This window comes from Camelus dromedarius, chromosome 11, assembly GCF_036321535.1.
Source record: "Camelus dromedarius isolate mCamDro1 chromosome 11, mCamDro1.pat, whole genome shotgun sequence".
Lineage (NCBI taxonomy): Eukaryota > Metazoa > Chordata > Mammalia > Artiodactyla > Camelidae > Camelus > Camelus dromedarius.
In genome coordinates this window covers 683,089-807,913 of record NC_087446.1, presented here as the reverse complement: position 1 = coordinate 807,913, position 124,825 = coordinate 683,089, and the positions used below count along the sequence as shown (strand labels likewise).

The 124,825-nt window shown below is 59.7% G+C and overlaps 4 protein-coding genes and 1 long non-coding RNA gene across 13 annotated transcripts; 3 read left to right on the top strand and 2 right to left on the bottom strand.

Moving 5' to 3' along the window:
- Positions 1–3,339: 3,339 nt before the first annotated feature.
- ZBED4 (zinc finger BED-type containing 4) lies at positions 3,340–27,932 on the top strand. 6 transcript variants are annotated; one of them, XR_004140417.2, is made up of 5 exons: positions 3,340–3,476; positions 4,390–4,502; positions 5,002–5,098; positions 5,360–5,438; positions 22,957–27,932. It is a non-coding gene; the product is annotated as a zinc finger BED-type containing 4 (long non-coding RNA). The 6 variants fall into 6 exon arrangements; XR_010383069.1 differs by lacking the exon at positions 3,340–3,476 and adding an exon at positions 3,874–4,289; XR_010383070.1 differs by lacking the exon at positions 5,002–5,098.
- A 7,912-nt stretch (positions 27,933–35,844) lies between these two features.
- Positions 35,845–45,054, bottom strand: ALG12 (ALG12 alpha-1,6-mannosyltransferase). Of its 2 annotated transcripts, XM_031463489.2 has the most exons (11): positions 44,902–45,054; positions 44,131–44,276; positions 42,590–42,926; positions 42,388–42,520; positions 40,614–40,787; positions 39,751–39,945; positions 38,932–39,035; positions 38,281–38,504; positions 36,493–36,662; positions 36,341–36,416; positions 35,845–36,215 (listed from the first exon to the last, which is right to left on the bottom strand). In XM_031463489.2, exons 3-11 carry the CDS (start codon positions 42,755–42,757, stop codon positions 35,984–35,986), a joined length of 1,476 nt encoding a protein of 491 aa, XP_031319349.2. In that variant the 5' UTR covers positions 42,758–42,926; positions 44,131–44,276; positions 44,902–45,054; the 3' UTR covers positions 35,845–35,983. The 2 variants fall into 2 exon arrangements, with proteins under 2 accessions (XP_031319349.2, XP_031319351.2); XM_031463491.2 differs by lacking the exon at positions 40,614–40,787.
- Positions 45,055–45,221: 167 nt separating this feature from the next.
- CRELD2 (cysteine rich with EGF like domains 2) lies at positions 45,222–53,607 on the top strand. Of its 3 annotated transcripts, XM_064491345.1 has the most exons (11): positions 45,223–45,541; positions 45,932–46,014; positions 46,528–46,638; positions 46,894–46,985; positions 47,501–47,677; positions 49,126–49,221; positions 50,384–50,467; positions 51,418–51,513; positions 51,991–52,137; positions 52,647–52,717; positions 53,328–53,607. In XM_064491345.1, the coding sequence occupies exons 1-10, from the start codon at positions 45,401–45,403 to the stop codon at positions 52,673–52,675; spliced, it is 1,056 nt and encodes a 351-aa protein (XP_064347415.1). In that variant the 5' UTR covers positions 45,223–45,400; the 3' UTR covers positions 52,676–52,717; positions 53,328–53,607. The 3 variants fall into 3 exon arrangements, with proteins under 3 accessions (XP_010979935.3, XP_064347415.1, XP_064347416.1); XM_010981633.3 differs by lacking the exon at positions 52,647–52,717 and having other exon boundaries at positions 45,222–45,541; XM_064491346.1 differs by lacking the exons at positions 50,384–50,467; positions 52,647–52,717 and having other exon boundaries at positions 45,258–45,541.
- A 29,019-nt stretch (positions 53,608–82,626) lies between these two features.
- PIM3 (Pim-3 proto-oncogene, serine/threonine kinase) lies at positions 82,627–85,854 on the top strand. The gene is made up of 6 exons (XM_031463492.2): positions 82,627–83,141; positions 83,231–83,340; positions 83,429–83,479; positions 83,559–83,928; positions 84,498–84,674; positions 84,750–85,854. Exons 1-6 carry the CDS (start codon positions 83,057–83,059, stop codon positions 84,935–84,937), a joined length of 981 nt encoding a protein of 326 aa, XP_031319352.1. The 5' UTR covers positions 82,627–83,056; the 3' UTR covers positions 84,938–85,854.
- An 18,037-nt stretch (positions 85,855–103,891) lies between these two features.
- On the bottom strand, positions 103,892–123,392 carry IL17REL (interleukin 17 receptor E like). The gene is made up of 16 exons (XM_064491344.1): positions 123,270–123,392; positions 119,421–119,448; positions 109,166–109,315; positions 108,847–108,956; positions 108,464–108,578; positions 108,184–108,228; positions 107,789–107,928; positions 107,595–107,666; positions 107,459–107,513; positions 106,793–106,956; positions 106,680–106,724; positions 106,347–106,404; positions 106,042–106,214; positions 105,742–105,822; positions 105,468–105,525; positions 103,892–104,930 (listed from the first exon to the last, which is right to left on the bottom strand). Exons 1-16 carry the CDS (start codon positions 123,369–123,371, stop codon positions 104,920–104,922), a joined length of 1,407 nt encoding a protein of 468 aa, XP_064347414.1. The 5' UTR covers positions 123,372–123,392; the 3' UTR covers positions 103,892–104,919.
- Between the last annotated feature and the right edge of the window lie 1,433 nt (positions 123,393–124,825).

Below are 124,825 nucleotides of genomic sequence, written 5' to 3'. Positions count from 1 at the left end.
GCCTGGGCAAGTGTGTGTGTGTGTGTGTGTGTGTGTGTGTATCACTCTGCCCCCTTCCCCCCTCTTCCTCCCTCCCGAACCCCAAGCTGCTGTCCTTGCGCCCCTCCCCCTCCCCCAAACCCCAAGGGCACCCCCACCTGAATTGGCAGCCACAGAGCCCCCTGGAAAACTTTTCCTCTCCAACCCAGTCTGCCCAGTGACCCCTCGTCCTCTGTCGCCCCTGCACGCTCCTTTCCATCCCACAAACGTCCCAGCTCCTGGGAGGCCTAGGGTGGGGATGGTCAAGCTTGGCCTTGAAGGGCCCCCCCAGGTGAGGAGATGGGGAGGGTCAGTGTTGCAAAATGACTCGAATTCAGTTCAGAGGAGCCTTGTGGAGACTCCTCCCCACTAGGTGACCCCGCTGATGCCTGCGTGGAAGGTGTGGTCCTTGGAGGGGCTCCCAATCCCCTGCCCACCTGGGCTCAGACTGAAACCCGAGACCCTTGACAAACTCTCCAGCTCCCTCCTGGCTGGGGCTGCTCTTTCTTCCAGGAGCCCCGATTCCACACCTACCTTCAAGGGGCCGCCTCTGAACTTTCTCCTGGGGCCACAAGGAGGCTTCCCAGACCTCATGAGAACCATCTCTGCCCCTATCGCCGTGTGACCTCAGGGAAACCCTCAGCCCCCTCCAACTTGGGGTCCTTGTTGCTGAGACGAACAATGACTACCTTCTGCATGGGGTGGGGGTCACACAGACGACGGAGACAGCGTGGTGAGGTCCTGGTAGGTGCTCGACACTCCAGGGCCCTCCCTGCAGCCTGACACTCCCTTCCACCTTGGCCCACCCGGAGTCCTCCCCACCTGGCCTGCTGGTAGAGCTGCTGAAAGGGTCACTAGACGTCCTGACTCACTGGAACTGTGTATGCTGGTGCCAGTCTCCTGATGGGAGAACCCCGTTTCCTGCTCACAGTGCCCCACTGGGCGTTATCTGGCCAGCCCAGGTACAGAACAAAAGCCCCCAGGGGAGGGGTCAGAGCAGGCCCCACCTGGCTGGCCTGCAGGAGAGGAAAGGGAGGGAGGGTGGACCTGCTGAGTCCCTCTGGGAGGAGTTGTTGCACAGAGAATCTTGTATGTCCACGCCCCATGAGTGCCTGGTTACACTGTGGACTCAGTCAAGCCATTCCACCAAGAATTCAGAGTGCCTGCTCTTCTCAGCACTGGGCATAGTACTTTCCTGCACATGAAGAGAGAGCCCTGTTCTCCTGGAGTGTTCATTCTACCTGGGGAGGCTGAGCAGGAACAAGTAAATGTCAGAGATGAGGCTGGGACAGGGGCTGACGGGCATGGGGCACTGTATGCAGAGATGGGGGGAGCCTCCAGTGACTTCTGGGCAAAGATCTGAAGAGGTAAGGGGTGAGACAGGCAGATATCTGGGGAAAAGCTTTCCAGTTAGGGGAAACAGTCAGTGCAAAGGTTGGGTGGGGTGGGGTGGGGCTTGGGGGAGGACAGTGTAGCTGGAGCCCAGTCAATGAAGGTGTGGTCAGCAGGAGGGTAGGGGTGGTAGGAGCCAGGCAGTGTGGCCCGCTCACCATGGGTGTAAGAATGCTGGCTTTGGCTCTGAAACAGGGACCCCCTTGAGGGTGTCAGTGGAGGAATGACCAGCTGGGGGACCAGGTCGGAGGCTGTTTGTTCATCTAGAGCAGGAGTTGGCAGCTTTTTCTGTAAAGGGCTAGACAGCAAATATTCCTCACTTTGCTGTCACGGGGCCTCCACGCACCTCCTCCACTGGGCCTGTGCTGTGAAAGCAGCTGTGGGCATGCTGAATGGGCAGGTCTACGTTCCAGCAGAACTCCATTCAGGACACTGACATTTGAATTTCATATATGTTTCACGTCATGAGCTAATATCTTTACTTTTTCCCAGCCATTGAAAAAGAACAAGAAAACATTCTTAGTTGGGGGGCTGAACAGAAATAGGTGGCAGGTAGGATTTGGACTGTGGCTGTGGTTTGCTGCCCCTGAGCTGACAGCAAACATCCACCACTGCTCAGTGCCAGGCCCCAGGAGGCGGGCCCTACTGCCACAGAGATTGATAATAAATTATAGGGGGGGGGGGGGTCCTGAGTCCTCACCCGCCTGGCTCAGTCACAGAAGTCAGGCCCCTGAGGCTGGAGTGCAGCCAGTGGCCAGGGGGTCGCAGAGGCCACAGGGTTGGGGCGCGCAGGGCCCTGGGCAGAAGACTGCATGCCCGGCTCACCTTACTGAACTAGGCCAGTAATTGATGAATGAACGACTCTCTAATCATTACATTAAGACTTACGAAATGAACATATCGTCTGATTTTCATACAAAAGAAGCTGTAGTCTAAAGCAAGGTGACAAACGAGGGGCCTTCGGTCTGCAGAATTTCTTTGGCCTGCACAGAAATTTCTATTAGGAAACTGTACACCAAACGTCCGGATGTCTTACATATACCGAAGGAGGCCCGACTTCCGTGGGGTCCGCACCTGCTGCCGCTGGGCCTCTACCCGAGTGGCTGCTCGGAAGCCACCGCCCGCCAGCCCGAGGCCACCCCGGCGCCGGCCTCTGCAGAGGAAGGGTCTCTCTTCCCCCGGCCCCCACGGGGTTAAGCTTTAATCCCTGTTCTACAGCGAACGAGGGCGCGCGTGGCGGCACCTTATCGCCTTAGACTTAAGGGCTTAAGTGCACCCAGCACCTTGCGCAGAGCCCTCCGGAGCCCTTCCGCGTCAAGGACACTCAGCGCCGTTTCCAGGTAAGCCAGGCTCGCGGCTCCCGGTGCTCCCCGGCCGGCCGGGCCACCTGCCGGCAGAACCGAGCGCCCGTCGCGCAGAGCGCTTGGCGCCCCGGCATGTGCGCGGCCGGCCCGCGGCCAGCAGCCGAACTACCGGGAACTCCGCCGCCACCAGCCCCGCCAGCGCCTCCAGACCCCCTAGCCGCTGCGCCGGCCGGACCAGGGGGCGGGGACTGCGCCTGCGCGGTCGGCCCTGCAGAGCTGGGGTCACAATCAGCGGGCGGAATCAACGGCGGAGCTCTCCGGCTGGACCAGAGTGCGGGAGGGGCCGGCGCGCGGGGAGTGCGCCTGCGTGCTCGGCCCGCACCAGCACCCCCAGGGCAAGGAGTGCGCCTGCGTAGTCGGCCCGCAAGGCCCGGGGCGGGACTGCGCCTGCGCGGTCGGCCCGGGTCCGCCCCGTCAGCAGCGCCTCGCCCCCTCAAGCCGCCGGTCTGGCCGGGCCCCGGGGCTGGCCGGCGCCCGGGAAGTGCGCATGCGCGAGCAGGCCCCGCCCCCGCCCCGCCCCACGCCGCGCGGGGCCCTGGGAGGGGTGCAGCGTCCGGCGGCGTCGCGGGCGGGCGGCGGCGGCGGCCGCGGCGGCGGGAGGGGCGCGGGGGCAGACAAAGCCGCGGCTAATGAATGGGAGCGCGTCCGCCTGCGCCGCCGTCGTCCGCAGCCGCTCCGAAGCACCCACGCCCGGCGCCCGCGGTGAGTGCGCGGCCGGCGCCGGCTCTGCCTCAGCCGCGAGCGCGCGCCTGGGGCCCGGCCGTCCTGGCGCGCCGCGGGGTCCGGGGTCGCGGGCGCCCGGGCCGCGGGGGCGGGGGGCGGGGGCGGGGGTCGCAGAGGGCGGGGAGCGGGCCTGCCGCGAAATCGCCTGCGCCGGCCGGGGGTTGGGGGCCGGGGGCGCGGCCTCCCGTCGCCGGGACCCCGCCCGGGCCGCCCGACTCGGCCGCCGAGCCTGAGCGCGGGCCGGCCCCGCGACCCCCGCCTCGGCCCCGGCTGACAGCTGGCGCGCGGCGGGCCCCGCCGGGCGAGCGCAGCCGGGCGCGTTTTCCGGGCCGCGGGGCTTGGTGGAGGAAACACCTGAAGTGGTGCAAAGTTGGTGCGGACCTCTGCCCCCGCCACAGCCTCGGGGACCGGACGCTGCGCGGGCCGCCGAGGCTCGGGGAGGGGCGCCGAGGCAGGAGTGCCCGCGCCCGCGTGCAGTCTGCGGGCTGACCACGCGGGAGCCGGTGCGCGCGGACGGGCCGGGCGGCCGGAGGCGCCGAGAAGACAGGTCCTGGGGTGGGGTCGAGGCCAGGCGGACAGGTGCTCATCGAGTGTCTTTCCTGAAGTCCTTTGCGCCCCCACCCCGCCCGCCACCGCAGCGAATTCCCTTACAGATGATGTTTTTAGGATTTTTCTCTGGGTGCATATTTCGTCTTCAGTGCACTTCCAGGAAGAGACAGCCAAGGGCCATATGTCTTAAGAAGCACATGAGTTCTTTATTGCTATATGCTTCTGAGGCGTTTTAGTTATTGTGTACGTTTCTGAGTATGACCAGTCAAATTTAATTAGTAAAAATACGAGTCAAATTGCAAAGCATGATTTCAAATGTTTTTTCCATTTGTGGTTTTTCTAGACTCAAGTAAAGATGGAATCGTTTGTGTATCCTCTTTTGTCCTTTTTCTGTGACCCACACCACCCGCATTGCTTAAGAGAATTGCCTGCCCCCTCACTCTGCTTGTATTTTGGGTGAGTTTCAGTAAACACACGCACCTCTCTGGAAACACGTCCCTGCCTAGCTGAGACATCAGAAGAAGCTTGTTGGCATCCTCATGTTTGTAAAAAAAGAGGAAAAAAAGGAAAGTTATTTGTTTTGAAATTAACTCTGATCAGATCAAGTCCATAGTTTTAAAAAATCCACTTCAGACTTTAACAAGGCCAGTTTGCTAAAGCAGGTGCATCCTTGTAACTTTATATAGAAATATTAATTTTTGATGCTTTCCCTATACCATGGTGACAAACTTAGGGGACCAGGGAGGATTTGTTTGAAGTTTTTTAAAAGGGCTCTGAATAAGGCAAATTTAGCTATTATGAACTAATTTTCAAACAAAGTTATCTTGTAAGAGGAAACTACTTCCAACAGTTTGGCTGTGCTCTGAGGGTTCCCACTGGGCTGTCCATTCAGGGGTGCACACTTCCTGTAATCCTAAAACATTATGTGTGCTTGTCATGATTTACATTTTCTCAGGAAAAGATCTAGCACAAGTTAAAAGTGACTCTGCGAATCTTCAAGCAGTTAATCTCCTGTATCGGAAGAAAGCTCAGACTTTTAGGCCACATCACAGGTGATTACTTGACGGCACCCCCTGTTGTCCCCCCAGTACTGTTCTTGTTAATTCCTGATGTTTTTGGACATGAAAATTCTGCTGTTTTTAATGTCACCACACATGACGAGGCTCATGAGTAACTCAGTCTCTGCGAAGTGTGTTCCTGACACGTTGTGAAAGGTTTTAAGTAAATTATTAGAGTCATTGATTGAATTCTGTGTGTGCAAAGGCCCTGATGCAGTATGTACATAGTGAAGGAAGTGTGTGTCCGTGTTTCAGATCCCCATCCGGCGTAGAACTTGGAGAGTGACCAGGACTGGGAGATGCAGCTGCCCGAGCGTGACAAGCAGTGATCGTGGTCAGTGCCGTCCTTATCCTCACTTTGTGTTTGAGCTTTTTCTTTTCCTGTTTGCAGCTCCTTTGTTATCTGAGCTCTGGTCTGCTCTTCCCTCCAGTGTGAGGCCTGCCTTGTGAGGGGAAGGAGGCAGGTGGGTGACTGCTGGGCACAGTGCTGGCGGAGTGAGGAGCATTGGATGGTTGGTCAGAGGCCCGTCTGACTCGCCCCCACCAGCATTCCTTCTGAGCTTCTCTGCACGAAACACACCACTGAGAGTCAGTTACTGTCGTTCTTGTAATTACTATTTGATATTTAAGGCACTATTTAAATCTCAGGACCTGACGTAAGTTATAGGAACCATTGGTCGCAGTTACGTTTTGTGTTGCACTGAATTGAGCTACATAAAAAAGTCCCAGTTTGCCCCTCAGCGCCCTGCGGACTGGGCTCTGGCCCCCCTTCCGAGCATGGGTTGCGGCACACAACCCCACCGTCAGCCTCCTTCCCGCGGCCCGGCCCCCTGCATCCTCGTCTTTGCGGCCCTCTCCCTTACCCTCCTGGTCACTGCCTGGCTTTCTCTTCGTTCTGGAGTATTTTAGATCCCTTCCTCGCTCATTATTTGATGTGCTCTTAGTAGCTGAAATCCTGGAAGGCACTGTTAGGAATAAAAGTCCTTTGTTCTCGTGCCCCTGACTCTGAGGCAGAGGGACCAGGAGAGGCGGAGGTGCCTGACTGAGTGAGGCCCTCAGTCCTCCCTCCTCCCGCTCTGCACTTGGCGCCCTTCTCCCTGCCGCGGGGAGGACTTCCGTAGTGATGGCCAGGATAACCATACCCCGAGGAAGAACACAGGCAGGCAGGCAGAGGGGCTGGACGGTTTGAGAATTGAGGTCCAATAGGACATTAAAGGCAGCGGACATTAGAGCCCAGCCATTTAGGGTCTGAGGCGACGGAGTGAAGGCCCTGAGCGGGAAGCTCAGCGCGGTGGAGAGGCTGGGCCCTGCTGGAGCCTGTGTCCCGTGAATCCCCCTCCCCAGCCCTCGGTGAGGCGCGCACTCTGCTTGGTTTCTGCCCTCCTTCAGGTTAAGGTCTTTGAGCAGCTGTGCCCAGCTCCCTCCCAGCATAGTCTGTGTCCGGTAGAAACCGCTGATTCCAGGTAGGCCGGGCTGGGGCGTCCCCCGCTGGCCCACGGGGCATGCTCTGTGTGCTGGCTCCTTGATGAGTGGGGGGAGGGCCCAGCCCCTTGGCCAGGGGCCCTGCGCTCCACCTGCCGGTCCTGCTTCACTGCTCCACGGATGTCACCTGAGGGGCTGAGCTTTTATCCACAGCCACCGCCAGCTGAACCGCACCTCAGAGGCAGAGCAGTGCCAGGCGCTGTGTGCTGTTGGAGACGGCCCCACTTACTCCGTCCCAGGCCGCATTCCACATTCTGGAAGGAAGAGGACAGTTTAAAGACCCTCCTAGCAGCTTCCAGCTGCAGTAGCAGTTTCAGACGTGTCAGGGATCGGGGGAGAAGGTAGGGGCAGGGTGCTGCTGCCTGGTAAAGGGGACCCTCAAAGAGACTGAGCGGAACAACCCAAGTAGCCCTGATCTGTGACCCAGGACGTTTCAGGGGTAGAGCAGGGGCCAGCTGACCTTGACGGAGTCTGTTGGCCTGCTCGAGAATGTGCTGTTTCCAGGGTGGCCTGATCACTGTGCCCCCCTCTCGTGGAAGTGGCTCTGGTTCTGGGTTTGTGAGGGCTACTGCTCTGCAGGTGTCCGTCGCCACCGAGCCCGGCCCAGGGGGCACTTTCTGTGTGGGAATGCGGTCGGTCTCACTGGAACTTCTGTCTTTGAGGCCAGTGATGCCGTTACCACCCCTGGAATATGGCAGTGCCTCTCAGATGTGGACCAGACCTGCTGATGTGGCGGAAGACTGCCGTCCGGGGTGGAGCAACCAGGCGTGCGGCCGCGGCCCCCGGGGTGCACGTGGACGCTGAGTGAAGACAGAGACGCTTCGGGGCTTGGAAGGCTGCGTTACAGAGGGTTGGAGGGGTGGTCCGTGGCCTCTCCGCACTGCCCCAAGGTGGAGAGCTTGTCACGACGTTGGGTGACGGCCACCCTCTGCCAGCTGGTGCTTCTGATCGTTTTCTGAGAGGGTCACGGATGTCACTGCGCTTCACCCGAGTGTCCCTTTCTCCAGAGGGAAGGCGGGGGAGTTCTCTGTAACCAGCAGGACGGCCGTGGGCGAGATGAACGGCAATCCCTCGTAGCTCTCGGGCCACAGAGTCCCGTGTGTTCGTCAGCTGTTTTCCAGACCAGAACCTGGGTGAGGTAGCTGCACTGCTTGTCCCTTTAGTCTCTGCTATTCTGGAGCAAGACCTCCCCTCCCACCGCCCGGGAGAGCCTGGGCCAGCTGTCTTGCGAACGTGTTCTGGATTGTTCGCTGCTTTGTCATTTATAGCTGGCCCTTGAACAAGGCGGCAGGTTGGGGCACCGGCCCTCCACGGGCTCGGGTCGGGCAACGAGTGGCAGTTGCCCCAGTCCTAGCCGCCCCGGGGTGGGCACGCTGCCACACTGTCCTCCTGAACTGCGCCGCCTCCCAGCGCCAGAGCGTTTTCTGCCCGCGTCTCCCGTTTCCGTGACAGTCTGGGAGGGCAGGACCCACGCTGCGTTCTCTCCCTTTCTCACCGCTTGTCCGGGGAGCAACTGTAATGTCCCCTCCTTGGAGCAGGCGTTTTATTTTTCCTTTTTCTTCTTTGAATGTCAGTGCAGATTTTACTCATTCATTACATTGTAAGCTGCTCGAGTCTTCTGGTTTGTTTTTGGTGTCCAGATGGTCACGCCCGACCGGCGGGCACGCGGAGCCATGGCAGCACCGGCCGGGGCACTCCTTCTGGCACCTTCCCAGCCTTTCCTGGTCCCTTGCCCGCGCATCCCAGGGCACTCTGCCCCCTTTCAGCGCAGAAGGCTGGTGGAGGCTGCAGTTGTGCTAGTCCGCGGGACGGAGCTGGGACACGCACCGTGTTCGCAGTACAGACTTAAAAATCTGCAGTCTCACTTAATTTCTTTGATTTTTAAAATTTGTATCGTTTTCTTACCTGAAAATTTTGATTCTTCGTGCCGTTGGGTGGTTCCATGCCTAACTACACGTAAAGTAGGTAAGGTTGCAGTGTCTGTTACTCCTGCTGGCGAGATCACTTCGCGGGGCTTAAAGCGGTTGTTCGTCGTTGGGTTCTGTTTGCCTTCAGTAAGTATTCTGCTCAGGATGAATAGTTAGGATGAATAAAGTCCTGTGCTTTAAAGCCCCTTGGCTAACTTTCTTTTGTCTGCAGTTACTTCCCCATTTGATAAACAATTAGGTTTATCTGTTTCTGATTTGGAATTTTTTAAATTTTAATGTACAAGAGTCACGTGCCTCAAAGTCAGAATGATATAAAAGGTACAGCCGGCGCTCTGCCGCCGTCCCGCTCTCCTGCGAAGCCCGGCGCCCACGCAGGCCTGCAGCCCCTCGTGCTCTCCCGTCTCTCCCGGGCTGTAGCCAGCGCTGGGCCTGCTGCGCCTGTGCGTCTGGCGCTTTCCTTCGGCGGCCTGTGGACGTGGCAGTCCTGGGCGGGTGTCGGGGCGGGGTTCGGCCCAGCTGTGGGCGCGCCCTCAGGGTCTGTTCCTGGCGGTGGGGTTGCTGGGTCCTGGGTGCACGTGACTTTGGAAGGTGTTCCCCAGCTCCCCGGCCTTTGGTTTCTGCCAGGCTGATCCAGCGAGACCTGCTATCTTGACGTACGTAGCTTCTTGACATGCTTCAACCTGACTGTGAAAAGTGCGTCTGTCTGGTGCCCGGCGTGGAGGTGCTCAGCGAGGGCCGATCTCCCTCATCTCTTGGGGTCCACGCCGCAGGGGGCGCCAGGCACATGGCTGGCGGGATGTCGTGCTCTGCTTCTCACTCCGCATCACAGTAGTTTGGAAGGTGTTTCTTTAATTCTTTACATAAAAAATAACAAGTTAGAACATATATCTAAAACTGAGAGTATTCCGTGAACTTTGTTTTTTCTAGCCCGCAGAAAGGGTCCTCTGACTAGCTGTCTTCACGCTTAGATGTTTTTGTCTTTGAAACTAAAAAACGTAAACTGAGTTCCAGAAGCTTTAGCTTTGGATCTCTCCTTCCTGCCTCTCCTCCTCCTCCCCCTTCAGTCTCAAGTCCTAGTTCAGGGCGGCTGGGCGCACTCTGAGGGTAGCTGTGTTTTCTTAGTGGCTGTGATGCTGGTTTTCAGATGGGCCTCTAGCTGTCCAGAGATGGGTGGGGCTGAGGGAGGTGGGCACCCTTCTGCCCCTGGTGGACCAGGGCCTACGGGCAGCGTGGACACAGGGAGACTGAACAGGTTTGTTCTCGAGGGGTTCTGGTCCACTTATGGTCACTGATTGCCCTATTTTATATCCACACTGATTGATTTTACCTTTAGACTGATTTTTATTTGCTGGAGAATCAGAACCGTGGAGTAACTACTTCTGGGTGCTCGGTCAGTACATAACCCTCATCTTTCAAGGCCAGAGGGTCATCTCTGGAGTGTTGGGGTAGGTGGCAAAAACCAAACGGTCATTCACACACACATAGTTACCAGAAGCGCCACAGGAATGTAATCCTTTGCTGGTTTGAAGACGAAAGCTGAAATACCTTTTTGCTTTCATTTTTTAATTGGTGTTAAAATAGTAGAAAAATTATTTTCCCTACTAGCAGGCTGCTTGTGCGAATGGCAGCATTTTTTCCTGAAGTAGAAACATGGTTGTTACCTATGATTCTGAAGTAGTGTGTGCAAAAACAGTCAAGCAGTAGAGAGATACCGACGTTTATGACTCGGTGAGTCGTCACAGGCGGACACGTCCGTGACCGTTCTTGGGTCGAGAAGTGAAGCTTGCTGTCACTAGCACCCTCCCACGTGTCCTGTCCCAGTCACACCTCTTACGCTGAGTGCAGATACTTCCTTTCCTTCACGGTTTGTGGCTGATACTTGCGTTCTGCCTGTGTCTTGTGTGACGCCTCAGCCTTCCCTGCGGGCGTCACCCACCTCCGTGCAGAGGAAGCCGCGCCGCTGGCCGGTGGCCCCGGGCTCGGTCTGGAGTCTGCGGATTGGGGCCTGCCCAGGTGGTTTGACGGGTCTCGCTGTCTTGGTTTCCTGTCAGTCGGTGGTTGGATCCAAGGCCTGATCCGGCCTGGGTTTGGCCTCTGGTAAGACTCCTTCCCAGGGGGGCTGTGTCCCCCGACCCAGGCGCCTGGTACAGGTCCCGCTGACGCTGGTGGCTGCGGGCGCGTGGGCTCAGTAGAGTCGCGTCGGCTCGGAGAGTGCGGTGGGACACGGGCGTCCCTGTCAGTCACCGCTGTGAGCCCGGGGGCCCTGTCCTCACCCGCTCCCGGCTACCCAGCACCGCCGCGTGCGGGGGAAGCTGAAGACACATGCTCGGTTCTGACTCCTTATTTACCAGTTTCCAAAATAGCCAACCATTTTCCTGTCATCCTCCAAAGCTGACCAGTTGAGGGTTTTATTTTGGTGTCAGGGACTCACAGAGGTAACGTACTGGATGAGTTTTAACGTATCACCATCACGACCCTTACTTAGTTCAGATCGCCTCACTTTGGGGCAGTGGGAGCCCCCCAGTCAGCGCCTCGGTCCTTCTGCCTCTTCCACCCACTTTTAAAGGTGCCCGTGATAACGGCGGGCCCATCTGCCCTTCCCCTGGGCCAGCAACCTCAGTTCCCTCTCATCCTTGCTGACGGCTGTCCTTTGCTGCGTCGCCCACACAGTCACACGTCGGAGGGTTGGCGCGTGGGCTTCTTTATTATCACCCTGCGAATACAGGACCCGTTGTTCTGTCTACCACGTTCTCTTATCTGAGACTAGCATCTCTGACATTCAAGGAGGAGAGAAGACTGAGGCGGACTTCTCCCGATTCCGTCACGCCCCCTCTGCTGTGTTCTTTATCCGCTATTGAAGACGTGGCAGCTTCCATTTTTACGTTTTTCACTACGTGTCTAAGAATGTTGGTTTGTAGTTTTCTTGTTCTGTCCCTGGCTTTGGCACCAGGGTGACACTGGCCTCTTAGAATAAACTGGAAAGCACTCCTGTCCTCTTTCAAAGAGTCTGCGGAGAATTGGTATCATCTCTTCAGCGGATGTTTGGTAAAGTTCACCAGTGAAGCCATCTGGGGCTGTGTTTTTCTTCATGAGAAGGTTTTAAGTTACTAGTTCAAAGTCTTTACTTGCTGCAGGTTTATTCTGATTTTTATTACTTCTTGAATCACTTTGGTGATTTTTGTTACTTTCTGGGAATTCTTCCGTGTCACCTATGCTGCTGACTTTGCTGGTGAAAACCGTTCATGGTGCTCTCAGCTGCATTTCGTCCCCGAGGTGTCGGCGACAGTGCTCCCGCGTCTTGCAGTCCATGTCTTTTTCCCCTGCTGACCCAGCTAAGGAGCGGTCCGTTTTGTCCCTGTTTTCAAAGAACCGACTTTGAGTTTTAGTAAAGTTGTGCCTCGCTTCTGTGTTTTCTGTGTGTTAATAGACACTGATTTTTGCCGCTTGCTTTTCTCTGCCTTGGCTTGGCGTTCTTTCCCTAGGTTTTGCTTCTGTCTTTGTTTTTCGCCTGAAGGTGAATGCCTGGGTGGCTGTGAGACCTCTCTCCCCTAGTGCAGGTGCTTAAAGCCGCAGACCCCTCCCTCGGTGCCGTGTGAGCTGTGTGGCTCATGTGCCGCGGTGTGTTGTGTCTCTGTCTTCATCCCGATGCAGATAGTTTCTGACTTCCCTTGTGCTTCCTGTTTGGCCCGTAGTTATTTAGAAACGTTATTATTTTCAGATATTTACTGATTTCTCTTATGTTTCATAGTTTAACTCCATTCTGGCCAAAGGGTGTATCTGTACAGTTTCAGTTCTTCGATGGTTGTTAACGTTGGTTCTGTGGTCTGTACCGCAGCGGCGCCGTGCGCAGCCGCGAGCCTGAGAGCCGGCCGCCGCGGGGGCGCGGTGCGGATGCCTGTCAGTCCGCGCGGCTCAGAGAGCTGTCAGTCTCCCTTGTCCTTGCCCCTGCTGACCTCCTGTCTCCTGTCTAGCTGACCTGCTTTCGGGTTTGCTGGTCCTTCCTTCTGCCGGCTGCCCAGCCCCTCCGGGGAATTCTTCGTTGCAGTTTTGCATTTCAGCTTCGCAGTGTCTAATTCCATAGACGGTTCTCTTCCGTGATTTTTCTCTCTGTGGTGTCCTAGGTGGTGAGACTCTGTCCTGCTTACCTGCAGTTTCTTCTTCCTGCGCGGTTTCCTTCCGTTCTTCCCGCGTAGTCACAGAAGCTGGTGCGAAGCCCTTGTCCAGTAAGTCCAGCCCCTGGGCGCCCTCAGGGACAGCCTTTGCTTCTCCCCTGCGGGTGGGCTCTACTTTCCTGCTTTGCCACCTGTCTTGTCATCTTTCTGTTTTTTGGTGAATTTCCCTCTCTCTCTTGTTGTTATTGTCAGGCTTTTGTTTTGTTTTGTTTTTGCCTGTTTCGTTAGTGGCTTTCCTGGATGAATTCTGGAAAGTCTCTTTTTCCTTATAGCGTCTGGCCACTTAGGGCTCTGCTTGGCTACCTTAGTGTCAGCGACTTCCTTCAATGCTGTGAGCAGATGCCTCTGCCTTCTCGGCCGGGGGCGGGGGCAGCGGGGGGCGGGGCCAGGCCTTCACCTTCTGCTTGGATGGGCGTCTTCAAGGCCAGCCGGAGGGAGGGGCCCTCAGGCCCTCCCAGGCTCGTCCCGCACACTCATGTCTGTCTGCCGCCCTGGGGACCTGTCAGAGCTTTTGCAAGCTCCCCATCGACAGCGTGTTCCCCAGATCTTCTCAGCCTTTGACCAGGCCCTTACTGACCCACTGGTGAGGCAGCTGTGATGTTGCCAAAGCGCAGCCGTTTGTTTTCAACAGGAGCCCCGGGATGAGGCTGTTCCCGCAGTGCAGGCCCGACTCAGGACAGCCGTGCCTGGGAGCGGGCTTTCCCGGGGCTCTGAGCAGCGGCTTGCTCTCTGGGGCCTCCCCTCCCCTCTCTGCCGTTCCTCGCCTGTTTCTTTTGTCCCTGAGCTCCTTAGTTCAGAGTCCTCTTCCCAGCAGTTTCTCTCTAATGTGGGTCTTTGCCCTGGAGGGAAACTTGGGCTGGGTGGCTCTGCTCCAGCCTCCCTGGCCGCCACCTTGGAACCCTGGCGTGTGTGCTTTGATGCTGGGCAGAGAGCGCCTCGGGTTTCGGCAGCGCCCAGGGAGCACCTGGCGGCCACTTCGGGACTATCAGTGTTTCACGTGCCCGGGGCTGCCCTCTTTCTCCGCCTGTACAGCTCTGATACCACCTGGGCCTTGTATATCTTCTTGGTTTGTCCTTATATTTTTGGCGTATATTTTGGAGTCAAGGAAACACCTTGTCCATTTTGTCTTATTGGTATTGTCCATGAGACTGGTTTTGCTCATCTAGTTCTGTGCCGTATTACCAACCAAAACAATGAACCTGGCTGTAGTTCAAATGAATAAAACAGCTACGCTTCAGAGGGAAAACTGACCCGAGAAACTCTTGCTTATATACCCTCAGACCCAAAGACAAAAGCTTATAAGCTTGTATCTCTTGTTCTCCTTGGTGGTCTGGGCTAGCGCTCCGAGTCTGCTTTCTGAATATTGTAGGACTGAGCCATGAGTCAATCTTTGAAGGCCAGTGGGAACCAAATCTCACTGTTGGGGAAGGAAGTTACAGATTTGGGAAAAGGGAGGCTAGGATAATGCAGTGACGTTGGAGTGAAATTGGAGGTATCAGCGTGAACTCAGGGTTTTTATCCACATACGCGTGTAGGGGTGTGTGTGTATCTGTGGTTCTTGGTTGATTCCATTGACGCGACGTGGAAGTAGAGGCCCTCTGGCAGCGGTGGGCACACCGGGCCCCCACCTGTCACCACACCGGTGGCTCCTGTGCCCGTTGCTCTGGTTGTTCCTAGTGCATCGCTGAGCTTCCCCTTGGGACTGCCCCCACCTGACGAGCGTGCTTGCCTTTCCTCCAGTTCAGGTCACCTGGCCACACGTCGTGTGTGATTTGTCCAATTTCGTATAAATTCCTGCAGGAATATCTTTGCTGAGTACTGAATCCTGGTTTGGCTTTTTCCCCGTAATCTTGAAGATAGTGCTTCTTTGTTTCCCAGTTTACATTGCTTCTCTTGAAAAATCAGCGATCTGTTGTTTTATTCTGAAGGTGCTTCTCACGGAAGTATTGTAACGTGTCAGGGAGACGCGCAGGGTGGGCCCGCGCACGCCCCCCACAGGTGCCGCCTCGTGGCTCTTCTTTCGTCTGTGTCCCCCACGCGGTTATTTTAACGCAAATGCCAGGTGTATCTGGAGATACTGCAGTTAAGTGTCGTGAAAAGATGGGGTTCTTTTAAGTTTCACCCAAAATACTTCTATACTTTAATCAACTAAGAATGATTACTTACTATCAAATATTAATTCAGTATCGAAATTTCCCACACTGTCCAAAAAAACTGTTACGCAGTTTGCTGATTTGAATCAGGATTCAGATGTAATTCGTTTGTTAGAGAAACTGGGCGGTTTGTCCTGTAGGATTCCCCAGTCTGGTCTGCTGATTCCATCCCACTGGTGTTTTAAATATGTCCCTCCACCCCTTGTAATTTTTGTTGGTCTGCTTTCTCTCTTGTTTTCGGCAGCTTTTTTGTTTTTTCTTTTTATCTTGCTTGAGGTCTGTAGGGTTCTTTTCCCTTTTTTCAGTGTAGTTGGTTTGTAACATTGTGTCAGTTCCAGGTGTCCAGCAGGGTGGTTCAGCCTCACACACACTGGGGCTTCTTTCTGTTACAGATGACCACAGGACACTGAACTCGTGCTGTCCAGCAGGACTTGCTGTGTGTCTGTTTTATGTGTAGTAGTTTGAATCTGCTAACCCAGGCTCCTGACTTATCCCCCCCACCCGCCCCCCTCTGGTAACCATAAGTTTGTTTTCTGTCTGTGAGTCGATTCTGGTTTGTGAATAAGGTAATCTGTATCATTTTTTTAGATTCCACATATAAGTGACATCATATGGTATTTGCCTCTGTCTGACTGGCTTCACTTAGTGTGATCATCTCCAGGTCTGCTTTGCTGGGAGCTTTGGTCATGAGTGGGAACAGAAGTGTTGTCAAATGTTTGTCTGCATCTAATGACAGGACCACATGGTTTTCCTACTTTTCTGTTAATAGAGTGAATCGTATTGTTTGATTTTTTAATATTAAACCAAACATTTATCCTTGTGGTCAACCCCACTTACTCATGGCGTGTTGTCTTTAATACAGTGCTGAGTGTGATTTGTTAGGTTTTTAGGAACCTGCTACGTTTTGTTAAGGTTTTCCTGTGATCGTAGGGGTACGAGTCTGCTTCTTTCCTTATACTGCGTCTGCCGATTTGGGTGTCAGGATAACGCTCTTCGCGAATAACAAGAGTGGGGACGTCGTTCTTCGTTTATTTTCTGGAAGAGCTTCTGCTTCACCAGTACTTCTATTTCTTTAATGTTTGGTGGAATTCACCAGCAAAGCCTGGAAGTTTTTACAGGAAGGTTCCAACTACAAGTTCAGTTTTTACAGTAGATGTCAGGCTGTTTAGGTTGTCACTTCTTCAGTGAGTTTCTGTAATTTGTGTCTCCCCAGGAATTTATCCTTCTCCGCGGAGCTGCTGGATTTGCTGTTATAAAGTTGCTCATACGCTTCCTTGTTACCTTTTTGCGCTGTAAGGTCTGTAGTGATGATCCCCTCTTTGATTCCTGGTGTGGAATGTTTGTCTTCTCTCTGCAGATGTTTGTCAATTTTACTGATCTTTGCAAAGAACCGGTGTTTGGTTTCATGGGCCCCCTCCCCTTTTCTTCCTGTCACTTTCATTGGTTTCAGGCCTTTTCTCTACTGTTTTCTTCCCCTCGTTTACTTCGGGATTAAACTTGCTTTGCTTTTCCCCTTGTTAGTTGTCACTTTACCCCTTGGCTTAATGCACAAGTGTTATTAATCTGAAGGTATTTTGGGTTTTTCCAGGCATCATTCTCTTGTTGATGTCTCATCCAGTCCCTTGTTGTCAGAGACCATTCTTCATCTGGTTTTAGCTCTTTTAAATGCATTGAGGTTTACTTTATTGTCCAGAGAACGTCTTTTCTCTTAATTGAAGTGCAGTTGATGCACGACGTTGTGCTAGGGTCCGGTGTGCTGCACAGTGATTCAGCGCATGTGTGTACACACTTTCTTTCATGCTCCTTTCCGTTGCGGTTTCCTGCCGGACACTGGATACAGTTCCCTGTGCTGTGTGGTCGGACCTGTTGTTCATCTGTTGCACGTGCGGTAGTGTGTCTCTGCTAGTCCCAAACTGCCCATTTATGCCTCACCCCCATTACCCTTTGGCAACCATAAGTTTGTTTTCTAGAGGACAGTCTATCTTGATGAATGTTTTGTGTCCACTTTTAAGTAATACGTGTTCTGCTGTTGTTTGGACCGCTCCATGAACGTCAGGTCAAGGTTAGTAATAGTGCTGAGTGTATCTCTTACGCTCACTGAGTTTCTGTCCACCATTAACTCGGGGGCAGGTGGGTGGAGCTCCACCTGCAATTGCGGACCCGCCGAGTCTCCCTGTAGGTCTGTCGGTTTTGCTTCATATCTTTGGAAGGTCTAGTAGGTGGGTGCACACCTGATGAATTGGCCCCTCTGTCACTCTGTGGGGTGTCCCTTGTCACCGTGGTGTGTTGGCTTCAGTCTTCATCTGACTGATTCAGCCGCACCAGCTTGCTTCTGGTCAGTGTTAGCACGCCACACCTCTCTATCCCTTCGCTTTGAACCTCTGAGTGTTTGTGTTTAAAGTGGTTTTTGCAGGCAGCACATAGTTAGTCGTACTTTTATAAGCAGTGTGACAATCCCTGCATTTCTGAAAAAACAGCTTCCTTTGGGTAGACCCCGTCCTGTTTCTCCTTCATGACGCCCTCCTCACGGGGTGCTGCTTTCCCCTTGGCACCGGGCACGTGCCCCCCCACCCTGCACCAGCTGGGCCTCCATCAGTGGGACTCAGCCGTGGAGTCAGGTTCAGCCCCCCTGCAGACACCAAACCCTGTTGTTACCTGTATTTGTGACCAACCGGCTGCACATCGGGGCTCCCACAACTCCGGGGCCATGTGCCTACATGTATTGTTGTTGCCTACAAAGGACATGAGAAAGGACACAGCTGAACAGCCAGGAGAGGACACACAGGGCGGGGGCTTGGGGGAGCCCTGAGTGTGGGAGCTCCTGTCCCCTGGGAGCTCTCCTGTCCCCCTGGAGTTGGGGCGACCACCCCCCCGACTCAAGGTTGTGTGTCTCCTGACCTAGAAGTTCCCTAAGCCCTGTGCCCTGGGATTCACCACGAGGATGCCATCCCTCAGTCACTCGGTCTCTGGCCTTTCCTGGAGGATGCGGGGGTGGGCAGCTGAAAGTTCAGGTTCGGATCATGGTTCAGTCTTTCTGGTGGTGAGCCACGGTGCCGGAGCCACACAGGGGTCACCTCACAGAGGACATTGTGTCACTCAGGAGATTACAAGGGCTTTAGGAGCCCTGTGTCGGTGCTGTGGGCAGAGACCAGCACACGTGTGCATTTCGTACTTTCACATTGGGTGTAAATGACGTACAATTAATTGCACTTACTTAAAGTGTACAATTTGCTAAGCATAGACGTACACACATTTATGTCATGTTTATGTACGTAAACAGCTGCTGTCTTTACATGAGCATAGGCTACACACACACACACACACACAGTCAGCAAAGTTACAAAGGCAGCCCTCGCTGAGAAGGATGGTCTTACCTGTCAGCGTACAAGCTGGCAGACAACTTCATTAAAATTGAAAAGCACTTGCTTTCAGAAAACACTGCTAAGAGAATGAAAAGTCGAGCCGTGGGCGAGGCGTGTGCCGGGTGCAGGGCTGCCTTCCACAGGGCACAGAGCCCCCCGGACCCAGCAGCGAGGCCACGCACACTCGGGCAGAAGCGTGGGCACCCTGTGGCCAGGGGAGGGACACGGCCGGCACGGGGCACCCGGGGTGCCCAGCGCGTCTGCGTCCAGGAGGCGGCACGGGACGGCGCCGTGCCCCGAAGATCCCAGTGGCGGCCTCCCTGGTCTTGCTGCTTTCTTCTCACCATCTCGTTCCGACTCTTGGATGCTTCGTCTCTTTCATTTCCACTTCTGTCTTCTGAGCTGTATACCTCTTCGCTTTATTTATTTGGGATTTTCTTCGCGGTCCTGCGCTCTTCAGTGCATCTTTAACTTACAGCCTCCTCCAGGGATTTACACCCTGTCATTTATGCTGTAAGAGATTCCTTTTTTCCTTCTCAAAAGCACTTTGGAGCTTCTTTGTCGTACACTTTACTTCCAGATGTGGTGCCTGTGTTATAAACTTCCCAATGAGTAATTTTTACTGTAAGTAGTCAGTTATCTTTTGAAGAGATTGGTAAAAATGAGAAAAATGCATCTTTTGTATGTTTGGCTGCATATTTAACATTCCCGTGTTCTTTATTGTGAATCTGAATTTCTGTTCAGAATCAGTCCTTTTGTCTGAAGAAATGAGTGCAATGTTTCTTACGGTTCAGCTGTGCTGATGCTCAATCATCTCAGCTGTCTGAAAGTGTTTTTTCACTTTATTTTATTATGGCAAAATACACATGGCATAAAATTTGCCATTTTAATCATTTTTAAGTGTACACACTGGTGACGGTAAGTGCATTCACAAATATTGTGTAACTGTCACCACAGCTTCCAAACCCTTTCCGTTACCCCAGAAGGACCCCCCACGTGTTAAGCGTTACCTCCCTTCCTTGCCTACCCCAGCCCCTGGTAACCCCTTAATCTGTTTTCGTTCTCTGTGAATTTGCCTGTTCTAGGGACCTCACAAGTATTTGTCCTTGTGTGAGCGGCTTCTTTCAGGGAGCATAATGTCTTCAGGGTTCATCCGGGAAGCCTGTGTCAGGATTTCCTCCCTCTTTAAGGCTGATGATCCTCTATGTGTGCACAGACCACTTGTCGTCGCCCGTTCCTCTGTTGATGGACACGTGGGTCATTTCCGCCCTTTGACTGCTGCAGATGCTTCTGCTGTGAGCGCTGGTGTTTTCAGTTCTTTTGGAGTCATACCTAGGAGTGAATTTGCTGCATCATACGATGATTCTTTGTTTACCTTGTTGAGAAACCAGTCGACCCAGTTACAGTGTGCCAGTGTCTGGTGTCCAGCACAGTGTCCCAGTCACGCGTGTACATACATACGTTCGATTCCACGTGAGACACCACTTAAGTTCCCCACCGCGGCCGCACCGCCTCCACCTCCCTTCAGCAGTGCTCAGAGGCTCCGGCGTCTCCGCGTCCTGGTCGGCACTTGTTCTCTCTCCCTTTCAGTGACAGCAGTCCTGGTGGGCGTGCGGGCACCTGTGCGGGGGCCGCGGGCCCGTCCCGGTCCCGCCGGCAGCCCTGTGGCTGAGCGGGCGGTGTCCTGGTGCGTGCTGGGCGGTGGCCGCGAGTCCCACCTGGGCCGCTCTTCTGGCGGCTTGTCGTTACTCTTTGTAGCGTCGTTTGATGTGACAAGTTGCACGTTTTTCTTTTTTTTCTTTTCCATCTTGCTTTACTTCTATTCTGTCTCCAAAATTATTGATTGTCTTTTGCTGTATTTAAACTGCTGTTAACCGCACCTTGATGTATTTTGCACTTCAAACACTGTATCTCCCTTGCTGGAAACCCCATCCAGTCTTCCCTGCGTTTGCTCCTCGTCGTGGTCATTGTTTCATTTGCTCCCCGCACTGTGCGGTGTATTCGTAATTCCCTTTACTGCCCTCGTCTCCTGATGTCGTCGGCTGTGCAGAGCTGCGTGTTTCTGTTGGTGGTTCCCTCCTGGTCGGGGGCAACGTTTTCCTGCTTTTCTGCACGTCTGGTAGTTTGGGTTTGATGTCGGGTGTTCTGAACATCACCGTTGGGTGCAGGGTGGCGCGCCCCGCTGAGCGCTGAGACCTGCCCCAGGGCGCAGTGAGTCCGTCAGCGGCCCCGCTTGGGGCTCGGGCCGCGGCCCCGTCAGGGCGGCTCCCTGGCAGCCTCCGCTCCAAGCGCCCGGGGCTGCGCCCCGAGGCCTCCGCCTGGCCCCGCACTCCATGGGGGCTCACGCTGCTGCCGGTCCTCGGTCCTGAGGCACTTCTCTCGCAGGCACTTCTCTCCGTTGGTGCTTTGAGGGTGGGTCCCGCACACCCACACAGAACGTGTTCAGCCGCAGCCTGAATCCGCGTGGTGGCAGCTGGACTCTGGGGAGCTGCCCTGGTCAGTGTCCACGCGCGCGTCTCGTCCTGTCTGAGAAGCACTTTGCACGCATAGGCCAGCCTCGGAGGTGGCGCTCGAGGCAGATCTGGACTGCCGCGGGGAAGCCAGTGGCACGCACGTTGGTTTCCCCGTGCAGAAAGGTGAGGTTTACGCTGTGCTGTGGTCTGCGTGTGCGACAGCGTCATGTCTGAAAAAACAGCTTGCTCACCTTAATTAAAAAGCCGCTGTTGCTAAAAGGTGCTCACGGCAGCGCAGCCAGCCACAAGCCTCCAGTTTGTGAGAAATGCAGTATCTGCGAAGTGCAGCCGAGCGATAAACCTGTTTCATCTGGTTTGCCAGCCGTCTGGGGCAGCCCCTGTGGGAGGGGCAGACCGGTCCGCATCCCCCCCGTCAGCGCCAGAGCAGAAGTCGTTGCAGCTTTGTTCCCGGGTCTTTGTATTTCCGCACGTTTTACCCTCTGCTCATCAGCTACTGCAGAAGAGGGCCTTAGGATTTGGGTTGAAGCTGTGTTGAGTTTTGAGAGATCAGTTCAGGCAGTACTGGTATCACGGCATCGTGGGGTTTCCTAGTTTGTGAGCTCCGTCTGTGTGCGTCTCCGATTGCTCTCAGCGCGCTTCATCGTTTCCAGTGCACATGTGATGTCCGTATTTTAAAAAAGTATCTCTAAATATTTTATATTATTGTGCGCTGTTAAATGTGGAATTTAAAACGTTGCATTTTCAGTTATTGTATGACTAAAGGAATACTCTTATTTTTGTATACGAGGCTTGTATGTCCTGACTTTATAAATGCACACGTTACTTCTAGCAGCTTTTGGCGGGTCCTTGTGAGTTTACCTCCACAGACACATGTGATACAGAGAAGAGGGGCTTCACCTCTGCATTCCCAGTTTGTGCACCTTTGGTTGCTGCTCATTTTTGTAGTCTCTTACTTTCTGCTTTTTTGTTTGTTTGTCTTCTGTATTTTATTTTTGAGAGCTGTGTGTAATTACATGTACGAAGCGTGTAATTACAGGTGGCGTTGTGGAACTACTGTTGCGCATGACCACCTTGCACCTGCGTGCGGCGGCTCCGGGAGTGCAGCCTCCGTGCTGGGCGCCTGCTGCTTCTGCTTTCGGGCCTGGTGTTTCCCTGTATGTGTAGTGCTGCCTTATTTATATGCTAGTTTGTGATCTTGAATATCTGGCAGAACTCTGGAGTTTGTTACTTGGGGTGCTTTCTTCCCGAAACCACCTGCGCTTGCTTCAGGTGGCGGAGCGGCAGCCACGAGAGGGGGTGGGGTCCCTTGAAGGCTCTTGTCCTCGCCTTTGCCTCACTTTGGAAACGCGCTGGTTTGGAACGAGTCCTGGGGTGACCTCCCTGCTGTGGCCCAGCCCTGCGTGGGGGTCACTGGCATGGGTGGGTGGATGGCCGCCGCCCCCGGATGATTCACTTGGCGCTGGAGGCTCAGCCCTCCCTCCACGGGCCCCACGCACTGTCCCGGGAACGCGGTGCGGGAAGAGGGATGAGGCTGCGCTCGGTTGCAGGGCAGGGATGCGTGGTGGGCGGGGGTGGGGTGCACCCCCCACCCCACCCTCGCAGGGGCCCACCGGCCACCCTGCCTGCTGCGGCCCAGCCTGCAGGCGGTGCTGCTGTGGCCCCGCAGGGGTGCTATGGCTTGAACCAGACCTGAGGACCTAAGGCGGCAGTTCCTCCGGCAGCTCATTCGCGGGGTCCTGGCTGCGGTGCCTCCTGCTGAGGGCAGCTAGGTGGCCCCAGTCAGGGACCAGCCAGAGTCCCCGCGGCTGGGGCAGGGCGGCCAAGCTTCTCCCTGCATGTCCGGGCGCAGGCCGGCTGGCACTGCATCCAGGCAGGTTATCCGGGCCCTTCATTGGCCTTCCCCGGGCTGAGCTGCCCCAGTGGACATGAGGTGGACACCAGGGTGACCCCGTGAGCCCGTCCCCTCCACAGGTCGCTGTGCTGGTAACCGTGAAGGGCGAGTACGTAGGTTCTTATCCCCAGCAACCCTTTTATGCTGTGTGGCCCTCTTATCAACAGGTTGTTTGAATTTAAATTCATACCTTTAGTTTTTGCTTATTTTGCATTTTCAGGATATTTTCATGGTGTAAGTGGATTGTAAAAAAATCAAGAAGCAAGGTTTCTATTTCAATTCACCATCATGTCATGTCTCTCTCTGCACGTGGAGGCTGATGTGCCCATCACAGTGCAGACTGGACACGTGTGACTTAGATCGTGCCTCACGTGATTCGGTCTCTTACAGGTGACGCAGAAGGGTCCCTGTGCTGCCAGGATGACCAGACTCCTGTCCCCACGGCCGGCAGGCCCCTGCTGCGTAGGCGTGCTTCCACACCGTGCAGTGTGGCCTGGTCGGACTTCGGGGGAGCCGTGCTCTGCGCCCTGAGATGACATGGACTCTGGACTCTGCTTCTCAGCAAGATCTAGGATCAGCCATACTCACAAACACCCCGGAAGATAGGGTCACTCTGACAGAACTGAAGCTGGGCACCCGCGGGGCACAGATGAGCGCGTGGATTGACTTCCTGCCCACCTGAAGCCGGCCGAGTAGTTATGGTCAGTCATGGAGAATAACCAGGAGACTAGGCCCGGAGGGGACGGGGGGTTCGTTTCCAATAAAATAAAGTTCAAAATAGAAGAGGACGACGATGGCCAGCTTCCTGGTCACGGCCTGGAGGACGGGCAGCAGGCGGACGGAGGGGACGACTACGGGGCGCTGCTCTCGCAGTACAGCAGCACCCTGTACAGCGTGGCCATGGAGGCCGTGGCACAGAGCCTGCTCTCGGGCCGCGGTGCCGGCTCCAGGAAGAAGTCGCCAGCCTGGAAACACTTCTTCATCTCCCCCCGCGACAGCACCAAGGCCATCTGCACCTACTGCATGAAGGAGTTCAGCCGGGGCAAGAATGAGAAGGACCTGAGCACCAGCTGCCTCATGAGACACGTGAGGAGGGCGCACCCCACGGCGCTGGCCGAGCCGGGGCCCGAGCCCGGCGGCGGGGGCGCCCCGGCCCCCTGCCCCCGCCCCGCCCCGCGGCCCCCGCCCGCCGCCACCACTGCGGGAGACCTGGGCCCCTTGCTCTCGCCCATCAAACTAGCCCGGAAAGCGGCCTCTCAGACCCCGTCCCCCGAGCACACGACAGAGGAATCTGTGTCCGCCGTATCCTCTGAGGAGGTCTCATCCGACGTGCCTGGGTCTGAGAGGAACGGCCGGGAAGAAGCCTTGGGGGTGCCACCGCCCCGCCTGCCTGCACCCCACAGCGAGGATGCGGCGGACGGCGGGGCCGAGAGGAGCCTCCCTGTCCCCAGGAGCACGTCGGGGTCCCGGAGGAGGTCTGCGGTCTGGAAGCACTTCTACCTGTCGCCGCTGGACAGCTCCAAGGCCGTGTGCATTCACTGCATGAACGAGTTCAGCCGTGGGAAGAACGGGAAGGACCTGGGCACCAGCTGCCTGATCCGGCACATGTGGCGGGCGCACCGCGCCATCGTGCTGCGAGAGAACGGCGGGGGCGCAGCCGTGCCACCCCCCTACTCAGCGCCACCCACCCTCCTGCCTGCACTGCCACCGCCAGACGGAGAGCCCGACTCCGTGTCCTCGTCCCCAGGGAAGCTGGTTCCCGAGTCCCCTTCCGCGTCCTCCTCCCCCGATCGGCTGCCAGAGGACCTGCCCAGGCACCTGAGCGCCAGAGACGCGCTGCTGGAGGACGCAGCCGCGCTGTCCTCTGACGATGCAGGTGAGGCCTCCCTGGCACCCTCTCCCGAGAAGGAGCGTGGCCCTGTGCCAAGCCCGCGTGCGCCGGAGGCAGGGGCCATGTTCCAGCAGAACAGGAAGGTCATGCGGAGGCTCAAGTCGGAAGTGTGGCACCACTTCTCGCTGGCGCCCACCGACAGCCTCAAGGCCGTGTGCAGGCACTGCGCCTGCGTCATCAGTCGCGGGAAGAAGGGTGACGTGGGCACCAGCTGTCTGATGCGGCACCTCTACCGGCGCCACCCGGACGTGGTCGGGAGCCAGAGGGGTCTTCTGGGCACCGGCCTGGCAAATTCTCCGTATGCCACCCTGGCTTCTGCAGAAACCACCGCCGCCAAGGTAACTGACCTGCCCGCGGTGGTCACCAGGAGCGGTCCAGCCGTGTTTCCCGTCAGCAGCAAGAAGACCTCCAAGCTGTGGAATCACTTTTCCACCTGCCCCGCAGACCCCACCAAGGTCGTGTGCTTGCACTGTGGCCGGACCATCAGCAGAGGCAAGAAGCCCACCAACCTGGGCACCAGCTGCCTCCTGCGGCACCTGCAGAGGTTCCACAGCGGCGCCCTGAAGCCCGACGCCCCCGCTGCCCCGCCCTCCACCACGGGTGGCCGGGCGCCCCCCAGCTCTGGGGCCACGGGGCCCCCCCCAGAGGACGACACCTCGGAGAGGTTCTGTGACTCTCACCCGGTCGCCAAGAAGATCACGCGTCTCGTGGCGGAGATGATGGCCCTGGACCTGCAGCCGTACTCGCTTGTGGACAGCGTGGGCTTCAGCAGGCTGCTCGCACACCTGGCGCCGCAGTACTCGCTGCCCCCGCCCGCCTACTTCTCCAGGACCGCCATCCCCGGCATGTACGACCGTGTGAAGCGCGCGGTCATGTCTCACCTCCAGGCAGCGGAGAGCGGCGTTGTCCACTTCACGTCCGGGATCTGGATGAGCAGCCAGACCCGCGAGTACCTGACCCTCACCGCCCACTGGGTCACCTTCGAGCCAGCGGCGCGGCCGCTCGGGGAGGACCACCACTGCTCAGCGCTCCTGGATGTGTCGCAGGTCGACTGTGACTACAGCGGCAGCAGCGTCCAGAAGCAGCTGGAGCGTTGGTGGGAGGCCTGGGTGACGTCCACCGGCCTCCAGGTAGGCATCACCGTCACTGACAACCCCAGCATTGGGAAGACGCTGAACGAGGGCGCGCGCTCCAGCGTGCAGTGTTTCAGCCACACTGTCGACCTCGTCGTCAGCGAGGCCATCAAAAGCCAGAGGATGGTACAGAGCCTGCTGAGCACCGCCCGCAAGATTTGCGAGCGCATCAGGCGCTCTCCCCGGGCCAGGGCCAAGCTGGCCGAGCTGCAGAAGGAGTACGAGCTGCCTCCCCACCACCTGCTGCAGGACGTGCCGTCCAGGTGGGGCACGTCCTTCCACATGCTGGAGCGGCTCATCGAGCAGAGGAGGGCAGTCAGCGAGCTGTCGGTGGAGTGCAACTTCCGGGAACTCCTTAGCAGCGACCAGTGGGAGGTCATGCAGTCCGTGTGCCACGCCCTGAAGCCCTTCGACGCTGCCAGCCGGGAGATGAGCGCCCAGGTGTCTACGCTCAGCCAGGTCATCCCCATGGTGCACATCCTGAACCGCAGGGTGGAGATGCTGTTCCAGGAGACCATGGGCATCGACAGCATGCTCAAGTCCCTGCAGGAGGCCATGGCTGGCCGCCTGTCCGCCACCCTCCGCGACCCCCGCTATGTGCTCGCCACGCTCTTGGACCCGCGCTACAAAGCCTCTCTCTTTTCTGAGGAGGAGGCTGAGCAGTACAAGCAGGACTTGATCAGGGAACTAGAAATGCTGAATTCTACCTCAGAGCCCACGCCTGTCTCCAACGGGTGCGCCCCTGGCTCCCCACGGGGGGACTCGGCCGCAGACGGGAGCCTGTGGTCTCTCATGGCCACCGTGAAAAGGAGCGAGCCCAGAGGGCCGACCAGGGTGCCCGAGGCCATGGTGCTGGCGTACCTGGAGGAGGAGGTGCTGGAGCACGGCTGCGACCCGCTTGCCTACTGGAACCTGAAGAAGGCGGCCTGGCCCAGCCTCTCCGCCTTGGCCGTGCGGTTCCTAGGCTGCCCCCCCAGCATCGTCCCCTCGGAGAAGCTGTTCAGTACGCCCACCGAGAACGGCAGCTGTGCCCAGTCCAGGCTCATGATGGAGCATTTTGAAAAGCTTATCTTTCTGAAGGTGAACCTCCCCTTAATTTACTTTCAGTATTGAAACGCACGGCGGGGCCGCCGGCAGGGTGTCTGCTGGGGCTGGTGGCTCCTCCGGTCAGGGCTGCGCAGGATAGCAGACCGGCCCTCTCAGGTCCACACTGAGGCCCCCCAAGCCCTCCCCGACGTTGCACGTGCCTTACTTCTCCTCCTCCAGGCCAGGGACCTCGGCGTGTGTTCTAGGGCATCCATTAAATACAGCCTGTCTTGTCAGTTATGAAATGCGATGATTCGGTTTCATTCAAACCTGTAAAGTGTTTTTAAAAGTCGGGGTGGGATACCGGTTTTACTAGAATGGCCGAGAAGATACAAGCAGTTTTATTCTGTAGACTTTTTACTCGATTGTGTAAAAACCACGAATCAGGTACTGTACTGTAGTTTTAAATTGCTTTAATTGCAACAAAGCAGCTTTGCGGCTGTCAGGTAAAGCCTGCAAGAGACAGCGGAGCCGAAGCCGCCCCACAGGCCGTCAGGCTGCAGGCTGGAAGCAGGCCGGGGCCGGGGACCATCCGGGAGCGCGCGGTTCACTGCAGTCGGCGCAGGTCTGGAGCCGGGGCTGCGTGCGGACGCCTCCCGCCGCGTCACTCAAGCGGGCTCATTGCAGGGCGTGCTCCCTCTCAGGGGCTACGAGGTCCGCTAGCTCGGACACGGCCCGGCCGCCTGCGTGAGCGCCGGTGGTGCCCGTGGTGTAGCCGTGCACGTGGCGACACGTTTCCAGCGTCCTGCTGTTAAGTGTCCAGGCCTCTGACTCGGCAGCTCCGCACCGTGCAGCTGCCTTGAAACTTGTGCACTGAACCCCGATTTGATCAAATTCTGTATAAAACTGTTTTTAGAAGAGACGGTTTATTAACAGGGCGGAAGACTGTCATAGGACCGCTGTAAGACTAGCCTTAGGGGTTTAGATTTTCTTTTTATACGAGGGAAGGTCCAGCCATCGGTGGGGTATTTAGACTCCCAGACATCAGAACGGAGTGTCGGTTGTCAGGTTCTTTTACCAGTGCTGCGTCTTCAGAGTTTTTACTTCAACGTTTAGAAAAGGGTTCATTTTCTTACTTCAAACCAGTTAAATATTCTGGGTGAACCAAATCACTGATTTGCCTATGACCTTTTGGAAGAGTCATTTTGTTAAAATACTGTACCTATTATTAACCTGAATTTGCATTGACTCTGTTTTAGTGTATTTATAAATGGTGAACTCAGTTTCTGAAATTAAACTTTTTATTTGCAATTTTCTACTGCTGGAGGACACTGGCTTTTTATTTTCAGGATAATAAAACAGCCCTGCTCTTGGGGCCCAGCGCGTGCAGAAGCCGCTCGTGCCCACCTTCGGGTTGTCGCTGCGCCCGGCCGCGGGGGAGGAGGTGATGTTCTCGCACGGCGCTTCTCACCGTGGCGGGAACGTGATGGGAACCTCTAGGTGCTGTGTCTGCAGCAAGTGCAGTGACACGCGGGCTGGGGGAACGCCCCTCCCGTGTCCCCGGGGCGGCCGCTCGGAGCACCGGTTGGGGACAGCGGAGGGAGCTGCTCTGTGCTTCTCTGACCCTCGGGTCCCATGTGCCGATGTGTGTTCAGAGCGGAGCTTCACTTGAGGACTTCAGTGCAGGGCTCGGGCCTCACAGACGTCCGCAGCCCGAGGGGCTGCGGCTGACGCTGTCCTGAGCAGAGGGTCCTGGGCCCACGAGGCCCACGGCCGCACTCGGTTGACCCCGCCGCAGGCTCCTGGGCCCGCTGACCCACGGCGGGACCCCGGGAGCTGTGCGGCCACTGGTGCACACGAGGAGGACTCTGGGTGCTCAGCCACCAGGTCACAGCAGGGGTGGCCGCACCTAGGACAAGTGTAGGCACTTTTTTCCTACCAGAGTCTCTGTTCGTGCCCCAGGGGTTCGCCTCAGTCAGGTCTCCGTGGCAGGGGTCCCCACAGGGGGCCGGGACCTTGGGCCTGTGTGCCCTGGCCCCAGCTGAGGGCTCCCCGGCCCCCACTCACCGCCCCAGCTGGCCTCATGTGGCCTGGAGGGGCCTGGCAGCCCCGGTCTGGTCAGCTGTGGGGCCGGGAAGGAGGGTCTGCAGGAGGCAGTGGGGCACACTTAGGGCTTAGGACTCTTCAGGAAGGCCGCGTCCTCAGGATCGGGGCACCGAGATTTAAACGACTTTTCCAGGCACAGCGTGCTGCTGGCATGTGCGCTGTCTGTAGGACCGAGCAGCCACAAGGAGACTGCGGGTCCAGGGGCCACCCGGGTCGCCGTGGGGCCCTTTCCAGAGCAAGGTTGCTGGCCTCCAGCACGTCTCCCTCTTCAGCTTTTCACACTCTAGGCCTCAGGCTGCTGTTCTCCGCTGGGGCCCTGAGTCCTGGTCGGCCGGCCCGGGCTCCTGAGTGATGGCCAGGCGCGCGTGCTCGGGGCCGCAGGCCCACAGCGTGCCGTGCTCTCGAGCCGGCGCTGATGCAGACGTCTCCATCCACGTGCAAACATGTTCCCAGGGCTCCAGCCGCAAGGCCCCGTCCAGACCCCAGCCACTTGAGGACGCTTTGGGCAGGCTGCTTCTAAGAAATCCCTCACGCGAGCCTCAGAAACCGTCCCCTTTCAGGGATTGAGTCCCGCTGCGTGTGGTCAAAGCACTGGGCGTCATTTGAAATTAAGACGCCCTTTCCTTCCACTTCGGACGGTGAGGCAGCAGCTGGGTTAGACCGCCTCCCCCGAGAACTGCCAGAGCCAGAGGAAGCGTCTCTGTAAGAAGCGCTTTGTGAAGATGTCAGAGCATCTCTGAGGCTTCGGGGACATGCCGGCCTTCTAGTGAGAAGAGGCTCTCACGAAGGGGGCCCCGCGTCCCCAGCCCTTCCCGTCCAGCCTAGGGCCAGGAGGCCAGACCCCGAGGCTTCCGGCGGGACCCAGGAGGGCAGTGAGGCAGCAGCCCTGAGACAGGAGGGAACGGGGCGGGACACAGCCGCTCAAGGACTGACAGCAGTTAACCCCAAAATGGCGGAAGACTCCCCTCCCAGTTGGCCCTGAGGATTAAGAGTTTTGGCTTCTAGCAGACCCTGGGCTTCGTCATACGCTCCTTGTAACAGCGGGGTAAGCGACATGCCCGCAGGCGCCATGACAGCCCCGAGGCTAACCACAGGAGGTCAGGGTGGGCGGCGGCCAGTTCCTGGGAACCCCAGCCCCTCCCCAGGGCAGCTGTAGGCGTGTGACGCTACCGAGCCCTTAAAGCCTGGCACCACCACACCTGGCTGCCCTTTCTCGCTCCCTGTTCTTTGGAGCCCGCCCGCACTCTGGCTGTGGCGTGTGTGCCTGCTTTTGCTCTAACCTGAGCGCCCAGTTCCCACAGCCCTTTCCTGGCCTTTCTCTGGCCTCACACTCCATGCGGTGTGTGTCTCTAAATACATCTACCCTTACTCAACTCCGGCCCGCACTTTAACTCTTTCCTGCACGAAGCCAAGGAGCCACACTTGGCAGGACACGTCCCAGGGGCTCAGCCAAGACCTGAGTCACGGCCCTCACGCCCCACGGCCGTCTTCCTGCATCAGCTCCACAAAGCTGGACACCACTGTGTCATGTGCACCCTGACCACCGTAGGGCGCCTGCCCTACTGCATCCTTCTGCACAGAGGAAATTTTTTTTTTTTCTTAAAAAAACCCAAAGTGTCTGTAGCATTACACGCATCATTTGACTCTGGGTAAGACATGATCAGACATTAAAGAAATGGCAGTGGGGACTGACAGGTGAGCAGAGAGACAACAGAAACAGGCCCAGGCGCCCAGGCTCTGTCCAGACGCAGACTTCACCGCAATTACCACCTTCATGAAGGCTGAGGACGTGGAGTGTGTCACTAGAGACAGGCTCTGCGCGTGATCAGGACTCGCACGCCCCAGCACGTTCCAAACCCAGAAGGCACAGTGAACGGTTCCACATGGCTCTCATACCAGATTGTTCAGGTAAGAAGACTGCTGACTGGGACACAGGGCAACGGAAAACCTCTGGACTGAAGCACAGAGAAGACAGGATGGAATAGAGAGGGGGAGCCAGGAAGCCAGGGGGCCTGGGGGCGGGTGACCCAGCGTGGGGTCCTGGGGGCCATGGGGAAGATGCGGCAGAGCCCCCCCCCCCGGCTTTCTAAACTGACAGCAGCTGGGGAGTCGGGAATCCCCACCCAGTACCCAGCACCCACATCCCCAGGTACAGCTCCCCTCGAGGGCCCAAGCTTTTCTCTCGGGAACAAAAGGCTTTCCAGATGCCCCAGTAGAGCCAGTTGGCTGAAATGGGCCACAGAGGACGTCCTGAACATGGTCCAGAGCAGGGCACAGCCTCCTATGTGAGCGTCAGCTCTGCCCCGCAGGGCCACATCATCTCCAGGGTCCTCTATCCACTCGGCCAGTCTACCCAGTTGTCCCTCTGCCACTGCACAGGCCCTGACTTCCAGAGCATCAGAAGTCTAGACATCTGCCCCCTGTCCTTCCAGGATGTACCTTGGTACTTTGTCCTCTAAAAATTCCAAAACCAGTTGTCAAGTTCCATGAAAACTCCTGACAGTATTTTGATTGAAATTGAGTTGACTTTATAGCTCATCTGGGGGCAGACAGCTTTACTGTAAGGATGTGTATGCTTGAATAGTGATTCGTTTTGTTTTGTTTACTCTTGGCCTCTTCGGAAACGGCGTCAGACCAGATCACTAGGACTGACCCTGCGGCCAGGGCGGCACGGACATTTCAGCGGGAGGAACTCAGGCCATGGTCTCCCTCAGCACAGAGCACCGGGGGAGTGCTGCCCTCGGGAACCCCCTCTCTCTGGTTCTGAAGACACTATCTTGTTCAAGCGATTCTAATGACAATTCCTGTACAGAAGCTGGCTTCCATAAAATCTAGTATCCAAACTAGTTTTTTAAAGTAGTTTCATCTTAAAACAATCCCAACCTTGCAGGGTCTTTGCGGGTACGATGCAAAGAAACTTCCCCCTGAACCCTGGAGAGTGGGTTGCTGGCCGGTGCTCACAGCCCCGGCGCCTGCACACCCGTGACCCCGCAGGTGCACCTGGGGTCAGGGCTGCCCCTGTGGGAGGAGGCGGAGGGGGTGGCAGTGGGGTCAGGGAGAGCCTGGAATGCAACACAGACCCGAGAGTCCAGCCACAGCATGCCAGCTGTCCCAGCAACGGGCCCAGCCTCCAGCTTGTGCCATGTTTAGGTGACGTGGCCCGAGCTCCCTCTGTCTAGAATAGTCTCCAGTGTTCCGTGGCTCCACACTCACGGGCACAGGCCGGTCATCCCGCGGCCTGTGTCCCTCAACTGCGGCTCGTGTGCCTTCCTCACAAGGTTCAGGTCCTGCAGCGACGGAACAGCACCACGTGGGTGACGCTCATCCTGGTCACCGTGCCCCCAGGTGGGCACCAGTACTGACGGCCACCTAGGCCCTGGGGGAAGGTGGCTCCACCGGGACCCCACTGCAAGTGACTTGCCTTCCCTTTATGATTAAAACGTGTTTTACGTGGAGGTTCTTCGAGACAATGTAAACACCTCATTCCTCGTAAAACTTCACATCTATTCACTTATGTCACTGCGTGCTCACTTACGAGTACCTGTTACTGGCATTATTTTGCTACAATTTCCCCCGAGTTGGCCACTGGCCCCTCAGCCTGGCCTCTATGGCAGGTCCCCATCATTCCGTGAGACTCTTTCCTTTCTGGGGGATGACGTCTTCCTGACTCATCTTCTGTCTCCCCTGCCCCGTCCAGAATGAGGCATTTCTCCAAGGGACCTGAGGGTTAGCAACCAAGGGCAGGCCACCGGGTGTTGTTCCCGCTCCTGGATTCTCAGCGCATGTACTTAACTTATATCTACGCTGTATTTATTTCTGTGTCCGCGTACGCTAGAACCGTGACTTTGTGGCACCAACTCTGATCCAACACCCAGGGGCCATTCTGGTTTTCCCCCTTTCCACACTTTGTAGCTCCTTCTCGGCCTGTCTCTCATGACCCTAGAGACAGTTGTTTGATGAATCCCCTTGTCTTGATGCCCCTCCCCCGGTGTCCTCGGACCCTACTCAGATCCTTGACACCCCGTGCCCGGCCCCCTCGTGGAAACCCCCCTGCTCCGAATGGCCTCCAGACTTGGGTGTTAGGCTGCCCTCCCAAGCACTGATCTCAGGCTGCTTGGCCTCTGGCATTTCTCACTGGCCATGGTGGCACCGCCACCCCTTTATTTTATTGGTTAATAAAATTAATAAGCTTCTAGTCAGAGTAACAGAAAAAAAGAGAAATGACACTAATTACTGATAGCAGAAATGAAACAGGAGTCATCACTACATCACATGGACATGAAGGGATAACAAAAGAATATTATGAAAAACTGTGCTCACATTTGACAATCTCAATAAAATGGACCCATTTTTAAAAAGACACAATCTGCCAAAAGTCACACAAGGAGTAGATGATCTGAATAGGTCTCTATCAGTTAAAGAAACTGAATCAAGGATGAATAATCTTCCAAGACAGAAAGCACCAGGCCCAGATGGCTTCACTGGTGAATCCTACCAAACATTTAAGGAGAAATATACCAGTTCTCTGCATTCTTTTTCAGGGGACAGAACCAGAGGAAATACTTCCTAACTCATTCTCTGAGGCCAGGATTACCCTAATATCAAAACCAGACAAAAAGCATTACAAGAAAAGAAAGCTGCAGACCCATGTGTCTGCAAGACTCCTCAACAAAATATTAGCAAATCAAGTCCAACAATATATAAGAAGAATTATACACCACAACCAAGCAGGCTTTATCCCAGGATGCAAGTCTGGTTCAACATTAGACAATTACTAATGTAATCCATCAAATGAACAGGCTAAAAGAGAGAAATCACATACCATATTAATAGATGCAGAAAAAGCATTTGACAAAATTCAACAGCCATTGATGATAAAACTCTTAGTGAACTAGGCATAGCAGGGAACTTTCTCAACTTGATAAAGAATATTTTACAGCTAATATATTCACAGATAACAATATACTTACAGGTAACATGCTTAATGGTGAGAAATTCAAAACTACCCCACAAGATCAGGTACAATGCAAGGATGTCCCCTCTCACCACTCCTTTTCAACTTCCAACTAGAAGTTCTAGCTAATGCGATAAGACAAGAAAAGGAAATAAAATGCATACCTTTTGGGAATGAAGCAGTAAAACTGTCTTTGTTTACAAATGTCATGATCATCTATGTAGAAATTCCAAAAGGATCAACAAAAATACTCCTGGAACTAATAAGCAATTATAATAAGGATGCAAGATACATGTTAACATACAAAAGTCATTTGCTTTCCTACAGACCAGCAATGAACAAGTGGGATTTGGAATTAAAAACATAATACCATTTAAACTAGCTCCCCAAAAGTGAAATATTAAGCATAAATCTAATAAAATATATGTACAAGCTTATACAAAGAAAAGAACAAAGTAAAGTGAAAGAACCCAATAAATGTGGAGACATCCCATGTTCATGGACTCAAAATTGTCAAGATGTCAGTTCTTTCTGACTCAATCTGTAGATCAATCCCATCTCAATCAACCTCAGCAAGTTATTTTGTGGATATTGACAAACCAATTCTATAGTTTATATAGAGGGCCAAAAGACTCAAACTAACCAATGCAATACTGAAGGAGAAGAACAAGGTTGGAAGCCTGCCATTACCTGACTTCAAGACTAACTATTAAGCTATATAGTAACCAAGACAGTGGAATTTAGCAAAAGAATAGGCAGATAGGTCAATGGAACAGAAAAGAGAGCCCAGAAACAGGCCCACATAAATATAGACAACTGATCTTTGACAAAGAAGCAGAAGCAATAAATGGAATAAATATCATCTTTTCAACAAATGGCATTTTAAAAATAGGACATCTATGTGCAAAAAAGAATCTAGACACAGACTTTACATGATTCACAAACATTAACTTAAAATGGATCACTTACCTAAATGTAAAATGCAAATCTATAAAACTCCTTGAAGATAACATAGGAGAAATAAATCCTAGATGACCTTCGGAATAGTGATGACTTTTTATTTTATTTTAATTTTCATTTATTTTTATTTTTTAATTTTGGGGGGAAGGTAATTAGGTTTATTTATTTATTTATTTATTTATTTATTTATTTAATGGAGGTACTGGGAATTGAACCTAGGACCTCGTGCATGCTAAGCATACATTCTATCACTGAGCTATATACATTCCCCTCCTTCAAACAATTTACAAAAATAGATGGCCCTTACACCATCGGTTTTTGAATGAAGACATTCAAATTCACTTCATAGGGAAATGAAGATTAAACCACCAAGGCAGCTATCAAGGTCAACAGCCCACCCACGCGGGCTGATCACCAGGTGCCAACATCTGAGCAAAGAACTGCCATTAACAGACAAATAGTAAATACTGTGATGACAGATACACGGGGAAGGCGGGGCCACGAGCGGCAGGCATGGAGTGCCGCAGACAGGCCACAGCAGGAAGCACCAGCTGGCACCGCATCACGGAGGGCGGAGGGCCCTCCTTGTTGGCAGCAGGTGTCTGCACTGGCCGCCGCCAGCTCCCATGGAAAAGACAGTAACTCGTGGTGTGGAAGGCCACCACCTCTTTCCCGGGACAAGGGTCCATGCCGAGCTATAAGCAACTTACTCTCGAATAGCTCAAAAAAAAAAAAAAAACCACTCGTCTTTACACACGTGTGTAGTGTGTATAAAGCATGCCCAGTTCTCTGCATCATCTTCTGGGCCTGGCAGTGTCACATGCACTTCGGGACCTTGATAAATGCTTGTTCAGCCAAGTGGAAAAGTGCCCAAATCATCTCTAAAACCAACCCCAGGCAAGGCCGTCTCTGGGAGCATGACTATCGTAAGGCCGCTAGTGAGAAAACGTGTAAAACTTTATTCTCATTCTTTTTGAACATGTTACCTCCTAAAACCTCATCTGAGACAGAAGAGCTGGGACCACAAGGGAGGACCCGCCCTGCGGCGCAGGGTGCAGGTGCCGAGCTGGAGTTTACACCTTTCAGTCCGGGAGGCTGCGGTGTGCAGCCTAAAAGCAGCTCCGCGAGGCAGGGGGCAGGTCCACGTCCCACGGTCACAAACAGCAGTCAGTCTGGGTGGTAAACAGCGCTGTGGCCAGCGTCACCCTGGGCAGCGGTGCCAGCCCCTGGTTCTCCTGAGCGGCGGGCAGCGTGGACGGGGCCCTCTGGGCACACATCTGCGGTTCTCTGGCCGTTTCCGTGGGCCATCCCACTGTCGGCGCGCCTGCGAGCGCCAGGGCCCTCTCCTCAGGAAGGCCTGAGGAGCCTCTCCAGAAGCACTAGCTTTGTCTGCAGGTTGACGTCAAAGGGAGGCAGTTTGGTCAGGTTCAGACTCAGCCCGGTGGTGCCTGGGACTCTAGCCAGGACCCGGTGCGAGTCCCGGTAGAGGGCCAGGGGACCGGGCGCCACCTCCATGAGGAGGTGGGTGTAGGCCAGCATTTGCTCTGACCCGGGCTGCACACCTTCCCTCTTGTCATACCTGCGGGGAAGACACAGCCTGCAGAGGGCAGCGCCAGCCCCCTGGCCCTGACCCTGCATGCCCCCGACCCCGGGTTCCGCCTCTGCGGGGAGAGCCGCCACCCACAGCCCCGTTGCAGGACATACCTCCAGGCGCCGTTGACCTCCAAAAACCGAGACACGCCCGTCTGCGCAGCAGCCACGTCGATGTGCAGAACGACACCTGCGGGGATGCATCCGCCCCGTCAGAGCCACAAGCCGGTGCTGGGGCCGGCTGGTCCCGAGGGCTGCGCACCTACCTGTGCGGGGTGGCACCAGCTCATGCAGCCTCTGCAGGGCCACGCCGCCCGGGTAGTTGAAGTGGGACACATACAGCGCCGTGGCCGAGTACGCTGCGTTTACCATGAGGTGCCCCACCACGAGGAGCGACCCCACTTTGTAGAGCCAGGACTTCTGATAGTTGTTCAGCCTGGGAAAGAGCAGAGACACCAGGGGAAGGGCGCCAGCAGCAGCAAGAACCGTCACCCAGGCCGAACCAGAGTTCTCACCAAGCGGGCACAGGGGACCTTTCTCTCTGAAATCCCGCCCAGAGGCCAATTTCCAACTCACATGAGACCTTCCAGTGTCCCCATCATTACTTAGTTCAGAGCACAGCCTCCAGGCCGACCCTGCGCAGCCCGGGGCATGGTGGAGCCAAGAGGATCTGCTGCGCAGGCAGAGGTGTGAGGCCCACAGGGACCAGGACACTCACCGTCTGTCCTGGACAGCAAGGTCGCTGGCCCTGTAAACTCGGGCTGGACCCCTGACCAAACTCAGGCCCGGCACCTCAGCACGGGCGCCGTCACCCACCCTGCTAAGACACGTCCTCAAGCTCCACACCTTTCCCACCCCTGTGAGGCTGCGCCCCTGGGCGGCCAGCCCGTGTGCTCCTGCCAGCACCTGCGTCCGCACGAGCAGTGACTCTAGAAACTTTGGGATTACAAATCCTCTCTCTGTCCTTTGAGTGCAAACCCGCCAGCTGACTACTTCAAGGACCTAGGACGACTCTCAGAGGGCCCACAGCCTCTGCCAAAGACACGAGCACATGCCCTTCTCTCCTCCGGGTGGGAGGACAAGGCAGATCCAGGCCCAGTCCCGCGACTGGCCCGCTGCTCCAGCCCCCAGCACTTGGAGGCCTTGTGTTCAGAGGAAGCTGACTCCAGGTCACACAGGACCCTCCCCCAACGCAGCTTACTGCTGAACACAGCCCACACTGCTCCCCACACTGGCTGTGCTGATCCCGACGCCCCCACCTTCCTGTGCAAGGTCCCCACCCCCGGCCTGAGGTCCAGTCTCTGCCGGGTCTGCACCCTCTGAGCGCTGGGTGCCCGGCTCACCCACAAGGAGTCAGAGCAGCAGCCAGCAAGCACCTCAGCCAGGGGCCAGGGGCCAGGACAGCGCCTCCTGCCTGACAGGTGTTCTCTGGAAGGCAGGGCAGACAAGGGGCCACCGCAGGGCCACTGGCCAAGGTGCTGCGTCAGCCTCCGGTTCCCATCACAGCAAGTGACCTGTGGCCCTGCTCCCCAGTGAGTGGCTGCCCCGCCCACAGCCTGGGCCTGTCGCTCAGTAGCCCCTGCCCTGCCCCCTCGGGCCCCAAGCCTTGGCTTCCACATGGTGCAGAAAGGACCTCACCAACCTTCCCTCTCCTCCGGCCCATCCACCCGCCCGGACAAACACTCTGTACCTAAACCCTCCACCTGACTGATCCGCTGACCACACAGGGCCCAACACACTGAGCTCCCTACCTGGCTGCCCTATGCCCCAGCCAGCGTGTGAGCATCCTTCCTGAGTGACCAAGCCCTGTACGGTTAGCACAGCCGTGTTCCGTGTGGAGACTCACATCCAGACGGACAGAAGACAGGACCAGGCAGAGCCCCTGGTCGGCGCCTGGTGGGTCCTGGCCTGGCCTTGGCCCAGCGCCATCACCATGGAGACACCAGGCTGCCTTCCTTGGACACAGGCACCCAGCTGAACACGGTGTACCTTAAATCTGCCCCTTACGAACCAGTGAAGCCATCCCAGGGGACTGGGAGGCGGGTGGCACTCACAGGCGGGCGCAGCCCCTGGCGGCCACGATGTTGAGCAGGGGGAAGGTGTAGATGATGAACCGCAGCTCCTTGTGCGGGAGGAGCGAGTACAGGGCCACGGAGCCCAGCGCCGGCAGGAGCAGCACCCCAGCCCTCCTGTCCCTTGCGCCTAGCGGCACGAGGAGCAGGCTGCAGCCCAGGCCGCGGGGCAGAGCCGAGTAGAAGTACCACAGCAGCGGGGAGGTCTGCGGGCGGGAGGGTTAAGGACACCACATGCCAGCCTGTCACATCCCCAGGATGCGAGGAGCCAAGAGTGGCAAGGGAGGCAGGGCCCCACAGGCGCCCCCCGGGCGGTGACCCTGCACCCGCACCAGCACCCGGGGCCATGGATGGCGGGTGGGGCCCGCGGGGCCCTGTAACCTCTCCCGCATCATCTCACCACAAAGGGTGACAGGCGCCTTGGGGACTCATCGCCGCCTCCTGTCCGTGGGTGTGTCTAAACGTTCACAACAGAACGGTCAAAGACAGCGGATTCTCAGGAGGACAAAAGGAGAAGCGAGGTCTGTGAAAGCCACGTGGTGGTTCCACGTGGAGCAGGACCCGGCCCAGGAGGGGAGCAGCCCTGGCTCCGAGCTGCCCGCAGGCTGTCTTACAGAGATGCCGGAAGGATACACCCCAGTTGGAACTTTTGTTCAGGACGGTGTTGTACCAAAGCACTTTTCCTTCTGGCCACACAAGGTATCTCCAAAAATAGGAGTCCACAGCCACCGTCAGTCCTGGGGAGACAAGACTTCCTTAGGGAAGGACACGGCCACCAGGGAACTCAGGCCACGATGAGTCCAGGTCCCAGGAGAACGTCCCCCTGAAGTACCTCCGTCAGCACAGAGACCACGGGCCACCAGCAGCTCCACCTGAAGGAGCTGAGGCATCGGGCCCTCCATCCCCAAATGAGCAGCTTCATGTGGGTCCGTCATGGCCACCCGGCCTGGCCAAGGCGCCAATGGAGACCCCAGGCAGCCAGGGTCGGGGGGTGCCTCACGGGGGACACTTGGGCAGAATAGTAAGAACATTAAGACGTCTTAATACCACTGAAGGTTAAGGTAATTTTTGCTTTTGTTTTGAGTTTTTTGTTGTTATTTTGCAGGGGAGGTAATTAGGGTTCTTTATTTACTTATTTACTTAACGGAAGTATGGGGTACTGAACCCAGGACCTCGTGCATGCTAAGCACGCATTCTACCACTGAGCCAGACCCACCCCCTTAAGGTAATTTTACTTAATGAAAAAACAAAAACAAGAAAACGTCCCAAGTTTCTTTCTCTTGTCTTTGTCTTTTTTTTTTTTCAAATGGAAGTACTGGGAATCGAACCAAGTACCTCGTGCATGTTAAGCACGTGCTCTCCCAGCTGAGCTAACCCCCCACCCCTCTCTCGTCTTTGTAAAACGACAAAGCCCAGGCTCCGGTCAGCGCAGCCCCGGAGACCCTCACTCACCCAAGCAGAGGATCCCGGCCGGCACGGCGCAGCGCAGGGCCCTGGCCACGGACACCCGCCCCGAACAGAGCAGCAGGAGCAGCGCGAGGCCCAGGAGCAGGCTGAGCTCGGCCCTGAAGACCAGGATGGCAAGCGCCGAGAGCCGGATGAAGCGGGCCCACTTCTGCTGCAGCCAGGCGGTGAGGGCCGGCAGGACTGCGGGTGGGGGCACAGGTGCAGGAAAGCCACTCAGAACCCTTCGGAGACAGCAGGACCCACCGACACCGACGCCCGCCCCCAGCTGGCCCACATCCCGCCCCACTGCACAGGCCGAGGCCACTCTGCAGCCCTCGTGGGCGCGGACCCCTGACACCGATGTCCACCCTCGCCTGCTGGCCCCCACTTAGCACTTCTGCCCTCACCTCTCCCGCCACATCCCTCAGAGGTCCCTGCTCCAGGCGTGGAGAGGGCCAGGCCTCCCTCAGCTCCCAGAGCACCACAGCTCCCCGATCCACCGGGGCACCCCTAGAACCCGAACAGAGCTGCCCCGCCTGCTCTGCACGTGGCTTTCCTTCCTCCCAGGCTCACTGTCCACAGACCAGCTCAAGTCACTCGGCTGGGTCACTCAGCCCTAGAGGACCCCACGGCTCCAGGGCAGATGTGCACCCACCTGCGCTGAGCCGGGAAGGCAACCCTCAGTCACTGAGGACAGAGCCCCGCTCCCTCACGGGCCTCCCTGCCCAGCACTTCTGAGCCGCGCACACAGTGCAGAGCAGCTTTCAACAGGCAGACACCTCAACGAACGCCACGCACCTGCAGCCTGGCGGGTGTGCCCAAGCCCAGCACGGGGAGCAGCCCCTCCCCCTTGACAGGACAGGACATACCCACGGCCAGGGCCAGCACGTTGGGGAGCGTCCGCGTGCAGTAGAACATCAGGTGGAACTGCGAGGCTGTCACCCAGCAGAACATGGTGGCCACCGTGGCCCCGAACTGCCGCCTCACTTCTTTTTGTAAGGTCCAGAGCCCGGAAATCACGCCAAGTCCAAGGACGGCCCTGACTGAACAGAGACGGTGCCGTGTGCCACGGCAGTGCGCGGTGCCGCTGGGCCCGGGGGACGGCGAAGCAGCCCCCAGAGAGCCCACTCGCCTGGGTACAAGGACGGGCTGGCCTATCAGCCACAAAAACGAGATGAGGCCACGGCGGCAATGTGGACAGACCTGGCGGTCGTCCCACTAAGTGAGGTGAGCCAGAGACCGACAGATACTGTATGATATCACTTATGTGTGGAGTCTGAAAAGTGACACAAATGAACCTATTTACAGAACAGAAGCAGACTCACAGACACAGGAAACAAACTCGTGGTCACCAAAGGGGGAAGGTGAGGACGGATAAATTGGGGGTTTGGGATTTGCAGATACAAATCACTGTATATAAAGTAGGTAAACAACAAGGTCCTACTGCATAGTATGGGGAACTATATTCAATATCTTATAATAACGTACAATGAAAAGACATAAAATACATATATGTGTGTATGTATGTGTAACTGAATCACTGTGCTGCACACCTGAAACTGACACAACACTGTAAATCAACTAGACTTCAAAAAGAAAGGTGTGCAAAACAGATCATAGACTACAGTGCATCAATTTGAGGTGACAGTATCTTTTCTTACTCAAACTAGTGACAAGAAGGTGAATTTCTTCATTTTGCGGTTTACTTGATACTAACTTTAGGTGTGGCAGGCCACCTTTCAAGTCCTCTCACATTGTTTATTTAACAATAAGCACTCTTAAAACTGTCAAAAAAAAGTATAAACGGCTGGGCGTAGGGGAAAAGCAGCTGGACCCCCACAGCCCGACCCTGAAGCTGCGCTGTGACTGGCCGCTCCGGGCCAGGGGCTCCCAGGCGCTCGGTTGCTGGGCAGGGCAGGACTGGCCTGCAACAGCAGCCCCGCCACCTGGCTGACACCTCCAGGGCCACGTTTCCCAACATCCGAGGCTCAGACGCGGCCTCAGTTCTCCAGTCCAGGGCCACCCGGCACCCCCGACACAACCAGAACAGCCTATCTAGCTGCCCCAGAGTGATGGTGAACTTCCATTTCCTCATCTGTCCAGGAACTTGGATTTTTTTAAAGCTCTACGCACAGGCCAGATAAACCAGCCATAAGATGTGTTTGGCTCAGCTGGGAAATCCAAATATGATCTGGGTACAGATGTGATAAAAATTTACTGGAATGGGAAGATGGCAATTGTTGGCTAAAAAGGAGGCTGCAGAGCAGTATGTATAGAATGTTTGAAATTTGGTTTAAAAAAATTTGTGTGGGCACAGGGAAAGTTCCAGAATGACCTGCACAGAGCCCATCGGTGGCAACCTCTGTGCGGTGAAATGTGAGGCTTCTGTTCACGGGATGGGGCTCCCCAGGCGGCGCTCCCACCTGCTCCTGCACCGGCCCAGGGAGGGGGCCCGTCACCCCCACCGCAGCCGCAGGGCACAGCCCAGGGAAGGCTGCCATCTGAGCCCAGCTCTGAAGCACCCCGTGCAGGAGCCAGCACAGCCAAGATCCCAACAGATGGACGCTCCTGTGTGAGGGAGCCTCCACCTGCGTGACCGGTCACACAAGTCTTCATTCTGTCTTCATGGGAAGACCCCCTTACCTACTAGCTGAGAATAAAACTTGGACATTTCCAACAGGGAGAGCACATAAACTGCAGGGCTGGAGAGAGCCGCAATCACCACCGGCCCGAGGAACGTCCTGGGGACCACTCCGGGGAACTCGAGGTGGTCATACTGCAGGAAGAAGGGAGGGTCAGCGGGCCCCGGGCATCAGGGGACGACGCGCTCGGATGCAGGCCTCACCTTCCCCACGTCCAGCCGGTGGTAGAGCAGGTCGTGCACAGCCTGCAGGTTGAAGCTCTCCTCCACCTTTGTGTAGGGGCAGATGACCAGGTGCACGGCAGCCACAGCCACCAGCAGCCCCAGGAGCCGGTGCTGCCCACCCAGGCCCGGCGGCTTTTTCCCAGCCATTCTGCGCTCCAGCCTCACAGGCCTTCATCCACTGTCCGCACTGCCACTCTCCGCGTTCAGAAACAAGACGCAGGTTCCCAAGCTTCAGAACTCACACCGGAGTTAACATCCAGGAGATGTGCGTGAACGCTAAGTGGGAATCCTTCCAATTGCGGGAACTTCTGTAAATCTGAAAGTACGTCAAAATAGAATGTGTAAAGAAAAATCACACTCCAGAAGCTGTCTTACTTTAACTAGCTATCTTATGCTTCAAGCTGTGTGAATACTTTCCCAGGACTTTGGCTGCAGAACCCAGCTCTAGTCCATTGTGCAGCTGGGCCCCGGGTTTGCGCAACCTCTGGAGGGCGGCAGGATGACACCCCGATCCACTCAAGAAGCTCCATCCAGTCTGTCAGGAGGTAGGAGAAAACCTGGGCTTGGCCCCCGCAGTGGCTGCAGTAGAGTGAAGCGGAGGTGGGGTGCATCTGGAGGACAGAGGGGCAGCCTGGAGAAGGCAGGAGGTGGGACACAGGGCCCAGGGCATCAGCAAAGCCCTGCACACAGGGGACAGTGAGATGGGGCAGTGGACACCTGCCCTGCCATGTTCTAAACTTCACCCCAGGAGCCACGTGGAGCCCCAGGGAGCTCAACACAAACAAGTAGTGGTAAAAAGCATGAGTGCGTTCTAGGGGTGGGGGTGCAGGCAGACATGCCTGCAGGAGACCACCCAAACCCCAACAGGACTTTGGGGGGCACCCCATGGCACGAAGCTTCCTGGGAAAACCATGGAAGTTCCAGGGCAGTTCCTACTCATGGGAGACCAAGAGCTTTCAGTTTGGGGCGGGTGGAGTTGGGGGAGACAGCAAACTCTTTTTCTTGGCTTTTCTTAAAACAGTTTTGCTTTTATTTGATCAAAATCAGAAGGACCAGAAGCAAAAAAGGACAAAACCACAGTGCTTCCCGTTTGTTGAAAGTACTTTTTGGGTCGAGGGAGATTTATGAAGTCTGTGCTCTCCACAGATAGCAAGTGGGGAATTCAGAAGTGCGGTGAGAAGGGAGCAGAGTCGTGTCTGGTACAGCAGTGGTGGCGGGGAGGTGGGGGAAGTACGGGGACAAAAGGGTGGGCTCTGGGCACCACAGCAGCATCCACGGTGCTGAATGAAAAGGCGCCTCTGTCTCCCCTGCTGGGCTCTCGTCCTGACCACTGCTGTCTCGGCAGAGCCTGGTGCACTGATGCCCAAGAGACTAGCTGAAGAAGAAATTCAGTAAAAACTCTTCAACGTGGACCTCATCACACACGCTTACGCTTACATTAAAAGTACGTCAGTGCTTTAAAGTCCAGTAAAACCAAAGACACCACAGAACTTTCATATTCAGCTCTCTGTTCTTCTTACCGTTTGAGGTGAGAAAAAGTTGAAAGAAACAGGAAGCACCTATGAAACCAAGCTTCCGCAGCACGTGTGCCAGTGCTGCCTGGCAGGACCCGGACAGGGGCTCGCAGCTGTCCCAGGTCAGCTAGGAGCCGGCAGTCCCCGCAGACCTATATAGGCAAGAACAGACCACGATTCAAACAAATGTAGTTTACAGAACGGTGGCATCTCAGGTTAGGAAAGTCCATTTGGATTCTAAGGTCCCTACTGAAACTGGTCAAATAATGTTCACGTTATTAATCCCTGGCTGGAAACACAAACCATCTGGTGCACATTAGGCCAGCCAGAGGTCAGAGAAAACTTCCTACCCTTGTACTTCTTCCTTCGGCAGTTACACCCCACTAAAACCCAGACAGCGCTCATCTCAGTTCTCCTGTGTAAACCACGGGTTCCAGAGCCAGCTGCCTCAGGCACGTGGGGAAACACAGATTCCCGGGCCCCCAGAGACATGCTGATGAGGCCCCAGGGGGGCAGCCTGACCCCAGGAAAGGATCCCGGCTCCCCAGGTGAGAAGCCCGACCCCAGGAGAGGAGCCCGACCCTCAGGTGAGGAGCCCGAACCCCCAGGAGAGAAGCCCGACCCCAGGAGAGGAGCACGAACCCCCGATGGGGCAGGCCCGGAGACCGTCCCGCGCGGACACGCAGGGTGAGGCCCGAGGAGCGCTGCGACAGCGCGAGCCTGGGGTCGCCGCAGCCCGCCCCGAGAGCCCCGACAGCCCCAGCCGCGCGTGCTGACCTCCTCCGCCCACGGCGCTGTCCCCTGAAGCGCGGCCGCCTGGGCTGCCCTCGGCCGGAAGCGGGGCGGTGGAAACGGAGAACAGAGGCGACGCCCTTGCCCGATCCTAACATGGCCGCGAAAGCCCGGCTGCCGTCCCGGCGGGCACCCGCCTGCCCGGCGTAAAGATGGCCGCCGAGGGCGGTGCTCGCGAGGGGCGGGCTCGGCCCGCCACGCCTCCTGCGTCCACCCCTCCCGACGGGACGCTGACCCGGGGCCTTCCTATTGGTCGCTCTCGTGGCGAGCTCGGATTGGGCCACATGAGGACCAGGAGACCAATAGCGGCGCGAGGCCTGGCGCGGGGCGGGACCCCGGCCGGCGTCGTCAAGTAGCCCCGGGAACGGCCGGCGCTGTGGAGCCGGTGGGTGGCCGGAGGCCGGATCGCTCTGCCGGTTCTTGTTGGACCTTGGCCAGTGCCCGCGCGGCCGCGCCTTCGCAGCGCTGTGCGCCTCGGCCCGCCATGCTCCCGCGGGCCCCGGCCGCGCTGGGGCTGCTGCTGCTGCTGCTGCTGCTGCTGCTGCCGCCGCCGCCGCCCGGCGAGGCCACCAAGAAGCCGACGCCCTGCAAGCGCTGCCGGGAGCTGGTGGACAAGTTCAACCAGGTGGGCGGTCACCGTGCAGGGACACAGAGCCGGGGGTGGGCCAGGGTCCCCTCACCACGGACCTGGGTCACCCCCATGATGGACTGGGGTCACTTCCGCCATGAACCTGAGTCACCACGCCATGGATCCAGAGTTGCCCCACTGGAACTGGGGTTACTCCCTCTGTGGACCCAGTGTCAGCTCACCATGGACCGGGGTCGCCCCTGCTGTGGAACCGGGGTTACCTTGCCATTGACCCAGGGTTACTTCATCACGGACCGTGGTCACTGTGCCATGGACAAGGGCCACTGTGCAGTGCGGTAGAGTCACCCCCGCCGTGGACTCAAGTCATCTCGCCGTGGACAGGGGCGAGGCAGCAGTGCTGAGCTCTGTGCTGCCCTCTCCCCGCAGGGAATGGTGGACACAGCAAAGAAGAACTTCGGCGGTGGAAACACAGCTTGGGAGGAAAAGACACTGTCCAAGTACGAGTTCAGGTGAGCAGACTACTCTCACCCGTCTGGCACCTGCCTCTGGTGCTTGAGGTGTCCTGGGAGCGCTGACAGACACAGAGGGGTGCTCTGACACGGTCACAGTCACCTGGCCTTGCCTGGGGCTGGGACTGGTGTGCTGGCCCTGACTAGCCTTTTGGCTTGTCCCACCCACTCTCTGCACAACAGACACGGTGGTCTTTTAAAAGCACAGATGGGGCTAACCCCCTCCCCCACTGCCCCTCTGCTGCTTCCTTTGGCAGAGCCTGACACCTGGTGTCCCAGTCCAAGGATGGACAGGCCTCTCTGAGCACCCCTGCCCTCCACGTTTAATTCTTTGCCAGGTAGTGACTACCCCCAGCTGCAGCTGGGGTGTTCGTTAGGGTCTTTTTTCACTAAACTGCCACCGTAGTCCTGGCCTGGCACAGGCAGGGCCTCAGGACGTCATTGTAGAGCGGGCAGTGAGCACCAAGGCGCACCTTCCCCCGGCCTCGCGGCGCTGACGGCCTTGTGTTTCAGCGAGGTCCGCCTCCTGGAGATTGTGGAGGGCCTGTGTGGGAGCAGCGACTTCGAGTGCAACCAGCTGGTGGAGGAGCATGAGGAGCATCTGGAGGCCTGGTGGCTGCAGCTGTGAGTGCCCACGCTGGGGGCCAGCACCGGGACGACTCGCTTCTGAAGTCGAGTCAGATTTAGAGACATCAGAGCAGTAGGAGTTCCCGCATTCCGGTCTTTCATTCCCGGGGTGCAGTGATCTTGACGAGATTAGCGAGAAGTGTCTGCTTCCCAGACCCTGGGATATTCAGGAGCACGTTTTACGTTCAACTGAGTTTTTGTTTAAGGAAATCTGTTGTGTGAGATGTAGTGAACGCTTTTTAAAACCCATAGGAAGAAGAAGTATCCTGACTTATTTGAATGGTTTTGTGTGAAAACACTGAAAGTTTGTTGTTCTCCAGGAACTTACGGGCCGGACTGCCTGGGTACGTTTTTCCGTGGGGACCCTCGAGTGTCCTGCATCATCCCTGCTATCCCTGTCGTGATTCCCAGGTGGGCAGAGGCGTGGGAGGGAACCTGGGGCCTTCTGTGGTTTACTGCCCTGGTGTCACCAAAGTCATTCATTGGTCACCTGGGCGAAGGGCACAGTCTTGGAGCCCAGAGCCCCCACTGGCCACGACCACTCCTGCCTTCCCTGCTGGCCTGTGGCCACAGCAGGGTGTCCTCGCTCTCCTGTGTCTAAGTGCGCTGGGCTCCCACGAGGGCCACCCACTGGGCCTGCAGACCCCAGGTGTCACAGCTTCTCCAGACCCCTTGCCCAGGGGCTTGTGTGCTCCTCAGACAGAACCACAGTTGCTTCCGGGGTAAAGGAGGGCTTGGATTTCAGCAGGAGACCCAGAAAGCTGTTTTGAGCATGACCATGTCGCTTGAGTGAGGGACACTTCCTCTGCGTGAGAACACGGCCCGGGGTGCACTCTGAGCAGGGCTGGTGTCCCCACAGCGTGCCAAGGCGGGTCCGAGCGGCCCTGCAGCGGGAATGGCCTCTGCAGTGGAGACGGCAGCAGACAGGGGGACGGGACCTGCCAGTGCCACCTGGGCTACCAGGGGCCACTGTGCACCGACTGCACAGCCGGGTACTTCAGCGCGCTGAGGAACGCCACCCACAGCGTCTGCACAGGTACCGCCGTCCGGGAGGCACACAGGAGCAGCCCCTTTCCCGAGCTGCTGCGTGGACGGGAGCAGGGGCACTGATGACCTCTCACCCAGACTCCTGGGAGCTTTGGGGAGACGCAGGCCCCTGGGGACTGTGAGAGGGAGATGAGGGGACCAGCACTTCCCGTCCCTTAGCATCCCTCCCCCTCCGCCCCCCCTCCCCTCCCCCCCGCATCCCCAGGAGGGCAGAGTGCAGCCCCTACCTCCCAGCGTCCTCCTGGAGGAGAACTCAGAGGGCCGACAGCACTGGGTCTTCAGTTCTGCTCTGTCCACACTGCTCTCGGGGCTTTGTGACCTGTGCCCGGGCTGCTGTGGCACAAGCCTGCTCTCCCGGAGATGGTCCCGGCAGGACGGCTGGCCCTAGAGTGCCCTGCTGGCGTCCTCAGCATGCTACGGGGCGCAGAGGCCAGATATGCCCGCGGTCCCTGGGGCTCAGGGTCTGGGAGTGAGCAGAGGGAAGCCCGAATCAGTGCGTGAGGCGGGATGGTGAGATGAGAGAGAGGACGCCAGAGGCCACACAGGGTGACCTCCTGGCCCCCACATCCCCTTCTAGAGGACACACTGTCTTGGTTACCCTGGTGTCGGTTAAAGCAGGCCCTCCTACCTGGTCTTCAGAGGTGCCCTGGCCAGCATCCTAGGCTTCCCCCGTGAGTCTTGAGATGGGCCCTTGGGTCACCTTCTCAGCTGTGACCAGCCACACTGACCATTCACGTGGGGGAGGCCTGTGCCCTACTCCTGAGGCTGCATCAGCCCAGAGTGAGCATCTTGGACCTGCGCCTCTAGACGCAGCTCAAGCGGGCACGGATTTGTAAATCCGCAGAGGAAGGCACGAGGGGCACCCTTTCCCAATACGTTTTCCCGTTGGTGTCACTGATGTACAGGAACACTTTGGGGTTTTTTTGGCGTCGGCAGTCATGTTGAATTCTCACGCTGTTGCTGGTGGTGGGGCTGCCGCCCTCTGGGATGCTCCCTGCCATGAACGCGCTGCCGCCTGGAAGGCCGGGCCGCTATGATTCTCACACCCAGTCTTTTCCCGGACCCTGGGGCGCCCTTGCGCGTTGGCGGTGGCACGTGCTCGCCCAGCTGGGCGTGGGCCCCGGCGTTTGGGTCGTTCCCTCTGCAGGTTATAAAAGAGTCCCTTGGAGTCCTCATTTGCTAGGAATTGTCTCGCTTGTGGACACCAGAGACCCCATGGATTGTCTTTTCTCGTTAAGCCTAGGAATATCGTTAAGTATGTAAGCAGGTTTTTCTGTTGGGTGAATCTTGCTTCCCTGGGGCTTTTTTTTGCTTGTTTTCGGTTTTTCTTGTCACCCTGATGAATGTAATTCCTAACTTCTGGAACAACCTTTGCGTTGTGTTCACTGCTGAGAACGGGGTTCATGCATATGGACAGACATCCCCTCTGCCTTCCAGCCTGTGACGAGTCGTGCAAGACGTGCACGGGCCCCACCAGCAGAGACTGCAGCCAGTGCGAGGCGGGCTGGGCGCGGGAGGACGGCGCCTGCGTGGGTAAGGCTCCGCCCAGCGACCCTCAGGACACCCCGCCGTGCTCTCTGCCCGTCCTGGACTTGTGGGGAGGGAGGCTCGGATGTTCTTGATTGTGTTTTAAGGGTCCCGCTGTGGAGGCAAGATTTACTTGAGTGCGACCTTGCCGGGGGCTGGACGCAGCCTAGACACTGGGCGGGGAGGGTGGCCCCTGCACCAGTCCTTGCCATCAGGTGGCCCCCTGGTCTTGTTGGCTCAGGGCCCAGGAGGGAAACCTGGGACTTGTGCCAACTGTGGCCCCATGTGCCCTGGTGTCATAAAAGAGACAGATGCCAGGGGACAAGGGGATGCAGCGGGGAGAGGGTGGCCCCTGGCTATGGTTAGGATGGGATTAGCACAGGCAGGGTGCCCGCAGGGCCTGCCGGGGTGCATGGCATACGGGAAGCAGAGGCACAGCCCTCCCCTTGGCCTGCAGCCACACAGGCGCCCCGTCGAAGTCAGAAGTCAGAAGTCAGCTGCGCATCGCAGGGAGGAGGCGTGGCCTTCCTGGCGCTCCCCTGCGCTGGCCTCTGCGCGGCCCTCGGGTCCCGAGGCCTCCAGCCCTGGCGCTGGGCCCATAGCCCTCCATCCAACCCCGCCCAGGCAGCTAGGGCCACCGCCTATGAGCAGGGACCTCAGACCTAGCCCCGCAGCGTCCCAGAGCCCCGACTCCAAGGGCTGACGGGGTCTGGGGGGTCTGGCCCTGCCAAGGAGCCTTTCCTCAGGCCCAGGTGCTGGCAGGTGGGGCAGGGGGCAGGTGGAGGCGGGGGCCTCCTCCTCCCACCGTGGCCTCAGTTTTGGTTTCACCCCTCACAGCTGCTTGGCCTCACGCAACTCTGGGGCCTCTGGGCTCTGTCCCAAATTAAGTGGAGAGGGGAGTGGCCTCATCAGCCCAGACTTGGGGCTTCATCAAGGCCATGTGGAAGTGCGGGGTGCTCATGGGTCAGCCGTCTGTCCCTCACAGCGGCCCCTCCTTGCTGGCCCTGCACACAAGAGGCCTCCCAGGACGGCCATCAAAACGCCTTCCAGGCGGTGGTCACCGCTCTGCCCAGGCCAGCCCTGGCCGCAGGCTGTGAGCAGCCAGCACCTGTGCCCTCTGGAAGGTGGTCCAGGGGCCTGTGCTCACGGCCGTGCTGCTGTGTTCCAGACGTGGACGAATGCGCGGCGGAGACGCCCCCCTGCGGCGACACGCAGTACTGCGAGAACGTCAGCGGCTCGTTCGTGTGCGAAGGTGCCCACCCGGCTCTCCGGGGCTCCCTGGGGTGGGTCGCCTCCAAGTCCTGCATGGTCCCATTTTTTCTTGTTGAGACGCTCCTGTGTGGTTTGTCAGCGTGACCTCTGTTTAACGTGGCAACTCAATAACAGGTGTTTGCCAAAAAAAGTCAGAGAACGCAAGTAAGTGGGAAGAAGGAGACGGCCTGCCCCTCCCCGGAGGGGCCTCCCGTGCTCGCTGCTCTGACTCGTGCTCGTATCTTTTCCCTCAACCACCCTGGGACCACCTTTGTTCACCGCGCTTCCTACTTTGTCAGTTGTTTTGGAGCTACCGCTATTGTGGAATTTTCTCTAACAACCCATGTTGTTGAGTATTTAAATCGCCCAGGTTTTCCCACGGTTACAAACTGTGATGACCCCGCAGGTAGAGCTTTTCACATTCTTCATTATTTTCTTTGGCTCAATTTCCAAGTGGCTCTGTTCAAGGGAACATGGCTTGTAGGCCCCCGCCCTTCCCCGAAGGTCGTGGCAGCTCCTCTCCCACCGGCAGCAGGTGAGGCTGCTCCCCGAGTCCGTGGCCACGCTGGTGGCCCAGCGTTTCCACATTTGTGGAGACGTGTCTCCAAGGAGATGCCCTCAGAGTGGACTGAGCCCAGCTATCATCCGCACTGAGCTCCTAGCAGGCGAGTCAGCAGGGTCATGAGCAGAGGGGCTTTGTTTTGAGAAGAGCTGCTGCTTCCACTCCACAGAGGGTCACGGAAGGGTCGCTTCAAGCACTGCGGCCCCAGCCCTGTCGCTGCGTCCTGGCCCCTGAGGGACCTGGTGCTGATGGTCCGTTCAAGCAAGTTCACACTTCTCCAGGGAGGGAGGCGGGGTGCTGAGAACGCACTGCGCACTCCCCTCCGACGGGCAAGGACACTGGTCTGAGGCCTGCAGGGTTTCAGTCCACCTCTCTCCCTCTGTTCCCAGAGTGTGACCCCACCTGCGTGGGCTGCACGGGGAAGGGCCCCGGACACTGCAAAGAGTGCGTCCCCGGCTACGCTAAAGAGAGCGGCCAGTGCACAGGTCGGTGCTGCCGTGCGGCCACGGGGCCTTCTGGGGCCGTGACGTGCACAGCCCCGCGAGCTGCTGGCGGGGCGGGGCCCTGGGCTTGGGCTCTTCCTGCAAAGCCTGCTTCGCAAGTGCTGCGGGGTCGGGACTGGGCTCGCAGAGGCCACGGGCAGGGGCTGGGGGTCTGGTCCTGGTGTTCCCAGGGCACTGCCCCCTCAGCTCCTGGTGACGCGGCCCCGTGGCTGCATGTCAGCCTCCAGGTGGAGGCCCGGCTAGACCCCACTGGAGAGGCCACCGAGCCCCCGCCGTCGTCTGCCAGACTGTATGCCTTTGTCCCCACCGAGGGCCAGGCCTCTGAGGTCCTGCTAAATTCTCCCCCACTCCTTTCCCGACGGGGCTTCTCCAGTCTCTGTGCTTTCTGTGTGCGAGTGAGTCCTGGCGGCTTGAGTCCCACGGTCCCGGGCGTGTGTTGAGCGAGCTGTCTTCTCCTAGACGTGGACGAGTGTGCGCACGCAGGGGGCATCTGTCCCAGAAGGAATGAGAACTGCTACAACACGCCCGGGAGCTTCGTCTGTGTGTGTCCCGAGGGCTTCGAGGAGGCCGAGGACGCCTGCGTGCAGACGCGGCCCGCAGGGGACGGTGAGTGTGAGGCCCGCCCGGCCCTCCGAGTGGCGTCTGGGTCCGCTGGCCACTTGGTCCCAAGTTAGAAAGTCACAGAGTGGCTCTGGGATGGTGGTGGCCAGGGTGCCTGCAAGACAAGAGGTAGAACTCTGCAGGTACAAACCCTGGGGGGCTGCTGCACAAGAGGACGGAGGGACGGAAAGGAAGGTCTGCACTGGTCCCCGCAGAGAGCGTGGGGGGAGGCAGAGGCAGGTGGTCTCCGTGGGAGCTCTGGGCAGCCGTGACAGAGCGCCGCAGCCTGGCGTGTCAGCCACAGAGACCGCTGTCTCCCCGTCCTGGAGGCTGGACGTCTGAGATTGAGGAGCCGGCAGGGCTGCCTCCCTCTGAAACCCGTCGGAGAGGATGCTTCCTGCCTCTTCCAGATTCTCGGAGTTCCTGGGCGTGCAGCTGCGGCCCCCTAGCCCCTCCCTCTGTTGTCACGTGGCCCTCTCCCCGGGTGTGTGTCCAAGAGTTTCCTCTTCTTACAGGGACACATCCCTGGATCAGGCCCCAATGACCTCACCTTAACTTGATCACCTGCAAAGACCCTGTTTCCAAGGCAGGTCCCGTTCACGGTGCAGAGGCTGGACGTCAGCACCTTTGGGGGTGGGGGACACCGTTCTCATGATAGTCTCAGAAGTTCTAGAAGAATGTGGAGAACGTGAAGGAAGCAATGTTCAGACAATGGCTGAGAGTTTTCCAGAAGGAGTAAGACTTGAGTCAGATGCCAGAAGCTCTCTGAGTCCCCAGCAGGACGGAGAATAAAGAATAAACAGAAGTGAATCCATGCGGACGCGCTGCAGTGACGGCGAGGCAACAAGGACAGAGGGGCTTGTTCGGCAGAGAGCAGGCCCGGGCGAGGAGGGGCTTCGGCCATGTTCCCCCTGCCCCCCCCTTGTCCCGGGGACCTCCCGCCCTCGCCCCTCCCCATCACACAGGCTCTCTGGGCTGATGTCGGGGACGCCTCCCCAGCTCCCTGTCTCCCACCTCCCACCCCAGAGTGGTACAGTGGCTCTGGGATGGCCGCCGCCCCTGGAGGGAGCTGGTGCCACCCCAGGGCCGGGGCGGGCCGGCTCCACCCTGCTGCATCCAGCACCAGCCCTGTGGCCACGTCCTCAAGAGTCTCTCACGCCAGGACTTCACCGAATGATCTGTTTGTTTTCTGACAGAAGCCACAGAAGAAAACCCCGCACCGCCGCCCTCCCGCGAAGACTTATGACACGCGCCCTGTGCCGGAAGCCGCGCCTGCACTCCGAGTTATCAGACCAGTGCCCGACGGGCAGCCGCGGCAGCCCTGCGCCCGGGGGACGGTCGGGCGGACTCTGCCTTTGAAGTGGTTGGTGCCCGTCTGGCCCTTTAAAAAGCTGCGTTCCTTGGTGATTCTTCAAGAGATTCATATATTTTGATACTGTTCTTTATAATAAAATTGGCCGTTGCAGGTAGTCAGAACCAGCACGGGTCTGTCCCTTTAAGAACAGGAGCTCTGAAATGGAGCCTGTCCTGCGGGTCACCGAGCCCAGCAGCTCTGCTGTCCCTGGGGGCTCCCCCTCCCCCCTGCCCCCCCCCCCCCGTTGCAGGCTCGCAAGCACCATCGGTACCACCACGACTGAGCGGGTTTCAGGGCCCAACTTGTGGCCCCCTAGAGTGAGTGTGGGCAGGGGCCCAGCAGGGGAGCTGAGCTGCAGTGGAAGTCTGCTGTAAACCCCAGGAGCAGTTCTTCCCGCAGAACTGGCAGAATTCTGAGAAAAAGGCCCCACGGACCGCACTCCCCTCCCCCCGCCCAGGGTTTTCTCACCACTCTGTGGTGGTCAGACCGGGGCCTCCCCTCCAGGGCTGCCCCCCAGTGAGCGCTGGGTCTCCCAACGCCCCTGACGCCTGCCCCGTGCAGTCTGGCCGCTCCCCCTCACCTACACTTCCCTGCCCCCCAGGCCTCACTCCCATCCATATAAATGTTTCCCACTGTCCTGGCACTGCTGACCACAGCATCCGCATGCCCTCTGGCTGTCTGGATGCTCTCCGAGCACGAGCTGGTCACTCACCTGGGCACTGGGGTGAGCCTGGGCAGGTGGGACTCTACCCCGGGGGTCCTTGCTGGGCAGGGGCGCCTGCAGCAGGCTTGCCTTGGGCTCTCCTGCATCTCCGTGGTCTCTGTGGGCCTCCTTTGCTCTGTGTCCGTCTCCGTGGTGGGGGGCGGGGAGCTAGTGTCCCTGAATTCCTAGAGGGACTGGGGGTCCAGCTGGCTCGGAGGCTGACCTGCAGCACAGGTTGCCGGCTGCTCGGGTCCAGGTCAGACTTGCAGGGGAGCCCACGCTGGGGGCAGCTGGTCATCCAGGTGACACATGGTCTCCTGCAGACATGATGATGAGGCTGGGCAGAGCATGTCAGAGGGAGGGTCACCAGCAGAGGAGTGATGGCTGCGGGTGGAAGGCAGTGCAGGGCAGGGGCAGGGTTGTGGGTCCCTGAGGTGCCCCAGGGCAGGTTGGAGCCTGCAATTTGGGGACTTGTAGGAGCCCCTCAGGCTGGGGGGGGGGGTTGTTGGAGAACAGAGCGCAGACCTGATTGCTGAGGGGTGTCAGGTGGGCGTGGCCAAGCCTCCTGTCAGAGGTGATCTGATGGAGGGGAGTGGGAATGGACAAGAGAGACCCCTGGCCTTAGGGAGGGGTGTTAAGGGGTCTCCCAGGAGGGGAAGAGAGGAAGATTTCTGTGCCTGGTTAGCGGGGTCAAGGCCAGAGTAGGTGGTTTCTGCCCAGCTAGGGTCCATCTCCCCGGTGGGGCCACACTGCCACAGCAAGGACCTGACCCCCTTTCCAGCTGGAATCTGGAGGGTCCTCGGCCTTGCTGCTGGCCATGGAAAAGAGCTCACAGCCACTGGGTGGCACTGTCTCCCCTTGCACAGCGTGGTTATCTAAGTGGCTGCCCCCCCCCAGGGCTCTGTGGGTCCTGAAACTCCCCTCCCCCACACAGGTGGCATCAGTAGATGTCCTGAGAGGCCAGTCATCCGGCAGTGGGGAGGGGTAGGCCTGGGGATTTGGACACTAGGAAGCTGGACTCTCGCCTGAGCCCTGCAACTGGCTCCCCTGTGGCCCCCATGCTGGCCTGTCAGGGTCTGAGTGGTCCTCTACCCCTCCCCTACTCGGCCTTCCTGCTGTGCCATGGCCCACCATAGACCACCCCCATGGGTACTGCAGGGCCTGGGTGGCCTGGGGAGGGACAAGGCAGCTAGGCGTCTCTGTACTGATAGCAGCTTTGGCCCTGCCCAGGGTGGCCCATTGGCCTCCTCCTTCTGCTCCAGGACCCCTACTCAGGGCCCCCTGCCCCTTCACTGCAGAGTCCAGGCTGACCTTGTTCCTCTGAAGTGCCAAGTGCAGCCACACCCCAGGACGTCTGCACGGCTGTCCTGCTGGGAATACCAGTCTAGGCTCCTGCTCCCTCCCTCCCCTGGGTCTCTGCTCAGCTGTCAGCCATCAGACGACTGCCCTAGCCCCTTCCCCACGTCACACCCTCTGTAAGGACCCCACCCCTCCCCAGGGGAATGTCCCACATTCAGCATGGGGTCCTGGCTCCTCTGCTCTGAGGCTGAGGTCTGGAGTCAATGGCTGACAGCCCCCAGTCTCAGTGTTCCCCTCTGTAAATGGGAGGATGTTCCCAGCCGAGGGAGCTGGGGCCAGACTAGAAGAAGAGTCTCCCACCTGGCCCATGGTTTAGGAGCATTAATAAGGGTGTGGACAGGCAGGAAGGGTGGACTCGCCCCCAGCAGGACCTCGCCAGGCGTGGGCAAGGAGCGCAGGGTGCAGGCAGGGTCCCGAGGGTCCACGTGCTGAGGTGTGCGGACATGGGCACTGGGGGCTTGGACACTGGCGCCTGCACAGAGGGTCTGGCTCCGCCTAGGGTGGTGGGGCAACTGGGCAGTGACCCCTGCCTGAGCTCTGTGGTCTCCCCTCTGGCCAAGGGAAAGGACAGGTCCAGACCCCTGAGTGGATCAACCACTGGGCGGGGGCTGAAGGAGGTGTGGCCAGCAGAGGGCGCTGCAGGACCACCCGGGCCCCTCTGCCTGGACTGGCCCCTTCAGCAGGCTGTTTCATACCCTGCAGCCTGGAAACTTCCGGAAGTGTGGTGCATAGGCCCTTGGCCCCAGCCCAGCCCTGTCCTGGCTTGGCTGTAAAGCAGACCCCTTGGTCTGATGTGTCCACGTGTGGGGTTCTGTGCCACAGGATCAAATGTTCCATAAGTCAGCAATTCTCCACAGGTGGCCCAGGAGACACGAGGCAGTGTCTGGGGACACTGGTCAAAACGGGGTGAGGAAGCTACTGGCTCGAGTGGGCAGAGACCAGGGAGACTGCTCCACACCTCAGAGCCCAGGACGCCCAGCCCCAGTATGGAGAGGCGGCGCCGCTCTGGGCCCTGGGGGGTCGGGGGGGGTCCCACTTCCCCCACCCAGACCCTGGCCCGCAGGGTGGGGTCAGAGGCAGCAGCAGCAGTGACTCCACACTACAGCCCCCGCACTCCGCGCCCCCTTCAGCTGTGAGCCGAGCAGTCCCAAGGACCTGCCCCTCCAGCACCTCCAGACGCCGTGCGTCCTTCGCTTTGGCAGGGGGGTGATGGGGGGCTAGGTCCCCGCGTCTGTGCAGGGCCCACCCCACTAGGGTGCACGGTCCCACAAAGGCCCCAGGGCACTCGCCACTTCCTGGTCACCTGGCTTGATTACCCGGAGCCACTGTTGCCAGGGACGTGTGGCTGGTCCAGGGAACTGTGGGCAGGAGGATCCGCAGAGCCTGGGAGGGGCCGTGTGTTCACCCCCAAGAACCCTGAACTGTTCCAGTCCTCCCCACGGGGACCAGGGAGAGTGAACCCATCACTGGCCATGGCATACCTGAGGCCGTGGACACTGACTCTGGCAAAGACAGCACTCTGGCCGAGGCGGGCTTCGGCAGCCATCCACAGCCTGCGGTCCGTCACTGCCCTTTCTAGGGTCAGGCCGGTGGTCTAAATGAAGATATGACAGGCCCACATTTTCAGGTCTTTAAACATGTCACTAATCACCTGGGACATCACGTGGCTTTCGACTTATTATCTTGGGTGAGGCCCTTCCAGAGGCTTCCACAGGACTTGCCCTGGCTGGTGGCCAAGGAAGTGATGCCCACCATCAAGCTTGTCTGCTCCCCTTGTCTGTTCTGAGCCTGGGGAACTGACCACCTGATGGACATATAGACTCAAGGTTAGGGCTCAGACCCTGGCTGGAATTCCGAGTGTTACTGGTCTCCCGGTACCGGCACCTCCTGGAACCCTGCGTCCGGCTGTCTTCCCACGCTCGGTGTCTCTTCTGCCCTGTGCTCAGTTACGGGGTTCTAGGGAAGGGCTGGGGGAAGTGTAATGTGCGGCAGACTCTGTCCCCTTCAGGCAGGGGGTTCTGGGTCTGAAACCTGCCCCAGGCCTGGAAATTGGGCAAGGGGTCATGACCTTTCACTGGGGCCTCCCGGTCACGGATCCCTGAGTTCTCCTGGGCAGCCCGGCCAGTCCCCGGGAACATGGTGTTCTGTAACCACAACCTCAGGCGCCTCAGGCCCTTGGCCTGGCTCCAACCTGCTGCTCACAGGAGCCACATCCACCTGCCGCTGCCGGCCAGGCGCCACCGCCCCCACCGTCAGTTCTGTGACAACCTCGCCACGAGCAGCTGCTGACAGGGGCTGGGGGGGCGCAAAACGCATGGCCCTTCTCCATGTCTGCTCTGATGCCCTGCCTCCTTCCCCACCTCCCAGCGCTGTGACCGCATCACCTTGTGGGTGTGCGTCCTGGACCTCAGGGAAGGCTCTGCAACCAATAGGCTCCCCTGCCCTCCGGGACGTGCTACTGGGTCCTGAGGTTCCTCTGGGGGCAGCATGCCCCCCTCAGGTTGTCACCGCTTGATCCCAGGAGCAGGCCCCGACGGCAAGGCCCATGTCTTCAACGAGGGCACCTGGGGAGGTGTGGCCACTGGTGTGGGCCACCCGTACCACCCATTCCCCCTCAGGTGGCGCCCAGGCTGGGGTTTCGCCCTCATGGGCGCTGGCTCCTCTAGCCCCACGTCCTCCTGGTCTCTCCCCCAACCCATTAGCTTTTCCCAGAGCGACAGGCAATGGAAGAAGCCCCCCATGACACCACCATCCGACACTTTTATTAAAATGGAGGCCCTGGGGATTGAACCCGGGACCTCATGCATGCTGGACCCACCCCCACCATCCCACACTTTTGATTGTCGAACCCTGTGCAGCTCCAGTCCCTCCCAATTCACAACTGTCACACCACTGGGACCAGACTGCCCACTGCACAGAGTGGGCTGGGCCCTCCTAGCTCGCCCTCACCGTCCAGACTGCCAGGCTCTGCCCCATCTGAGCTGGTTCCCAGAGGAGCAGTGAGTCCCCAGCTGACCCCCTGGGGAACGTGAAGCCTCATGACCCTTCAGAGGTGTCCAAGCTGCGGTGTGGGGGCTGGGCCTTGACCCCTCCATGGACTCTTCATGGGGAAGGAGCTCGGCGGTAGGAAGTGGCCTCTGGCCGAGGTCATCCCTGCGGGGGCTCAGGGTGAGGTCCCACCCCCAGCGCCAGCCCTGAAACCTGGCCTTGGCCTAGACACAGGTCGACTTCTCATACCATGTCCAGCCCCCTCCCTCACCACCCAACTGTGTCCCTGTGACGGCTCACAGTGGAGGCCCACCCCACTATGTGGGCTCCCAGAGGTGCCCTGGCCCAGGGCTGGCCTCTGTGGGTGACCCCTTCCCAGGCTGCTCACTCCCTACCTGCCCAGCCCCAGCACAAGGGTGGCCCTGGGCCACCGCTCCCAGCTCACATGTGCTTCTCCAGGCCTGGCCTCTGGCCTCTGGTCCCTGGCTGGTGGGTGCCAGGGCCGAGCAGACAGGCAGGTGTGAGGGGTCGAGGGTGTTGTCCAGCCCAACACTCTGGATAGGCCAACCTTAAAGTTGGAGGACCGCGGTCAGGGCCTGGTGGTGCCTTCACTTTCCGTACACCCTCTGCCAGCCTGGAGAACCCTGGGTGGGTGGGGTGCGTTCAGGGTCTACGGGGAGGGGGCACTGGGGCCGAGGCAGAGGCGGGGGTGGTGGCACAAAAGGCCTCGGTCCTGGGGGCAGCGATGGGCAGGAGGCGCCAAGCTGGGGTTGCGTGGGACCAGCCTTGGGGCTCTGCGGAGACGGGCTGCCATTCGGACCACACGCCCCCTCCCAGTTCAGGGTCCTCAAAGCCCTCATTGTGGCTGGGATCATCCCAGACGCCAGGCTGGCTGGCTCCACACCACTAGGGGGCCAGGGGCCCAGCCAGACTGGGCTGTGTGCAGTGTGGGACGCCCACCTTTTCAGAGACCCCCGTCCTCCCCATCCCCGTGGAGAGAAGCTTCCAAGGGGCACCACCAGGCCTGGCCTGGGCGGCTAGTAAAGGCTGCCCTCCCCCAGCCTGGCCAGCCCTGGTCCCTTGGCCACCAAACACTGTCTGGAGGAGGGTCTTTCTGCGCCCACTCATCTGCGCGGAGGACGGGTCGGGGAGGTCTTCCTCAGGGCAGGGCTCCGTGGACGGAAGCGCTCCCAGGCTTTGTCCAGGGAATGAACGGGGGAGGGCGGGAAAGGGTATCTGACCACGTGCCCCACTCACCCCCGAAGACCGAGAGGGCTCCCAGGCAGGTCCAAGGTAGAGCCCCCCGGGCCTGCAGGCCAGTGGGTCTGCTTCCCTGCCTCCCTGTCCTCGGAGGAGCGGCCCATGGGCCTCAGTGTCCTGGCTCCGGACGTGGGCCCCTGGCCCGCCCTCCCCGCGCCCTCCAGGCCGGAGCTGCGCGCTGCTTTGCCCCCACACAGCAGGAGAGGGCTGGCCGCCGCCCTCCGTGCCCGCCCTCCGTGCCCGCCCTCCGTGCCCGCCCTCCGTGCCCGCCCTCCGGGAGCAAGTCGCGGAGGCGGGGCGGGGCGGGGCGGGGTGGGCCGGGGCTCGGCCCGCGGGCGGGAAGCAGGGCGCGGCCATGCCGGGAAGGGGGCGGCGCCGGAAGTTTCGGCCAGGCTTTCTCCGCGGGAGGGGCCGCGGGGCCGGAGGGGACGGGGTGGGGGGCCGTCGTCCCGCGCGTCGCGTCCGGGGTGGGGTGGCCGGAAAGGCCTGGGGCCGCCAGCGCCTCTCCCCCCGCTCTGGCCCCTCCCCGCCGCGCCCGGGCCCCGGGGCCCCCTCCCCCACTCCCGGAGCAGCGGTGATGCGGCGGGGATGACGCCGACGGTTAAGCCCAAGGTTTCGGGACGTAGGCGCGGCGCGTGCGCGGTGGGCCACGACCTTCTTGGAAAGCGCTTGGCGCCAGGTGGCCGCGGGCGGGATGCGCGCGCTCCCCTTTACGTCATCGCAGGGGGTTCCCGAAGGAAACAGGCCTGGCGGAAGCGGGCGGGTGAATGAGATGCGAGGTCGAGGGTGGGCGGAAAGCAGACCGCCCCCCACGCCCGCCGGGTGAGGGCGGCGGCGCGGGATCTCAGCTCCGGAAGGATCCGGCGCTGGGGCCCCAGGGCTCCGGCCTGATGTGCGCAGGGGACCCGCACTTGCTCTCCGGGGCGTGAAGGTGTCTGTCCCTGGCGCCGAGGTTCTGTGCCCATTCCGTCCCACACGTCCTCCACCCCCTCCTGCCTGTGCGAAGGGTGGTCTCAGCAGGGTCTGAGCCCCCTCAGCTTCCCCCTCCCCGGGGAAGCACGGCCTTGCACATGGGCCCCTGGACCACAGCCCACCCTCCCAGTGGGAGCCTGGTGGCACCTCTTACTGGGCTCAGGGAGAGGAGGGTAGCAGCTCCTGGAACCCCGCGGGGCTGGAGGTAGGGGGGTGCCTCTTTGGGGGTCAGCTCTGATCTGTTTACCAGGAGCTGACCATCCTTTGTAGTTTCAGAAAACGGTCAAAGAGAATGAACCTCAGACAGTGGGGTGACCGCCAGCCCCCCATCCCTTGGAGGGATCTGATCCCCCGTGTATTGCCCCCACACGTGTCCTGCTGGAAGCCCAGTGGGCCTGCCAGGTCAGCTGGGACCCTGTGTCAAATCCACTTCTGGACTAGGAATGAAGTGCCCCCCAAGGAGCACGTAAGGGTTGGGGGTGAGACCCCCACGAGCCCTTTTCACCCCTCCTCCACGGTCTCCCGTCTGATGCCAGGCGTGGGGGCTGATCTAAGCACCCCTCCTCCACCTTGGGTCCCTCCGTCTAGCCCTGCCCCCTCCCACCTCCCACTCTCCGTCATCAGCACATCCGTCCTTAGGGTGAATGGTGGCTGGCAGTTGCCCCCCCCAGGGAGAGCAGGGCAGGAGGCACCAGCCAGAGACCCCCCAGCCTACTGCCCCAGGTGAACCACACGCAAATCCTGGCTCAGCTGCTGACGGATAACAGTGGCCCTTGTCCAGCCTCGGGGTGGGGGCTGGGGTACCAGCCCCGGGTGTCTCGGGCAGAGAATGGCACCCGCCCCCCCCCCCTCAGGCATATTGTCCATTCACTCTCCATCCTCACTATTAATAGCTTCTCTCGTCAGTGGAGCCGCTATAAATAGCCCCCCAGCCCCTCACACAGGCCCGTTCTGGCGCCTGCTGCCCAGGCACACACAATCACCCACACACGCCTGCACACTGGCCCACTCAGAGCCGCACACCCGGGCACTGAGCCCACGCCTGCCCCGCTCCGTGGCCAGGCAAGCAGAGGGCTGCACAGGGCCCAGCTGCCCTCAGCAGAGGCCATCCCTGCGCCCCTCAGGGGTCCTCCCCGAGCCAGAGCCAGGCAGGGGTGTTGTTTCCATCCCCGTTGCTGCCTCTCCTGTCTCCCCCTGAGGCCACCCAGCCAAGGGGCCTGGAGCAGGCATTCTGGCCCGTGCCCCCTTCTCAGGATGCAGACACACCTGGGCTGCTCCTGGGGGCTGTACTCAGGGGCTTTGGTGCCAGGGGCAGAGACCCTCTGCACCTTAAGCTTTCTCAGCTGGGGAGCGAGCACCATGTGCCCACCTGGGTGCACGCCCAGGGGCTGCTCCCCCAGCCCACCTGGTGGGGGAGCCACCTGGAGGCGGGGCCTGGCCCCTGCTATCCCCTCTCAGGAGACCCAGCCCTGTGTGCACTCAGCGCTGGCTCTCTGCTCCCAGTGCTGCTGGGTCAGGCCCTGAGGCTCACAGGCCCTGCCTTCCCCCAAGGGGTACAGGCTCCACCCAGCCCCCACCCACCCTGACTCCCTGGTTCTCATGGACCCCAAAGCTGGGCTGGCCTCCCACCTGTCCCACGGGGTGGGCACCACTGAATTCCTGTCCTCTGCTTGTCCTAGGGGCCTCATCAAAAGTAGCCATGCCGTGACCCCCATTCCCACAGTGGCAGGATGGCCCCTGACCCGGGGAGCTTCCCCTACAGGACCCTGTGGCTGTTGGTGCCGGTGTCCGGGATGGGGGGCTTGGAGATCACTGTTATTGTGCCAAGAGGAGAAAGAAAACAACCCTGTTTACGGAAAAGGCACGTCCGCTGCTGCTGCTGGCCCGCAGCCTCCCTAGGGGACAGAGGCTCTTTGTTAGGAAAACAGGAAGCGAGGATTTCCAGGACCCGTCGGGCCACCCGCCGGCCACCCGCCTGGCTTCCGCCAATTCTCAGCAGTTTCTGCCCGTCGCCAGCTGCCTGTCTGTCCATCTCCTTGTCTGTACGTCCCTCTGAGCTCCAGGCCCAGAGGCTTGCAGCTTTGGGGCAAAGCTGCTGCCATCCCAGCTCCACAGGTGGGGGTGGGGGGGTAATCACCTAGAGGTGGCTCTTTTCTGCACCGTGTGCCCTGGTCACCCAGGGACAGACACCCAAAAAGCACCCAGGTGCCTGGCTTCGGGCAGAGCTGGAAACACTGACCAGCCAGGCCCTCAGAGTGCTGGAGTCACAGACTCATGTGGAAACCCACCGAGAGGTCAGCCCCACCTGTTAACCCACCATGAGCCAGGAAACACGTGTGTGGGTGGGGGCTTTGTTAGGTCACGACCACCAGGAGCACCCCTGGGGGCAGCCCTGGACCGAAGGCCCAAGGGGCACGGAGAAGGGGGGTGGGGGAACTGGAGGGCTGAGGGGGAGGCTGAGACAGCCTGAGACCCCCTCCTGCCCCCATACCCTGCCCCTCCCCGTCCCAGGCCAGGTGGGATCGTGGGGTCGGCGGTCACCTGGCTACACAGGCCAATGTCCAGCCAGGGGCTCACCAGCTACTCGCTAGCTGTCCCCACCCCAGCATGGGCACATGTGCACGCCTGTGTGCTCACCTGTACATACGCGCACATGCAATCACACGTGTTCTTGCGTACACACATGCACAGGCATAAACACGTGGGCACTGATTGTCAGCACAGTCACCATGTCCCCATGTGCAGGACGTCACCAGCTGCACCCCCCCACCCCTCCCCCAGCCGACATCTGCTAGGGGAGATGGATGAGGCCCAGTTGGCTCCCCCACGTCTTGGGCACTGGCCACGGGCTGGCTTGCGTGGTGGCCCTGCCTGGTGCAGCTGGGAGGTGCCACAGGGTGCCTGGTGCTGGCGGGAGCTGGGCCAGCACTGCCAGGGTGACCGTTCCCCACCCCCACCCAGCAGGAAACCACCTCTCCCCCTGCCTGGGCTTCTCCGATTCTGAGTGGCCCCTGCTTCATGCCCTGTCCGTCCAACTCGGTTGCACCGTGGCCTCAGTCCTGCGGGGTGGGTGCGGGGCAGGCACCGGAAGGCCAAGGGAGCAGTGTCCAGGGGAAGTCAGAGAAAGGAGGTCCAGAGCACAGCAGGCCGGATGGGCCCTGGGGCCCTGGAGCCCTGCTTCTCTGGCGGGTGTCCGATACCCCTGCGGCAACCCAGCGGCCGCCCCTGTGTCTGCCTGTCCTCTCCTCTGTCCCCATGCCCACGTGTGTCCCTGAAGGTGGGCAAAACACAGTGCTGTCCAAAGGGGGATGGCTCTGGCCAGGCCTGGCCGGTCAGCCCCTGTCCCTCCACATCCTGATGTGGCATCGTCCTCAGGCTGCTGGTGGGAGAGCTTGGCCCCCATCAAAGCAGTTCTGAGTTTTCTGCTCTTTCTTTTGTTCAACCATCAATCACAAGGTAAAGGAGCCGAGCTGGCCCATGTCCCACCCTGGACTGGGAGGGGGGACTGAGACCTGGAGAGTGACCCTCCCGAGCTCACAGGCAGCTGGACGCCAGTAACTCCCAGGGCCCCAGTGCTGGGTGTGCAGCGGCTCAGAGGGGCTGTAAGAGCAGGAAGGGAGGCAAGAACTCCCCAACACCCTGACCAAGTGGCCTTCAGCCCAGCTCTGGCCCCGGCACAGGGAGCTCAGTCAGGGCTGAAGGACAGTGTGGGATGCAGAGGACAGCTGGGTCTCCTGGGGCTGAAGACCCCTCCAGGAGACTCTTGCCCTCTGCTGCCCACCTTGGTCTTCGGGGAGTGCCAGGTGCCAGGGAGGCCTGGCGGAGGTGAGGGAGGGGCTGCCTGGGTAGGGAACACTGGGTGGGGGCAAGGCGACAGTCGATGCCAGACCCCGGGCAGTATGGCCTGCCTAGCACAGGGCCAGGCCCGCAAAAGCAGCACGCGGAGCAGAGCTGGTGGGAGGAGTTGGGGGCACATCCGGGGGGACTTGGCTTCTACCCTGGGTCGGGGAGCCAGGCGGGCTGTGTGCAAGGGGCCGTGATCTGACCGAGGTTAAGCAGATCCTTCTGCTGCACGGTGTGGGGGAGGGGCTGCTGTGGAAATCCCACAGCCCGGCTCAAATGTTCCACAGTTCGGGTCAGAGGGCCAGGTTCCGGGCAGGGTCTTTGTCTGGTCCTGCTGCTCGTGGTCTGGGTCCAGTGTCATGGCCCCTGTGTCCAGGCCTCAGTGTGCTGCCATGGGTGTGTCCTCCGCGGGCTGACAGTACACAGCCTGCCGAGGCCCCCTGGAGGAGGCGCCTTGGCCAGACAATGGGGGAGAAAAGCAGGCACCAGGGGCCTGGCTTCAGTGCCTGCTTCAGGGATGCCTCAGCTGGAAGCTCAAGTCAGGGGATTTGTGTGTCCACATGTCCATCTGTCCTTGAGTCCGTATTTCCAAGTGTCTGTATGTCCATGTGCCCGTCTATCCCTCCGCCCGGCCATCTGCAATTCTGAAGACCCATTGGCTCTCCAGAAAGTTTTGTTTAATGGTAAATAAAGGAATAAACCCACTTGTCTGTGCAGTCACTGCCACCCGACCCCACCCCGCGACCTGACCATGGTCCTGAAGTGCGCTCCCAGGAAAGAACTACTTACTTAATGATGACTGAGTGGGCGAGTGACTGAGTGAGAGCGATGTGTTGGTCCAGTCCCCCCTCTGCTCACTGCTCACCCAGTCCAAGCCTCAACCTACCCTCCTGAGCAACAGAGGTGTGTGCAGGAAGGAGAAATGTCCCCAGTGTTGCGAGTGTAGCTTCTGAAGCTAGGCAGCCATTGGACTCCCGCCTAGTGTGGCTGGGCCCAGGCTGGGCTCTGAGGGGTGTGGGGCGGCTCCTCGGGGACTCCTCTGCCCTGGTCCATGGGGTGGGTGATGTGAGGGCCGGTCATCACCCACCAGAGTCCCCAGACTCCGAGTCAGCCTCACCTGCATTCTGGCCAGTTGTCACAGCCGGGGGAGGCAGGGAGGGCCAGCCCCTACGTGGGACCCAGGCTTCCACTGCGCACCCCCAGTGCAGGCCACAGGGGCACCCAAGATGGGGAGGCCGGCCACTCCCACCTGGAAGCAAGCAGGGCAGGGACACCCTTTGAGTGACTGGCAGCTTTTCCTAAAAATCACCCTTGGGCGCCTGCCCCCCAGCCCCCACACCCAGAGCAGAGCCCCGGAAACAGCAGCCCCCTGTGGGCTGGTGAGTGGGTGGGGGCCGTGTGGCTGGAGGGGCTCATGGCCTGTGGCCACCCGACGCCCTAGACCTCCCTGCCTGCAGCCCTGCCCCCCACCCCCTTCCTGCCCCGGGTCTTCAGGAAAGGACCCACAGACATGTCAAGAAGGGAGGTTTTCTCCTTAATGAGGACCCCAGCTTTTGGGACGCTCCGGGTGGTGACTCTTCCCTGACACAGAGTCTGGTCTCCGCAGTCACACTGCCTGCCGCCTCCAACATGGTGGCCACCTGCTCATCTGCTGCCCTCAAGCAGCCCGGCCGTGCTTCTCGCTGTGTGCCCTGGAGAGACTGGCTTCCTTGAGCACCAAGATCTCCGACTCACAGGGCCCAGAGCTGTGGGGACTGGAACACAGGCTCCCCGGGGTGGAGGGACACTGGGAGCGACCACTCCAGCTCCTATCCCTCGGTTCCTGGCACAGCACAACTCAGGTCCCATGCTCCAGCACCCAGGGCCTGCACTGTGACCCTTGCCACCGTGAGGACACTGACATTCCGAGGGTTCTCAATCCTGGGACCTTGCCATGTGAATGCCGGAGCCCTGACACAGCCCTGGAGCAGAGCTGGCCAGTGTGCATGGTCTGTTCCATGGGAGAGCCGTGTCTGGTCCTCTTTCTTGATGGGGACAGAAAACAATGCATTCACCAAACCTGGGGCCTCGGTCCCCTCACCAGAGGCTACAGCATTGCACTCGCCCCCCAAGACACCGCACCCGCAGCCGCCCGGTCACCACCAGGGCCACCCCAGTGACTAAACGGGGAAGAGGTGGAGACCACCGCCTGCACCTCAGGGCTGCAGGGAGACACGTCTCTGTCCCACGCTGGTAGCTCTTCCCTCCTAGGCTGAGCGCCTCGTGCAAGGGGTGTCCCGGTTCAGTGCACCCACCCCGGCTGTGCACTCAGGGACTGGAGAAGTGGCCACTGTGGCCCATGGGTCACCTGCCTTCACAGGACCCGTCACCTGACCCCACGTGCCCCAGCTCTAGCAGGATCATGACGCTCCACCAGGTGCCGATGCCAGCGCAGATCCAACGCTGTGTCCTCTCCCCAGGGCACTGTGCGGGGTCCTGCAGGGCTGTGCCATCCCCTCAGCACGGGCCACTCCTCCAGTTGCTGGGTCACCACGGTGTTGCCCAGTGACGGGCTGGGAGCTGCCAGAGGCTTCAGCTGGAGGTGGAGCTGACCATGGCGAGAGGTCATCAGGGAGCACAGGGCAGAGCAGTGGGAGGACCAGATTTAGTCATCCAGGCCCCTGGCTGCCCTGCCAGGGTGGAGGCAGGGAGGGCTGTGAGGAGGGGCACTGGGGTCTCCCAGGTGAGGCAGGACAGTGACAGGGGCCAGGGGTGGGTGGTGAGCACTGGCAGATTCTGCACACCCTGTGCCTCCCCTCCCCTCCAGGGTGGACCCGGCTGCTCTGGAACCTCCCCGTGGAGAGGCCCACGTGTGCGGAGCTGCAAGAGGCTGGAGCAGTCACAGGGTTCCCACCCTGGCCAACCCTTCCCGTGAGACCACAGCCCCACTCAGCACCATGACGCAGAGGAAATGGCCCTGCCACGCCTGGATTCCAGACCCACAGAGGCCAGGAGACAATGAACCCATGTCGATTTAAGCCATGAGGGTTTGGGGTAATCTGCTACCTGACAAAAGATGACCCACACAGTTGAGGGTGGAGCCAGCTGTGGGTGAGAGAAGCCCAGGGCGCCCAGGAAGGGAAGGGAGCCTGGCTGTCAGGGCCCTTGGCCGGCCGGGCCGGCCTGGAGGGGAGATCCAGACAGGCTTGTCAGATGAGCGGTGAAGCCACAGAGGTCACTGTTGGACCCTGTGGAGGGGTAACATGATGGGGCGGGGGCTGTGAAGGGTGCAGAGGACGGGGAGGTGGGTCAGGGATGGGGAGGGAGGGAGAAGGAGCAGCAGGAGGGCAGCTGGGAGGGTGCTTCTCCCGCCACGTCCAGCTGCCCCAGTGGAAGGGAGTGGCCATGAGAGGGTCCGAGGGGGAAAGAGGCAGGTTGGTGGGGGCCGGGATTCTGGGCCGGGCGAGGAAGAAGGAGAGGGAGGGAGGGAGGGAAGGAGGGGGTGTCTGGGAGTGAAAAGATGCAAACCAAGACCGCCCCGAGCTCCCACTCACGCCCACCAGGATGGGTGTCACCAAAAATCAAAACGTACCAAGCAGTACGTGGCCAAGATGTGGTAAACTTGTACCTTGTGCGCTGCTGAGGGGAATGTGGCTGGTGGAAAACACGGTGGAGATGCCCCAGGATGCTGGGCTTGAGTCCCCTGCGACCCAGGCCCCGTTCTTGGGTGTCGGCTTGAAAGAGCTGAACACGGGGGCTCCGACCGCCATCCACACGCCCAGGTTCGTGGCAGTGTATTCCCAGGACACAAAGGGACCTGTGTGTCCATCACCTGACGAATGCAGAGAGTTTGGTCCACCCAGACAGTGGCCCTTAAAGGAGGGGATCCCGACACAGCATAGCAGATGCTACAATGTAGATGGACCTTGAGGACACTGTGCTGAGCGAAGCAAGCCAGTCACAAAGGGAAAGTACTGCCCGATCGACTCCTACTAGGTGCCTGGAGAAGTCAGATTCAGAGACAGAGAGGAGCGGGTGGGTACCAGGGGCCGGGGGAGCAGGAGTGAGTGCCCAACACGGACCGAGTGTCAGTTTGGGAAGATGAGGAAGTTCTGGAGGAGATGATGGTGATGGTCACACCACAACCTGAATGTACTTAATGCCACTGAGCTGTGCACTTAGTGGGTAAATGGCGAATTTTATATTATGTACATGTTACCATGATGCAAAATAGAAACAGCTGGGTTAGTCTGGTGCAGCGTTTCACTGTTCTGGTAGGAAAAAAACATACACTCCTCTCCCATGAGCTACAGTGTCTGCCGTGAGGGCACGGCTCTCCAGTGACCTCACCCAGCTCGGTACACAGATAAAGGATAACGTTCACGGTGCTGATGTTTAAATTTAATGTTCATTTACAACATTAAATAAATGAATAAAAATAGCACGACAAATCTGTGCACTTTTCTGCCTGTATGTTGCATTTAAGAATTAAAATGTTAAAAAACATATATATATACATATATATATATATATATATATGTATATATATATTTTAAAAGACATTTCCTGAGCATATCTCCCCGTCACCTCCCGTGGCCCCCAGCCCCAGGCCTGAGAACTCAGGGCGGCCCTGGGGCCCCCCGGGGCCACCAGTCAGGTCTTTGATTGGCAGTCTGCACTCTAACAAGCTCCAGGACCTCCCCGAGGGCCCCTCCCGGCTGGTCTGAGTTGAGCTGCCTTTGGTGAGAGGAGAGATGTCGAGTGGCTCACCGCTGCCTGCTTACACTGACTGCATGAGGCCGCATTTCGGAGAGACCAGGGTAAATAACACTAAGTTTAATTTCACCTGTTTCTTGCTGCTTTACTTGAGTTCTTGTTACTTTCGCCTGAATTTGCTGTTTCTTGGGTGGCACTGGTCTAGAAGGCCCCTCCCCTTTTTTTCTTTTTCAAACAGCTCTGAGAGGGCCCGCTGCACAGCCTGGAGCTGGCGGGAGACTGGACCCAGTGCCAGCCCATCCTCCCCTCGGGTCCCCTCCCCACATCTGATCACACCCCAGCAGCCAGGCCCCTCCCTGTCCTGTCAACCTGGGCTTACCTTCACCTGCCCCTCAGCACCCCGCCCCCGCCAGTTCCTCCCCACCTCGGTGTCCCCAGCCCTCCCACTCACCCTGCCCAGGCTACCCCCACCTTCCCACCTCCCCCAACCCAGCCTGGCCAGCTCTGGCCACCTCAAGCCCAACCCAGAAACTGGGGACCACAAATCTGGAAGCCCTGGGGGTCTGTTCAGAATTCCTCTCACCAGCCCCATGGGCCACAGGATGGGGACAAGCGCCCCATTAGTGCAGAGGAGACAAGGCAGCCTGGCCCCGGACAGCTGAGCTGCAGAACCACCACCAGGGTGTAGGGACACAGGGCCTGGACGAGGTCTTCTAACAGATGAGGACGTGTGCTGAGCCGGCTGGGGCTAGGTCCCAGCTTTGTGACCCGGATGGGGCTGCCCCTATGAGTAGCAGGCTGTCTTCAGCTGGGGCCCTGGCATGCGAGGATGCTAAGCTCGGGGTGGCTGTGCGTCCTGATGCAGGCAAGGGGCTGTGTGCCCGCAGTGAGCAGGGGCAGGCCTGCCGGTCTGCGCGAGCGCACACACACACACACACACACACCCCAGCGCGGGAACGCTGGCTTCCTGGGCCCAGCAGCCTTCTAGGGAAGCTATTTGTCATGCAAATGCCCTCAAATGCCCTCTAATGCCCTTTCCTGGGGCCTGTCCCCAACAAGCGGGTTTGAGAGCTGTTGCCTTTCTAGGGTGGGGCTTGGCCCCGCTGGGTCCTGCAGCTGCCTCCCCTGCAGACCCAGACAGCCTGAGGTTTGACTTCCTCTGCAGCCCCCTGCCCAGCCCGACCCCCGCCCTTGGAAGCCCCAGTGCAGCCCCTTCCCTCCCAGCTTCCTGGAGCACGGCTGGCGTGGGAGGGCCAGGCCTATTCTCTTTTCCAGGCTGCCTCCAGGGATGTGAGCTGAGGGGGAGGGGTGCCCAGCAACGTGCCTAATCCCCAGCAGAGCCAGGACGCAGCCCACTCGCTGAGCCGGCCAGGGCTGTTTCCCTGCAGGGCAGGGGTGCCCCTCCCCCACCCCTGCCCATCCTGGGCACAGACTAGGGCGTCTAGGTGGTGGCCGGTGCCGGGGCTGGGTCCCTCTGCTGGGGTCGGTTGGCCTCTGGGTCCATTTGCCACGCGGAGCCAGGATGGCCAGGCCCTGGGACACTGGTTGAATGACAAAGCCCACGGCCCTCCAGGGAGAGACTCCTGTCAGGGCCGGTGGGCCTCAAATGCCGGGCCCTGGTGGAGCAGGGAGCCGCGGGAAGCCCGGTGGACAGGGCAGCTCTGGCCGCTGGCACGTGCCCTGCGCCTGCTGCGCGCTCCCCGCTGCCCCGCGCCGTGACCCGCCTGTCCCGGGACGCCGTGTGAGGCAGGAACAGGGTGTGGGTCTGCTCAGGGCGCCGGGCAGCGGGCGGCGGCCGCGCACCGCCAGACCAGAGCCCGTTGTGTCCCCAGGAGCCCCTGCCGCGACCCCCACTTCCCTCTGCTCCGGCCCCACACCGCGATCCCGTCCCCACCATCCCTGGCCCCAGTCGCCTAGCACCCACTGGTCTGTCCAGCCCCACCCATCACCCATCCCTTCGCCCCAGCCTCTCCCCTGCTCCGCCCCCGCTACACCGCCCCGCCTCTAGCCCGGCCCCCTAGTGCCCCGCCACCACCCCGCAACGCCCAACAGCCCACCGGCCCCCCCTCCCCCCTGCAGTCCCTGCCTTTATCACCCGCTGCCCTCTGGACCGGAGACCCGGGCATCACAGTCGCCAGAACAGACTCCGTGCTACTCCCGCTCCCCTCCTTGTCCAGCCCGGGCTGGGCGTCCCCCAGGACCCGGGACACTCCCACCAACCACTCCAGGCCTGCGTCAGGGTCCGGAGAGCAGAGCCCCTCAGGCTGCAGGGGACCAACTTTTCATCTGAGGGGGCCTGAGAATAGTGTAGGCCTGGGTTGCTGGAGAGTCCTGGGGACAGGTGCAGGCCATGGGCACTGGCCACACTGCTGCCCGGAGCCATGGTGGTCCAGCTACACTGGCTGGTGGGAAGCCTGTGGGTGACGGGCATCTGGGCTGCTGGACTTTCCAGGGGAGAGGGCACTCCGGGCTGCAGGTCACAAAGGACACAGGCCACAGATCAGGGCACATGGGTCCACATGGGCCCTTTGAGGTCCTGACTCAGCACCCACGTGGGTCAGGGCACATGGCACCAAGGCATCCTTGCACACAGGCACACATGGCTTGCAGGTATCTTGGCCATCCATGCGCATGCCTGGCCCCAGCACAGCCACAGGTTCCATCCCTGCCGACACAGACGCCCACACCTCTCCAGCCCTGCAGGCTGGTGTAGGGGCTCACACAGAGGGCTCTCCCAGTGCCCCTTGGACAAACTGCAGGGCAGGGAGTCAGAAGAGGCTGAGAGGGTCGCCCGTGGGCAAGGGTGACCAGGACGGCTCCAGTGACAAGTGGGGGTGGGTGTCCCCATCAACCGCAGGGGAGCCTGAAGAACAAGGTAGACATGGGGCTGGTCTGAGCTGTGGGGCTGATGAGGAGCTGAGGGGTGACCTCGCACAGGCACCCGGCCAGGCCTGCTCCCCAGGGAGCCTCGGGGCTGCGGAAGCCCATTCCATGCCCTGGCTGCTGAGAGACAAGGCAGTGGAGAGCCTGAGGGCACAGCCAGTGTGTGCCACTGGTAGGAGGGCCCTGGGTGGCTCAAGGAGGGAGGGGTGGCCATGTCTCCACAGCCTCTTCCTGCTCCCCACCTTTACCCTAGCTGTGAGGCCCCTCTCTGTGCCCAGTCTAGCAAGGGCCTGGGGTGGGCGGTACTGCCCAGCTCATGGAGTCTGGGGCAGGCGAGGGGGAGGACAGTATCCTTGCAGGCTTGGCCTACACAGGCCAAGAACTGGCCATGTGGAACCGGTCTGACCAGGTATGTGCACGCGCATATGTGTGTGTGTGTGTGTGTGGGCTGGGACCTGGCCAAGAGGCAGGTGGAACAGAGGCCACAGCTTGCATCATGGGCATCACGGGCATCACCCTGGGGCACCTGCCCAGCGGCCCAGCCTTGAAGGAGTGGAGGATGGGCAAGTGGGCGTCGGCTCCACACCCTTCACTCCTCAGAGACGGCAGAGACAGGGACAGGGACAGGGACAGGGGAGGCCAAGTTTGGCCTGGGGCCTGGCTACCGGTGGTGCCAAGACCCAGCTCCACAGCCCCCTTCCCAGTTCTGCCCACCCCACGCTCAGCCCAAGGGCAGTCTGGCCAGTGCCCTCCAGAGCCCTTGAACTTACTGAGGGCAGGGCCAGTCTCGGTGTGCTGGGCAGACGGGGCTGCCCTGCTCTGGCGAGCCTGGGGCCACAGTGGCCAGGTCAGCTGAAGGGTCCCCACACTGCCTCACTGAGCAGCTCCAGGTCCAGGCAGGCAGCTGAGCCAGTCACCTCTGCTGGGTCCCTGGTGTCCTGGCAGGTGGGACTTCAAGAGGGCAGACCCTCCACTAAGGCCCTCTGGCCACTGCTCTGCCCAGTTCGCCTCCTGCCCCCGCTGTGGGCTCCTACCCACCGGCTCTGCTCCCCTCAGGCCTCACTACACCAAGACCCAGCACTCTTGGCCTGGGTCCACCCCTTAAACAGGGAACAGCCCTCAGCCAGTTGTGAGGATGCCCCTGTCCCTCCTGCCGGGCCTCTGGGCCTGGACTGGCCTTGGGTTCCGCACCACCCACCCCAGCTCCCTACCTCTCCCCACCAGCCCCTGTCCTGGTGACCCCCTGCCCTTGGTTTTCTAGCCTGTGAGCTGGGCAGCACTGCCCAACCCAGGCTGGCAGCTGGGGCCTAGCCAGTTTCCTGCACCCCGAACCTCCATTTCCCCACCTGTAAATGAAGATCAGGAGGACCGCGTGCCCCGCCCCTATGGGCAAGTCCCCACCCCCTGGGGAGCAGGCTCTCCCCTCTCCTCTGTCTGTCCTCCCCCTGGTCCCCCTCAGAGATGCCAGTAACTGGATCCCGGAGCTGCACCGACAGCCCCCAGGCCGGAGCTAGTCCCTGCGGCTGCCCCCAGAGCCAGTTCCGGACTGCACATGCTCCGTCAGTTGCCCAGTCTGGCCCAGCCCAGGGCTCTGACCCTTCAGAAGAGGCAGCCGGGGGGCCAGTGTATGTCAGCACCTAGAGGGGGAGAGCGGTTGGCAGAGGGGTCCCGTGCTGCCAGGGTGGGAGAGGTGGGAGCGGGTCACTTGGAGCTGGGAGGTGCCCACCTCTGCCCACCAGGCACCTCCCGCCCCCGGCACCTGCCCCTGCAGCCCCATCTTGCAGCTGCGAGGACTGAGATCCGGAAGCTCTGCCTTCTCTCCTCAGTCAAGAGGGAGCCATGGAGAGGTTCTGAGCAAGGGAGTGGTGTGCTTTGAGCAGAAGGAGGCTCCGGACAGATGCTGCATCGGAGGGAATGGAGAGGTGGAAGGGCCTGGGGGCTGGACTGGGGGGTCCCGGTGTGGGGCAGGAGGGAGATCAGGGCCAGGACAGCAGTGGGGCCCTGTGTCAGCTCGTTCTCCTGCCTGCTGAGTGACCCCAGAGCAGCGGACTCGCCCACCTGGGAGGGACTCCAGGGCCGGGCCGAAACCCCACAGTGGCACGTCCCAGAAACCGTGTGTCAGCATCTCCCCTCCTGCCCAGGCTGCCAGTAAAGCCACTCAGGGCACACCCAGATGGGGGTGGTGGAGACAGAGGTGGCGGGTGAGGGGCAGAGGGCTGGTGTGGGGCGTGCCCATGGGGCCGGGGGCTAGGAGAGGAATGGGGGGCCAGGCTAGCACAGATACAGGGAGAGCAAAGGTGGAGGCCCCCTGGCCTGGCCAGGGAGGGGGGCACCTGCAGCCTCTTATCAGATCCAGCACCAGCAGTGCGGGTGGTGGCTGAAGGCCCCGCTTCACAGCTAGGAAGCCCTGGGGTCCCAGCCCCACAAGGGGCTGGGCTGCTTTGCTGTTGACCAAGGAGCTACTAGGGCAGCGGCCCTGGACGTGCTGGCACAACTCACTCGGGGCCTCTGTCCTGAGCCTGGCCAGACCCCGGGGTGGCACCGCTAAAGAGGCAGAGGGCGCTGGCACAGGGCCCTGGCAGCGATACACCCCCACCCAGCCCATGGTGGGGGGGGGGCACGCTCTGCGGCTGGCTGTGAGGGAACTGTCCCCCCGGGAACCAGGGCCCAGCTGGCAGGAGAGTGACCTGTGTCCTGTACCCTCAGGGCCCAGTGGGGAGGTCAGAGTAGGGGGCGGAAGCCGGCCTGGCCCCGAGCAGCAGGGAGCAGGAGGTGCTGGTGGCTCGGGAAGGAAATTTCCTGGGGGCGGGGAACTGAGAGTAAGAGCGCAGGCTGCCCCCTGTTCTCCCCACCGCCCTGTGATGGCGCAGCCGCAGCCACTCTGCCCACCGGCGGCACTGCTGGCCGCCTTCTCCCCGCAGGCAGCCCAGGGACGAGCCCACTGCGAGGGCGGGGGTGAGGGCAGGCTTCGAGGCGCCCTCCCTGGTGTGCTTCTGCCTCCACTCTCTCACCTTCACCCTTCACTGCTGTCCCCTGCCCTGGTCACCCACCCTCAGGACCTGGCCTCCTGCACGGCCGTGTCCACCTCCGTATGCAGCCTGGCCTCCTCCTGGTCTTCCTAGGGAGTGCCCCCCCCCCAGCTGCTCTGAAGAGAAATGGCTCTGACCCTGGAGTGGGGCACTCATGCCCGCAGTGGGCAAGGCCCACAGGGGTTTGTGAGGTCCTGTCCCCAACCCCACTGTGGGGTGCGGGTAGGGCAGGCGAGATGGCCTCTTCTGGGCATCTGGACAGTGGGAAGGTTGGCCAGATCCCGGGTCTCCAGCCATTGGCCATACCCAGGTGCAGCTCGCTGATCTCCATTCTCCAGTGGGTGGGAAGGCTTCACCTTCACCCCTTGGGGAGGAGGGTACCCATGCTGCAAGCCAGGAGGCTGCCTGGTGGTGGTGCCTGACCAGGCTTGGGAGGAGAGGGAAGGCAGTACCAGAGGGGCACAGGCACGGAGGGACAGCTGCATGAATGTGTCTGTCGCGTGTGTCTGCACGCCACCTACCCAGTCTGCACGGGCCAGCTGGCTGCGTGCGCGCACACCTGCGTGCTCACCTGTGAACAGGTGTGTTGCTGCCTGGGCTCTGACCCCGGCTGACTAGCCGCTGGGCCCCTCCTCACTCCTGGGCCCTGGAACATCCACGGCACCACCGCCTCTTCCAGGAAGCTGGTGGGAGTGAGCAAGGGGCGTTGAGGGAGGAGCTGGGCGAGAGTCGGGCCGTCGCCTCGACAGAGGCCCAGTCAGCTTCTGGGCTGGCGGGGGCCTCTCCCCACCGCCTACCCCCTCTCCCTCTGCGACCTGTCACTTCCCGGGAACAAGGAAAGGGCCCTGAGGCTGGCGACAAGCCACTTCTACTGAACTGCATGCTCTCCCCAGGTCACTCAGGGCCTGGGGGTCAGAGCGCAGGGGGAACCCTGGGCAGAGACAGGGTCAGAGCAGGGCTCCCCTGGGACCTCGGTGGGCCCTTGGACTCCCCCAGCCCTTGTTAGGGCCTACACTCAGGGTGCTGGCCCAGAGCTGCGGCAGCTGCAGCTGGCCCTGAATCCCTCCTCCTGTAGCTGCTTTGACGCCTCCCACCCCCCAGGACACTGTGAGCCAGAACGGGGTGTCGCCAGACTCCGCTCTCCCTCCCTCACGGGACTGGCGAGCAACAACTGGGTACTGACATCCTCCAATGGGCACCACTCCGCCCCTGCTGCGTCCCGGAACCTGCATGCCCAGGTGCCTCTCAGTGCCCCACGCAGGCTGGCCCTGGGGAGGCTCCCGGGAGCCAGACCTGGTCTTTCCAGCAAAAGCCACAGCGAGGAGAGTCTGGAAAGCAACACGGGCTGGAGGGGAGCCCGGCCTCCCAGACTCTTGTGGCAGGCTTGCCCCTGCCCTGGCCTGGCTCCACATCCACCAGGGTCCAGCCCCTCCCGCAGGCCTGGGTCCACTCCCGGCAGGCACAGATGGAGAGGGTAGGCTGAGGCACAGGTCCAGGGAGCTTCCTGCACCGCATGTGCCTCCAGGGTAGGAGCGCCATGAAGACCGCCCTCACCGGTGCAGTTCCTGCCCTTCTCCCAACGGCAGAAGTTGGGGCCACGTTGTGTCTTCCTTGGGACTCGCGGAACCCCCCACCCCGATGCCCGGGTGTAGGGGGCTCTCTCCCAGCTTTCTAATTCTGAACCATTAAAGAAGGGGACCCACGGGGACTGAGGCACCCAGGCTCTTGGGCTCTAAGCTGCGTGGGTGCTGCCTGGGGCTGGCAGGGAGGGGCCAGGTCTAGCCTGACCTGAAACCGTCATGTGTTCCGCCCTGCTTGTTTCCAAGCCTGATCTGTTCTTGGGCAGGGCTCATGTCCTGGCAGCAACACTCTCCTACCTGCCTGGCCAGGCCAGTTGCCACCCACAGGCTGGTCCTTCCTCTGAGGCCCCCGCATCCCTCTCCTCATTCCCCCACCGGCCACTGCTCTCCCTGTGACGTGGTGTGAAAGCAATGCCTACCAAGGATGGAGCAGGGTGCCTGAGAGTGCTGAGCACAGGGCGGGTGTGCAGCAGGTGCCCGCTAAGTGCGTGTCCCCAAGGCCATCACTGTGTCCTGACCCCATGTGACCAGCCCCTGCAGTCGGCTCTGGAGATCCTGGGGGTGCGTCTGTAGGAACAGTTCCTCCACGGCCTGAGTGTGGTCTGAGCACAGCCCAGACCAGCCCTGGGATGAATGAAACCCTCCCAAGATGTCATCCCCGCTGCAGGCCCTGGGCCCCCAGGTCCCCGAGGCTCCTCGGACTCAGGTCAGCAGTCCCTTCCCCTCCGCAGGGGCCTTGTGACTGGCTCCAAACTGCAAATTCCGCCCCGCAACCCTTGACCTGCTGTGGTTCCCACCTGGCTGAGTGTCCCCCATGCCCTTCCCATTCTGGTTCATCCTCAGAGACTCAGCTGGACTGGGCCTCCTCCTACAGGAAGCCCCCACGTGGGACCCACTGCCTGCCTGGCTCCTGGACCCAGCCCATGGGAGCTCCATGCAAATCAGAGGCAAACACAGGCAGGCTGCCCCAGCTTCCGGCTCCTCGGGGATCCCCCTCCGAGGCCCCTTCTGTGTCTCATCCTTGTCTGCAGCCTGGGGGCTGGAGCAGAGGGGTGAGGAGCCTGTCCGGCCTGAGCACCAAACGCAGACCGCTTGATTCTCCCTGGCTGGGGTCTTAGAGGCTGCACCTGCTCCTGGGGTCGGGGCACAGGGCTCCTAAGCCTCTGGGGTGAGCCGGAGGTGCACATGGGGCAGCCCTCACCCAGTCCTGTCCAGGCGTGGCTCCTTGACCTTGAGGGTCTTGGCGCAGAGAAGGTGGAGCTGCTGGAGTCTGCTGGGCCCCACCCCCAGCACCCTCATCCCAGGAAGCCCCTGGACTTGACCTTTGAAATCTGGAGTCTATGCCCACAACACAGCTAGAACCTCCACAGCCACATTTATTAGGCACCTATACTGTGTGCTCTGAGAAGCATGTCACAGACATCTAATTGGATCCTCTCCCTGGTCCTGCACAGAGGTGATCAGAGTCCCCATGAGGGGGAGACCCAGGCAGGGGGTAGGGTGAGAGGTGTGAGACCCCAAGAAAGCGGCCAGGGAGCTGGTCCAGTGCAAAGGCTGTGCCTGCTGTCCAGTGGTGGCCTGGGACTGCGGCTCAGGGGAGAGGAGCCCCATGGGCCCAGGGTGATCTCCACTGGGTAGCCACTGCTCCCACCACTGCCACCCCCAAGGCTGGGTTGGGAGCTCCAGCCCAGCTGCCTTTGGGGTCGGGGTGCTGGGAACCCAGCCTCGCTCTGAGTTAGGCCTGGGTGCATCCACAGTGTCACCTCTGGTTTTCCAGGGCTCCCGGGCCAAGAGTCCAGGTGTCTGCGGCCAGTCCGCGGACGGCTCATTGGCTAAATTCTGTACAGGGGCAGCAGGTGGGGTGCCAAGAGAGAACGTGCCCTTGAACTTGGGCCAGCCTGGCCTTGGGTCAGGCCAGGCTGGGGTTTCCTGGGCAGGGAGACCAGAGTTCCCCCAGGCCTCCGCCCACCGGCTCCCACTGATTCCCGCTCCACCCCAGTCCAGGCCCTATCCGGCTTGCCTTCGGGGAACATTGCAAAACCCTGGCTCAGCAATGCTGGCTCCCCTCCCCGGCGGGTGAGAGGCCAAGGCGGAGGCGAGGCCTGTGGAGGCCAGAGGGAAGGCCTCGCCCTCCCTCGGCCAGGGCAGTGGCCCTATGCAGGGGCTGAGGGGGTACGAGGGTGCGCATACCATGCTGCTCGCAAGCCAGGCCAGGCTCCCAGAGCCCAGTTTGTGGTCAGGGTTGCGGTGGTGCAGGTAGATAGAAGCTGGGCTCCATCAAGCTGGGCCACGGGGGCAGGGCAGGGGGCAGGGCAGGGGGCAGGCCCAGATGGGCCAGGGGTTCCTGCAGTGGGAATGGAGGCCAGATGGGGCTCAGGGGGATGGCTGTGACTGTGGAGCGAGTCACTGGGACTGACCCTGGTGGCCCAGGGCAGCCCTGGAGGATGGGAGGCGTGGCAAAGTGATAAGCTGATGATGGCTGAGGGAGCACAGAGAGGGGCCGAGGGAAGGGCAGGGAGGCATGGTCTTGGTTGAGGTACCTGGAGAGGGTCAGGGCGGGCAAGATGAGCAAACCCGTGGGACCTCCAGGGGCAGCTGGAAGGGGGCCAACTGAGGAAGCCTTGGTTGTTGATATGGGGCTGAGGTGAACAAGGGGGATGAGGGCCGGTCCCCCGAGCTCCCTGGCTGGGATGCCCCAGCTCTGTGGCATGTTGATAAGTGTGTGATGCTCTGCATGTATGCGTGTGTGTGTGTGTGTGTGTGTGTGTGTGTGTGTGTGTGTGTGTGTGTGTGTGTAGTGAGGGGACAGTGCGAGTGGAGACCCAGGCTATTTGTCCTTTACCCATCCCTTCCTCCCTAATCTGAGGACAGCCTGGCTCCAGTCACCATGACAACAGTGCACCCCTTCTGCTGGGTGCCGGAGAGTGACCTAGTGGTGCTGGCTGTGCTGGGCCCAGGTGGACTGTTTCCAGGGCGAAGGGAGGGGGTGTGCCCCCTCTGGTAGGATCCAAGCTGCTCTCCCCACTCAGGAAACACATGCCTTGAGAGAATGGGGACTTGAAGAGGCACCTAGCCCTGGTCTGAGGCTGTCCCGCTCAGCAGGATGGCCAAGTAGGTGGAGGTGCTCACCCCGCGCTGGCCCCAGCCTCCGGCACACTTGGGGTGGGGGAGGGCAAGAGACAGGGCCTGGCTCTCTGCGGTCAGTGAGGCAGCCCGGCGCCTCAGCCCCAGCCGAGCCCTCCTGCTGGTGGCCTCTCCCTGCCGGAGAGGCCCCTGCTCTGCTGCTCGGGAAGTTGCTGACCTGGGGCTGGCCTGCCTGTGGGGCTCAGAGCTATTTTTAAGGCCCACCGGATGGGCCTTCCAGGAACCAGGAAAAAACAGGCAAGGCTTGGCCTCCTGCACTGCTGGGGATGTGGCTGGAGTCAGGGGTGTGGACCAGACCTGCAGGGAAGGGGTGGCCTGGGGTCACTTACCAAGGGCCATGCCTAGGGCAGAAGGGCAAAAGGCCTTTGAGTCTCAGGTTTGGATTTGCTTCCCTGCATGAGGAGGGTGGGGGGCTCCACCGCCAGGAGAACCCCTCAGAGCCTTGGTTTGCCAAGCTGAGAAATGGGCTGAATCACATCTATCTGTAGGGTGGGGACAGGGTGAGGCTTGAATAGTGCTTGAGGAGACATAGGCTCCATGTGGTCTCACAAGTGGAGATTCCCAGCCCCCTGCCCCAGCCCACTCTTTGGGCCAGACTGGGCCTGAAAGAGGCCCCCACTGCAGAAGGACAGCCCCTGGTGAGGGGGTCTGGGTCCCTTCTGACCCTCAGGGAGCTCACAGTCCACGCAGGACACACACACACACAACACATCTGTAACACACACCAGAGTCTGAGAGAGATGAAGGCCCTGAGGCAACCCCCACCTCAGAAAAGCAGCTGCCTCCTGCTCTGCTCTCCACCCCTGGACCAGGCCAGGGAACCCTCCCCACTCCCAGAGCCCTCTAGAAGCTCAGCCCACCTTCAGGGCTAGCGGTGGAAGGACAATGGCCTCACCCAGTTCTCAAGGAGATGGCACACTGTTCTGAGGTTGGGGGGGACTCCAGGTCTGGATCAAGACTCTGCAGCTGCTGGGTGCAGGATGCGGGCCTCCCAAGGCTGACTCCTAAGGCCAGGGAAGGCGGGCACACAGGCCAGGACACCTGGGGAGGACTGGCCTGGAAGGCCACACAGAGGCCTAGGGGGCTGGGGGTCCACTGGGGAGGCCACCAGGGACCTCAGCCCCCTCGGCTGAGTTGGATCTGCCCTCAGAACCACATATTGACGCCCAGACCCAGACCACGCTCCAGCACTCCCACCCTCCCTAGCCCCTAGACGGGCTGTGGGTCCAGGAATCCAAGGAGGAAGGCTCTGAGGACCATCCACTGGTCTTCTGGAAGACCCCACAAGAGAGCAGCGGTCCCTGGATTCCACCGAAGAGGCAGGCATCCTACCTTGGATCTGACCCTGAGGCGCCTGTCCTGGCCTGGGGCCCATGGTTAACCCTCAGCCCTAGCCGTGGCTCATGGGCCCACACACAGGAGAGTGGTGGACAGAGCGCCAGGAAGACAAGAACCTTAGAGCTGTACAATGGAGGGTTTGCTCTCTGTCCTGGGACAGGGATGGTGGCAGGAAGGGCTGTGACCTGGCGGAGGCTGGGTGTGCTGAGGAAGTCAACAGGCTGACTAGAGACCCCGAGGCAATGCTTGGATGAGATCACACCTGAAGGTGACCCCAGATGGGCCCAGGGACGTGGCTGCAAAGGTCAGATCTCAGTCTGGGCCCCCAGGGATGACAGGGAGCTCCTGCAACGCCAGAAAGACCAGCACCTTGGCCTCCTGGCTCCTCCAACCCTCAACCCTCTCTGGGATGGCTGTGGGAAGCAGTGAATGTCTTGGGTTCAGCCACTGGGGCTAGCAGACGGCTGCTCACTCGAGTCCTGAACTGTTTAGGCCAGTGACCTTGGGCTGAGGTCGGCAAGCAACCAGAGGTGTTAGATGAGTCTGTGCAGTACAGAACGCAGACGACCGGATCAGGTCCACAGCAAGGTCGTGAAGACCTGGGTTGGCTCGGGCCCTAGCAGTGACGGTCAAGGTGGGCTCCCAAGTAGAGGCGTACAGCAGCTGGGCATGGAGGACAGCTGGGTGAGTGGCGAGTAGGGGAGGGCGCTCTAGGCACGGGGACAGCAGGGCAAAGGTTCCAGGGCGGGAGGCATGGTCAGGGAGGGCCCTTGGGCTGCGGGCTTGAGGTCAAGCCAGGGTCAGAACCGCCGGCTGGGGTGGGCAGGGTGGAGTCCCAACCCACACAGGGGCTGCGTGTCCTGCGGCTGCCGCCGAGCGGGGACCCCAGGGAGCCGCGCGCCCGCGGCGCCAAGCTACTCGCGCTCGGGGGTGCACGGACTGCCCAGGAGACACGCGCACGGCCCGGAGCGGCGGGGCACGTCTTCTACACCCCACCGCTCCCCAGGACACCGCCGCCACGTTCACCGCCCGGCTGCTCGCGCCCGACCGGTGTAGCGGGTGACCTTCTTGCCGCGGCCTGGGGCGGGGCCTACCAGACCCCGCCCCTCAAGCGCGCCTCCACTGGCTGGGTCCTGAGCCCTTTGCAAACACCGGCTCCCATTGGCTCCTGCAGCCCCGCCCCGTACGCCTGAGCCACCGCCCGCGAGGGAGCTGCGCGTGCGCGGGCGCGTGTGTGACCGCGGAGAAGAGGTGACGCGCCACGCTGCGCCGTGCGCCTCCGCCGCTCCGCTCCCGCCAGCTAGTCCCAGGCGGCTTGCCGCGGCCCCCGCCCACCGGCTCCCGCCCACCACGGAAGGCGCGCCGGACTCGTCCGGCTGTCTCCTCGGCCGCGCGCGCGGGTTTCAGAGGAGCCCCGAGCCGCGCGACGCCGGCGAAGGGGGCGGGGCCTCGGGTCTCCCCGCCCGCGCGGAGGGATACGCGCGACCGCGGCCCAAAAACCCCGGGCGAGGCGGCCGGGGCGTGTGAGCGGCTCGGCCTGCTGCGTGTCCTCGCGGTCTACGTGGGGTCGGCCGGGCACTGTGCCGCGCGGACGGCCTCGCCTGAGCGAGCCCGCGCTCCGAGGCCGGCGCTTCGGACACGCCCGCTTGCTGTCCGGATAGGGGCTCCGTGCGGCCCGGGAAGGCCGCCCTCCCGCGTCCGCGGCCGCGCGGGGAGCCGGGCCGGGCAAGAGGCGGCGCGGAGGCCGGGGGCCCGCGCCCCGCCGCCGCCGCCCGCGATGCTGCTCTCCAAGTTCGGCTCCCTGGCGCACCTGTGCGGGCCTGGCGGAGTGGACCACCTCCCGGTGACGATCCTGCAGCCAGGTATGCGGGGACCGGGAGCCCGGGGGTCCACCGGGGTCGGGGGGCCGGGGTCCCAGGCCGCACTGACCCCGCCCACGCGCTCTCCACAGCCAAGGCGGACAAGGAGAGCTTCGAGAAGGTGTACCAGGTGGGCGCAGTGCTGGGCAGCGGCGGCTTCGGCACAGTCTACGCGGGCAGCCGCATCGCCGACGGGCTCCCGGTGAGTCGGGCCGCCGGGCACCCGGGATTCTCGCCTTGCGCGCGTTGTTGTGTCCGCGCTGGCCTGACCACTGGTTCCCTCCCCCCAGGTGGCGGTGAAGCACGTGGTGAAGGAGCGGGTGACCGAATGGGGCAGCATCGTAAGTGCGGGCGGAGTCGGGGTCGCCGGACTGGGGCGCGGGCGCCGGGCGGAGCGCGCTGACCACCGTGTCTCCCCAGGCCGGCGCCGCTGTGCCCTTGGAGGTGGTGCTGCTGCGCAAGGTGGGCGCGGCCGGCGGCTCGCGCGGGGTCATCCGCCTGCTGGACTGGTTTGAGCGGCCCGACGGCTTCCTGCTGGTGCTCGAGCGGCCCGAGCCAGCGCAGGACCTCTTCGACTTCATCACGGAACGCGGCGCGCTCGACGAGGCCCTGGCGCGCCGCTTCTTCGCGCAGGTGCTGGCCGCCGTGCGCCACTGCCACAGCTGCGGGGTCGTGCATCGGGACATCAAGGACGAGAACCTGCTGGTGGACCTGCGCTCGGGCGAGCTCAAGCTCATCGATTTCGGCTCGGGCGCGCTGCTGCGCGACACGGTCTACACCGACTTCGATGGTGAGCGCTCTCTGCGCGGGAGGGCCAAGAGGCAGGCGACTGTCGGGGCCGCGCGCCGCGCCGGCTCGCTCGCATGCATAGCCGAAGCGGGACCTCGGGCCGTTGGGTCCGTGGTGGTTGGGGGCGCGGGCTCCAGACTCTCCTCGGCTGTGCCAGGGTTCTGGCGCTGCTGCGGGCTACTCCTGTGCGCGTGTGGAGCGCGGGGGCGCCGCGCAGAAATCCCCGCATTGCGGAGCCGGGGAAGCCGGGGCTCCCCGCCCCTCCCCCTCTCCGTATCCTCACCTCACATCTGTTTGTTGTGAAACCCGAGCCCGAGCTCATGTGACCCGCCTCTAGCGCCGGGCCAGCTGGGGGGGCGGGGCTGCCGGCGCCGGGGGAGGCCACGCCCGCCGGGGTTTTTCCAGTGGGAGGACCAGCCGGTTTTCAAGGCAGCCGCCGCCTTTGGCTCAGGGCTCAACATGGGAGGTGATCTGCGGGGAGCGCAGGGTCTAGGTGTTTCTCTGTGGTCGTGCTGGCCTCGTGGGGCGCTGCCCCGGGGGTGGGCGTGCTAACCCCCGCCTTTCCCTCAGGCACCCGAGTATACAGCCCCCCGGAGTGGATTCGCCACCACCGCTACCACGGTCGCGCGGCCACCGTGTGGTCTCTGGGCGTGCTGCTCTACGACATGGTGTGCGGGGACGTTCCCTTCGAGCAGGACGAGGAGATCCTCCGGGGCCGCCTATTCTTCCGCAGGAGGGTCTCCCCAGGTGTGTGGGGGTCTGGGTCTGCCGGCACGGGGCAGGGGAGGCGGCCTTGCCCTGACCCTGTCTCCTCCCCTACAGAGTGCCAGCAGCTCATCCAGTGGTGTCTGTCCCTGCGGCCCTCCGAGCGGCCTTCGCTGGACCAAATCTCTGCCCACCCCTGGATGCTGGGGGCGGAGGAGGGCCCCTCTGAGAGCTGTGACCTTCGGCTCTGCACTCTAGACGCGGATGATGGGGCCAGCACCACCTCCAGCAGTGAGAGTTTGTGAGGCCGGCCCTGCACCTGGCTTGTGGGAACCACAAGAGGGGACCGCCAGCCCTAGCCGGGCCCTGCAGCAGCCAGCCTGCCTAGGTAGTCTGCTCCTGGAGAAAGCAGTGATCTCTGACCCCTGGTGACCTTTGCCTTTGGCACGGGCCTGTTTCCTTTGCTTTGAGTGCCTTTTTGAGCGCTGCTCTCACGGGACTTGGTTTTCTCAAGCTCTGTCCAAAGACACTCCAGTTCAAGCCAGGTCTCGCCTGCCCTGCTTGAGCTGAGGCTGTCCCTGTCCTGTGCTGCTCTGGGGGCGGTGCTGACACCGCCAACGGCCCCGCATCTGACACGTGGGATCAGGGGCACTCCCGCGGCCCGTGGCCTCATCTCACCGGGGCAGGGGCGCAGGGTCCCTCGTGCCCCTCCCACCCTTGTTTCGGTGTTCTGGGCACGTTTGTGCACAAGCAATGCAACGTTCAGGCCTCTGCTGCCCGCCTGCCCGACGCGCGTGCGCCTGCGAACGTCTTATTTATGGTGTGACCCTACGGAGGGCTATTTATTGTTTAACTTATTTGCCGAGGTTCCTCCCTCCCAGCTGCCCCGCCGCCTCTGAGGCCCTGTGCCCAGAGAGGGGGCGGCTGGCGTGTGGACCCAGGTCTCCAAACCCACAGCAGCTAGTTTGAGAGGAGCGGCGGCCCCACCGCCTGCGGCCCTGCGCTTGGGGGCGGGCTTAAGTTATTGACTTGTACAGTCTGCTTGATGGCTCTGGGGTTGGGGGACAGAGTCTCAAGCCTTTAATTTATTTCAGCAGAGGTGTTTTTGTGGTCCCAGTGTGTGAGGGCACTGAGGATAGGGGTTCTTCCAGTTCAGAAGTGAGATATCTGAAAAATCATATTTTTTTATACAGGTATTTCAATTAAATTGTTTTGTACTAAATGAATATTCTATGTTTACTGTGTTGGGTAGTCTGGAGTGAGGAGGCAGTTTTGGGAGAAGGGGCCCTGGTCCCTGCATCGCTCCCTTTGTGTTTTCCAGTGGGGAGGTGGCAGCGGGAGGGGGCCCAGGCCAGAAGGAATTCCCTCCTGATACTCAGCTCTTGGCCTCCTTGTCACTCCATTCTCTAATCCAGCTGCACCCAGGGGAGTCAGAAACAGACTGTGCCCTCGGGGTCCCCTGAGAGAGGGGCAGGGAGCCAGGCCCTTGGTGGGGGTGCGTTTCCAGCACTAGTCCAGAGGCAGAGGCTGGAAAGGGTTTTGAAGAATGGCTAGAAGTTCGTGACATGGAGGGGTGGGAAGGTGCTCCAGGTACAGAGATTAGAGGTGGGTGTGTCTGGACCCTGGCCTGACAGGCACAGGGTGAGGTGTTGGGTGGGAGCCACAGCCAAGTCCAGGTGTGGACCGGCAGACCAGGCTGCAGTGTTTAGGGTGGGTCTGGTGGAGGGTCTGGCCAGGCCCCACCCACCCCCACATAGGTTCTCTGCTTGGCAGCTTCTGTGAGGCAGAGGGGAACCCACTGGGCCTGTGAGCAGGCTGTCCAGACAGTCCAGCAGGGCCAGGCATGTGGCCCCAAGCCTTTAGAGGCCTGTTCCTGTGTCCCTTGGCCCTGGTGTCCGGCCTGCACACCTGCTGCTGGGCCCTGGGAACCCAGAGTTGGACAAAGGATGTCCTGGAGCTGCAGGGAAGAGCAGAGGCAGGAAGTTTTGGGAAGTGGAGCTGGAGGAAATGAAGTCGGCCTTTCCTCTGATGGTGAGCAGAGGCCGTCGGGTGGGGACTCTGGGCTTGGTCACTCAGGGAGTCGGTAGGCGCTGGTGACCTGCCTAGGGCTTGAGGGCCTGCTGCTGAGCCCAGGAACCCAGGGGGCAGTCCCGCTCGGTGTTGGCTGACACCGTGGAGCAGTGGGGTGTGTATGGGGACACAGTCTGTGTCCGTGGCCCTGGCCTAGCCAACCTGGCCTGAGTCCTCCTGGGCCCTGTGGGGCTCATCTCCTTATGCTCACCCTGCCCCACCGGAACGGGAGTCTCAGGCAGTAGTCCTGCACTCGGGGGTGGAGGGCAAGCACCTCTGCAGCTTTTGGGCCCCCACATCTCACCCTGGTGACAGCCACTCACGTGTCACTATGGTCCCTGTCCCTCACTTGCCAGCTGGGGGTGCTGTGCCAGTCTTGGGCACCCCTCCCATTCACTCCCCCATTTTCCATCCATCCTTCAGTCCATCCATCCACCTACCAAACCACCTGATAACCGCTCACTGAGCTGTTTTGTGCGGGACGGTGGAGCAGTGGGGGCGCTGCTGCCTGATCGGAAGGCTGGGGGCTCTCAGGGCTGGACGTTCAGGGGGCCGAGTGGGGAGCCACTGCGGGAGATGGCTGGGGAGGGCTTGGGGGCAGAGGGAAGTGGTGCAGTCAGGAGGTGAGCGGGCGGGCAGGCAGCTTGGGCCCCAGTGGACCCGCTCTGTGCTCTGTCCTCGGCACCTTCCAGCGTCACACATGGAGTCCCACTCGCAAGTTCTGACTTGCATTTTATTGGTTCCACAGACTCCATAGGGTTCCACAGGGTTGTTCGTGCAGGGTCCACCCACAAACCACAGCCTGGAGAACAGAGGACCCCCCGCTGCAGTCCAGGCCTTCCTCGGAGCTGCCGCTGCTCTGAGGTTCTGCCAGGCCTGCTCGAGGCTCCTTGGGCCTGAGAGCCTGTGTAGGGATGCCCACGAAGGTGAGGCGGGTGTCGGCTGCTCTAGGGTCACAGAGGTGACCCCTGATGGTTTGATGGATACAGAGGCTGTGGCCACAGGTGACAGCGCCTCTCCTACCTGGGGGAGGAGGAAGCCCAGGACTGTGTGTGTCAGGACCAGTGGGGCCAGCAGACGTGGGCTGGGGCCAGATGGTGGGTCCCGAGGTCAGGCCAGGGGTTTGGGGGGCTGGGAGGTACTACCTGACATGCGACAGCAGCGGGGTGGAAGGCCAAGCCCACCCTGCAGAGCCTGTCCCCGGGGCAGGAGGGGAGGTGGCGGAGGGGAGCCGCTGCGCCCGCGACCTTTCTGCCTCTGCACGCGCTGGGTGCCCCACGAGCACCGCTTTCCCCACCCATCCGCCGGCCCTGCCCGGCCTGGGCCCCTGGTGCTGCTGCCGCCCAGTGCCAGCCTGCGTGCTGGGCGGGTCCCCCGCCCTCGGCCCCCCTAGGCAAGGCTGCTTGCCCAGGCTGCCTTCGGGGAAACTGAGGCCCTGAGAGGCAGGGATCCTCACTGCTGTGCCCCCACGTATCAGGGAGCTACTGAGGGCCTGACTGGAGACTCCTGGTGGCTAAGGCCCGTGGGGGGTGTGGGTGGCCCAGGATTCTCGTGGTGGGTGCGGGCCACAGGAGTGGCGCAGAAGCAGCAGTGCGCTGTGTGTGGGGGGGTCTTCCCTGGCCCCTGGGGTGGTGAGATTTCAGAGAATCCCTCATGGGTGTAGTCCCAGGTCTCAGAGACGCAGGCAGAATTCCAGGGCTCCGGCTGGGAGGGGCCTGCCCTGGCCCAGCCCTGCCTGCCACCCCTTCTGGCCCCTCTGGGCTCTGCTGGGCTTGGGTTGTGGGGTGGGGACGGCGGAGGCAGGGCCCGGGTCCTCTCCCTGGGGCCACCTGTGTGCCAGGCTCTCTTCTCCATGGCTGGCGCTTCCTGACTCCAGACACAAACCTGGGGCTCTGTCAGGATCCGAGTGGCTGGCCTGCCCCGCGGTCCCCCAGCACTCCCCAGCCCTGAGGGCTGGCCTGTCCGTGGGGGAGGAAGTCCACAGAGTCCACTTCTTTTCCTGGAGATTTGTCCACATAGAGGCCTCTTTCCTGCTCCTGGGAGGGATCTGTCTCTTGGAGTTTGGGCCTATTCCCCCCAGACTAGTTCCTCCCCCCTGCCCAGGCAGCCCCCAGGACAGCAGTACCCCATCCTCAGGTGCTGGTGCAGGCGCCAGGGCAGGGGCCCCACTGGATGTCGTGCTGTGGGGCCTGGGGTGGGCCAGCCTCCAGCCCTCCTGCTGTCCCACTCTCAGTGCCAGGGGGCTCTGCAGAAGGCGAAGGGCAGGGAGCCACTGTGGGCCCCTCACCTCCAGCCATGCCAGCATGGCTGTGTGTGTCCCCAGGTGTCTGCAGGCCCCCCTCTACTGGGGTGGGATCCCTTCTGCTTGTCAGAACTAGCCCTGTCTGCCGCACTGGGGATGGGCGCTGGGATAGGGGCTTCTCTGACCCAGGCCCTGTTGGGACTGAGATGGGGCTGTTCCCATGGGCAGGACCCCGACCCGCCTTGGGGCTGCTGGCACTGACGGCCTCGTGGACGGCTTGGGGCTGGAGCAGAGGGAACAGGCTACTGCCCTGCCTTCCTCCAGGCTGCCGGCTCCTGGGACAGTCCTGGGTTTCTTCACCTCCCCTCCGCCCTCTGCCCCAACCCGCCCCCCCTGCTCCCCTGGCCCCAGGAGGCCGCCCAGCCTCCAGCTTCACCTGGTCCAGTGGTTCTGACGCTCTCTGCCAGACTAGCCCCCGTCTCCACCCATCTTATAGTATCTTGGGTCAGCTTAGTATCGAGTCTCCTTGAGAACCACTGGCTCAAGTTCTGAGTAGCATCCTGCCCTCAACGGTTTTCCTTGGGGTTGCACAGAACCTAGAAATCAATCATGGAAAGAACGATTTCTGAATATACCGTGGCTCCTGGCGGGCAGGAGTGGCCTCTGCTCAGATGCGCCCCCTCCCATGGGAGCAACACATTACACCCTGGCTGTGGGCCCCCTGAGGGCTGGTGGGTGCTGACCGAGCCCACTGGTGACGGGGGCAGCTGCCTCTCTAGCCCCCTCACCCACCTGCCCGAGGCCTGCCCAGCTTCCGAGGAGGAGAGTCTGGGACTCCGATCCAAACCAACCCCCCACAGCCGTCAGAGCCTCACTACGTTTCCTTCCTCCAGTGCGGCCCCAAATGAACCCCCAGCGAAGATTCTTGGAAAAGGGAAGTGATCCCTGACAGGACCTGGGAGCCCCACCCAACCCGCTCAGCCTCCAGACCCTGGCTGGCTGGCTAGCCGGGAATCCCCTGTGTCGGCAAAAGCAGCAGAAAAAGGAAACAGGAAGAGGGGACGGTGGAGGCCCCGACAGCAGGGGCAGAGGGGCCACCACCTGCCCACGTGACTTCCAGGCAGCCTTGGCAAAACCCGGGCTTCAATTACACAACTGACACCCTGTACCACCCCAACTCCTAAAAGTTCCCGACAGTCAGGCCTGTCCAGGCAGGTGGGGCAGGGCCTGGCCCTCCAGCACTGGTCCCTGCAGATGCTGGCCAGGCGGGAGTTGGGGGGTCTGCTCCTGGGTGAATGAGTGAAGGGCCTCTGCAGGTGGGGGGTCACCTGCACCTGGCACTGAATGAGCCAGGTGAAGGGGACTGAGGCTTAAGTCATAAGCAGGCAGGTGGGCCCAACCCACCCAAGGAGGGGGAGGGGCCCTAGGGTGGGACCCCATCCTCTTGAGCTCAGGAAAGTGGGCCAGCTCTGACATGGCCTCTGGCCCCTCCTGCCCACCCTCCTGCCAGGCTCAAGCCTTTGGTGGTCAGGGACCCTGCTGATCTGAGGCTCAAGCCTATGGTGGGCAGGGACCCTGCTGTCACTGGCCCTACACACCTGCCCTGGAGGTTGGCTTCTGGTCCAGGGCCTTCAGGCTTCCCCGCCCCACACAGCTTGGCAGGCGATACCCCTCAGCTGGTTCCGTGGGCTCCTCATGTCCAGCAAGTGGGGGGATGGGGAGAAAGGTGCTGATGCCCGAGGCACCAGGCCAGGCGCACACAGCCCGGGGCCGTCCGCTCCATTCCTTGTGGACCTCAGGCTCTGAGCAGGGCCTGGGCTTTGGGGATGGGGCTGGACAATGAGGCCCAGCTGGTGCCAGGCAGCAGGGCCTCTCTGGGTTGTAGGTGCCCTGGATCCTGGGACCAGCTGACCAGGAGGACTGGGAGGTCCCTGCTTCCAGCCCCGGGCCAGACCAGGCAGGGAGTCAGGGATCCCGGACCACCGGGCACAGCCCTCGGCTGTGGGTGGGCCACTTGCTGATCCCCAACTTTTGTAGGAGGCAGGAGTGCCAAGGGCCTGGAGACACCTGGGTTGGGGTTTGTATCACAGCACAGCCCGCCCAGCGGGTCCCCACAGAGGCACCCTCATGTGTGGTGGGGTGCAGGGCTCCACCCTGCAGAGCATTGCAGAGTGGGTCCCCCCCAGCCTCCCACCCCCCTGCCCCTCCCCTTCCCCCACCGTCTGGCTTCTGTTCACCATGCCGCCCCCAAGCCAGCTCAAAGGGCCCTTTTCCCTCCAGAGAGAATCCACACTTCCCAACCCCGGGGCTCACCCTTGCCAGAGGGGCAGCGGCCCAGACTAATCAGAATGATAGTTTCAGGATGTGACAGAGATACCTGGCGGTGGGACCCTCAGCAGTCATTGTCAGCCTTTCTGCTGAATGGGCTACTGAGTGGGGCTTGAGAGATGGCTTCCGCAGCTCTGCAGAGATCTGGGGAGGGGGAGCTGCGGCAGGGGTGGGCAGCAGGTGCAAAGGCCCTGAGGTAGGCAGAGGGGCTCAGGCCACCATACTCTGAACAGGAACAGAAGGGCAGGCATAGGAGGGATGCAGAGCCTCCTCCCTGTACACTGGCCTTCTGGTGGCCCCATGGTCCTAGATTCCACTCCCCCCCCACAAACAATATGCTCCTCCAGGGTAAGCTAAGGGTGAGGGGAGCTAAGGGGAGAGGGTGAGGACCTCAGAGGCCTTGACCCTGAGCCGAGCCCTGGGGCCGCCCCTGGGCTGTCCTACTGGTGCTCCGGCCCAGCCCCAGCTCTGGCTGAGATCTGAGGGTTGGGACAGGCCAGGGTCTGCAGATCCAAGGCACACGGGCTCCGGAGGCCCCAGTGCCACAGCCAGATCAGCATACTTCTCAGCAGGCCAGCGCAGTCACGGGCGCTGCACGCCCAGGCCCAGAGGAAGCTCCCGGCTCGCCTGGTGGCCTGGCCATCCCTGGGGCAGGTCCCCGCGTCCCAGCTCTGCCCTGCCCGGTCTGCTGCTCGGCAGCCAGCTCAGGCTCCCCTCTGGAAAGGGCCACAAAACGGGTGTGTGCCTGTCCTGGATGTGTGTGTGTACGTGCACACCTGTGTGTACCTGTTAGTGTGCATGTGGTACTGTGTGGGTGGCAGTGGGTGTGTCAATCTGCGTGGTCCGAGGGCGTGCGTGTCTGGGTGCTCGTGTGTGCACATGTACTTGTATGTGTGTAGGTATGTGTATGTGTGATCAGCGGGTTTGTGCAGGCGTGCTTGGGTATCTGTGTGTAGGTGTGTGCACGTGTGTGCACCTGTGCACAACCTCGTCTAGGCAGAGCCTGGGCCCAGGCTGCCTCTGCTGTGTGACTCATCCCCCTTCCAAGGGCACAGCAGCCCGTGGGGGTGTCCCTGTGACTCAGCGCCTGTGGTGGGTGGGAGGTGGGGGAAGCTGGCGATGGGGAGGAGCCTGGGGTGGGCGGAGAGAGGGGTGAGCACGATGCTGCAGCAGTGAGGCCCCGCCCTTGAGCCCTCCACCCTCCAGCTGCTGCCTGCCTTGGGGTTCAAGAACCATGATGCAACGGGGGCATGGGAAGTGGGGGTTCCCCGAGGGCCGCCAGTGCTGAGATCTGAGGCAGGAGGGGCTGGGGGCTGGGGCCGAGGAAGGTGCAGAGAGAACATGGGTGTGCGGGGTTGGGAGGGGTCCCTGCGGTGATGCGGTCGGGCCAGCAGACAGATTCGAGGGTGGTGTGACCTGTTTGAATGCCAACAATCCAAGCAAAACCAGGAAGGGGGTGGGTCCCAGGAGGAGAGGCTCCCCGGGACCCTGTCCATGTGCTCAGGAAGCCCAGGGCACGGGGGCCCCTCCCTTCAGCAAGCCCTTACCCCCTCAGTTTAGTGCTCCAGGGAAGGCCTGGCTGGCGCTGACCTGTCCTGGGCCTGAGGACGCCTCTTGCCCCTGGTGGGGGGAACTTGGGACCTGTGGGCAACTGAGAACTCAGAGCTGTGGTCCACTGGCCTACTGACCCTCACACCCTGGCCCAGCCTCTGCGACATTCTGTCCCCATCCTTGCCACACGTGGTCACCAGGGCCCAGCCATTCCGTCTGCCCTGCACCTGACTTCCATGCCTGGCTATTGCCGAGGGTGGCTGTCCCTAAAGGCCAGGTTAGCTGTGGGCACCTTGAGCTGTCTGGCAGTGCCCTGGCACCAGAAGCTGGTGGGCCAGGGGAGGCTGGGGTCCACGCCCGGCCCTGGGACAGGAAGATGGAGGTGGGAGCCAGCCAGAATTTTGGAGGCGGGAGCCAGCCAGAATTTTGGAGGCGGGCATCTGCTGCTGCACTGTTTCCAGGACCACAGGTCCAAGCTCCCACATGGGCCCCCCGCCCGAGCCCACAGATACACAGGGAGGCCGGCCAGGTGTGCGGATCCCCAGCTGTAGGGTTCACCTGCTGGGTGTTCCATCTCTGGGCCTCAATTCTGTCACCTGACTCCCTCCTGGACAAAAAGGAACTGAAGTTGGGAGGTGCCCCAGGTCAGTGGGGATCTGTCAGGTGACAGGAAGGCCAGGGCTGAGTGAGGCCTGGCGCACAGGGGTGTGCATGGCCGGGTGGGTGGGGTGGAGGCCACCTTCACCCTGGCCACACCTCAATGATCTCATCACTGGGGACAAGGCAGCACCGAGTGGAGGAGCCCTGGCCTGGGTGTGGGGGTCTCAGGGCGGGGCAGAGCCCAGGGCCAGGTGGAGGCTCTTGCGGGGCTGGCCTCCTGGCGCTCATGTCTGCCTCACCCAGGCTGCTCTCCCAGCCCGTCCCCATGCATGTGGCAGGGCACCCCTACCTTCCCGGACAGCACCCAAGCCTCCCTCTGATCCTCTCTGGTCCCCACCCCTGGGGGGCCATGCTCGCTCCAGGACTTGGGGAGCAATGGTGACAGGGAGGCCACCACCAGCATAGAGCCCCAGGGGCAGGGTCCCAGCCACACTGTCTAAACTCCTCTTAAAAACACTCGGAGCTACTTTAAACATTTCTCAGACAGTTCAATGGAAATTTAATAAGATCTGTGAAAAGTCTGTGTGAGTGTGAAAGGTATTTTTAAAACAGCTTTCCTGAGGTGTAATTTACATATCCTACAGTCCACCCACTTCCAGTGATCTCAATGAGCCGCCCACAATTCAGTGATTTTCGTAAAATCTCTGAGCTGTGCCACCACCACCGCCGTCCAATTTTAGAACGTGTCCCCACGAGCAGTCGCTCCTCTCCACCCCCGGCCCCTGGCAACCACCCACCTGATCTCTGTCTTCACAGACTTGCCTTATTTGGACGTTTGGTATCGACAGAGTCTACCACTGGTGGTGCTCGGTGTCTGGCTGGTTTCACTGAGCACGAGCACTGTGCAGCTCATCCGTGCTGCAACGTGTCCGTGGCGGGCTCCCATAAACATGCTCCGCGCTCGGGAACCCCACAGTTTGCTTATCCATTCCCAGCTGATGGACACCTGGGCTGTTTGGGGCTGCTTTGGCCGTTACGAATAAGGCTGCTATGGACTTCATGCGCACGCCTTTCTCTGTGCCTACACTGTCATTTCTCTTAGGTAGATACCCGGGAATGGAATTGCTGGGTCAAATGGGAAACATATGTTTCACTTTTGCAGAAGTCCACTCTGCACTGTACATCCTGCCAGCAGCGTGTGAGCCCCGGGGTCCCCAGCGCCTTGTCAGCACTTGTCGCCGGTGTTCGCTGCGACTGCAGCCGCCCTAGCAGGTGTGACGCGGTGCAGGCTTCGGTTTCGGTCCCTGACACCTAGTGATGCTGGGCGTCTTCTCAAATTTGATTAGATGTTACGCCAAAGAAGGCACCCAGCTTCCCTCCTCCTTCTTTGGCGAAACATCTAGTCAGGCTTTTGGCCTGTTTTTCATTTGGGCAGTTTGTCTTGCTGTTATTTAAAATTTCGCGTGTAATTGTAAATTGTGCTAATACATAACAATTCAGAGTGCATGTGTGTCTTATTTTGAGTTGTGAGTGTTCTTTATATATTGTAAATACAAGTCCTTTATTACATATATGATTTGCAAACACTTAATGAACACCCAGGTTTCATTTTCTTACTGCTGGTATCTGAGCACAAAGCATTGACTTTTGATTAAGTCCAACTTATATATTTTTTCCCATGGATTCTGTTTTGGTGCTGCAGCTAAGAACACTGTGCATAACTCAAGGGCACAAAAGTTTTGTCCTATGTTCCTTTTTAAAAGTTGTATAGCGTTAGCTCTTACAGTTATGTTCACGGTTCACTTTGAGTTGATTTTTGTGTATGGTGTGAGGTAAGGGTCCAAATGCCTCCTTTTACGTGTGCATGTCCAACTGTCACAGCACCATTTGTTGAAAAGAGTGTCCTTTTCCCCACTGAAAGCTGGGGCATGTTTGCCAAAAATCACTTGACCTTAAGTCTCTGGGTTTATTTCTGGACTTTGGAGTCCATCCCGCTGACCTGTACATCAGCCCTGGTGCCGGAGCACGCCGTCTTTGCTGCTGTGTCTTTGTAGTAAGTCTTACAGCTGGAACCTGTAAATTCCTCAGGTTGGTTCCTTTAAAAAATTGTTTTGGCTAAGGAAAAATACTGTATGACACCGCTTATATGTGGAATCTAAAATAAAGGACACAAATGAACTTACCTGCAAAACAGAAACAGACTCACAGACATAGAGAACAGACGTATGGTTACCAGGAGTTAAAGGGGGTGGGAAGAGACACACTGGGAATCCGAAATTTGCACCTCTTGGGGAGCAACAGGAACGTTAGCCGTCTTATTGTGGTGGTGGTCTCATGGGTGTGGACGTCTATGAACTTCATCAAAGTGTACATCTGAAATATGTGTAGTTTACTGTACAGGAGCCAGACCACAGTAAAGCTGTTACTAATTGTTTTGTCCGTTTTATGTCGTTTGCATTTCCATACACATTTTATGATCGGATTGCTGATTTCTGCCCCCCCAAAATCCACTCACGTTTTAATGGGATTGCATCCAATCTATTAATCAATTTAGGGAGTATTGTCACCTTGACAATCTTCAGTCTTTGCACCCGTGAACACTGTCTCGTTTATTCAGACTTCTTTGACACCTCTTAGAAATGCGGTGCAGCTTTAAGCGTACAGGTCTCGCATGCCTCTTGTTAGACATGTTCCTATTCATTGTATTCTTTTAAGTGGTGGTGTAAATAGAGGTGTTTTCTCAATTTCATTTTTGGATTGTCCACTGCTAACGTATGGAAATATGGTTGGTTTTATGCACCAATCTTGAGTCCTGTAACCTTGCTGGACTTACTCATTAGCAGCTTTTTCCCTCTATGTCCTCGTGCCATTTGGCCCCAAATGCGTCACAAATGCAGAAATGGGTGGTTTCTGGTGGAGGAAAGGGGAACCTTGGGTGTCTGGTAAGTGCCAGGCAAATAAAAGAGGAAGCAGTCCAGGGAAGTGACTCCAGAAGAATCACAGTTTTGACTCCTCGTCTCACCCCTAATCCAAGCGCATGGGTCTGATCCTAATTAGCATATCAAGTATTTGGAAAACTGATCTGACAGGGAGACCTCCACCCAAGTCTCAGAGCGAGCGTGAGGCGGTGCAGATGAGGGGGCAGACCTGATCATAACAGTGAAGACTAAGTACCCGGCAGACGTGGGCACCACAGCCCACGGGAGAGTGAAACAAGGACACGGACATTCCCCACGGGCAGCGGAGAGACCCAGAATCCTCAGGCGTCTGGACAGAAACCGGCAGCACCCGGTAACAGAAAGCTCATAGTCTCCACTCACATTGGAAAAGCAGCAGACAGCAACGATGGGCCAACTGACACAGCTGCCTGAGTCGTCTCACACAGGCTTTAAAGCGGCTTTTATAAAAATATGTGAACGAGAACGTTCAGTCTTGATAAAATATTAACGTTGAATGACTCACAAAGAAATGGACATGTTGGAACTGAAAAAAAAATTCAAAAACTAAAACAAAACAAAACAAAAAAACCCTTCCTGTATGGATTCAACAGCAGAATGGAGACGACAGAGGAAAGAATCCATGAACTCTAAGAATGTCATTAGAAAGTAATCTGAAAAATAGAAAACGGATTTCAAAAAATGAGCAGAGTCTCAGGGACCTGTGAGACCACAACAAAGGGCGACATCTGTGTCCCTGGAGCCCCGGGAGGAGAGGAGGGAAAGTGTGGGGCTGAAAAAATATTTTAAAGAAATAATCACTGAAAACTTGGCAAGTTTTGTGAAAGACATAAACTTACAATTCAAGAAGCAGAGCAAATCCCATCCAGGATAAATGGAAGGAAATCCACACCAAGACACTTCAGAATCAAAATGCTGGAAACTATAAACAAAGAAAAACCTTCAAAGCGGCCAGAGAAAACTGATGTGTTACATGTAGAAGGACCAGGATTTGAATGACTGACTGGACTTCTTCTCATCAGAAAGCAGAGACCAGAAGGAAGTAATGCAACATTTTCTGAGTCCCAAAAGAGAAGAACTATCTGTTCAGATTCCTGTATCCAGCAGACTTCCTTAACCTGGTGAAGAGCTTCAACAAAAACCCTACAGCTAACGTCAGACTTACTATGAAAGCCTTTGCACCTCTTCCCCAGGTAGCGGGGTCCAAGCAGGGGTGCCCGTCTCACCACTCTTACTCACCACAGTGCCAGGACTTCCGGCCAGCACAAGAGGACAAGAAAAGGAAGGAACAGCAGACCAACAGGAAAGGAAGAATGAAACTGTCCTTTTTTCTTAGCAACACAATTATTTATGTAAAACATCCTAGGCAATATTTTTTTTTAAAGAAAAAAGAACCAGACTCCTAGAACCAATAAATGAGTTTAGCAAGGTTGCAGGACACAAGGTCAACACAAAAGACAACTGCATTCTTATATAGAAGCTATGAATAATTGGAAACCAAGTTTTTAAGAACGTTACCGTTTATAATAGCTCCCACTTAACAGACGAAAATGTCTAGGTGTAAATTCAGCAAAACATGAACAGGACTGGTGTGCTGAAAACTACAAAATGCTGTTAAAAAATAATAAAAAAATCTAAATAAACAGAAAGACTGAGCATGTTCACGGGTTTGAAGACTCAGAATAGTAAAGATGCCAGTTCTCCGCAAAGTGGTCTGCAGATGTAACCAGCCAGAGTCCAGCAAGATTATTTTGTGGACGCAGACAAGCCAAGTGTGAAGTTTATGTGGAAGGACAACGGGACTGAAACGACTAAAGTAATTGGAAAAGAAGAAGAAAACTGCAGGAGCCACACCACCCAAGTCAGCACCCAGAGCACGGCTGCGGTCGTCAGGCCTGTGTGGGACCGGTGAACCGAGAGACGGCCTCCCGGATCACGGAGGAGGGCAGACAGCCCAGACGCAGACCCGCAGGTATCTCTGACAGCTGTGCAAGTGCAGTTCAGTGGAGGAAGAATAGTTTTTTCAGCAAATGGCACTGGTCGCCCATATTCAAAGCGACCACCCATGACCTAAACGTCACACCTGATGCAAAGATGAATTCAAAGTGAGCCCTAGGTCTTCGCATAAAGCACAGACTATAAGACTTTTCAAAGAAAAAGTAGGAGAACATCTTTGTGACATGGGGTTAGTCAAAGAGTTTGCAGAAGTGACACCGCAAGCCTGATCCATAAAAGAAAAACATTGGATACACTGGGCTTCATCAAAATTAAAAACGTTTGCTCTACCCAAGACACTGTCAGAAGAATAATGAGAGAAACTACAAAATACTGTTTCAGGAAGAAAGTGTAGGAGAAAATGTCTGCAAACTGCCTGTCACAAAAGGACTTGTACACAGCACGTAAAAGAGCTCTCAAAGCTCAGCACCAGGGAAACAGCACGGCTGACAAACAGGAAGGGGCTTGAGCCGCTGCGGCACCAGAGGGCTGTGCGGGGCCGACGGCGCACGCGGACAGGGGCCCGGCGTCTCCAGCCACGCGTGAAATGCGAGGTGGGACCTTGGTAAGAGGCCGCCACACGCTTGCCAGAATGACTAACAGAGAAACACGGACACACTGACAGTGCCAAGTGCTGATGAGGGTGTGAAGCGAGGGGAACACTCAGACGCCGATGCCGGGGACGCAGCCACCCAGGAGATGCCGGCTCCGCTTCTCGTGCAGTAGCTACCTGCTTCCCATGGGACGCAGCAACCCCACCCCAGGCACCCCACCCCGGGCATTTATCCTAGGAAATGAAAATGTGTGTTCGCACAAAAACCTGTATGTGAATGTTGGAAGTGGCTTTATTCGTTACAGCTGGGAACAACCCAAGCGTCCTCCAGTGGGTGAACAGATAAACCGGTGGTGGTGATCCGGATGCGGAGGACCACTCCGTCAGGAAAGGCGCAAACTGCGGACTCACACAGCCACCCAGACGAAGCTCAAAGGCGTCACACCGAGTGGTTAATCCCGCAGGTTGCCTACTGCCTTGATTCCATCTACAGGACAAACCTACCATCCCGGGGAACAGAGCGGCGGTTGCCAGGTTACGGGCGGAGGGGCGTGGGCCCGGAAGCCCAGGCAGGAGGGCGTTTTCTGGGGTGATGGAACCGTTCTGGATCCTGTTCCAGGGATGACTATCGGAACATGCTACAACTCACTGTGCACCAAAATAAAAAGGTCCATTTTACAATCAGATAATGAAAAACTAGGTGAACAAAATATTTTTAAAATGCATGTTTCCAGCAATTTTTCCGTGTGCCGGTTCTTTCGCCTTGGAGCAAGCTCTCCCACCGGGCGCGAGAGGCAAGGCGGCTCTCCCTCGGGGCCTCCGGGGCCCACGGCCTGGAGCAGGTGCCCAGGAGCTGGGCGGAAGGTCGTCGGGTCCCTCCTGGGGGATGTTGTCAGAGGCGAAAAAGACATCTGCACTGGGGGCCCAAGACGAGGGAGGTGTCCTCAAGGACGTTCTCACCCATACAAGCCAAAGCAGGGCGGGGACCTGGGGGTGGAGGGAGGCGGGCCCTGGCATCCCCTCCCTGGCCGCTAGGCCGCTAGGCCCCTCCCTAACAGCCCGACTTGCTCGGCCTCACGGGGCCGCCCCTTCCCACAGCAGATGAGCCCTCTCCCCTCGCCCTCCAGGGCCTGTAAGCCAAGCCCCAGCCTCGTCCCCCGGGACAGCCTCCCTCCTCCAACGGGCCCGCCCCGGCAGCTGCGCCCCGGCTGCCGACCCCCAGGGGAAGCCGCGACCCTGCCCACTGGCCGCGGGGACCCGGCGGAAACCAGATCTCGAAGTGTGCGTGGGGCGGCGGGGGGCAGTGGAGAGACACAGGCGGGCGCCCCAGTCCCGCCCCTCCGGCTCCTAGCCTAGCCGTCCACCCGGCTGAGGCCCAGAAGCTCCAGGACGCAGGTGCTGGTCGGGGCTACTGGGGACACTCGCCTAGGGCGCCAAGGGACGGTGGCTCCACTGGCGAGGCGGGCGCCCCTCCGCCCCCTGAGCTCTCGGCTGGCTTACCCACAGCATTTCTCTCGCAAACGGCTGGGGCACACGCCCTCCCCAGTAGTCACTGCTGGGTCCACGGCCGGCCAGAGGTGCCCCGAAACATCCCCCCGCCACCCCCCCCCGCAGTCATCTGGTCCCTGGTGTGTCCACATCCCACGTCCCCTCCGTCCACGTCCACATGACCATTGCTCTCCCCTCACAGCCAATTTCCCACCTTCCGCACCGCGTGCAGTGCGCCCCGCCCACCCCGCACCCCCCGCCCAGCCCTGGGCCCACTCCCCAGCCTGGCTCGCGTCCGCGTCCGCCCCACAGGCCACTGCGTCCGCCCTAATGCTGTTCTCTGGGGTGCCCAGCGAAACGCAGAAAACCATACGTTTAAACGTGCACAAGAGGAGTCGTAGGGAAAAATACCCAATCGTCTCTTAAATAAGCAGCCATTTAAAACCAGCATTAAAATTAGAGGATCCTACTGGAAGCTGTTCTCAGGAAGATACTGCAGGAACCGAGGCGTCCTGGCTGGAAGAGGGCGAATACGGGACTGGTTCCAGTCGGTCGCCAGGGGCTGGCGGGATGGGAGAGCACCGCTTCCCGGAGAGATGCGGACGCCACCGACGCCGGCGCTGCGGTCCGGGGGCCCCGCCTGCCAGGCGCCTCTCCCTGCCCTGCCGAGCTGCCTCCCCTTCCTCTGGTGACCGGGCTGGACACCCGAACCTGGGCCTCCGCCCGTCTCACTGCAGAACCCGTCTCGCAGCTGCAGCGCCGCAGTTACCACTTCCCAAAACGAGAAGACCCCACACCGCCAGCCCTCTGATCCCAGCCACACTGAGTATCACTCTTTCCTTTGTTCCCTCCCGCCCTCCCTCTGAGACCCCTCCCCAGCCTAGTGCCTCCCCCAGAGCTCATCTTGCCTAGGCGGAGCCCCACGCATAGCTGCTGGTGCTAGGAGCCCACAGCACCTTGACAGTCGCTCTTCCCCGCAGGAAACTCCCGGCCCCTCCCCCGGCTCTGCCCGCCTCCCCTCCCCTCGTCCTGCCCCAGCCGCTCCATGGCCCACTGTGCCCACACTGGGGGCTCTGCGGCCACAGCCCTGCCGGCCTCTCCACAGAAACCCGCAAGACTTTGAGCAGATTTCGCATTAGAAGCCTTGGAGGAAAGAAGGAAATGGGGTGACAAATTTAAAGTCCTGAAGAAAAAGAAAAACCTGTCAACCAAGAATTCTATATCTGGAAATGAAGGAGAAGGTGAGATCTTTCCAGACAAATAAAAGCTCAGGGAGTTCATTAGCAGTAGGCAATCCCCCCCCCCCCCCAAAAAAAAACCCTCAGGAGAGTCCTTCAGGCTGAGGTGAAGCTTCGAGAAAGTGCAGAGCACTGGTGAGGGGGGCTGCACAGGGGAATTTAAAAGCTTGTATTAGTGTGCTTTGGGGTTGTAACTCCTCAATTTTAAAAATGTGATTTAAAAGGCAGCCGCATGAAACAATAATTATAAATCTATGCTAATGGACACACAACAGATGAAGATGAATCTGTAACAGCGGGGGGGGGGTGAGAATTACAGGAGCAAAGTCTATACAATTGAAACTAAGTTGGTATTATTTGCACTAGATTTTTATAAGTTTAAGATTTTAATTGTAATTCCCAAGGAAACTATTAATACTGAAAAAGACTACAGAAAAGGGAAGGACATCAAAATAGTACACTACAAAAATCAGCTAAATACCCCGAAAGGCAGTAATGGAGGAACTGAGGAACAGCTATGGTAGAAGTAAATTCTTTCTTTTCAGTAATCACTTTAAATGTAAATGGATTAAACTCTCCAATGAAAAGGCAGAGCCTGGCAAAGATGATCCCTACAAGGGACTCACTTTACAAAGACAAAGAGGTTGAAGATGGAAGGATGGAATGAGACATTCCCTGCAAGCAGGACTCAGAGGGCTGGGGTGGCTGTGCCGTCATCACACGGAGTAGACTGTATGTCACATGCCCTTCAGGACAGTTACGGTTTTTTTCGACACCATGTGTGGAATGGGCTGTACCTGCCTGGCCCACGTGAAAGAGTGAGGGTTCTGACTTTTCCACCTCTGAAGGCTCATCCAGTCATAAAATGGTTTCATCCCACTCCTCCTTTATGGAAGGACTCACTGGGTTTTGTTTGTCCCCCGGTGTCTGCTACCGCCTGCATCCTTCCTGTCTTGCTCCAGACCCGCCCTGCCACTCTGCCCCCAAACCGTCTCCTTCCCCTCATCCTGCTCCAATTTTTCTTTCTGAACAGCCATTGTTGTATTCTAGATATTTTACTCTTGGGTTTATGCATCTCTCCTCTGCCTCAGTCAGGGATCTGGGTCTGCTCTGCTCAGGAAAGGCGTGGGTCACAGAAGGCACTATACAAGCATTAACGAGTGCATCGCCGGTGGCTCAGATCTACCTCCTCCAAACGCCAACTCCCGCTGCCGCATCCCCATCTCAGCCCAAGGAGCCCCGCCCTCCAGGCGCTGTTTCACTCCTTCCCATGGTACCCAAGCCAGGACGCCCCGTGGCCCCACCTGCCTGTCACACCCCTCCCCTGCCCGCCACACCCCTCCCCTGCCCATCCTGTAAGAGCCAGGCTGCCTGCCGGGAACACGCTGCTCTGAATGGCAGCCCTCCTGTACTTCCTGTGTGCTTCCCATCCCCTTCTCCCCCTCAGGCGCCGGGCACCCCATGTAAGGTACATGTGCAGCTGTTTGTGGTCTGTCTCCCCCACGCGAAGCTCAGCGCCAGGGGAGGTGACCGACGGCCCCATTTCCTGGGCTTTAGACCTGAGAAGCCCCTCAGCCCAGGACAGACCTGGCCGTGGCCCCGGCTCTGGGGGCAGTGCTGTTGGTTCCTAGTGCTGGGACAGGGTGGCACCCAGTGGGTGCTCAGAGCCTGCTCGAGGAATGAGTACGAGTGAATGAATGAGGCACACGGACATCCAAAGGCTCACCCCAGGTCAGCTGTGAGCCCTGGCTGGGACCTTGGTCCCCCACCTCACCCTGTGCCTCGATGGGGAGAAGGCACCAGAGGCAGACAGGGTCTCCAGAGGACCATAAGGAGTACTTGTGGGGAACCCAAATCCACAGCTTGCCAGCCTGCAACCTGGCTGGAGGAGGGGAACTAGGGGCTGGAGGAGTGGGGCAGTCCTGTCAATCATCCAGTAGGCGGGCCTTTGGGTTGAGTGGCACTGGGTGGCCCTGGCCTGCCGATGGCAGCCGGTAGGCATGTTGGTGTCCCCAGCCTGGGAATGTCCTCCAATACAGCCAGGGGGTTGCATGTGGCAGGGGTTGGAGGGCAGCTCCTTCTGTGTCTGTGGTCCACCCTCACCAGCCCCGGCTGCAGTCATGACCACTACACCATTTTAGGAGGTATACCAGGCCCCATGGTCCTCCCACCCCCACCCTAGGGGGCCACCTTGCCCTGCAGACCCCATTTCTGTCCTCAAGGGAAGAGGCAAGCCAGGCGGACAGGTGTTTACTGAGCAAGGGGACATGCTGGCTTTGCCCACCCCCTGGTCAGCTGGGGGCAGCAGCCCCTAATAGAGGGACGAGAAGGCTCAGAGACCCATAGCGGCTGAAGGAGGAACAGCCAAGCCAGAGCCCAGAGGTAGGAGTGCACCTGCCGCTGACTGGCCTGGGTGCCTGTTCCTGTGTACACTGCAGTCAGGTGGCGGGGACTCCAGACGGCAACCTGGGAAGGGCACCTCGGTGGTCCTTGTGAGCCGGCGGGAGAGTCCCACAAGGGCAGAGTAAGCCAGCCAACTGCTGAGTGACCCCTGGCCCAGGGCACAGAAGTCATGCTGCAGGACCAGCAGTCCCTCTGTGGTCCCTGAGCACAGACGGCACACGGTGGCCCTCCATGAGTGCAACACATCTGGGAATGGCGCGTCCTGGCAGGTGGCTCCTGCCTGGGGCCACTGGAGGCAACCAGCCCTCACTGGACTGGCCTGGTGAGGGGCCTGGGGAGTGGAGATGGTCTGGCCTCTGGGAGGGCTGGTGCAGGGTGGGTGCTCCGGGCAGGAAGTGGAGATGGTCCTGGGCCCCTGGGATTGGGTCAACTACACAAAGGGTGGGGTCACACCCTGCACTCCAGAGCCCTTGTCCTCAGGGCCAGGGATGCTGGCCGTGACCACTGGTTGTCCAGAGGGAGCCTAGACCACACCGAGACAGGGCAGGCCAGGGGCTGGGTCATCTGGGGAAGGGGGCACCCCACCCAGCCATTCTCTTGTCCCCCACTCAGGGGATTCAGGGGGACTGGAGGTCCTTCATCTGACCAAGGGCCCCTGTGGAGCTGCAGGCCTCTGGAGAGCTGACAGGTACAGGCACCCCACGGTCTGGGGCCAGGTGAGACCACCCCTACACCCTGAGGCCCAGCTTCACTGTCTGAGGCTTGGGGTGTCCAGACGTGAGTTGACCCCCGCCACATCGCAGCAATCGGGCCCGGCGCTTGCTTCCTCTTGATGAGACACATGGCCTCAGGCTGCTGTCCCCTAGGTGGCAGCTGGGGAGAGAGAATGAAGGGCTGGCTCAGGCCCCCCAGCACCAGCCTCATCTGGGATACCTCCCGCCCCCAGCCTGCCCTGAGTGTCTTTCAGAAGGCAGGAGGGAGAGCTGAGCCTGGACTGCTCAGGATCCTGGGCCTCAGGGGCTGGGTGGGTGAAGGGAATTAGTGGGCAGTTGGAACCAGAGCCCTGGTCGGGGCAGCAGATGCCCAGGAGGAGGGAGCAGCCCCCACCCCCACACAGTGAAGCCAGGGCTGGGCGCTTGGAGGCCCTGGAGGGGCCTTGACGGCCCAGGTCAGGGCAGGGCCAGGCCAGACTGCCTCCAAGTTGGCTCAGGGCCTGGCCTGACTCCAAGACGGGTGGCCCCTGGGTCCCCTACCAGTCTCCAGTCTCCCACCCCCACCCAGACAGTGGAAGACAGTGGTGCCGGGGGCTAGGCTTTGAGCAGAGGCTGGGGTCCAGCCTGTGGCCTCTTGCAGCCCCCAAGTGCACGTCTGCCTGCACCCCCCTGGCTGAGGCCTGGCTCCGACACTCACCGCACTGGAGGTTGCACAGCTGCTGGGGGGCGGAGAAGTGGACATCAGTCCTCCAGCCCTGCAGGCCGGGGAGGGGGTCAGCGGGTCAGCACAGCCTGCAGCCCTGCCCTGCACCTCGCCCACATCCCCCGGAACGCCCTCCTGGAGAAGGTGCTGGGATGAAGGGGCCCCCAGAGCAGGCCAGGGCCCTGGGGCAGCTGTGGGAGGTGGCAGCTCCCCTGAGGTCTGGGGGTGGAGGAGGTGGGTGAGGGCTGGGCAGGGCAGTACCACCCACCTGGATGCAGGTGCTGGGTGCACAGGCATCATCCCTGGGAATGTCCACGAAGGCAACTGTAGGGTCTTCTGTGGGGTCACCCTGGGCCGGGGAGGGGGTCACAGGTGTGGGTGTGCAGACCAGGCTATGCCATGTCAATGTCCCACATGCCCACAGCTGAGCATGGTGCATGGGTCGGCCCTCTCAGCATCCTCCCTGCAGGGCGGCCTCCAGGGGCTGGCTCTGGGCCCCGCAGGAGGTGGTCAGGAAGCAGGGACGTGCTGGGGTCAGCCCCCCTCCCCAGGACAGTGCCAACCCCACCTGGCTCACTGAGGCTGGAGGGAGGGGCATGGCCCGGAGAACTCGGTGGCAGGCAGGAGGCCAAGTCTTCCCTTGGTGACACAGGCACACCTGGAAGCGGGCGGGGCTGGGCGAGAAGAAGGCGATCCGGAGGTGGCCGGGAGAGGGTGCTGGCTGGGTGGTCATCTTCCAGGCTGCAGGGGTGGAGGGATGAGGCCCAGCGGTCCCCTCCTCCCTCCCACTGACAGGCACCCTGTTGTCTCCCCCCCTGACAAGAGGCATTGACGCAAGTGACCACACTGTGAAGGCCCCACCAGAGTGCTCACCTGGGAAGAGCAGCTTCTCGAAAGGGCACCTCACCCGGAAGCCCAGGCTTGTGGAGAACTGCAGGGAGGCCAGAGAGATGGGGTGGGGCCGCAGGTGCAGGGACAGTGGGGCCTGAACAGGCTGGGCTCCTTCACGGCCCTCTGGGACTGGTTCCCTCCACACTGCCCCCTGCAAAACCCTTAGCTCCACCCACCATCAGGCCAGGAAGGGGTCAGAGGGGCCACTGGAGGGCTGGACCAGGCACTGGGGGATGTGCGGCAGCAGGTCCCTGCCCCCAAGCCCCAGGCCCCTCCCCATGCCCTGCTTGTGCCCATGGCAGGCTGCCCACTCACCTTCAGGCAGAGCTGGGGCTGTGGGTCCACTAGTGGGTACCGCACCTGAGGGAGGCTCACATCAGGCTCTGGCCATCCATACCCACCCCCATCCCTGCCTGGTGGGCACTCACCCTGCCATGTGCAGGCCGGCCTGAGTGCTCCAGCTTGAGGCAGTGGGCCCCTGGCCCCGGGCGCCAGCACAGGTTCACATGGCCACTCACTGGACAGGTGGGCTCCCAGGTCAGCGCCCGGCTCCCTGGGTGGTAGCTGATGGCGTCCCACAGTATCTCTGTGTCTGCAGGGACCCTCCCCCAGGGCTCGAGTCAGCGGGCTCTCCCTCAGCTGCCAATGGGCCACAGGACCTAGCACCTGCTTGAGTGCCTTCTCCTGTGGGTCTCTGGGCTCTGCCGGGGACTCTGCCTGCGCCACGCTGCTGAGCAGAGCCAAGAGCACGTGCCCCCCCTCAGAGAGCCCCTCCTGCAGACGTGGTTCTTCCCGGCGAGCCAGGTCATGGCTTGTATGCCAGGGACCCGCACACGCTCATGCACACGCATATCCACACACAGGTTCCGCCTCCCAGTGGGCTTGCCCCGGCACAACTTTGGCTACCTGCCGTCCGAAGGGGGCTCAAGGGCTGAGGCTGGACCTGCCCCCTTGCCTCAGCCCCTCTAACGTCAGCCTTCCCAGCTGGACCAGGCCGGCCCCACCCTGCTGGGCACGCACGCCGGACCCGCCCACCGCCCACCCTTCTCTCCTTCCCTTCCCCTCCCCCTCCCCCGGTACCACAGAGCACTTGCCATCTTCAAAGGGGCAGGTCTGGATCCGCACCGCGTCCGGGGTCGCAGACCAGCCCTGAGGGAGGGGCTCGGGTCAGCGCAGGGTCTGCCCATCCTTTTGTCCCCTACTTGTTGTCAAGGCCACACCCTCACTGACCTCAAGGCACAGGCATGGTAGCGCTTGGCTGTAGGGCAGAGAGACGCTCCGGGAGACCCTGCTAGCCGTCACCTGCAGCGAGTGAAGAGCTCAGCGACCCAGCGCGGCGAGCGAGGTCTGGCGGCAGGCGGGGGCGGGGCGGCAGGCGGGGGCGGGGCGGGGGCGGGGCGGGGCGGGGCTTGGCCCGGGCTCACCCGCACCGCCGCGCCGGCGTCCTCGCAGGTGAACCTCTTGAGGCAGAGCCGCAGGTAGTAGTCGGGGCCCCCGGGGGCCTCTGGCAATTGCACCCGAACGACCTTGCGGCTGTGGTCCACCCAGTAGGAGAGCTTCCCAGCTGTAGGAGGGCGGCAGGTGGGGTCACGCTGAGCCAGAGGTCACCAGGCAGAGTGCTCCACCTGTCCAGAAAGCCTGGGGGTGGTGGCCTCTGCTAGACCCAGACACTAGGGAGTCGCCCCCCTCAGGACCAGTCATGATTTCCCAAGTGGGGAGGGCAGGAGATCCCGGGTGGGGGGGGCCTGTGGGTGCCGCCACAACATGAGTCTTCCCAAGGGCCGCGGGGCCGGGGCCCTGCCTGAGGAGGAGGCCTCACCGAAGCAGTCGGGCATATTCCTCCCCACGTCCTCGTCTCTGCAGTCTGCAAGTGGCAGGGGCAAGAGTGGGCCCAGCCGGCTCTGCCCTAAGGCCGCCCCACCAGCTGGGCCTCTGCCCATGTGGTTTCCGAAGTCCCTCCTCTCCAGGGGGACCGCAACCGGGAATTAAGCCAAATGCACTTGCTGGGAGCCCTGCCCCCCGCCCTGGGTGAGTCCCATCCTGTCAGTCCCTGGAGGCTGGACTGCAGCCATGCCCCTGCCAGTCCCATGGGCTCCCACCTTCCACGTGGTACTGCTGGTCCAGCTGGACCCCGCAGAAGTGGGGGACAGTCCTCAGGGTGACGTAGAGGCTCTGGGCCACGCTCACCTCAAAGCAGTCAAAGTGCACCTGGAGCTGGGGGGGACAGGTGTGAGCCGCTGCACCTGGGGCCTCTGCCCGCCCACCCTGGCCAGCTCCACCTCACACAGCTGGAACGCATGGTCCGGGGTGGGGAGGAGGGGGTGCCCGTTCCTTGGGCCTTAGGTGGCAGGACCCCAAGACAGGCTGTGATCAGGTGGCCAAGAGGCGAGGGCAGACTGGAGTGGTCCTGGGAGCAGCTGCTGCTGCCTGGCAAAGGTTTGCGGCTGGACTGCGGTAGGTCCTGATCAGACCTGGGCCTCACCTGCCGCCCCACCTGCAGCTGACGGGAGGCCCTGCGGACCCGCACACTCTGGCACTGCGCCTCCTGGGTGTCCAGGCTCATGGAGCAGGCCTCCAGGCCCCACAGGCTCTCTGGGTGAAGGGAGGGGCCGGCAGGGCTGTCAGACTCCTTTCCTCCCCTCCTCTGTGAGTGCAGTTAGCAGGATCCCCCACCCCCCCAGCCCTCCCCCTCCCCCCAGCTGGTCATGGGGATTAAAGGAGCCCTGAGCCCACTGCCCCACCTCCTGAGTGTCAGCACCACCACAAGGAAGCCAGCACCACCCTTCGAGGCTGCCTCTCACCGTGCAGCGTGAGGGAGGCATTCACGCGCAGAAGCAGGGAGCAGTCATCGTGGGGGGGACACTTCATGGCTGTGGAGAGCATCAGGGCCTCCAGTACAGACCTGGATATGGATGTGGGGGGCTGCCGGCAGAAGCTGTTGAAAATATTTCCTGGGGAGGGGATAAGGAGGGTGTGTGTCATAGGTCCTGGTGCCTGCATGAGGCCCTGTGGGTGACTGGGCGGGTCAGGGGGAGGGGAGTTCTGGGGCTACATAGCCAGGGAGGGTCCTCCCTGCCCCAAGACCATCAGGGAACCAGGCCCCTGGGGAGCGGTGGGCCCACCCTGAGCCACACGCAGAACTGTCCGTTGGGCGTCAGGAGTAGCGCCCAGGTCCAAGGAGCAGGTTGCTCCTGATGACGCATAGCTACTGGCCAGCCTGGCCAGCCAGGGGGCAGAGGAGCCCATCCTGGGCCAGATGGCCAGCCCCACTGACTTCAAAGATGAGCAACAGGAAAGGTCTGCTGGGGGCACCTGGGACATGACCCCAGGTCACTGAGGCTAGGGCTCTGTCCCTGGGTAGATGGCCGCGCTGGTACAGGTGGGACCGGCCCCGACGGCCTGGTCAGGGCGTGGGCAGCTGTGGCCAGACAAGTGTTGTGTGGGGACCTGGGCTGTCACCTTCAGCACAGGGATGCTGAGCAGTGTTTTCTGCCTTGGTGAGGCCGGATTTGCAGGCAGACACCTTGGGGCCAGTGGAGTTAGTTCCTCGGGAGGCACCATGCCCTGGGGACACCTGCACCCATGGGGTTGGCAGCCCAGGTTCCCCCTGCACTCAGGCCTGGTGATGCAGCAGATGGGGGGGGTAACCCCTGCTGGGACAGTGCGCCCAGGAAGGGGGCGGTGTGCTTTCAGCGGTGCTTCTGGGGGCACAGGCCCCGGCAAACTTGAGGAGCATGTCAGGAAGACCACAATGGGCTGACGGTCAAAGGGAAGTGAAGGGAGGAGGCCCTGGGCCCACGGCCCATTTCCCCCAGGATGCACAGGAGGGACCAGGTTGAACTGTTACATCCATGTAATAGGAGGGGAGGAGAGAAGAGGGCGCACTGAAGGCCGGGCTCCCTGCAGAGACAGCAGAGCAGGAATGAGGCTCCCTAAGGGCCAAGCCAGCTGAGCACTGAAAGGAGGTTCTGACTTGAGGGCAGCCGTCCCCCCCAGCCCTGGGGCCCCCAGCTGCTTCCACTCAGGGAATTCTTTCCAGCCCAACATGAGCAGGTGGGCAGTGGAGGAGGCCTGCCTGTAGGAGCGGGGCAGAGGCACTGCCTCTGAGGCCCGGACAACAGGCTGCCAGTGGGCCACTGTGGAGCCCGCCACTCAGCAGAGCTCCCACTTGGCCATTTCAGAAACCCACTCAAAATGGCAGCAGGAACCTTGAGGTCTGAAAGATTCCTGGGAAAGAAACCCAGCACTGTGATCCCGCTGTGGCCAAAAGTGGAGTCACAGGGGCCAGGTCTGCCCTCCTGCCACAAACAGCCTGGGCCCCAGACAAGACGTGTGGGTCAACGGTGTCAAGACACTGGACGGAGGAAAGGCAGGACAGTGATGGCCCAGAGGTGCAGCCCCATGAGCGCTCTGCTGTCTTGAGAGTTTCCAGGCGGTGGCAGAGGGAGGGGCATCTGGGGGTACCTGGCACCCTCCCTGAATGGAGAAATGGGGCAGAGAGTCTGGGAAGACCACAGGGCCCAGAGTCTGAAGATCGAGCGTGAGCCAAAGGAGTGATACACAGAGAATGGGGCAATGAGTGTTCAGCAGAGCATCAGTGAGCACATGGGTGCAAGGAGCTACCAGAGGCAGGGAGAGAACAAGCCAAAGGGGTTTGAGGGAGCAGCGTTCTGTACCCGCACAGGACCGGGGATGCCCCTGCTCCCAGCCAGGCCAGAAACCTCAGGATTCACAGGCCATGGGCACAGTGTACGCAAGTCTTGCCTCTGTAGGGGGAACAATTAGCCTTAGGCAGAGAACTGCTCTAGTCTCACCTAACAAAATCTTAAAAGAAAGACCTCAAAAAGATTAAGCTGTTTCCAAGTAACTTAACTGCATTCCAGAAAAGGCTCAAGGATATTTGTAAGGTGAAAAAATATATATATCCAGCACAAAATGGGTAAAACCACAATGTCTACCATCCAATAAAAAATGACAAGCCATGCAAAGAATCAGAAAAATATAACCCAGAATGAGGAGAAAAATCAATGAATTACAACTGACACAGATGTTAGAATTAGTAGGCAGGAACATTGAGACAGTTATAACTGTATTCCATGTATTCAAAAAGTTAATTACAGACATGAAAGATTAAAAATTCCAAGTCCCACTTCTAGGGATGAAAACTACAATGTCTGAGAAGAAAAAGTACATCAGCTGGATTAATAACAGATTAGCCAGTGGAGAAAAAAGACTGGGGAACTTAACATAGCAATAGAAAACACCCAAAAGTGGATGGAGAGATGGTGATGGTGGTGATGATTGTGGTGGTGATGGTGGTGGTGGTGATGATGGTGGTGATGGTGGTGATGGTGGTGATGATGGTGGTGGTGGTGGTGATGGTGGTGGTAATGGTGGTGGTGATGGTGGTGGTGATGATGGTGATGGTGGTGGTGATGATGGTGGTGGTGGCGATGGTGATGACAATGATGGTGGTGGTGATGATGGTGATGATGATTGTGGTGGTGGTGGTGATGGTGGTGGTGGTGGTGATGGTGGTGATGATGGTGGTGGTGATGATGGTGATGATGATTGTGGTGGTGATGATTGTGGTGGTGATGGTGGTGGTGGTGATGATGGTGGTGATGGTGGTGATGATGGTGGTGGTGGTGGTGATGGTGGTGGTAATGGTGGTTGTGATGGTGGTGGTGATGATGGTGATGGTGGTGGTGATGATGGTGGTGGTGGCGATGGTGATGACAATGATGGTGGTGGTGATGATGGTGATGATGATTGTGGTGGTGGTGGTGATGGTGGTGGTGGTGGTGATGGTGGTGATGATGGTGGTGGTGATGATGGTGATGATGATTGTGGTGGTGGTGATGATGGTGGTGATGGTGGTGATAATGGTGGTGATGGTGGTGGTGATGGTGGTGGTGATGGTGGTGGTGATGATGGTGGTGGTGATGATGGTGATGGTGGTGGTGATGATGGTGGTGGTGGCGATGGTGATGACAATGATGGTGGTGGTGATGATGGTGATGATGATTGTGGTGGTGGTGGTGATGGTGGTGGTGGTGATGATGGTGGTGATGGTGGTGATGGTGGTGATGGTGGTGGTGGTGATGGTGGTGGTAATGGTGGTGGTGATGGTGGTGGTGATGATGGTGGTGGTGATGATGGTGGTGGTGGCGATGGTGATGACAATGATGGTGGTGGTGGTGGTTATGATGATGATGAGGGTGATACAATAGAACAGAGTATTGCTGAGCTATAAGACAACTTCAAATGACCTAATGTATGATAGAGTCCCAGAAGAAATGGGGGGGGATGAAAAAACACTTGAAGAAATGAGAGATAATTTTCAAACCTGATGAAAACTGTAACTCCCAGATCCAAGAAGCTAGACAAATGATAAGAAATATGAAGAAATCACAAGGCACACCAGGATAAGTTTGCTCAAAAGTGGGAGATCAAGAGAAAACTAAAAGACACCAGAGGCAAAAGACACGTTATGTACAGAGGAACGAAGGTCGGGATGACGCGATGCAAGTGAGAAGGTGATGGAGCAAGACCCCTAGGACTGAGAGACAGAATCCGCTGACCTAGGGTTCTCCCCCCGCCCACCTATGGACAACTGACTTTCAACAAACATGCCAGGAGCTCAGCAGGCAAAGGACAGTCTTCTCAATAAATTGTGCTGGGCCGGGGGATGCCCACAGTGAATCACGGCACACAGAGTTTACTCAAAACGGACTGCAGACCTCGACGTAAAACCTAAAACTATAAAGCTTTTAAAAGATAACGTATTTTAAACAATCTTGGTGGCATTAGGTGAGGCAAAAACGTCCTAGCTACTGAAATCATGACTCATAAAAGGAAAAAAGGTAACAAATTGGATTTCATCAAAATTTAAAACTTCTGTTCCTTGAAAGACACTGTTAAGGGAAGGAAAAGGCAAGTCGCAGATTGGGGGGAAATATTTGTAAATCGTACACCTGATAAGGAACTTCTGTTCATAATCTATAAATAACTTTTCAAATTCAATAATGAGGAAACCAGCTACCCAGTGTAAAACGAGTGCCCTCCTGCCCTCAGTGGCAGGAGGGGTAGACTCGGGGGCAGGGGCGAGGGGCCCACAGGCTTCCAACTGCTTCCCCCCACCAGATCGACAGAGATTTAGAAAATGATAGAGCTAATGAGTGGTTGGTCTGCCTTTAATTATCAACACGTGCTGGCAGTTCTAAAGAGCATTGGTGATAAAATCCTCCCCGTTGGTGAAATTCTAAATGATGGCCCACATCTGTGTGGCCCCCACACTGCACCCTTGGCTCCTCAAGGGAGCTAATGGAATTAAGGTGTCACATCAAATGGACAATTCAGAGCCTGCTGGAAGGTCACCACCCAAGGGCAGCAGCCGGAATCAGAGGAGAGGCCACCTGCAGGAGGCAGCGGAGTCCCTGCCTGGCCACAGGGGTTCGTGGTCCAGCCGGGGGCTGGGCAGCATGGGGTGAGGAGAACTCTGTCCCGGCCGATGCTCCCTCAGTGTGGACGGTCACCAGCAGAGCTGGGCACGCAGTGTTCTTAAAAGAAGCAACTGTGATTTGGGATTCTCTCTCTGTCTAAGTTGTCCTTCGTGCATGTGAAAACTTCCTCCTCTGTGCAGGAAAACGAGAAGTCTGCATCTTTTGACCTTTTCTGGAAAAAACCAAAGACCTACCCCAGCCAAACAAAGAAAGGATCCAAACCAGAAGAAAAAGAAAGAGAGAGAGAGCCCTAGAAGAGCACGGTGACCGTGGAAAGTGATGAAATGTGCAGTGAAGCACAATGGATGCAGAGGAGGGGTCGCCCGGCGCACGGAAGTGCATAAACGCAGGAACACGTGCTTGTCCCCGGTTGGGCTTACGAGACGGGGACAGAGCACAGAGAGGACGGACAAGCGAGGCGGAGACACGCTGATTTACTTGTGGTTCAAAATGGGGAAAATAATTCATTGTTACTGTACGGAAATAATTGGGAACCCAAAATTTCATCACAAATACTTAAGGAGAAGGAAATACACTTGGTCTCATTCAAAGATTTAAGAAGTATCACGGGATGGGGACGGTACAGCTCGGGTAGAGCATGTGCTTTCCCTGCCCGAGCCCCTGGGTTCAATCCCCAGTGCCTCCACTCAAATAAATAAACAAAAACCTAATTACCTCCCCCGCCCCCCCCAAAAAAAACACAACCCAAAAACCTATCACAGAGGCTTTACTAAGAGGAGACCTAACAGCTGTACTTTAAAAAGGAGAAACATGAAGTCAAAGGGAAGAAGTGGGTCAGGTCAGGAGCAGCGACCACAGGCATTGGTAAAACACGCGTGAATCTAGCAGGCGAGATGCTCTTCTGGGCTCCGTGAGCCACTCAGCCGAGTTAACTGAACTGAGGAGGGGTCGTGGGGGCCCCCAGTTAGAGCCGGGCACTCCGCAGCGCAGTGACTCCTGTGGTTGGCGTCTGCAGTGGGGACAGTTTTGCGGGACGGAGCCCACAGCCTGTGGGAACTGAGGCTCCCCCTGGGTAGATGGTGTCAGAACCGACTTAACTGCTTGGTGTTTGGAAAACACACATGTTGGAAAATGCCCAATGAAATTTTCAGGAAACCTGACAATCAAAACTTCATAATGAAGAGCTGGAGGCACACAAAATGCTAAGGCCCTTTCAAAAGTCTTTTTACCGTAAAGATGAAACATAGACCCCAAAAAGCACAGAAGAACCTCCGTCCCTGCGTTTCTGGCATCCAGCAGCGGACACAGAGGCATGCTGGCACTCAGGGCCGAGTTCTTCGGCGGGACTAGACCTGGTGCGGACCTTCGTGTGCTCTCTGGACCTCGGCCACGTCTGACGTCAGCTGTCGCGGACACTCGAGTCACTGGGAGATGCGAAATGGTGAAACGACAGGTCTGTCATTTTGCTTCCATTTATTCGCTGGAGTTATTATCACCAGGGAGCATGCGCAGAAGAAAGACAGGTTTGCGGCTTGAGTCTCTTCTTTTACTCAGCTCTCAAGACAACTTGGTCTCCTGTCATCCACAGAGATGAGCGATTCTTTTTTTTCTCTTTTAACAATATTGTACGAATGCATGGGTTTAAACACAGGCTGCAACTCATCGCGGTTCTTGTTCTTTTCTGAAGTGCCAATGGCGTCCTCCTGGCCAGCCGGCAGACAGGCTCCCACGGTCTCCGAGAGCCTCCCCAGTCGTGTGTGACAGGGTGTCCTAGGCTCTTTTTGGACATTTTCTGCTCCAGACTGGAGGTCAGCCACTTCCCTCAGAAGCCCTGCCTGGTTTATTTTGGTGAAAAGTGGTATTTTAAGGCCCAGAGTCAGTTTTAGTGTTAGGTACTCAGGAGCAGTATTCTCAGTTTGCCTTTTCAATGTCTGGTGTCAAAGGAGGAGCAGTTTAATCTCCTCGAACGTAGTTCTTAGCGTTTGCTCTGCTACTTCGGTTTTCTTCAGGGTTTCATGTCATCTGCGTTTGAGACATTCTTTGCCTACCTGCAACATTTACCATTGTTCACACATCATTTTAATCTAGTTTAAAAACTGCCTTTTTTTTAAAAACACATTTATTGTGGTATGGCTCCTGTACAGTAAACTACACATATCGCAGAGGTACACTTTGATGAATTTGGTAGATGTCTACACCCATGAAGCCACCACCACAATCAAGACAGCTAACATTTCCACTACTTTAAATTCATTTTTGATTAAAACAAATGTTTCTTCCTTTTCGCCTTCTATTTCTCTCGAGGCATTCACTACCTCCAAAGCAGTCTTCACCTCTAAAATGATGTTTTCCTTTGTTTCCGATTCTGAGGGTTGTCGCCCCATATCTATTTCTAGTTCTTGTTCCTATTGTTCTTGAATGTCCTGCACCATTGTCTCGAGTATTCTAAACCATTTTGTAATAGAGTGTTTTTTTCAGTGTGCCCTTCTGGTGCACTTCCTTTGCCTGTCGGGATGTTATTCTGTTTTAAATTCACTTATTAAAACATTACCTTATTCTCTTTTTAATTACCATAGCTTGTCTGGAATTCATCTTTGATGCTGCTCTGTTGCTCACGTTTATGTGGGTTGAACATCCCTGAGATTCAGGCGGAGGCTTCGTGCCGCCTGCTTTCCCAACGCCACAGAGCGCCCTCTTCTGTTGGCTTTGTGTAGTGTTAAGCCGGGTGGATGGCGTGTTCCATTTCTTAGCTCTTCCCCCGGTCTTCCTCTGCCTGTACCTCCTCTTTCCTTGCCTCTGCTGTCCCTGGCTGCTCACTGTGATGCACTAGGAGCTTCTTTGCGTGGAGCTGTCCCCCGAGGGTCCCGGTGCGGAGCTCGGGGCCCTGCCTTCCCCACGGCAGGAGTTGGGCAGCCCCTCCAGGTGGCTGCGTCCTCCCAGCAGCCTCACTGCCCATGGGGTTCAGGGCGCGCAGCCTGCCGGACTCCCCTCTGCCCCGCTGCACAGACACTGCGACCTGACCATCTGGTACTCATCCCTGGGGTCTGGGAGCCTGTGCCCCACTTCTGTTCTGCTGCCTTGGGGCTCTTTGCGTCTGAAGATTCAGGGAAGCCACAACCACAGCCACCACCTCCCAGGACAATTTAGGGAAGGGAGGAATGAGAGGGGACCAGGAGTCAGTAACCAGCTGAGATCATGTGGCCTTGCTCAGAGGTGGAGGTGGGTCAGGGAGCCAACCCTGCCGCCTGGACATCTGACATCTGGAAAGTCAGACCCAGGTGGGGGTGGGGGCGGCGTTCAGTCAGTGGTGCGGCCACGGCTGGATTTCCAGGTAGCAAACAGTTACAGTTGAATTCCTACCTCACCCCACACACAGAAATAGATTCTAGAAGAATAAAGACCTGGACCTGAAAAGCAAAACTTTAAAGCCTTCACAAATACAGGGAATACAGGGAGAAAAATCTCGATGACCCCGGGACTGGGGAAATGCCACAAAATCCTTAAAGGGGAGGCGTGTAAGTAAGATTCTGTCCACGTGGAAAACTGAACGGCATCACGAGGCTATGGGAGAAAGATGGAGGTGCTTTCCGTGACGCAGAAACAGCCACCCCGAGACGGCCCACGGGTGACAGTGGAAAAAGGAAACGCTGCTGGCCCAGGGTCCGCAGGTCAGTCACGTGGCCTCAGTGTCGTCAGAGACACACAAGCAGAGATGAGGGAAGAGCCGTGACCTCACAAAGCACCCCCCCCCAGACCTGACAGCACCAACCATCATAAAGCCAGAGGTGCCCCCCTGCCAGGGCACGGGCCAGAGACACTTCCCCAGATGCCACAGATGCAGAAGACAGGGGCCTCCTTGCCTGGTGACTCTGCACCCCAGAAGCCCTGTTGGTGGGATGACAAAGCCTTGGAATTCCTGACACCACCCCCCTACCCTGGAGTGAAGGGAGCTGCCAGGGTTTGGGAGCAGGAGGGAGGGAGGGGGCACCGCGGAGGCCCTGGGGCCCCTCCCTGCACCCCCACCGCCCCGCCAGCTTCTCTGTGTCCGAAGCGACCTGACCCCCAGCCCACACACAGCTCCCCGCAGTCCGGGTCCGGTTCAGAGGCAGTGAGGAGGGGGCCTGGGGGTCGGCAGGAGTGGCCACCTTGGGACCCAGACAGAGAAAGAGTGAAAGGAAGAAAGGAGAGAAAGGAATGTAGGATTCAAAAGACGGAAGAAGGACGTGGGACAGAGGGAGATGTTCCTCTACTGCCTCCGTCGTGATGACGATGCTTCAGAAAAACTAGGGGTCGGACAGGCCACCAGACAGCAGGAGCCCCAGAAGATGAGGCGTGAGGACCAGAGGAACCAGTTGGGAGCCCAGCAGCCCAGTCCAGGACGAGCACGCACACTGGAAACTGGAATCAGAGACACGGCTGATGGAGACTTGGGAGGGTTGAGAGAATCAGGGCAAAAACAGCTGAGAAAGACAGAAGTTACTGGACGTGGTGGGGGAGGCAGAGATGGCTGAAGGCCGGACCAGAGGGCTCAGGAGAGCCCAAGGGTGGAACAGCGAAGAACTTTCCCTGATGTTGTGAAAGAACCCGGCGGCAGGTCGAGGGCGCACTGGGACCCCGGACGAGGAGCAGGCGTCACGAGGTGTGGCTGGATCAGAGACAGAGCAGGACAGGAGCGGGCTCCACAGGTGGGGCAGAAGGCAGGGTCCAGCCCCCATGGGGCAGAGGCAGGACCGAGTGTGGCCCTGGAGAAGCCTCTGTGGGGGAGGTCCAGGAACAGAAGTGCTGTTGGCGACCTGACGCCACTAAATGGCCAACAGACACTGACCGCTGGTCAAACACCCGGTGATGTGGGCCACGCCTGGGGAGGGGGACGTGCGCTCGGCTCAGGGACCAGCACATGGGTCACAACACCGTGCCTTAACCTCGCTGGGGGGGTCCTCGTAGATATAACACCTCTTGAGGTGAAGAAACATTTAATTCTTTTGTTTATTTTTCCTATTAAATTCAAATCAAGTTAAATAAAATACTTATTTTAAATGGCGGAAGGTAGTTTCATTTATCTAAAATATTTGTTGTCTGTTTACTCGACCAGCAGTAAACTTGCCTACAAAAATATCTTCCTAATGTAAATAATATTCGTTCCCATATGGGGGCTTTGAGGCTGGATTAACTTTCCCCCTTATGCATCCTGCATCATTTGTATCCCTTTTAACAAATACCAACAGTGTTTGCAGAGACAATAAAGCTCTTTAAAATGGGGTACCGTTTTATACTGGGCAGAAATGAAACAGTTGATAAGAGAAAATGGAGATTTCCGTATATTGCTGGTGGGGGTGGAGCTGGCGTGGCCACTTTGGAAAGCAGTAAATTCCAAGAGGACAGGAATGAGCGACTCGCACATCCAGCAAGCACACAGCTGTCGTGAGCCCGGAGCCGCCGACGTGCACCGGCCTGGGGCAGGGGCGGGCGGCCGGTGCGCTGCTACGGGAGGTGGGCGGGGGAGGCCAGCGCAGGGCAGACCTGGCTCCAGGGAGGATAAGGTGACCAAGGACCAGAGGGTGGCTTGTCCCCCTGCCTGAGATGTACTCACGGTTCACGCGGCTCCTGCAGGTGAAGCCCTGGGGACAGAACAATGAGAGCGAGTGAGAGAGGTTGGCTTGGCCACCTCCCATCCACCTCTGCACCCAGCCCGGGATGAGGGGGGCTGGGGGGCCGCAGCCCCAGGTGCCCCTCAGTGTCTGGGGGTGCTGACCCTGCGAAAGCCTGGCCCAAGGCCCTGCACACAGGGGTCACTCAGTAAACGTGACTTGGACCCCATGGAACTCCAGGCCCTGCTGCCCCCTTGCCAACGAGCCCAGCTTCGGGGGGTGGCATTCAAAGCTCCCACAGGCCCCATTCGCTCATTAGTGGGGCACTGGTTGCCCCTCCTCTGTGCGGGAGCTGTCTAGCTGCTGGGGTCCAGAGAGGAAAGAAACTGGGGAAAGACGCCTGCCTTCGAGGAGCCCACAACCTCGGGCGTCAAGATGTCCATCAACCACACGTCACGCCAGGCGTCGAGGGGGACGCGGGAAGATCACAGAGGGGTCTGGAGGCCGGGGCTGTGAACCTGCCGGGGGGCCAGGGGCCTCGGTGAGTCCGCATGTGGGGAGACCTGGGAGAGGGCAGACTGCCTGTCCTCTGGACACGCAGCTCCCAGGACAGGCACTGGCCCAGGACCGCAGGCCTCTGGCCCAGGGACCAGGCTCGGGCAGGGCCTGTGTGGGACGTAGCTGAGGCCCTGCCTGCGGACCCCCCTGCAGCAGGTGGGCCGAGGAGCTGGCTCCACAGCTGAGCTTGGGGATATGAGGTCAGCGGCAGAGGCGGCAGGAGTCCGGGCCCGCAGGGGGATCAGCTCCGCGGTGACAGCGGGAGCTCTGACCGTGGGCCCCGCTGGTAGCACCAGTGGGAAGACGCGGAGTGGAAGTGGGGCCCTCTCCTGTCCTGGGGCTTGTGGGGCAGGACCTGCCAGAGGCCCAGCTCCGCCTCCCTTTCTAAATAAACTTTTCATTTTGGAAGAACTTTAGATTTACAGAAAAGTTGCAAAGGTAGCCCCAAGGTTTAGCCAGCATGCCCAGTGCTAATAACCCGGGGAACGGAGGTGCGTCTATAAAGATGAGGAAGCAACACTGGGTGTCTCTCCTGGCGGAGCCCCAGCTGCGGGACTCGCCTGTTTCCACCAAGGCTCCTTCCTGCTCCCCGTGCCTTCCCCTCTCGGCCTTTGGCCTCTCATCCCGTAGCCACCCTGTCTTCTGACCATGACATCTCCCTGAGATGCTGACATCTGCCCCTCTGCAGTCTCCAGCTGCACAGGACCCACCGAGGTTGGAGCAGCACAGCCTGGGCTGGATGCCTTGGCCCTGGGGCCCTGCCCACGGCCCCTGGGGGTAAGGAGCTGGGTGCCCCGTCCAGAACGTGACTGAGCAGGTTGGCGGAGGGCAGGGGTGAGCAGCCCAGTCCGGCCAGCCCAGGAGTGCGCCGGGCAGACCCAGCACGTCTGAGCAGCAGCTGGGCCTGGGCCACGGCCCTGAGTGGACAAGAGAGGGGCAGTGGCTTGGATCCTTGGCCAGCCTCACTCCCTCTCGCAGCCCCAGAGTCTTGGAACCACCCCCGACCCCTTGGCATCCTCTATGCTACCTGAGGCCTGAACCCACCCCCCGCCTCCCAAGCTGGTGGGGGCTGCCGGGAAGCGGAGAGGGGAAGGGCACACCGGTGTCCTCCTGGCCCTTGGGCACTGCCTGCCCACTGCGGACGCCTGCTCCTCCCTGAGCCCAAAGACCACACAGGCTGGGAGCTGAGGTCCTGGGTTTCTGGTGCAGGGCGAGTACATGTGGTGTTGGCCTTTCAGCGCCCAGAACAGAACCCGTCCCCGCTCAGGAGGGGTTCCTCCCACGGGGAGGGAGGGAACCACAGGGGAAAAGGTCGAGGTCAGAAAGCACCTGTGAACCATGCCTCTGGGGGAGGGGGGCATGGGAGGGGCTGGCCCTGTGCCCTGGGCCCTTTGTTGGGGTGGAGCTGGTATGGAGAAGTGGCCGCTCCCACCCTCTGGGGGTTTCCATTGGGCTTTTTTGGGGCTTCCCGGGTGGGAGGGCATCAGGAGGGGTCTGAACCCCCCACCCTGCTGTCCCACTTTCCAGGCTCCCCAGCGGATAGGACCCAGCATGGGGCTCAGCTTCCCACCTGCTGGGGCGGGGGTCCCGCGGGCTTCCTCCTGGCGGCCCAGGAGGGGCCCTGACCACCCACTCTGCCCCAGGCAGCACTGCGGTCACCTGTCCCTGTCCCCCTCTCCGATGTCCCTCCCTCAGTGGCCAGCAGGCCACCCAGGCCTCTCAGGCTGTCTTCTGCCCCTGCTCCCCCACCCCCTCATCCCCTAACCCCACCACCTCAGCTGGGCACCAAGGTGGCTAAGTCCAAAACGGTGCCTTGCCTTACCTGTTGGCCTAGTGGACCGCCTCCTTCCCTGGCCTCTCCCTCCTCCGGCTCCTCTGCCCCCTTCCTCCTCCCTGTCCTTCCAGGACTCTTTCCCCTCTCACAGCCCGGGTCTGGGCTCAGCCCTCCCCCGCACCGTCCCAAAGCGGGGAGGCCCCATCACACCTCTGCTGGGGCCTGGCCCTGACTTCCGCTTGCACCCAGCTGCCCCCCACCACATCGGTTCTCCGTATCTGATAGAATTCTCAAAGCCCGTATTTCAGAAATGACTTCCCTCCCTGAAAACGTGCCCCCAAGGCCCGCATCACAGGAAGCACCTCCCCCACCAGCCCAGGGGCCACAGTCACACTTCAAGGTCCATCTTCGATTTCTCCTTCACCCCAGGTCCAGGATCCCAGTCCTGCCAGCTCCATCTCCGAAGGACACCCCGAAGCAGCCCCTCTCCTTCTGTCTCCACTGGGAGGGTCCAGGCCTCCATCCCCTCCCACCTGTGCCCGGCTGTTTCCTCTGCACCCCTTGGTTTCCACCAGCAGCCAGAAGGACCCCCCGGCCTGGCCCTGTCCGTGGGTCACAGCACCTCTGATCCGAGCCCAGCCCCAGCCCCTGAGGTCCTGCCTGACCCCGCCCCCCCCAAGTTGCTCTGTCCTTCAGTGAGCTCCCTAGACCCTCTGCTGGACACAGTCCCAGGTCTCGTGGAGCTGCCTTTCCTCCTGATGGGGGCCAGGCGTCCCCAAGTGCCGCCAGGGCCCGGCCACTGCCCCTGAGAAGCACCCAGAAGCCCTCACCCCGGCAGCCCCCGCTCATCCTCAGTGTCACCACCGCCTAAATCTTGGTCTGCTGTGCGTTTCCCTGAGGTCAGGAGCTGCATCTCCCTCCCTGCCATCCCCACACCGGGAAGAGTGCCCACAGCAGGTTCTCAGTGACACCCCTGCCCCCATCCCCGTGGGCTGCGTCTCCCACCCCGTGCCTGGCCCCGTCTCACGCTGGCGACCTCCAGGGACGCAGGCACACTCCAGGGTGCAGTGCTGCTTGCTGGGACGCCTCCCGCCTCCCTGGGCGAGGCTGTGTCAGCCCGGCCACAGTGAAAGTCCCCGTACGCCCCACTTCTGAGCTGCAACCTCGCCCTGGCCCCTCCCTACTCGGGACAAGCGCTTCTCAGCCTGGCGCCGCACAAGCCCAGACGCCGCCGCGGAGCCCAGTGCCCCGAGGATGAAACCAGTGAGCGCGGGAGGGGCAGGTCACAGGTGCGTCAGCGCCCCTGCCCTCAGGATCTCAGCACACACTCCCTGGAGTGGCACTGCAATGTCAGGCATGCGCCCTGCCGGGCCCCCCAGGGCCCCCGAGCCTCCTGTCGCCCACCGCCCCGAGGCTCCTGCACCCTCCTGCCACTCTTGCTTGCGTGGTGAGGTGGTGCCCACCTGTAGAGGAACCGGGGCCCCTGCAAGACCAGAGCCTCGGAGGAGCAGGGGCTCACCTCAGAACAGGAGAGGCTGCATTCTGCAATCGTGGGGACAGCCAGGCTCCGGTAGGCACTCCAGGTCAGGGCGAGGAAGGCGAGGGCTCGCCCCACCAGCATCTGGCCGCCGGACAGTGACTGTGACGCCAGGACGCGCAGGGTGCCCCGTGGTGACTGCCCTTGCCTTCCCAGCCCACAGCTGCAGCCCCAAAGACAAGCAGGAGGGAGTCTGGAGTGAGTTTGCTCCCTGGGGCAGACACTCCCCTCCACGTGAGCTGGCCACAGCCCCACAACTTCCCGCCCATGCAGGCTCCCACTGCAGGCCTGGACTCTGGCCAGGTGCCTATGAAGTTTCTAGGCTGACAAGAGACACATCCTGGAACCTTGAGCCTCCAGGGCTTCGGGTCCCCAGGCCCCCCGGGGCCGGCTGTGGGTCTGTGGGGTCAGGGGGCTCTGGGCGTCCCCCGTCTCCCAGGCACCCATCCTGGCATCTGGGGATGGGAGGTGGCCAACAGCCCTGGCCATCGAGCTCAGCTGGGCCAGCAGACGGGTGGGAGCATTCCCAGGTGTCCGCACCCGTCACCCTGATGTGAGAGGGTGCCCCTCCCTTAGCTGAGCCCTTGCCTCCGTGTCCCCGGTGCCCTGTAACCCTGCAGCCTGTCTCCTGCTGGGGGGCTCACTCTGCTCCATCTCCCACTTGACTCTTCCTGTGCAGAGGGGAAGCCTCCAGGCTCCTCACAGCATCCTGCCTCCCTCCAGCCCCGGCCGGCCGTGCGCAGGGCAGTGGGAATGAGGGAACCAAGGTGTGGTTCTGGGGCGGGCGGGTGTGAATGCTTCTGCCCCGCAGGGCACTGTCTTGTGAGTTGAGGGGCATGGAAAAGGGTGTACGGCTGGGGAGCCTGGGGAATCCTCCAGCCGTGCTGGGCCTGGGGGGACTGGGGATCTTCTTGGAACCCCAACAGGGCACCCCAAGTGTGGAGGGGAGCTGGCCCAGAGTAGCACCATTCCCAGGCAGGCATCTTGGGCAGGCGGGTCCCTGGGGTGAGCCCAGTGCAGACACAGGAGTCTCTCAGGCCCTTGTCTGAGCCCACGTGCTCCTGAACTGGACTCAGGCTTGAGGCAGGAATGAACCTGGGGAACACCTGAGGGAGCTTCAGCCCCAGAGGACCGGACCCACTGGCAGACATCACCCAAGACCATGGTCCCCACCATCCTGCCACCCTGTCCCAGGAGCCAGAGCCTGGCCTCCTTTCCTCCTGGCCAGCGCCTCATCCCTGCTTCCCCCAAGTCCAGAACACATGTGGGCAGGGACTTGGGGGTCACTGCTGGGCTCTGGGCACCCAGCCCATGTGCTGGTGAGGCAGAGCGGATGGGGATGGAGCCCCAGTCCTGGCAGCTTCACCTGTGATCACAGCAACCCCTGTGACCTGGTGCAGGCAGCAGCAGGCGGGCGTGTTTGGGGGCCCAGGAAGTCCAGCCGCAAGTCTTCTCGCTGTCCCTGGCCTGGCCTGCTCTGAGTCAGGTCACCAGAGCACCCTTGGCCTCCGGGTCAGCGAGATGCGTGAGTCAGAAGA

Coding starts and splice junctions, on each gene's coding strand:
- ALG12 (XM_031463489.2), bottom strand. CDS start 42,757: ATGGCTGGGAAAAAGCCGCCGGGCCTGGGTGGGCAGCACCGGCTCCTG. Junction 39,946..40,613: donor CGTGCTGGCCCTGGCCGTGG/GTATGTCCTGTC, acceptor CCCCACCCGCAG/TCCTGCCGGCCCTCACCGCC. Junction 39,036..39,750: donor GGCCGGGATCCTCTGCTTGG/GTGAGTGAGGGT, acceptor TTGTCTCCCCAG/GACTGACGGTGGCTGTGGAC.
- CRELD2 (XM_010981633.3), top strand. CDS start 45,401: ATGCTCCCGCGGGCCCCGGCCGCGCTGGGGCTGCTGCTGCTGCTGCTG. Junction 46,986..47,500: donor TTACGGGCCGGACTGCCTGG/GTACGTTTTTCC, acceptor GTGTCCCCACAG/CGTGCCAAGGCGGGTCCGAG. Junction 50,468..51,417: donor CGGCTCGTTCGTGTGCGAAG/GTGCCCACCCGG, acceptor CTCTGTTCCCAG/AGTGTGACCCCACCTGCGTG.
- PIM3 (XM_031463492.2), top strand. CDS start 83,057: ATGCTGCTCTCCAAGTTCGGCTCCCTGGCGCACCTGTGCGGGCCTGGC. Junction 83,142..83,230: donor GGTGACGATCCTGCAGCCAG/GTATGCGGGGAC, acceptor CGCTCTCCACAG/CCAAGGCGGACAAGGAGAGC. Junction 84,675..84,749: donor CCGCAGGAGGGTCTCCCCAG/GTGTGTGGGGGT, acceptor CCTCCCCTACAG/AGTGCCAGCAGCTCATCCAG.
- IL17REL (XM_064491344.1), bottom strand. CDS start 123,371: ATGCTGGTGGGGCGAGCCCTCGCCTTCCTCGCCCTGACCTGGAGTGCC. Junction 108,957..109,165: donor TGCCTCCCTCACGCTGCACG/GTGAGAGGCAGC, acceptor CCCTTCACCCAG/AGAGCCTGTGGGGCCTGGAG. Junction 108,579..108,846: donor AGCTGCAGGTGGGGCGGCAG/GTGAGGCCCAGG, acceptor TGTCCCCCCCAG/CTCCAGGTGCACTTTGACTG.